The sequence below is a fragment of the Lygodium microphyllum genome, chromosome 2, assembly GCF_053477565.2.
Source record: "Lygodium microphyllum isolate KBCC chromosome 2, Lygodium_microphyllum_v1.1.10, whole genome shotgun sequence".
NCBI classification, from domain to species: Eukaryota; Viridiplantae; Streptophyta; class Polypodiopsida; order Schizaeales; family Lygodiaceae; genus Lygodium; species Lygodium microphyllum.
In genome coordinates this window covers 191,151,237-191,295,415 of record NC_141136.1, presented here as the reverse complement: position 1 = coordinate 191,295,415, position 144,179 = coordinate 191,151,237, and the positions used below count along the sequence as shown (strand labels likewise).

Sequence of the window (144,179 nt, the reverse complement as noted above, 5' to 3'; positions counted from 1 at the left end):
TTAGCCCACACATCCACATTATACAAGCATTTCATGATCATGCCATCTTGTTGATGTTAACTGTCTGTTCTGGTGGATCTAGCCTACACTTCAAGGCATCAATCCTTTCTGTGTGCGAGTCTAACCCTGATATGCGTGAGTTCTAGTCACAGGCGCCCAATCGGGCCATATAGGTGGAAGTGTGAACTATCTTTTCTCTACAACAATATGGAGAAGAGACTCTAGGATATATTCCTCCTCGAAGTCACTACACAAGAAATCATTGGGCCAGAGCTACCACTGAAACAGTAGTGAAAATAGGAGAGTGTGAAAATCCTTGTGCTGCTTTACTTGACCATGTGTCTAAGATAAATGTCATTGAGCGGGGATTGTATGAAAACGGTGCATGTCTTGTAGACATTGATCATGTGAGGGTTGCAAATAATTCTTGAGGGGAGCTCTATGCTACATGTCCTAATGTAAAAGTGATGATTGGTGATGTACAAGAAGAGCAAGACTTCTTTGTGCAAGATGATTCCTCATATGAAGTGATTTTGGGACAGCCCTATATTACAGGTGTGCGTATGGAAACAAAGGTGCTTGATGATGGTTCTGCTTATGCAAGAGTCAGAAGCAAGGATGGGAGAAAAGCAGTATAATTTCTTACTATTTGTGTTAATCATCCTAGAAATCGGGATACACTTCGAGAGTCTCCTTTGGTTCCAAATGCAAGGGAATTCAAAGACCTGGATTTTCATTAAGCACTGCTGTAATGTAGGGCTACAGTAGTGCTATTCAGTGGGTGTACTCGCCTCTTGATGAAATGAAGCATGTATTTACTATTGGTAATTCTCAGTTTACAGCAAACAGTTCATGTTGGTTTAAGCCTATGGAAGCTATGTGTAGGGCTGAATGCATATCTATGAAATGGGCTACTAAGAAACTGAGAGCATTGGGGTTGTTAGCTGAAAATGGTGGCATTTCAGGCATCTTTTATGGGCTGAATATTACTGACACTATGGCTAAATTTTTAGCAACTATACATGTAGAAAATGAGGCTGAAAACAGAGTGTTGTCAATATGTTCTTTGGATATGTATGATGTTATAGCATTGTTTTCTTAGCAGGAAGGATTACAATGGGCTGAAGCACTTGTGGAGACAAATTATAAGATAGTTGACAAAAAGGTGAAACCAATTGCTTTGCCACTTCCACCAGAGAGTGAGGGTATGTATGAAAAAGTGTCAAGGCAGCCAAGCTTATGGGATCCTAAAGATATAGGTCATCAGTTTACATCTAAATCATTACAGGAATTGAAAGTTGGTGCATAAGGGTTTCTTTTCCTTCTGAGAGAGTCTGTTTTATGCAGATGTTGGCTAGAAATGGGAAGGCATTTGCATTTCAGCCAAGTGAAATAGGTTGTGTGGATCCAAATGTTGTCTCTCCTATGGTCATATTTACTGTGCCACATGTACCATGGAACTTGAGGCCTATTCCAGTGCCTAAATCTTACTTGCCAAAGCTAATGGATTTGGTGAATGAAAAGATTCACATGAAGATTTTCGAGCCTTCTTCAGCCCCGTACTCAAATTATTGGTTTACTGTGCCCAAAAAGAATGGGGCTTTGAGATTTATTCAAGACATGCAACCGATCAATAAAGTTACCATAAGAAATGTGGGTGCAGGTCCTGTGGTTGATGAATTTACAGAGGCTTTTGCAGGTAGAGTGATCTATTCTTTGGGTGATCTTTACTCGGGTTATGATCAGTTTCAGCTTGCAATTGAAAGCATGGATATCACAACCATGAAGACTCCTTTGGGGTTAGTACGGATGTGTACTCTCCCACAGGGTGCAACAAGCTCAGTGGCACACATGACAAATGCTATGAATAGGGTACTCAAGGATTTTATACCACAATTGACTATGCCCTTCTTGGATGATGCTTATGGATGCAGACAATTTGTTGCAAACCATATTGTGGATTGTGAGAGGATTTTGACACATCTAGAAGAGGTGCAATAGCAAGGTGCTTGGACATCATCATCATCACCATCATAGCATGGTGCTTAGGCATCATGAACAATAGAATGAGTATCATGAATTGAAGCATCATCATTGTTGACATAGCCACTATCATCCCTCACAAGCAGCAATCATTGCTAGCATGTCCTTGGACAATCATCATCATCATCATTGCCATCAAAATTGTAGCTTGGGCATCAGCATTATTATGGCCACCTCCATGCGCAACAACACATCTCCAATCATCATCATAACAACCATGCAACAAATCGTTCTTGATTGAAATGGGTGAGAGAGTTTGGATGGTGGGCTTGGTATAATTCTCTTAGTCAAGACACTAGGTGTAGATGCATCATTACCATTTGATACATTCTTATTTCCTTGTCATCACCTGCAACATTAGTAGATGCACCTACAAATATGGGGCTACTCATTAGTCTCCAAGAATAACGAGTGATTGTACATCTACAACTAGATTATATATTTGGTTTACTAAGGGTCCATGATTTCTACTTTTCTATCTACACATGACTATCATGAGTATCAACATCATCCAAAGCATATGTCCTAGATGCATAGCAACTACTCATCTCATAAAAAATAACATCCTTAATCACTCTCTAAACTCACCAATGACAAGGTTAGAGTAGAGATACCATTTTTCTTAGTAGAGTATCTAATGAAAATATATTTTTCAGCCTTTGGGGCCAAATTTCTTCCTCAAGTCATCAAGCACATGGAGATATGAAATACAACCAAATAATTTCAAGTGTAACACATTAGGCTTGTTGCCTATAAAATATTCTTCAAGGACCCTCATATCATGAACTATAGTTGTGGGAGTTTTATTCATAATATAGATATAAACATGATTGCAATGGTGTAGTGATGTGGAAGATCATTAAGGATTTTTGCCTAGAAAAATTTGAGATATTTTGAATTGATTTTTATTCATGCAGGTAGTCTTAAATTGTCTCTCAAATAAAATGATTGTAGTTCAAACAAGTAAAGGTGTGTGCCTAAAGGGTAAGGTCTCTATTACTTTATTTGGGGGGGGTGTTCTTTGTAACATAGGTTAATTATTTCAAATGTTAAAAAACCTTGGTAGGAAAAATAAGAGAGAAAAAAAGATAAGAAGTTGCAAGCTGACGGGTTGGGGGAACAGGATGGGAGAGGGTGGGAAGGAAAGATGGCCATGAGGATAGGTAAGATGGGAGAGGGCACCATTAGCAAGGTTTCCATGTGGAGGGAGAGAAAGAAAACCATCTTGTTGATTATGCACACAAAAGGGGGGTGCCCATAGTCAAACCAAAGAAAAGAAGAGAGGGCGCCATCAACTACCAGTGAGGAGGAGGGGAAGCAAAGGCAATGCATCCATCTTCTTCCATCATCTCTTAATCATGCACCTACTCCTCTTATCAAATTGATCATTCTCATTTTGCCTGATCATAATTGTTATCATTATCTCTCTCTCTCTCTCTCTCTCTCTCTCTCTCTCTCTCTCTCTCTCTCTCTCTCTCTCTCTCTCTCTCTCCCCCACTTATAAAGGAAACAAGATCTTTTAACGCTCATAGTGGCTGTCCTCTTCCCATCATCACCATCACTCCAAAAATGCAAATTTCAAAACTTGCAGCCATTCTCTTTGGTACACAGAGTGATTGGAAGCATATTTTGTCTCGATCATGGAAACATACTTTCAAAAAGAAGATGCTCCATTGTGATCATCCATGTCCTCCATTAAGAGACCTTCATAGTCGTGAGCAAGAAGATACTCTCTTGTCTTTCCAAACTTTTGGAACCAAATTTTGATTAAAGGATATCTAATTTTCCCGACCTAGTTAGGAATCACTTTTATGGAGTGCACGACTAAGTTTAAACTAGAGACAGAAGAGGATTGGTGATCTGACCAATAGTAGGTTGAATTCCATTGCAAGTCTGCGGAGACACAAATTCCAAAGATGTGATTATGACCCACAAATTATTGTCAAGTAAGTGTGCTAATGTTTTATCAATTAACAATATGGAAATGATCAATTTGTCATTTTAATATCTTTAATCTATAATTTCAAACCTGGTTGTGCATTTTTCATATTTAATATGAATTCTAAATCCTGTTTGATCATTTTAAACAATAAAAAATGATAAAAACTCATCAAATTAGTCAAGAATAGACATTTAAAAAATCATTAAATTTTACAAAAAGTGAAATAATATAAAATGATGTTTTCTTGATAAATTATCTACTATAAAAAGTCTAGTTAAGTTTTTTTAATTTTTTTCCAATAAGGTTTACTATATTTTAAAATTAAAAACTAATCATTTTAGCTAAAAATAAGGGTTTTATTAGTGAAATTTTATGTATACTCATAAAAAAATTATCATAATTGGTAGAAAATTAAAAATGTTATTCTTGGAGTTTTTGGAATTTTTAATATTTTAGAGAAAGGGACACTAGTTTAAATGCATTTTTATAAGAACTATTTATATAAAAACTTATTGTTTACAAATTGTATGCTAAATGAAAGCATATGCCTACTTCGATTTGTGACATACAAGGGTATTAGGGTTAAGTAATAATTTTAAAGGAACATTTAAGTCAATATTAGTTTATATTTTTCATGCAAAAGAAGCAATCCAAAGAGTTAAGTTACAAATTTGATGCTATATTCAAAATAGATTCTTTATTTATATCAATTAAATTTATTGATTTTTTGAAAAGAAAAGGCAAGAGAGGAGGGCCAATAGCGTAATGTATAAACTAGGGAAAATTTCTAGATTTTGAAAATGAACTTTGTATGTATATGCGAGAGAGTAAGAAAGAAAATTATTTTTATATTTTTAAATTTATTTTCAAGAAAATAAAGAATGATGTCTTTATCAAAACTTAAAATATATTTATTATTCAATTATTAAAGTGCAACGAGGAGTCATATTTTACAGAGAGGGGTGATGTTTCTAAACGAAAAACTAAAATTTATGGATTTTTGAAATGTTAGGTTGATTTCTTTGAATGTTTTACTTTTTAATAAACAAAAAGGAATTAATTTATAAAAGGTGGAGGAAGACATAATAAGAAGGAATTCAAACACATGTACACTAATAGATCAAGAAGATCTACATTCTAAAATTCCTTTAAAGTTAAATAAAACAAACCATTGGATAAACCGCCACGAGTATGGCAAGGAGTAAATTATGAGGAGCCACCCTTGCAAGATGGGGGAAAGAGGGGGGGGGGGGGTAGGAGTCATGGTTAGCTTAGAGTTATAATTCTAGTGCCCATTTAGAGACCCAGTTGATAGTCATTGTGAAAAGTGATGTAAATGGAGCTAAGCAGGTTTACCTACTTCACAGACATTATGCATTGTTGGTTGGACTACTACAACAAAAGAGTGTCATAAATAGTTGGAAGGTTGATTCAAATCATAGAAACTAATTATAAATCCCACCTATCTTGTGCACCAACTCTTAAGAGTTGGCTTGTAAACCTGGCTTCAAATGGCTTTGGTCATTTTTGGTGCATTTGCCAAGAGTTCGAGTGCACTCAAATAGGTGGTGAATCTCCCTAGGACATTTAAATCCACGGTCCACTTTAGCAAAATTAATGAATGAATATGAAGTCTCTTTCTTAAGAGACTACTTTTTGAATTTGCCCCAAGATTGCCAAAGACAAGTATTAGATTGGGAAAAAGATACAGAGTTGGGACCACAATTGATTGTAGATGTTGAATAATTATCTCCCTAGAGTTGGGAATATAACGATTGCACACAAACGATTTCTTTCTTAGTAGTGCATTTTGGGTTAGTAAATGAAATTGAAATAAATATGATTAGAGTCTCATACCACTTTGATTGGTACCATAGGACAGCCTATTGCACTTTTAGAAGGGTCATGTGAGATGATGTATTACATTGGCTTCATGTATCTAGAGGTTTGAAAGATACCTTTGACGTAAGAGAGGTCCTAGAAATTTTAGGTTTATTAACAAGAGAAAAAACCACTGTATGGAGAAGTTGACCCAGAATTGCCAGTTATTCTCAAATTATTGAGTCTATATGCCATCACAAAAACTTGAACTTTAGAGCTTTAGAGAAAATGCATGAATAGAAAGAAATTGTAGAGGATGATACTAGTAGGTACTAAACTAGTTGTGGATGAATTCTGAGGAGTAATGAAGACAGTAAAATGAAGCTTGCGGTCAACAAGAGAACAAGCAGTTCAGTGAGAAGCTTGGCTACTAGAGAGGCTAGAAAGGGTGAATGTGTTTTTACTGAATTTGTGTATAGACATGACATCTAGCTCAAACAAGGAGGCTCTTAGAGATAACACAACATTTGATAGAACACCATCGAAAGAAAGTGAAATTGACTCATATCATTGGAACATAGTGGTTGCGAGCACTAATAGTCCCACTAGGGAAAAGAGTGGGCAAAGCGAGAGTATAGCAAGTGAGATTGATGCCACAATAGGGAGTAAAAAATCCTCATTTTGTTGGGATTTAGAATATTCTTTTGGGTTAAATCAGCTATTTAAAGAGCTAAAATAAATTTTTTGGTTAGATCACATGTCAAATTTGGGATTACCATCCTTGTTTTTTATCCCTCGTCAAAGGAAGCAAGTAAGGGACATGTATGAATTGGGATTAAGATCCCTATTCAAGGAACCCAAGGAACTCGCATGGATTGATTCTACTCAGGATTTTGAGTTAGGGACATTATTAAGAGAAGTAATGGCTCCCAACCCTATAAGACTAGCCGATTTTACCCAATTTGGGGGACTATGGGATAAAGATCCTAATGCACATATGCAAAGGTTTGAAGTGACTTGTATAGCCAATGAGATTGTGGATGATGATCAAAAGCTTCATATCCTTCCAATGACGTTAAAAGATGAAGTCGCAAGGTGGTACGACAACCTAAATGCTCAAAATAAAGGGACTTATGTTGCCTTATCAAGAGCATTCTTAGAAAAATTTCAGCAGCAAGGTTTGCAAGATCGGATAACTCTTCAATTGGACTATTTATCCCAAGGAGAAACCAAAAGTTTTGACATTACATTGAGTGTATGGAAACAATTATTTGAAAGATGAATTCAGCTCCTTGATGGGCCTACACAAAAGCGTAAGTTTATCGACAGGCTTAATCTTGAAGTCCATCAGCATGCTAGCCCTATAAAAGCCAACTAGGTCAGCCAATGCTAAAACACATACTAGATGGTGGGAATAAGTGAAAATTAGTCAACAATGATGAAAGGATCTATTCAAAGAAACTCGGATGGAATACCCAAGCACTTTAAGTGAGGTGCCTAAGAACGTGTCATATATGATTGTTCCATTAAATTCACGTACAACTACAAGCTCAAATTTACCAAATGTACCCTTGAATCAGTACACTTCAATTCCAAATTATATGATGCAAATAGGAATGCAATCTATGCCATAGACCTAGTCTTCGTGTTAGATGAAGCTAAAGTAGCAAGCATTATCGCAAAGTCCTTGGGAAAATTAAAAGACAAAATAATGGATGCAGTGCATGGTCTAGGCTCTTTTTCCCATTGTCCTCCTATCTTCCTAGCTTCCTTCTCACCGCCCAACTACCTATACAATTTGCACGGGTGAGAGCCTAGCCCTCTTAAAATAAATCATGGTGCGTCTTGCACTCTTTTACAAAAGTATTGACTTGCACTTTTTCTTGTGAACCTTTCTCCTTGATTTAGGGATTTTTTGCACTTCTTGTGTTTCCATATTTTTCTTGGTGCACCTTCATCTTTCGTTTCACTTTTGCCTTGGCCTTGTCTTCCACTTTAGATTTTCTAGATTTTCCACCTTGTTCGTCTGAGGGTTAACATTACCTCCCTCTTAGACGAGTGCCAGTCCCATGACACTCACCGTCATAGATAGTAGGCTTTGGCATGCACCAAGACATGGGTGGAAGGGACTACTGTGGAGAAGTTTTGGTGGTGGTGTGGATGAAGGTCGTTGGGGGCACTTTGTTGGATGATTGGTTGGTGATAGGGCTAGTTTTTGTTGGGAGTTGCACTCATGGGTTGGCACAGGTGTTCATGTTCTTTGGTGGGATTTTTGCGGGCGATGATTCTTTGGTAAGCTTGTAGAATGATAAAGGATAAGAATTCAGTGTTGAGTGTTGACGAAGAGCTGATGGTACTTTTGTTGGAGTTTTCAATACCTGCAATTGAAAACCTCTCATATGTGGTCTCTCCCTGGGGGTAGTGTGAGTCTTCATATAATGTGCAGAAGACGTAGTTTGATTAGTTTGGGGGATAGGTCAAACTCTAAGTGAGCTGAGAGTAATGTCATGCACTTGAGGAACCAAACTATGTATAGAGTATGTGAGTGCCTGTGCATACTTAGATATTACGTAGTTAGAAGATTGATGGTCTGGTTCCTTCTAGCAACATGTGGATGAAGGTAGTTGAGGAGGAGTACACACGAAGGTTGATGAGGCATCATTTGTGATTGTGATCATACAATGTAGCATAAGTGAGCTCATCGCCACCTCAATTGTCGGTGGTTGGTGGTTACTTGTATTGCATGAAGAGTATTGTGTACCTTTCGTGGTCTTTTGTGTGTTGCCTACCATTATCAATTGCAATGGTACTGCAGTGGAGTGCAAATGGGTCAAGATGACAGGTCTAGGCGAGACAAGCTCCCTAGGTATGTCCTACCCTTGATGTGCCCTAAATAATTGTGGGAGATGTGTAAAGGGCTAGGAAACTAGGGGGATGAAGCCAGCCGACCAAGGTCACGAGGCGTACCTAGTTTGAGGACCCCTAGGTGTGTTGTTGTGATTGTGAGTACTTTTTCTCTTCTTCTTTTTTTCTTTCTTTGTTTTTTTCTCTCTTTTCTTTCCTTTTATTGTATTTTATTTTCTTTTCTTTTTTCTTATTTTTTCAATAAAAGCATGAATACAACCATTGCAATACGTTGAGGCTATCAGCCTTTCATTTGGATTGGGAAATATAGAGAGTCAAAGGTTGTGAAAATGGATATTAAAACGATTATTTTTTTATTAGCCTTGTTGTTGGGGGGAACAGTTGTAAAGATGGGGAGATACACTTGAGATTTTCCAAAACCACTTTCTGACATGCGATGTTGATACAATTGAGGTAATAACTGTCGCAAGCCAAATGCAGAGTTTGACCCAGAGAGAGTAGCCAATGACTATGCTTTGGGCCATGTGATGTGGGTGGTCTGCAAGGGTGATTTTCGCTTTCGGTAGTGCGGCTTCTATCGTGGCTCTTTTTTCCTGGTATTTCTGTTGCTTTTTCTGTGATGGCTCTTTGTGGGATTGGTGGTCTTGTGGCATCTTGGACATTGAATACTTTCGTATACAGGCTTGTGCATCCTGTATCCACTTTGAGAGCTCATGAGAGTACATGCAAGTCATATGCCTCAACTATAATGAATAGGTGCAATACAAAGAGACATCACTTATCTGAATCCCATGGTGTTGACTTAGATACATATCACCTTTGCTTGATTTTCCTTTTCTTTTGATAAAAGCATGAAATATATTAAAAGTAGATATGGAAGGTTTTTATAGAGTGGGGAACTTGCCCCCATTCAACCATCTAAAGATAAAAAGTCATGTCCAGGTAGCACTTTGTAAGCATTTTACACAACATATGGCTATTCTATTTCTATGAGGCATGGATTGGCCACCATCGGTGGATTGCAGTGTCAAGTCCTTAGGTAGATCAAAAGTGATTGTGTCTTCTCTTTCCCTTTGCACACTCACTTGTGTAGATCGAGCCTCAATTGAGCTAGTCACAATGGATTGCACAGGCATATCCTTAGGCTGAGAGCTAAGGGTGGTGTCATGTCCCACACCTTGGGCATTTGGAAGCTCAGATGGAGATGGAGATTGGAATTGAGTAGCTGCACTTGACGACTGCTGTTGTGCTTCCTGTTTCCATTTAGGGAAATAGGGTTTAGGAGATTTGGGACTCCTAGGTGGACTTGGCAATGATTGGAAGATTTGCTTGTGGCTATTACATGATTTTGCCATTTTCTTTGTTGAGAAATCAACCTTACCATGATCGATGTTGTGCCTATGATGTTCGTTCTCCCCTTGGGAAATCAAAGGCTCCTTGGGCACTATTGGCTTTTGTGCACACTCAATGGGTACATATGATATTCGCTTGTTACACATACTCGACTGAGGATCTACCCTTCGAATAGTCCCGTTTGGTGTCTTGGTTTCAATCGTGAGGGGCTCGATCACTCTAGATTTCCTCCTACGCTTCTTTGCTCTTGATACATCCTAGCCTTCGGCTGACAAAGGTGGTTTAGCAGGGGGCTTTGGTACCCAAATCCATTGGTTACCTACATAATACCCTTGATCATGTAGCAACACTTTGGATATCCATCGCGGCACTATGCTGGCTATGATATTTGTAAGTCCAAAGGCTGTCCTTGGCATTGTCTCTTGACCTTCTTGTTTCAAGCACGGCCTCGCTCAATGGTTCCTTCTATTCCACATGTAGTTGTATCAAATCTTTCAGCAAGTCCTTGCTCTCATTACTAGGCTTACCTGGTATGTCAGAATGTTCCTTGCCTTTCCATTGAGGTTTGCTAAGGTCACCCTTACTAAAGATTGTGATTATCTTCACACTTGGTAGTGTCAAGTGTATCCTCTGAGCTACATAATCAGCCTCACAGTTGCCCTTTTAAAGGGTCATCCTAGGAGGGTTTCCTTTCCACAATTAGCATTATCTGGAGGAACATGGAATAGGATAGGCAAGCTTTCAGTTTCAATTGTAACAAGGAATTTGCACTTCCCTATAAGTGCTTGTGGGTGTCCCCCATAAGGACTAAGAGTTGCATTAGTCGGTGTGTTGGCCTAGTAGGGTCCATGCTTCATAGGTCAAGATATTAAAATCTTCTCCTTCATTGATGATAGCATCGACACTATGCTCTCTTTATGCGGTGAGTTTGACCCTAAGATAAGCTGGTGGTACTATGTCTTTATCTTTCGAGTCTTGGCTTATAAATTCAAGCCTTCTAACACATACCTTTGAGTCCTCAACTACACAACCAGATGGGGATTCTCCACTGATGTCTTGGGTTGTTTATGTACTGCCGTTCAAAGTGCTTCTATCGTTAGGATTGTCATATCTAGTCATCCTTGCAGTTGTAGATTGATGTTGCTGCATTCTGCTTTGACTAGATGCACTCCAAATGCAACCTATACATGTTTTTGTGGTGTGGCCAACCTTGTTGGCTAGATTAGCCCATTGAGATTCTAGGGTCTTTTTTTGTCTTTGTTTGGGGGGTATGGGCTTTTGGTTGTTGTTTTGCAAGTCAGAATCTATGCTTGTGCAGATCCATTACTACACTAGGATCTAATTTGGAGGACTTGTCACAGTGCCCATTTTCTCTCCAGCCTACTTGGGGGAGGTGCAGAGGGGGCAGAGCCCCGTCTAACGGGGGTCCGGGGGGGGGGGGAGGGGAGCAGTCCCCCCCGGCCCCCATAGGGCCGTTACGCTAAACACCATGCATGATTTGAAGGACCGTTCGTAGCCAAGTTTTGAACTACTCACTCTAGATTTCAGCTCGATGATAGATCTATGATGTGCATTCGGCTCTATATAGTCTTTGGGTCGATTTCAGGGTTTACAAGTTAAAATTTTGAAAAAATCCATAGCAAGTCCAAATTGCAAGGGCTGAATGTCTGATTCGGCCCATCCGAATGGCCGAGGGCTGAATGAGAAATGGCTGAATGCAACTATCCGAATGTCAAATTTGGACAGTTTGAATGTGGGTGTTCGAGTCAAGTGGGCCGAATCGACTGGGTCAAGGGCCGAGTGATTTGTTCGAATGGGGGTTTGGGGCAAGAGGGCCAAGGGCCAAGTCAGGTAGGCTAAGTGCAAAGTTGGTCCGAGTGGTGAATTTTGTTAGGCTGAATGTCAGCTTGTTCGAGTGGGGTTGGATCGAGTTAGCAGAGCCATGGGCCGAATATCAAGTTTGTTCGAATGGTTGACTCGGACGGGTCACGCGATGAGTGTCCGAGTCAAGTGGTCCAAGTCGAGTGTCCAAGTCAAGTGGTCCGAGCAGTTAGTATCTGAGTCCGATGGTCCGCAGCCCAAAGTCACCATCACTTGGATGGGCCGAACGCAATGCGTTTTTTGCGAGACTTGCATAGAGTTCGTCGCGCCAAACAATCGAGGTCATCCTACTGGTGGAGTACCTCCAAATCCTAGCTACTCATGCAGAAGAAGGTGTGGGAGTACATGTAATGAGCAAAGAACTCCTCGATGGAAAAATCAAAGTAGGCCCACGCAATGAAGCTCTCCCTCTCTCTCCAACTCCCTGAATCCCTAAAATGCAAAATTGAGGTCTCTCCTGCCACTCCATGCCTCTTATTACCATGCCCAAGTGTGCATTCACCTTAGCCTTGCTCCCCTTACTAACATTTAACCCAAAATTTCATTTTTTGTTATTTTTTTCCCTATTTTAGTTTGTTATGCAGCAACAAAAACCCTATTGCATGCTCAAATGTTTTGCTCCTATCCTACCTAAATGCAAGCAAAAATCATAAAGAAAATATCTACACTACTCCAACCTACTTTTCCAAATCCAAAAAACCAAAAACTTACTTGCTAAGGAGATCTAATACCTCTTACAACTCCCTTGCTTCCTACCTCAATCACCAGTTCAGGGAAAATCCTACTTTGATGCTCGATTCGAAGCACGCAAACACTCAAGGCTTGAATCTGTTGATCCTGGAAATGGAACCAAAATGTAGAGGCGATCAACTGCTGAGACCCACGGATCGCTTATTGCTTCAAGCATTCCTAGCCAAGCACTAATTTGCTACCTCTCACATAGCCAACATGCTATCCATCCCTACGAGTGTAGTGAGCTTACCTCCATGCCCAATCGAGTCTCCTCCTCTCTCAAGCGCTCCGGTAGCTCCACGATCCAAGTGCAAGCTTCAAGTGAGCTGCATCCTCAAGCTCCACACTCCAAGCTCCATTTCCGCGAGCAAGAGAAGAGAAGAGAAGAGAAGAGAAGAGAAGAAGATGGAGAGCTTCTCCACCACAGTCGCTTACCCTCACACACTCACTCCCTCACACTCTCACACTCCCTCTCTTAGGCACAAACTCAAGTAAGCAAGAGCAAGAACAAGAAGAAGAAGAGGAGAGCTACTTTTGGCCACACACAAGAATGAGCTTGTCATTCACTTTTAAATCCCTTTTTGGCAGTCATCCCCTTATCCCCTTTTTTACATGGTTGTTTCCCATTGTCCTCCTATCTTCCTAGCTTCCTTTCCACCACCCAACTACCTTTACAATTTGTAGGGTGCACTCTTAAAATAAATCATGGTGTGCCTTGCGCTCTTTTACAAAAGTATTGACTTGCACTTTTTCTTGTGCACCTTTCTCCTTGATTTAGGAATTTTTTGCACTCCTTGTGTTTCCATATATTTCTTGGCACACCTTGGCCTTGTCTTCCACTTTAGATTTTTTACCTTGTTCTTAACAGGTCCACCCAGTCTAACTTTTACACTACGTGGATTGCCTATCCAAGGTAGACCCCCAATGCCTCGAAACAATTATAACAATGATGGGAATTGAGGGAGAAATTCCCCTTTCAGGAGAAATAATGATAACTTTCATAATACCATGGGGTAGAATGGCAACAAAGGCCTAATTAAAGGGACCAATAATTTGGCCAATAGGAAGGTCGTATAGTGACATACTACCCAAATGCTTGCAAAAATGAAGACTATATCCCCCTTTATCGAAGGTGTGGTGGCGAGGGGAACTATGAAGAGAATTGTCCTAAGCAAGAAGATAATAAGACTAATGACAAATGAAAATACATTTCCAATGATCCCTCAACATCTGCTATAAATCTAGTTGAAGTAGAAACGAAAGGGAAAGAGAGTAGTGCTAAGTTAAAACTCCCAGCTCATAGGGTGACTTTTAAGGCTCACCCCATGATTGGTGTCATTATTAGAGTGCAGAAGAAACAAGAAAAAGAGTAGGGTCTAGAGGAAGAGAGTCCACACTTAAAATAAGTTACAAAGCATAAATCTAAGGATGTAGATCCTAAAACAGAGCTACCTAAATTGGACTCTCCTCAACACTCTTCTGATCACCTGTTATTACCTATGCCCCGAGGGAATCCTAAAATTCAAGTGTAGCTCCTTTTCCTGACAAACTCATACCTCCAAGGGAGGAAAACAAAGAGCAAGTGGAAAAGGTAGACAAGGCCTATAATCTATGGGAAGCACTAGAAGAAATAAACCTAACGATTAATCTTAGGCAATTTCTTGAAATAGCACCTACATGTCGAAGGTAACTTTATCATAAATTAGTTTGGCGGCATAGGAGGAAAAGAATTTGAAACTAATGATTCTAAAGTAAACACAAATGCATCCAAAAGGAAAACAACTAAGGAAGTAAAAATAGTAGATCTATTTGTGGATCTAGGAGGAGCGTCAGTTATAGATACTACTAGCAAGAGTAATTTTTTGAATGAAGTATAATTGGATGATGGTTCAATGGGCAATTTAATGATAGAAAAAATTATGTAAGAATTAGGGTTGAAGAATCTAGAACCTACCCATATAGTTTTACATGTGGCGGATCAAAGGAAAGTGACTTCTTTGGGGTTACTTCACAATGTGAAATTTGTAATTGCCAAAATTCATGTGAATTACCTGATAGTTCACTCATGGACAAAGTTCTCTTCATATTCTGTATTGTTGGGTTGACCTTGGTTATTCCAAAAACTATGTAGTCTCAGAATTGGTATAAAGGTTCAATTGTGATTAGTTCTTGAATTGATAGGGTCAAGATACAAGTTACCACAAAGGGGTTTTTGAGAGAGTTAGAAGATGAAGTAGTTTAGCAAGAGGGATTAAAAATCCAATAGTGAATTCTATGATTCAGAAGTAGAGAGGACTAATAACAAAGGGCCTTATGCTTGGTTATTTAAAGCATAATAACCAACAAGAGCAGAAAAAGTAGAGGTGAATATTGTGCATCAGCCTAACAAAGTAGAGAAAGTGGATATTGAGGAATATCTTATTAATGTCTTATCAGATAATGACTTTGATAGTGACATTACTCACTGGTTATCCACCTCAGAAGACACAACCTTAGACTATTTAATGATTTCAAGGAAGATTAAACATCATGATGGTATAGCCTATAAATTCAATGATTTGAATGATTCATTCTTTGAAACACATCCTGGATTCCTTGAAAATAAGGAGGAATGTGACCTTGGGGATGCATTTTTCACATATAATGAGTTAGAAATTCTTTCCACTAAGGCTTTAGAAGAGGAAGAGGAGGACGAGGCAATAACATTAAGCAATAAAATTAGACCTAGATGAAATGTCAACAAACTCCTCAATAACTATGGAGGAAACGGGTACTATTGAGGATGATCATGACAAACCCGAGTAGAGTTTAGTTACTACATTTCCTTATGAGGTAGATATTCTACCTTTTGGGTTCGAACAACTTCCAGTTGTAGCTAGAAGGACTTACTATCATCAATTGGAAAAGAAGGAAAGAGAGAAGAAACCTTTACAAAGGATGATATTACATGATGATAGGGAGGACCCATCTCCACCCTTATTTGTGCAAAATTTTAATGAATTTCATGATAGTTGTGACAGAATAATTACACAATTAAATGAGGCATTGGAAACAGAAAGTGAAGCAAGAATGATAATGATTGTTGTGAATGAAACAATGAAGAAAATTTCTAAGTTGCAAAAAGAGAAATCACAATTTCAATTTAGAAAGAGGTGATATCTAGAAGTAATTTCACTTTTAAAGATGTATTTAGAAGAATAGGAATCTAAATTAAATACGGGGGTGCTACGAATGCAACAATCCTTAACCATAGATAGGGAGTTTTTAGTTGAACATGAGAAAATAAATAGATTTTGGAGGGAAGATAAATCTATGTACACTTTTTAAATGGGAACTTGAGTGAAAAATTCTACTAGTATTCCTTGGTTACATCATTCCTTTAGTTGGCAATAAACGGAAGATGTATCATTATTCTAAGGGACCGCTTATTAGATATCATTGAACCCAATTGAAACCAACTAAGACTCACATGCAGAATATGCAAGAGGTAGTGTTGTCACATCCAAAAGAACGAGTGATAGATTTTACTATCTATGGGGATGGAGATGAACCACAACTTAAATGGTTCGAACCCATGACACCTAAGGATTTTATAGAGCTTAAACATGTCATACATTATTTGGGCTGTTGGATTCAATGTGAGGAAGATCAAGATTTACACTCATTAATTCTCAAGCTTAAAGGTAATCAATGGTCTTGGAATTTAAATGATCAAGAATGGTTAGAAAAGCATAATAGAATCTTAATATATGATATTTTTGAATGTTACATGCTCAATATCCATGTGATCTAGAGTAGATTCTTTATGCAATTGGTTCTATAAAATCCTCATTTATAGTGAAGTCTAGCAGGAATTTAAGAGCTACTAAATGCTGCTCGAGTAAAAATTAGGGACTATACATTGGAAAATCCTTGGATGATGTAGCAAGTGTCTATAAGATAGAAGTTGATGATGATATTCAAGATAACCTAGTTATTGTTCCTTATAGGGATTTACCAATGGTACATTCTATGAATGCCTGGGAAGAAGTACCAAAAACTAAGTACATGGCATAATCTACTTGAAAATGTTTCAATGGAAATATTAGAAGATGTGCCTATGGTTAAACCTTGAAAAATAACTTCTTTATATATTGAAGAGCCTCCTGAAGTGCAACTACTTAAAATAGAGATGGCAGAAGGAAAATACCTAAACCTAGGTCTCAATTGGAATCCCATGATCATGAAATATTTGAAGAAGTATTTCCATCACACGTTGGTGGATTTTCTTGGTCATATAATGATCTTGAAGGCATCAAAGATTAAATTTGTTAGCATTATATTGATTTGGAACTAGGCATAAAATCTATAGATCAACATCAACAAAGAATAAATCCTATATATGCGAAACTGGTCAAGGCTGAGATTACTAAACGTCTAGATGCACAATTCATATATCCTATTGCATATAGGGAATGTGTATCTCACAAAGATAATTTTCTTTTGCCATTTATGGATCAAGTATTAGAGAAGGTTGCAGGCCATGAATTGTATTCTTTTATGGATGGGTTAAGTGGCTATAATCAAGTGTTAATTCATCATATAAGGATCAATCTAAAACTACTTTTACTACTAAATTGGGCACATTTGGTTACAAGGTAATGCCTTTTGGTTTGTGGAATGCACCTGCAATGTTTCAAAGAGTTATGATTGTAGCTTATCAAGATTTTCTACGATACTAGATGGAAGTATTTATAGATGACTTTTGTGTTTATGGGACAACAAAAGAAATGCCTCATCTACTGGCACAAGTATTTGAACATAGTGATGACATGGGTATCTCATTGAACCCTGATAAATATGTTTTTGTAGTTCCAAAAGGAATGTTGTTGGGGCATGATATCATTTCTAAGGAAGGTATTGCTACGGCTTATTTTTTATTTTGCAAAGGTGGCATCACCCCTAATAAACTTACTACGAAAGGATACTCCTTTTAATTGGGATGCTACTATCAATAAGTATTTGAATTTCTTAAGTAGAAGTTAATTGAGGTACCGGTATTGACAACCTTGGATTGGATGAAAGAAATCCACATTCATGTAGATGCATCCATATACACTATGAGAGCTATTTTATGTCAAGTAGATGACAATAAGGTGGATCACCCAATTTATTATGCAAGCCATCGTAAGCTAAGTGATGTGGAAAGAAATTATACCGATGTCGCATTGCTGCGCATTCGAGGTGTGAAAACCACCCGAAAGTTGTGTGTGAGATTTGTTACTTTGTACATACTTTGACGTAGACGTTGTGCTTTGCTTTGCTTGAACATTTTTCTTTCAGTTGGTTCATGTTCAATTTTACAGAAGAAACAAGCGCAAGTTTCCTTAGGAGGTGAACTGTTCTTCCTCACAACTGAGAATGGAACGGTGGATATCTTGTCTATCCATCTCTTTCTACATTACACACATTTGATGCTCACACAGCAGGTTGTTATTGTTTTGCCATTGATCCGACTGGGAGGTGCTTTGCAATGGGAGTGCAGATGCTCTTGTGAAATGCTTTGTGTTCGTACTTTTACCAAGCTTGAAGTAAAGCAAAAGACCTAGAGTTGAAGGGACATGCAACGTGAAGAGGAAAAGATGCTGCTTTCCTGTGTGTGTAAGAGAGGAAAGTGTGGCTAAATAAGTGGGTTTTTTTTCTGGTTTATGACGCAGGTAAAAGAGGGGAATTTTAAAAAGCTAAAGAGGGCGAGACAGAAAAAGAGGTAAAGACTAATCTAGGAAAAAGAGGACAGAGTATTGGGAAGGAAGGCGCAGAGAACAAGTGAGGAGGAACAGAGCATGGAAGAGGAGAGGAAAAAGTTGTCCACTGGGTGTTCTTCGGAAGGTTTTTGAGTCTCGATCGAATGCCTGAAGAAGAAGGAATGCAATGCTCGAACAAAATGGGGAATTTTTCCATGATTATGGATCTTGCATACGATTTTTGAAGGGGAATCAGAAGGCGAAAAGAAGAACGATGAAGGTTGCTGTTGGGGAAATCCATACTGGAGGATAATCAGGCTCAAGCGGAGACAGAACTGGCTTTTGGAGAGGAAAAGCATTGATTGGAGTCGAGGGAGTCGAGGAGCTCTGCAACTGCGAAATTGTGAGCCTGGACGTGTGCGACGAACTAGGAAGGCATGTATGTCGTTGGGGTGGAAGGAGTCCACCAGAATTCAAGAAGAGGCTATTCCCCTAGCTCTGGAAGGCGCGGATCCCATCTGATCTGAGTCAACGACACCAGTAGCCTGATCAAAGCTCTGTGGAGAACAGCTTAAGTGATATGGATTCCTTGCCTCAATTTGCTGTTAATATTGGGGAGTTTAAGAATTACGTTACTGGAAGCAGCAGATCATTGTGTTTCTATTGATTTTATTGAGATTTTACACCAGCAGCACCATAGATCACAGCTGAGAAACGAGGAACTTCGATAGTTTTATACCTCTAGCCTGAAGAAGCATTCGAGTACTCTGATCCAATTCGCATTCAGAATCTTGTGAAGAGTTACTCTCAGTTTATCTTTTTCCCCATTTATATGTGGGTTTAAAAGACTCGTACAGTGGAGGACATCGATGTTGTTACTGAAGAGGGATTGACTGAGGAGGAGGCAGTTGCAATATATACTACTACCGTGCATTGGCTGGAGTCCAGAAAATTTTCACCTATTCCATTCCCTCCTCTCTCATATAAGCATGATACAAAGCTTCTGATTCTTGCGTTAGAACGGTTGAAGGAGTCGTACAGTGTGGCTGTACGATTGAATCAACAACAGCGCGAGGAGCTTGGTCTGATTGAACAGGCCTAAGATAATCCACATGAGGCTTTGTCCCGTATCAAGCGACACTTACTGATTCAACGTGCCTTTAAAGAAGTTGGGATAGAGTTCATGGACTTGTATAGTTATCTGATTCCAGTTTATGAAATTGAGCCATTGGAAAAGATCACAGATGCATACCTTGATCAGTACTTGTGGTATGAAGGTGATAAACGACACTTGTTTCCAAATTGGATCAAACCTGCTGATTCTGAGCCTCCACCTTTGCTAGTTTACAAGTGATGTCAAGGCATAAATAATCTGCAAGACATATGGGATACAAGTGAAGGAGAGTGTGTAGTGATGCTTCAAACAAGATTTGAGAAGTTCTTTGAGAAGATTGATTTAACCATGCTTGCTGGAAAGCAAACATTCCCTGGAAGGTTTCAGGCCTGCCTGTACCTATTGAGAATATGATCCTAAGATATGTGAAGTCCAAGGCTGACTGGTGGATGAATGTTGCATATTACAACAGGGAAAGAATACACCGTGGTGCTACAGTAGATAAGACTGTGTGCAGGAAAAATCTTGGAAGACTAACTCAACTCTGGTTGAAAGTTGAACAGGAACGACAACATAACTATTTTAAGGATGGTCCTTATGTGTACCCTGAGTGACAGTTGTTGCAACAGCACTTAAAGATTCAGCATAATTACCAAGACTTTACTAAAAACTGATTCAGAACTGCACCTTATGATAAATTTTGTTTGTAAAGATGTTGAGTTTACCCAACAAAATTCTCTTTATATTATGCAGTTTGCCTTTGAAGATGAAGTTAGCCTGTTGATGTTTTGAAAGGCAGAAATAGATTGATGCAAACTTACAAACTTGCATTAGAAGCTCCTCATATTACTAATGTTGTGCATGAATGTACCCTGGTTATTTACAGATTTAGAGACTAAAAATGATGCAGAAATAAAGCTTTCAAATTGACTTTGATATGCTAAATTGACCTTCTATCCTGAAATTATTCAAAGTCCTCTGTGGTCGCGACTTTGCTTTCAGAATCCTTCGACATCTTTGGTGAACCCGACGTGAAAGCGTCGCAAAAATTTCAGGATGGGAGATACTTCAGCCTCTATTTCAGCTTCTTCTACAACTCCAGCTTCATCTACTTCAGCTCCATCAATGACTGCTGCGTCAAGTACTTCAACGGAGGATCTAAAACAGATTTTGCAGAATATGTCCATGTATATGCAGCTCCAAAATCAGCAAACACAAATGTATATGCAGCAGCAACAACAATTGCATCAACAGCAGTTGTCTCAGCAAAGGCAACTCTATTCGGAGCAGGAGAATGCAAACAGCGCGACTAAGGCTATTGAAGCAGTTGAGAGTGAGAAGAAGCTATTTGACGGGCGTAATGTTTCAACATATTTGAAGACATATGAGATCAAGATGGGGTTTTTTGGAGTTCCTGCTGGACTTATGAGTAAGTACTTCCTTCGTCTTGTCACGCCTGCTTTGAGGACAAAAGTGACTGATCTTTTTATTCAAAATACACATTGGCAAGATTTTAAGAAGGCCCTAAAAGAAGAATACTTCCTTGAGGACTTTGGTATGGCTACTCGGCGGTCATTCCGAGAGTGGATCTACATGCCAAACAAAGGTCTCGCTACTTCGGAGTTGATTCGAGAATTCGAAGAGAGGTATAGTCAGCTTGATGCCATTGAACAAAGAGCATTGGATGTTGAAAAAGTTGAGCTTTTCTTACAAGCTGCAGATCCTGCTCTTCAAGAAGAATTGGGTGAGCTTCTTGAAGATCGCACAAAGCCTATGGGTCTTAAAACTGATTGGCAGGATGCTCAGGATGCAGTCTCGACTTTGACCAAGAGGAGGATATGGAAGACTCGCCTACAGAATGGTTCCATGACACCTACACCATCATCAGCTCCTATGCCTACTTCTATCCCTGTTATTTCTTCTCCTCCTCAGCCAGTTTCTTGGCCTATGCCAGTGCCTACTGTTTCTACTCCACCTATTCCTCCTGTTCCTCGACCGATGCCTACACCTTCTGCTCCAAAACCATCCGCTCCATCGGTGCCTACTTCTCTTGATGACATAATCAAAGGCATCACAGATTTGACACTTGAGTCAGTCAAAGCGGAGTTAGTGGGAAAGTTGAAGGAGCAGTTTGCTTCAACTGTGCCTACTGCTTCTTCTAGCGCTCCTATTGCACCTAGGAGTGCTCCTAGTGCACCTAGGAGAGATCGGAGATGTATTTGGTGTGATAGTACGGAGCATCAGCATTGCAGGGATTGTGACTCTTTCCAGGATGCAAGGAGGCAGAATTTGGTATACTAGGGGCAAGATGGTAAGATTTGGTTGACTGAGACAGGAGCTCCACTTGCTACCAACTTTGGTAAAGGTGGAATGAAGAAGTTAGTGGAGGACATGGCTGCGCGTACTTCTTATGTGACAGCAAGAGGTGATGCTTCTGCATATGGAGTACAGATTGAGAAGGGATCAGAGACTCAGTCCGCACTATGGACTTATGCTATGGAGACTGCAAACAAGGGGAAAATTCAGCAAACTGTTTTGACTAGTGCAGGCTCTAGCATCAGATCAGAGACAGGTTGGGACTCGCCTGTTGACAGGTACTCTATTTATGCTTATTTGGCTAAATCTCATGGTGCAGATGTACTTGTTGAGGAGAAACATAAGAGGGATGAAGAAAATCCAAGTGCAGCTAAGAAGACTAGAGGGGGTGAGTTTGTTTCTCCACCTACTGCAGTACCATCTTCAAGACCAGGGCTAGATCGACAGATGGAGGATGCTCAAAAGAGAGAAAAGAGGCAAGAGCCTAGAGAGAGAAAGCAGCCAAGATTCAGATTGATGTCCGATATTGAGACATCTACAGACATGAAGAAAATCTTTAATGATAAGATACTTGGCAGTGAGGTGACTTTCACTATTTCTGAGATTTTGGGCATCTCAAAAAGAGAGTTTCAGGATCAGTTTCAGGAGGTCTTGAAGAGGAAAAGACATGCATTGGCTACCACTGATACACAGGGAGTTTTGATTGGAGAGTTGGATGAGGATGATGATGAGGTTATGGTTGATAATGCTTCTGTTTTGCAGCAGGTAGAGAAGAGGGTTCAGCCTATGCATTATGCTGAAATTGATGAGCCTGTTTTAATACCGCGTAGTCACTTTTCGCGGAGCCATTGGGCTAGGGCAACTACAGAGACGATGGTAAAGGTTGGAGAGAAACAGGTGCCTTATGTTGCATTGGTTGATCATGGTTCAGAGATTAATCTCATAGTTCGTGGAGTTTATGAGAGTAACATATGGCCTATGGATGTAGAGCATGGGTGGCGTATGAGAGCCGCCAATAACATTGCAGGTGATTTATATGCTGCTTGTCCTAGTGTCAGGGTTTCTATTGGTGATGTAGAGGAGGATTTTCATTTCTTTGTGCAGGATTCATGCTCTTATCCCATAATTCTTGGTTAGCCATTCATTACAGAGATGCGCATGGAAACAAAGGTCATGGATGATGGATCTGCTTATGCACGGATTCGTAGTAAAGATGGTATGAGAGCAGTTCAGTTTATGACTGTATGTGTGAACCATGTTAGAAACAGAGATACTCTCAGAGATGCACCTTTGCCCACTGTGAGGGATTCGGGTTTTCATTAGGTACCGTCGTTTCGCGAGACGACGGTGGTACAGAGGAGAGGAGATTGGAGTTCTCGCCTCCTTGCAGCAGTGTTTTCTCCTCCGGTTATGTTGGGATTTCAGCAAACAGTTCAATGAGTTATTAGAAGACTTCTAGGTTGCCTAGAGCTGCCAGGCAGTATATATGCAGGAAGGAGAAAAATTTGAAAAATGCAGGAATTTTGGAGGATGATGAGCACATAGATGGGATGTATGACAGTGTGATTTGTGCAGATACGATGACAGAGATAGGAGATATGCTGAAAACTGATATGCTGAATTGTCATGGTAATGTATTAGTGCAATCCCTGGACATGTTTCATGAAATTGCAGATTTTATGTCACAAATTGAGTCAGAGACTGAGGTAACTCAGCAAAGAGTATTGAGTGCTGAAGAAATTCAGCAAACAGAGTTTCCAGCTGGTTATGATCAGCTTTCAAAGAGACAGAGGGCTGAAAATTTTCAGCCAACAGAGTTTATTGCTGAAATATTTCAGCATTCAGAGTTTGGGGCTGTTTCTATGTAGTCCATAGAGCAGAGGGCTGAGAATATTCAGCCATTGGAGTGTAGAATTGCTGATTTACAGCAAGGTTTATGTAATGTAGAAGAGCATAATGAAGCCAGGGTTGACACGAAATACAAAACTGTGGATAAGAAGGTGAAGCCGGTTGCTGTACCGCTTCCACCTGATAGTGATCAGCAAATAGAGAGGGCTGCTAAACAGCAAATTTTGAGGAATCCGGAGCATATTGGTCATAAATTTTCAGTAGAGACACTTGCTGAATTGAAAATTGGAAATGGTGATTTCTTGTTACCCATGGAGAAGCAATGCTTTCAGGATATGCTTGAGCGTCATGGAAGGGGATTTGCTTTTTTCCCACATGAGATTGGATGTGTGAATCCTGATATTGTTGCTCCTATGGTCATTTTTACTATTCCTCATATCCCATGGAATCTCCGACCTATTCCAGTGCCTAAAGCACATTTGCCAAAGCTAATTGATTTGTTGAATGAGAAAATCAGGATGGGAATCCTTGAGCCTTCATCTGCACCATACTCAAACAGGTGGTTTACAGTTCCAAAGAAGAATGGTACTCTTCGATTTATTCAGGACATGCAGCCAGTGAACAGAGTTACTATCAGGAATGTTGGTATAGGTCCAGTTGTGGATGAGTTTGCAGAGGCATTTGATGGACGTGCCATCTATTCTTTGGGTGATTTGTATTCAGGATATGATCAGTTTCAGCTGGCTTTGGAAAGCAGGGACCTAACCACCATGAGAACTCCTATTGGGCTTGTCAGGATGTGTACCTTGCCTCAAGGTGCCACTAATTCTGTTGTGCATATGATGAATGCCATGCATAAGGTCCTTCGTGATTACATACCTCAGCTTACTATGCCTTTCTTAGATGATGTGCCCATTAAGGGGTGTGCAGAAGAAGAGAAGAATGAGAGCCTAAATGAGCAGGGATGCAGATACTTTGTGGCTGATCATATTTCAGCATGTGAGAAGATTTTGGACAGGTTAGAAGAAGTGAACTTGACACTTTCAGGGCAAAAATCTGTTTTTGGAGTAAATGAGGTTGTCATCGTTGGGCATATGTGTGGATATTATGGCAGGAAACCCTCACCTGATAAGGTGAATGCTATAGGCAAGATTGCAGAGTATTGTTCTACTACTTCAGAGGTACGGAGATTCATTGGTGCTTGTGTGTTTTATATGATTTGGATACCTCATTTTGCACACATAGCAGATTGTTTGTATGAGCTGCTTCGAAAGGGGCAGAAATTCTATTGGGATGAGAGCCACACTAAAGCCATGCGGAAATTGAAGAAGTTATTGCAGAATGCTCCTACTCTCAGGAAAGCGGATTATAATTGTGATAGGCCTATTGTATTGACAGTTGACACTAGTCCAATTGGCATAGGTTGGGCTGTGGGTCAAGATGATGCAGATGGAAATAGGTATGCTATTCGGTTTGGGGCGAAAGTCCTAAATGAGAGACAGAGGAGATATCCGCAAATCAAGAGGGAGTTATTGGGGATTGTCACGGCTCTCAAATGTGACAAGAGTACTTTATTGGAGCTTCAGTTGTGGTAGAGATAGATTGCTTGCCATTGATTGGTATGATTACGAGTTGCTCTACTCCGGATATAGCTATGTTGAGATGGATTGCATACATCAAGTCATTAAATCCGGAATTTAAACACATAGCAGGGAAGGATAATCCAGTGGCAGATATGTTGTCTAGAGCCAGATATGATGATGAGGAGACTTTACTTGCAGAAGAGGATGATGCAGAAATTTCAGCCACTATGGTTGATCATGTTTGTCATGTCTATGATATTGTGGCTTTCACAGAAGAACTCTATGTTGGAGATTGGTTGCAGATTGGCAGGTACCTTAGTACACTAAGCAAAAGAGATGAATGGACAGATGAAGAGTTCAAGAAGATCAGAAGGAAAGCCTATGGTTATTTTCTCAAGGACGGATTTCTTTGGAAGCATCCAAAGAAAAGAGGCGGATTACCTTTGCGGGTTGTCTGCAATAGAGAGACACAGTTACAGGTGATGAGGGAGTTTCATGAGAGTCCTTGGGCTGGTCATAGAGGAGTGTGGGCTACTTATGAGAAAATCAAGGAGAAATATTGGTGGAAAGGTATGTATAGAGATGTTTCTCACTTTGTTGAGACTTGCAGAGACTGCCAGATGTATTTAGTAGTGCGTCATCGAGATGAGCTTCACATCCGACCTATCCACTATGCATTCATTATAAGTGGGTAGTTGATTTGGTTACCATGCCTATGGGTCTATGGCAGATGAGATACATTGTTTTGGCTAGAGAGGATCTTACTAATCATGTTGAGGGCAGATCTTTGAGAACGAAGACCACTAGTGCAGTGTGTAAGTTCTTATTGGAGGAAATTTTCTGCAGGTATGGTTGTGTGGGTAAGATCACTGCGGATCGTGGTGAATTGGATGCAGATGAAGCTAGGGAGTTTTTCTCTCAGCTAGGAATCAAATTGACTCTAACCACAGCATACAATCCAGAGGGAAACGGAAAGAGTGAAAGAGGGCATCCGCCGATAGTGAAAGCATTAGCCAAAGCATGCAGAGGACGGATTGGAGAATGGCCGAGACTTCTACCATTTGCTTTGTGGGCTGATCGTACGACTCATAGTGTTACCACAGGATATATGCCTGCAGAGTTGATGTATGGTCAGAAACCTGTTATGCCGATTGAGACTTGTGCTTTGACTTGGTCAGTTTTACCTTGGCAGGAGGATTTGACGAGAGAGGAGCTCTTAGCTCTTCGGATTCGACAGTTAGAGAGGAGACCTGAGGATATTCAGCTAGCTATTGATAGGTTGAAGGTTGCTAGACTAAGGAATAAGGATAGGTTTGACAGCAGGCATCGCTTGCGGCCTAGAGCAATACAAGAGGGAGATTGGGTATTGGTCTTTAATAGCAGCCTTGAAAATCAGCATACTGCACTTCGGAAGATGGTGAAAAGATGGTTTGGGCCGTACATAGTCAGACATGTCTTTGATAATGCAACATATGAGCTGACAGAATTGGATGGGACAGTGCTTAGAGTGCCTATTGCTGGAAAAAGAATCAAGATTTTCAAGAAAATAAATGATGAGGATTATGCATTGGAAGAATTTTCAAGAGAAGAGCAACGACAAGAAACTCCAATGGAAGAGACAGATAATCTTGTTGATCTACCGGAAATGCATAATGAAGAGATTGATCTGTTTATGGATCTAGATGATAACGATCATGGGTAGTTGGCCCATCCGGAGGATGCGCAGGATTAGAGGGGGTGGATGTCGTATTGCTGCGCATTCGAGGTGTGAAAACCACCCGAAAGTTGTGTGTGAGATTTGTTACTTTGTACATACTTTGACGTAGACGTTGTGCTTTGCTTTGCTTGAACATTTTTCTTTCAGTTGGTTCATGTTCAATTTTACAGAAGAAACAAGCGCAAGTTTCCTTAGGAGGTGAACTGTTCTTCCTCACAACTGAGAATGGAACGGTGGATATCTTGTCTATCCATCTCTTTCTACATTACACACATTTGATGCTCACACAGCAGGTTGTTATTGTTTTGCCATTGATCCGACTGGGAGGTGCTTTGCAATGGGAGTGCAGATGCTCTTGTGAAATGCTTTGTGTTCGTACTTTTACCAAGCTTGAAGTAAAGCAAAAGACCTAGAGTTGAAGGGACATGCAACGTGAAGAGGAAAAGATGCTGCTTTCCTGTGTGTGTAAGAGAGGAAAGTGTGGCTAAATAAGTGGGTTTTTTTTCTGGTTTATGACGCAGGTAAAAGAGGGGAATTTTAAAAAGCTAAAGAGGGCGGGACAGAAAAAGAGGTAAAGACTAATCTAGGAAAAAGAGGACAGAGTATTGGGAAGGAAGGCGCAGAGAACAAGTGAGGAGGAACAGAGCATGGAAGAGGAGAGGAAAAAGTTGTCCACTGGGTGTTCTTCGGAAGGTTTTTGAGTCTCGATCGAATGCCTGAAGAAGAAGGAATGCAATGCTCGAACAAAATGGGGAATTTTTCCATGATTATGGATCTTGCATACGATTTTTGAAGGGGAATCAGAAGGCGAAAAGAAGAACGATGAAGGTTGCTGTTGGGGAAATCCATACTGGAGGATAATCAGGCTCAAGCGGAGACAGAACTGGCTTTTGGAGAGGAAAAGCATTGATTGGAGTCGAGGGAGTCGAGGAGCTCTGCAACTGTGAAATTGTGAGCCTGGACGTGTGCGACGAACTAGGAAGGCATGTATGTCGTTGGGGTGGAAGGAGTCCACCAGAATTCAAGAAGAGGCTATTCCCCTAGCTCTGGAAGGCGCGGATCCCATCTGATCTGAGTCAACGACACCAGTAGCCTGATCAAAGCTCTGTGGAGAACAGCTTAAGTGATATGGATTCCTTGCCTCAATTTGCTGTTAATATTGGGGAGTTTAAGAATTACGTTACTGGAAGCAGCAGATCATTGTGTTTCTATTGATTTTATTGAGATTTTACACCAGCAGCACCATAGATCACAGCTGAGAAACGAGGAACTTCGATAGTTTTATACCTCTAGCCTGAAGAAGCATTCGAGTACTCTGATCCAATTCGCATTCAGAATCTTGTGAAGAGTTACTCTCAGTTTATCTTTTTCCCCATTTATATGTGGGTTTAAAAGACTCGTACAGTGGAGGACATCGATGTTGTTACTGAAGAGGGATTGACTGAGGAGGAGGCAGTTGCAATATATACTACTACCGTGCATTGGCTGGAGTCCAGAAAATTTTCACCTATTCCATTCCCTCCTCTCTCATATAAGCATGATACAAAGCTTCTGATTCTTGCGTTAGAACGGTTGAAGGAGTCGTACAGTGTGGCTGTACGATTGAATCAACAACAGCGCGAGGAGCTTGGTCTGATTGAACAGGCCTAAGATAATCCACATGAGGCTTTGTCCCGTATCAAGCGACACTTACTGATTCAACGTGCCTTCAAAGAAGTTGGGATAGAGTTCATGGACTTGTATAGTTATCTGATTCCAGTTTATGAAATTGAGCCATTGGAAAAGATCACAGATGCATACCTTGATCAGTACTTGTGGTATGAAGGTGATAAATGACACTTGTTTCCAAATTGGATCAAACCTACTGATTCTGAGCCTCCACCTTTGCTAGTTTACAAGTGATGTCAAGGCATAAATAATCTGCAAGACATATGGGATACAAGTGAAGGAGAGTGTGTAGTGATGCTTCAAACAAGATTTGAGAAGTTCTTTGAGAAGATTGATTTAACCATGCTTGCTGGCAAGCAAACATTCCCTGGAAGGTTTCAGGCCTGCCTGTACCTATTGAGAATATGATCCTAAGATATGTGAAGTCCAAGGCTGACTGGTGGATGAATGTTGCATATTACAACAGGGAAAGAATACGCCGTGGTGCTACAGTAGATAAGACTGTGTGCAGGAAAAATCTTGGAAGACTAACTCAACTCTGGTTGAAAGCTGAACAGGAATGACAACATAACTATTTTAAGGATGGTCCTTATGTGTACCCCGAGTGACAGTTGTTGCAATAGCACTTAAAGATTCAGCATAATTACCAAGAATTTACTAAAAACTGATTCAAAACTGCACCTTATGATAAATTTTGTTTGTAAAGATGTTGAGTTTACCCAACAAAATTCTCTTCGTATTATGCAGTTTGCCTTTGAAGATGAAGTTAGCCTGTTGATGTTTTGAAAGGCAGAAATAGATTGATGCAAACTTACAAACTTGCATTAGAAGCTCCTCATATTACTAATGTTGTGCATGAATGTACCCTGGTTATTTACAGATTTAGAGACTAAAAATGATGCAGAAATAAAGCTTTCAAATTGACTTTGATATGCTAAATTGACCTTCTATCCTGAAATTATTCAAAGTCCTCTGTGGTCGCGACTTTGCTTTCAGAATCCTTCGACACCGCCACTAAGAAAGAATGTTTATCAATGTTTTTTGTGTGGAGAAATTTCATCATTGTTTATTGGGGAATAAATTTACTATCTATGTTGATCATGAAGCATTAAAGTATTTGCTTAATAAAGTAGAACTTTTAGGACGTCTGATCCATTGGATGTTATTATTTCAAGAATTTGATTTTCAAATAGTTACTCGTCTTAGAAGAGCTTATGTTCTAGTAGATCATCTTTCACAATTGTTAACATCAGACAAGGAGGAAGGTGTGAAAGATAATTTGCCAGATGCGTCACTTTTTACTATGGAGACCCAAATTCCATGGTATGCTGATATTGCAAATTTTCTTAGTACCGCTCAGTATCCACCTAGTGCAAATAAATGGAAAAAGTAACAAATATTGATGTAAGCATGCTCCTACAGATTATTGGGGGGTTACCAATATAAATTCTTTCCAAGAGAGGGTATCTTTCATCAATGTGTAAGGCAAGATGAAGTTCCAATCGCTCTTAAAACATTACATGGTGAGCCTTGTGGTGGCCATTTTGCTGGTTAATTAACAACAAGGAAAGTCCTATTAGCCAATTATTGGTGGCCTACCTTACTCAAGGATGCTCATTACTATTGCAAAAAATGTGATGTGTGTCAATGGGCTAGTTGACCTTCTAAAAGTTATACTACACCTTTGACACCTATATTGGTGTTAGTGCTTTTGAGAAATGGAAAATTGATTTTGTGGGCCCAATTGATTTTCCTACAAGATATCAATCTAATCAGTAAATTTTGGTTTGTACTAGTAATATTACAAAGTAGTTGGAAGCAAAATCACTCAAGATGGATAAAGATATTGAGGTGGCTAAGTTCATGAATGAAAATATCATAACACATTTTGGTTTCCCATTGGAGTTAGTGAGTGATAGAGGATCCCATTTCTTGAATGGTTTAATTAGTGAGTTGACTGAATTATATAAAATCAAGCATCGCAAGTCAACACCTTATTATCCTAGAGCAAATGACCAAGTAGAAGTGAGTAATTATATTATTTGTGGTATTTGAACTAAGACGGTTGCTTCTCATAGACAAGATCAAGATGAGCATCTATATGAGGTACTTTGGGCTTACATAACTACCTATAAAGTCACACTACAAAACACACTATTTAATTTGATTTATGGCACTAATGCTATATTTCCTATTGAGCAAGAGTTTCCAACTTTATTGGTAGCCCTCTCATTAAGATTAGGTGAAGTCGAATCATTGAAAAGTAGAATTCTAAAATTGGTCAAGTTAGATTACGCACAATTATTAGCTTTACAGAGTTAAGAAGCCGTGCAAAAGTGATATAAAGCTTGGCATGATCAAAATATCTAAGTACCTGAGTTTAAAGAGGGTGACTTAGTTTTACTTGATGACAATCGCTTACTATAAATTTCTAGGAAAGCTTAAAATTCACTGTCTAGGACCTTTTAAGATTGTTGAAGTTTATGATAATGGCTCTATATATGTGAAGGATATTAAGGATGAAGATGATACTTTAAGGGTTAATGGCTTACACCTTGACTTGGAGGTAGAGTATAGTTAGAATAGCAACTAGGATTACTCCCAATTGATTTGAAATTTGCATTTCTTTTGTTTGGAGGAGGGGGTGTCATAAACAGGATAGGAGAGAGGGAGAAGAAGAGAGAGAGTGTGTGTGTATGTGTAGAAGGGAGAGAAAGAGTGTAGGAAGAGAGAGAAATATTGTAATGAGGAGAGAGAAATACTAGAAAAGGAGAGAGAAAGATAGAAAGAGAGAGAAAGTAGCCATGAAAGCTAGGAGAGAGAGAGATGAAGATGAAAGGAGACTTGTGTTATAATCTGATGCAAAAATCAAGTCCCTAACTCCTTATATACCACCCAGTGTAGCTAGTATTCCCCCCTTATTAAATCCCCCTCTCTTACATTCCATCCCCACCCGAAGGTTTTTTTCCTAAAAAACAATTTGGGCACTTATGATAATTGGGCAGGAGCAAATCAGAGTACTACTCTACTTTTGATAGGTATTATTGCGTATGATAGGTCATTAGGGTATGTACGAGACATGGGCCTTATTGGGGAATTATAAAAAATGAAGAGGTATTATTGCGTATGATAGGTCATTAGGGTATGTACGAGACATGGGCCTTATTGGGGAATTATAAAAAATGAATTTTGACCCAAGTATCCTGAGTGAATGTGACCTGCAGACAGTGGACAGCAAACTGTTTACTACAAGGCCCTGCTGTAGTAAATCTGTCATAACTTTCTGTAGGAGATTCCGATTGGGGTGTGCCATATATCAAAACGGAGCTCTTGAGGAGTACTTTGAGGCCATGTATGATGTCCATTGATATCCATAGTATATAATAAAATCTGGTTTGAAACAGAGAGCTGTCTGTAGTCAATTTGAGAGAAAATAGGGCCATAGTTAGCTAGATTTCAGCCAAATCTGCTTCTAATAGGTATGGAAACTCTTCCAAAACTGAAGTTGGCCTCCAAGAAGCTTTCTCAAGTGGTAAACCTTGCCACTTAATCAAGTATTCCATGATGGAGCGAGAGAAAAGCTTCTTCTCCTTTTGTCTTATGATTTGCTCGGGTATGTACTGAATGATGCCTTCTTCATCTATCGGTGGGGTAACTCCTCAACAATCCACTCATGACCCAATGAAGGGCTTTAATTGACTCACATGGAAGACATTATGAATCTTCATGGATGGGGGTAGTCTAATATGGCCCATAGAACCTATGAGCCAACTAATTGCTGGACCCATCCTTAAGGGTGGCATATCTGGACTTGGGCACCTTCAAAAGCACCAAATCCCCTTCTTGGAATTCAAGATCCCTTCTTTTTTCATCAGCATAAATCTTGATCCAGAGCTTTCTTCAAGTTGACTTTGCACTGCTGAAGTAAGTCTTGCATTCTATCCAATTCCTCCTTGCTTTGTGGGTTTATTTTATCATTGAAGATAACTGTGGGAAGGGGCTCCTTATAGTCGTACAATGCCTCAAAGGGTGAAACTCCAATGCTAGAGTGTGTAGAGTTATTATAGGAAAACTCAACCAAATGCAACCATGTGTCCCAAGCATTCTACACATCATAACAGAAATGCCTCAAGTAAGTTTCCAGCCACTTGTTAACCCTCTCTGTTTGGCCCCATCGGTCTATGGATGGTAAGCAGTGGAAGGAGCTAACTAAGTGCCCATAGAGCAAAAAAATGCTTGCCAAAATTTACGCATGAACTTAGCATCCCGGTCATGCACAATGACCTATGGTAAGCCATGTAATCTGAAAACATGTTCCATGAATTGGCTGGCTACTTAAGAAGCATTATATTGAGTCTTTGTAGGAATGAAATGGGCTGCCTTGGTGAGTCTGCCCACAGCTACATAAATGTTGTTCCATCCCTTCTTGGTCACCGGTAGGCCGGTTATGAAGTCCATAGTAATGTGTGTCCATTTTCCTTTGGGCATAGGCAATGGTTGTAGTAAACCAATTGGTTTTAAGGTGTTTTCCTTGTTTTGTTGACATGGCACGCAGCTCAAGACAAAATCTTTTACATCCTTCCATAGGCCCTTCCAATGAAAGCTTTTAGCAATCTTGTCATAAGTTTTAAAAATGCCCAAGTGACCAGTTGTAGGCGAGGAATGCATCTCTGGCATGATCTTTTGCTTGAATGGAGAAGTGTATGGGATGGCAATCCTGCCCTAAAACCATAAGAGACCATTCTTAATTTGATATGGAGAGTTTTTTTCTACATGCCCTTGCTGTAATTTTTGGAGAATGTGGCTGAAATCAGCATCTAACAAATAGGCCTCCTGAAGCTCTTCTATCCAATCATTATGAAGTTCCATGATGGTTGAAGCTTTACAAGCCCACATTCTAGATAATGAATTAGCAACTACATTGTCTTTTCCCTGCATATGTGTAACGTCAAAGCCATAGTTTTGCAATGTAGCTACCCATCTGCGTTGTTTGGGGGTAAGATTAGACTGAGAGAGGAAGTATTTGAGGACTCTATGGTCGCTCTTGACCCTAAATCTATTGCCATACAAGTAGTGGTGCCATTTCTTAATGGCATGAAGGATGGCCAGCATTTCTTAGTCATATACATTCATGGCATCTCATTTTCAGCAAGTTTGCGGTTCTCAAATGCTATAACCCCATGCTCCTGTAACAATACAACCCCTATGCCTCTGCCATTGGCATCACACTGAATGGTGAATTCTTTCAAAAAATCTAGGCAAACCAAGATGGGCGTTGAGGTAAGCAATTCTTTGAGCTGATTAAAGCTCTTATCAGCTATGGCATCCCAGAAAAATGCCTCTTTCTTCAGCCTATCCATCAAGGGAGCTGCAATAGTGGAATAATACCTAATGAATCTGTGATAGAATGATGAGAGACCAAGAAATCCTCTAAGTAAAGTGGTATTTGCAAGGTGGGCCAGTCTTTTATACACTGCACTTTCTTAGGATCAGCCCTAATTCCATCTTCACTAATAATGTGCCCCAAGTATTCAACCTCCATCTACATGAAATAACATTTTGTCTCCTTGGCAAAGAGTTTATGCTGCCTCAATACATCAAACACTTGCCTCATGTTCCAAAGGTGATCCTTCAGTGATCTACTATAGATGAGGATTTCATCAAAGAAAACCAACACAAATCTGAAAAGAAAGGGCTGAAGTATTTTATTCATTAAGCTCTGAAAGGTGACCGATGCATTAGTTAACCCGAAAGGCATGACCAAGAAATGATAAAGCCCCCGATCAGTCCGAAATGTTGTTTTGACCTCATCCCCTGCCCTCATGCGGATCTGGTGATAGCCTGACCTCAAATCTATCTTTGTAACGTACTTAGCCCCCTTGAGTTCATCCAACAAGTCATCTATGTGTGGAATGGGGCACATGTTCTTCATGGTGATCTTATTAAGATCCCTGTAGTCTATGCACATCCTGAAAGATCCATCCTTCTTTTTTACCAATAACATAGGGGAAGCATATGGTGAAGAACTAGGCTCAACAAATCCCATGTCCAGTAATTCTTTGACTTGTTTGGCAACTTCTTCTCTTTCAGATCTAGAAAATCTGTAAGGTGGCTTGTTCACAGGCTTTGGCTAAGGCTCCAGATCTATGGGATGATCAACCGCTCTATTAGGGGGTAGTGTTGTAGGTACTTGGAAGAGGTCCTTGTACTGTTCTAAAAGGGTTCTCAATGCTAAATTCTTTACTATTTTAGTGGATTGATCTAATTTTTCTTTATTTAATTTCAATACAAATATTTGGGACCATTTCTTGAACTCTTTCTTGAGTTGCTTGCTGGTAATGAGCTGAATTCCCTATTATTTTGAATTCCTTGCAAGTGAATGAGCTGTCCCACATTGACAAACTCCATGTATAGCAAGGAAAATTCCATGGTTATAGTGCCCAAAGTTTTCAGCCAATCACAACCCAAGACAACATCTATAGGCCCCATTTCCAATGCAATTTAATCCAATTGATGTCCAAAATTTTCAGCAAGCTAAATATGAACAGCAGGGCATACTTGCGTGCTAATTTCTTCATCCCCATTGGCAACTTGCACCTTCAATGGCTGTTGTAAATCAGTGGGAAAACACTTCAGCCTGTCCATGACTGTTGTGTTAATGAAACTGTGAGTGCTACCCCCACTGTCTACGAGTATAAACACATCCTTCCCATGAATTTGGCCCTTAATACGCAATGTATTAGGGCTTCTGGATCCTGTCCAAGCATCTATAGATATGGTATAAGCAATGGCAGCATGTATTTCAGCATGTGGTTTGTTCTTTCTAGCCATACCTCGTAATACATGGCCACAGGGGTCAAAAGGAAAAGAGTCAGCAGGGTCAAAGAACTCTTCTTGACCAAACTCTTCATCAGCATCATCTGTTTCATCAGTCATCATAAAAGCATGTGTATCCTCAGGTTCCTCCTCTAAGTCCTCAAATACCAACATGCTGTGAACCCATGCCTTAGCTTTTCTAAAAGCACATTTTGAGGCATGATTAGCTGTATACTTCTCGCCACACTTGAAACAAAGCCGTTTTTCCTTTCTTTCTTTATACAAATCCATGGGAATGGACTTTGGACTACCAAAGGCTGAAGCATTTTTATTTCTATTATCCCCTTGCCTATTATCCATTCTTGGGCTGTTTGCTGTCCTTAAATTACCTTGTGATCTTGAGGCATTAAAAGTGGGGTATGTGGGGATATTTGGAGTGCTGAATGGCATGTTACCACCACCATAACTTGCCCCAAACCGCCTCAGCCTTACAGCACCTCTTTGCTGTCCAAAATATGACTGCATATATCCCCTTTGCTGCCCAAACATTGGCTGAGACGCCCCTCTTTGTTATCCATGCTGAAGTGAAGCATCCTGGCGATACTTGCGAGAGTACCTCTCAGCTAATTCAATAGCTTTGAACAAATACGATGGGTTTTGAGTTGAAACATCAGCCGAGAGTTGGGGATCCAGCTAGTACACATACTTCTGTAACTTGGTATCATCACTAATCGACTCAACATATAGGTAAGGTTGAGGAACTGATTTGTGTACTCTCTAACAGCAAGACTATGTTGTTCAAGGCCATACCATTGGTGGGCAAGCTATTCTTTCTCCACCACCGGTGAGACAAATACTTGCACCATGAGTGCTTTGAATGCTTCCCATGAGTTCACTTGCTGATTTTCTCTTTTAATGTACCTCCACCATGTATGTGCAAATCCTTCCAAGTGGATTGTTGCAAAATGGATCTTTTGGTCATCATTACAGGGCAAGATGTCAAAATAATCCTTGAGCTTGGAGAGCCACTCTTCGAGTTCAGCTGGAGAGGGAGACTGACCATTGAATTTTGAGAAAATAATCTTGTCTCTCAGCTCTCTTTCATGATTAGGTGGCTGTCCCATATGTCCAAACTGAGGCTGATCCATGTGGCTATCGAAAAATGAACCATTGTTAGAGAAATTACTGCCAAAAGATGGCTGAACTCGCATAGATGGCATGAGCCCTTGCGATGATTGAAAATTTCCCCTCATTGCATTGTTCATGGGCTCCTCTTGTCTATGTGAATGCTCCCCCTGTTCAAAAGTGCTGTTAGGGATGCCCATTCTCCCCAAAATGCCTTGGGAGTTCATATTTGCTGCATTCACTGATGGGCCCATCACTCGTTCAGTATGCATACCGGATCTATCCTCATGCTCCTTCCCTTTCATTTGGAATTCCATCCACTAAGTGAGCTGGGCAGCAAGGGTGTCCATACTGGTCTTCATTTGACCAATGCCTTCCATCAATTCTCTATGTCTCTCAGCATGCCTTGTCTCATGCGAACTGAGGGTGTTAGTGAGCGTGCTGAGGTCCCCCACGTCATGAGAGTAATCTTCATCTTATACCTTAGGGTTATTTTCAGCCCTCGAGGCACGTGCATCCCTTATTTGTTGCTGGAGGTCATCATTTTCCTTAGTTTTCCCCTTATTCCCTGCCATGGTTAGATGCAGTCCCGTTAGACCACCTGTCACTGTTTTGCCCATAACTTGAGCTAGGAAGCTCCGATTGGCCTACTTTTTGGTTCAAGTCGGAGCCAAGTATGCCTCTTCAAATTGAGCATAAGCACACTGCTACAAGTTTAATATAGAAACTTTTGTAATAGCAAATATGTGGCTATTTTATGCAGTCCTGCACCCTGTTTGAGAGCAGTAGGGGACTATTTTGGCCTGCAAGGGATGGGTAGTGCCCAACTAAAGTGTCAAACCAATAGGGCGTGTTGCTGAGGTCTGCAAACACTCTTTGGGGCCTACTCTTTAGTGCTGGTACTCACTCTTTACCTCTAAACTGACTGAAAGATGCCTACAGCACCTTGTAGGAATTCAAGAGAGCTAGAATATGGTCCCCTCGCCTATTGTATGTCTGCAACCGCTTCTCCCATGGCACCATACATATACATGGTCTGCACTATAACATCACTGCTGAGCATGAAAATGAACATTCCCATAACCGTATTACACACATATGAGCATCATACATGCACTGTTTGTTGCATTTACTGTCATAACTGCATACATGATTGCATGTGGCATTGATTCTCAGTCATACATCATTGCAAGTACATCAATGGTATATCCATATGCCATACACATCAATGGCAGAATCCCAAGTATATCAATATGTCATAGACATCAATGGCATCATCATGACATGCCAATTCTCATTGTCCCCAAAATATCCCTGCACCTGCAAACAAGTTCAGGCTCCGAATCACCGAGAGGTGGGCAAAGTGCCCCCCGAGCCAGGTTGTGCACCCCTTCAGGGTCTTTGATGGCAAGGGGGGTCACCCCTCTTTTTTCTTGCCACCTCACCTAGCATCGAGCTTTTTCCTCACTCGGAGTATATATGGCAGCCATTTATTAATTAAGCAATCAGCATGCTATGCATGGGGGCTTGGAAGTATTTCTTTTCATGAAGTGCATGGAATTGAGTTGGGAATAAGGAGAGGTCTTACCGAGCAGTGACTCACTGCTAACTCACCTCATTTACAATGGATTTCAAAGATTAATTTGTGCTCAAACAATCATCACAAGTCAAGAGGTTAGGGTGAGGCAATTGGTAAACAGTAGTGAGAATTTTCAGCATAGAATGGATCATTCTAAATGCAAGGAAGCCTAAGAGAGGAGTCAAATTAAATTGGCAGCATGTAAGCATTGAAATCTTGAAGAAAATGCATGATTGACTACTTGAATCTCTTCCAACAATAGGCTTTTAGGCTCAACAAGAGGATGGAATTAAAAGAGAGTTCAAGAGTCAATTACCTCTTTGATTGGTGAAGACGGGCTGAGAATCAATGGCCAATGTCCCATGATTTCTCTCCAATGCTCCCATTAGCTCCATGATGACAACTTCAGCCAAGAATTGAGTCTTCAAGCTTGATTCTTCAATGGGAGAATGAAGGGTTGAACTTCAATAGTTCTCAGCATGCCTTGAAGGTCATAGAAGAAGAATGCCCCAAAATCTCACCCCATAATGCCTTCCCATCTCCAAAGCTCTTCCAATTGGGTAGGCAATCTCCATTGATGGCAAGGAGTCCAATCTTGAAGCCCCGGGACCCAATCTTGAAGAGAAATTGAAGAAATTGAAGGTCGTGGTCTATGGCTATGGCTGCCCAAAATATACAGCTTGCATTCTTGCCTCCATCTTCAAATACAGGCTTCTTGATGCTTGCTTCTTCAAAGATTCCTGTAGGCACAAGTTCTTGGGACCAAGGAAGGCAAAAGCCCTCAAGAATTGGTGATTTTTGAAGAAGAATCCACGGCTGTCCATGGCCTGCACCTGTTAGGGTTTCAGAGGTTGAAGGATGTCCAAGAAGATGAGAAGGAGGCTTTAGACTTGCAAGAACCAAATGCTAGATGGTGGGGAAGAAGGCCAAGATGAAGGAGAAGCTTGGTGTGCTACTGTTTTTCCCATATTCCTACCCAAAAAATGTGCCACAAATTGCGGGCTATACACAAGAGGGAAGAAGGAAGCTCAATCACCCAATTGGGTACTTGACATGAAGCATGAGGCCTCTTGGAAGTTGTGGTAGAGAGCATCTGATCATTGGAGATGGAAGGAAGAAGACCTATGTTGTTTCTCCTCCATGGAAGCTTGGTAGGAGCTTGAGAATGAAGAGAGAGAAGACTCCATGTGAAAAGTAACCAAGACCAACTCTTCACTACTTCTTGTGACCACTATTTCTAAAAATTTACCTTCAAATTTGTTTAAAATGACCCACGAGCTACCAAATCCAATCTTCTAGCCTCCAAACTTGGTCCAAGGACTCCATTCATGCTCCTGACTATTGTCCTCCCAGTCCTTGCCCCTAGGTCCTTCAGTGCTCCTCCATTTTAGTGTCTGTCCCTGTGTACCTGAAGCTTCTTGGATTTTTAAATTGAAAAGGATGGTAACTGGGCATGTAAGGTAACCAAATGGATCAGAACTAGAGCTCTGATACCAGTTGTCATGAAGAGGACACGAGAGAGGGAGAAGAAGAGAGAGAGTGTGTGTGTGCAGAAGGGAGAGAAAGACTATAGGAAGAGAGAGAAAGAGTGTGATGAGGAGAGAGAAATACTAGAAAAGGAGAGAGAAAGACATAAAGAGAGAGAAAGAAGCCATGAAAACTGCGAGAGAGAGAGATGAAGATGAAAGGAGACTTGTATTATAATCTGATGCAAAAATCAAGTCCCTAACACCTTATATACTAGCCAGTGTAGCTAGTATTTCCTCCTTATTAAATCTCCCTCTCTTACAGGGGGTGTATTTGTTAATGGGATGCAGGTATGGAGATTATATGGATGGATGCGCTCAAACCTCAACTTGATGGTGATAGTTCTGATCCTATTCATTCAGACCTTACAGTATTCCCCATTTTCAAACACATAACAATTTCTTGTATGCTCCGAGAGGTGAGCCATGTTGTGGTGTACATTTTGTGGTTATATTTTGTTTATAGTATCATCCCTAGTCTAGTTTGTCGATTGTGTTAGAGGCATCTTTATGTGTACACACAACTACTATGTTGGCAATGTCGGGACTATGGTACCACTGCTATGCAGGAACATACAGGCTACACTTGCCAGTGCCGCAATTATGCTAGTGTTTTTACCCTTGAAGAGCATGGCATTGATCAATATCGGATGGATAGAGAACATCAAGAGTTTGCAAGATATCAAGTTGTTGTTTATTTGCTTCATCATATCTAGATCACCTTCAATTAGACAATAGCTATCCTTATTGAGACTATATTTTTCAGACTATGCTAAGGATTGCATGGGGACTTGGACAATCTTTTGCAGTGTGGCCTTTTCTTTTGCATCGACTACATAAGGGCTTGTAATCCACAGACCTTCTAGGGAGTGTGAGGATTTTATTTTAGATTTTTTTTTTTAGATTTTTCCATGTTCATTTTAATTTAAATTTGAAAAAAATTAACCAAACACAGTAAAAGAAAGAAAGAAAGAAAAAATTTAACTTACATCAAGATTTGTTTATGTCCATGCATGGTTAGGATAATCCTTTCCATGCTATGAGTTAGTGGTTCTCAAGCTTAGCTAAATGACCAATTCTATATGGGTGCAATGTTATAAATAAATAATGAGTGAAAGGATTATGACATATGAGGATTATTCTTTTTAGGGGCGTTTCACTATTTATCAATCTAGCCCATTAACAGTTTAGTCGTTATGGTTGAATTCTGTACAGATTTGATTATTGTTACAATTTGGCAACCACTATGTGTTTATCTTGACAATTCTTGGAGCTGCAATATCCACGTACATATACATGTTATTTCGTATATCTAACTTATCTACATATTTATTTGAAATCATGAAAAAGTAAGAAAATATTAGTTGAGTGGAATAATTTAGAATTTAAAATTATAAGTAATTATAAATGGAATAAAAATAAAAAATTAAAGAAATTAATTGAAATAAACATAAATGCTTCAGTATATATATGAGGGTCCACCCACAAGGTATGTAACAGTAACATTCGGGAGTGATATTTAGTGTAATGGTGTATGTGCATGACCTGGTGAATTTCATTGTATGTGGTGATTGACTAGGAAACCAATAGAGTTTAATCCTGTAACCTTATCACTTTCTTAGCGATGTTGTATAGTTGAGTAACAAGGTTCTCTCCACGAAATTTTGACTAGAAGTAGCATGGATGAGAGATGCTTGAGCTAAAATGTTTGAAAGTTCAACTTGGTGATGAATTCCTAGCCTTCTAGTCATTCCTATAAGTCAAGAGACTCCCAAGTAATTAACAATAAATTAAATTTGGAAGAATATACCTATTTATTCTTCTAGAAAGAAAAAGAAAAAAAACAAAAGAAGACAACCATTGCCTTTGAGGTCTTGGTAGGCTGTTGGGATTTCCTTTACGGGTGCCCTGCATCCGATACCTTGCATCTCTTTGGGGTGGGACCTTTTGGGAGCTGGAAGAATAAATATACTCTTTTGACTAACAAGTTATGCAAGAAAAGCTTCACAAGCATTAAAAGAAAAAAAAAAGAAAAAAATGGGAGTTAAGGGCCATTTACTAGTTGTTCTAGTAGAACATAGAGGTTTAACAGTTAAACCATATGAGTCTTATTTGGTATTGTAATATTAGCTTGCTTTGTACTAGTTCTTTGATAGGCATTGTAACTATCAGTGATGCTATTTCAGAAGTAATATTTCTAATAGGATGGTAGTGTGGCATTTCATTGCCTAGAGAGATTATTGTTGCTTAGTGACTCTAGAACACTTCCTACCTGGTATGCTTTATGCTTTGGTTGCAACTATGTTACGTACTCTAGTGGGGAGAGTGAGTAAGATTCATGTTAGATTACACACGTTGTTCTACAACTCAATTGAATCATTTGTGTTGCTTAATTTATCATAAGACACACATAAGTATTTTTACACATTTTCAGTGTCTCCTAGTCTTCTATGTGTTGTTTTGTAGATCTTGTAGCTATGCTCATGAGGATGCTTCGCAATTAAGTGGGGGAGAGTAGATTTTCTTTTTGACATTGTGAAGTGGTGCTCATGGTAGTAATGTTCGTGATGTTTCTGATCTAGCTATGCTCATGAGGACACTTTGAAACTAAGTGGGGGAGAATGCCAACCCCTAAAACTTGGGCAAAAATTGCAAAATTTTCAGACAATTTGTATTTTTTGACATATTGTTACCCTATTTTTTAATTAATTTTATGCAAATGCAATGGTAGTTGACATCTTTAAAGGACGTTGTCGTGCTGCTGCGCATCCGAGCCTTAAACACCTCCATTTTTGTTGTGCATCTGTGTTATCTTCTCGCATGTAGTTCATTATGTGTGATTGATGCATTAAGATAATCTATCCTTTTCAGTACCTGCATCCAATGTATATACTCCACTTGTGTGTGTGTGTGTTTCTGTTTGTATGCATGTTGTGTGTGTGTCAGAAAAATATGAAAAACTGATGCCAAAGGACATTATCAAGCTGTTAATTTCAATGATGATCTCCAAGAAAAGTGCAGGAAATCGTGGAATCAAAGGAAGCTTTGTAGAAGCTGACATTAAGCTATGAAGATAAAGGTTGCACGTGAACAAGGTCAATGTAATATGCGGGATAAAGCAGTTTTGAAGAAGATACATTAGCACTATCTACCATGGAGGAGAAGGGTTCATATGCCTTTTCCGAAGACTTTTTGAATGGAGGAATAAAGATTGATTCTTCCCTCCTTCTTGTGTATTCCCTTGATTATGCTAGAATTCGCCATGCCAATGAAGTCAAGACTGCAAAGAAAGGAGGGGAACGTCAATTCAATGGACTCTTGGATGTCTACAAGAAGACTCTTAGAAAGTTTCTATAAATTTGGGTTTGTGATGGTATTGACACCCACAGAGAATCTTTAGATTATCGACTTAAAGGTGACCGTCCGGATGGATCTAAGAGAAAAGCCTATAGAGCCTACTGTTTTGAGAGAAGGCTTTCCGTTTCGAAAATTGGAGAGAAAGATCAAAAGGTTTGCATCCTCAAAATAGCCTTATTAATGGTAAGTTGAGATTGGGGGCGCTCAAAATTCAAAAGGGGCGCATTGCTATGGAATTTAGGGGGGAAAGCTAAGAAAAGAGGGGGATCAGAGAGATCGAAAAAAAAAACTCTTACGTGAAGGAGATTGATGCTCCCAGCGAGGAGGATAATTCGGAATATTTATGCTGTTGCTTAGGAGGATTGATCCACTTCTGGAGAGGTGCTAAAGCTCTGTTTAGACGAAGAAAGCAATCGACAACAATTACAGAATCGCGTGTGTAATGGGTGGGTTTCGAACTTTAATTATGTCAGAGTCTCTGTAGATGGGGAACACCTCTGTTGAAGAGTTGATCGGATTCCATGGGAAGGAGGCGTTGGTTGATTGGGTCAACTCATGAGATTTTGGGAGTCAGGACTAGCGTGTCTTCGAGCCACAAATACATTGTCCTGGACGTCATCAGCCATGGCGATGATGAGTGGAACGAAGCTTTCAGGCAGAGCAGGAGGTTTTTCTTCCTCAGCTGAGAAAAGAAGATGAAGGTCTTCCGCAACAAGAAGAATCGAGGCAACACACCTTACGGTGGCGAGACCTTGGACCCTGCTCGACAATCGCATCCTTCGAAGCTATCTAAATGTCTGTGAAGATGTATCCTCCCGGTGGACAAGAAATGTCCTACACGGATCATATCTCAAAGCACAGCGGGGAGAAGGGATGTCTATGACGGAGCTCTTCCTTTCAGGACTTGTTTATTGGAAGCTGAGCATGAGGTCGAGATTATTCTGGATAAAGAATGTCGAGTGGAGAGGAAGAATCGAATCCACAGTTTGATGCTAATCGTTTGACGGAGGCTGATGAAAGCTCTGAAATTTAACACATTTCATATGAAAGAAAAGAAATAAACCTTCAGGACGATGCAGAGATATGAGGATCTGAATGTTCGCTGCATCGCCTTTCTTCCTTCCGAGCTTTCATTGCTCGATTGTTCATTTGAATGATCTTCTCAACTATGTTTCTGGTGTTTGTCTTCTCTTGCTTGGAGTTTTTTTCTAAACTCGCTCTGGGGAAGAAGCTTCAAGCTTGGATTGAGCATGAATCCACAACCAATCAGAAATAGAACATTCCAAGAATGCCAAGGAGTTCGCTGAGAAGGAAATGCTTTTTTTTTTTTGAAGACATCTACATTAGAGGCTACCAATGTTGAAAGTGCTTTTACAACTACGTTGACTGAAATCTATAGCATAGTCAGCAAGAAGTCTCTAGTAGCCAGTGCAGAATATGGCAATGGTAATGCGGCATCGTTAACAAGGATGAAGATTGTAGTATCAACAGAGAGTCAAGATGTCCAGTTGAAGAAAAAGGGCTGCTGTGCATAATTGGCTTCAGATTAATGTTTACAGAAAGTTACATAGAGTAGATGAGGCTTACAATAATCCTTGTCATTCAACTCGGATCATGAAGAGCTGCCCAGGAATAATAGTGAGTGAGCATCTATAGTTGAATGCAGTTTTCAGATGTGTTGTGGGTACATTTTCTACTGTCAAAGATTAAGGTACAGATGCTTGTGGTATAGCTTGGGTTGCTGCCCACAAAACTCCTTTGTTTTGACTTTGTATGGATTCCTAAAAATTTGTTCACAGAGATTACTACCCAGCAGGAATTCTTGAAAATTTGTTCATAGGGATTACTACCCAGCAGATTTTAACAAGTCTATGTGCCAATGGCAAAACTGATCTCGAACACCTGAATGCAAAGCTGGTTATGAGATACTACAGATTCTTCTGAACATGGACTTCATGTATTTTACTTCACAAGCAATATAGAGTACTTTGGCATCAAAAATTTGAGTTCTTCTTGTTAGCCTCTTTCCTTGCTGTATCTTGAACCCCGTGTTCTGCAGCTCTTGCATGAACTCTACGACATTTCTGGTGAACCCGACGTGAAACGCTGCGTCAATTTTCAACAAGATTGGAAACTCGCAAGAAGAGATGACAGATGACAATGTCATGAAGCATCTGTTTCAGTCATTTACAACCTATATGCAGCAGCAAGCTCACGCAAAGCGTGATAGTGATGCCATGGATGCCTTGAAAGCCGTCCAACAGGAGATGAAGTAGTTCAACGGCCAACAAGTTTTAACTTTCCTGCATTTGTATGAAGAAAAGATGAAGTTTTTTGGGGTTTCTCAAGACGTTTGGAGCCGCTACTTCTTGCGGATCGTGGTGCGCGCTCTTGAAGTTCGAATTTCAGAAATTCAAGGAACACATGCTAGTTGGGCAGAGTTTAAGAAGGCATTAAAAGATGAATACTTCCTGGAGGATACAGGTCTTATGAACCGCAGGAATTTCTTAGCATGGGTTTCTATGCCTAATAAGGGACTTTCAGTTACCGCCCTTCTGTGAGAGTTTGAGAGCCACTATGATCAGTTGGATGGAATTGAGCAGCAAGCTTTGGAGATGCAGAAAGTGGAATTATTTTTACAAGCTGCTGATGCTGATTTACAAGAAAAGTTGGATGATCTTTTGGAAGATCAAGCTACCGATTCAGGTTTAAAGACCGAGTGGAGACATGTCATTGATGCTGTGAATGCGCTTATTAAGAAGCAGCACAGGAGGGTACGATTACATCGTAATACAGGATCTGCATCTAAAAAATCTTTGGAGACCTCTACTTCTACCCCTGCTACAAGTTCTATGCCTAAGCCTACTCCTCCTGTTGTAAATCCACAAGTTCCTGTTGCTCCAGTGCCCTTATCAGTAGATGATGTTATTAAAGGCTTGGCAAATTTGACGATAGAGGCAGTTAAAGCTGAAGTTGGAAAGTTAAAAGAGCAACTTATGTCAGTACCTGCTGTAGCACCTGCTCCAGCGACTGCTTTTCCAGCTGGCCAAAGAAAAGGGAGACGATGTATTTGGTGCGATAGTACAGAGCACTAACACTGTAGAGATTGTGATGCTTTTCAGGAAGCGCGTAAGAAGAATGTAGTGTTCTGGGGACAAGATGGGAAGATATGGCTGACAGAGACTGGTGCTCCTCTTGACACGAACTTTGGTAAGAAGGGCATGAAGAAGCTCGTTGATGACATGGCTGCGCGATCAGCTTATTTGAGTGTTAGAGGAGATGCTTCAGCTTATGGAGTCCAGCTTGAGCAGAAATCATATGGAGACTCAGTCTTATGGTCCTCTGCCTTGGAGATAGCGAGAAGAGGGAAAGTTCAGGCATCCACTATGACTTGTGTGGGCTCTAGCATCCGAGGAGAAACGGGATGGGATTCTCCTGTTGATAGGTATTCTATTTTTGCTTATATGGCGAAAACACAGGGTTTAGATGCCATGGTTGAGGAAAAGAGAAGAAGAGATGAGGAGGGTCTCAGCACCTCCAAAAAGACTAGAGGGGGTGACTTTATTTCGCCACCTATTACAGCTCCACCTATGACGAGTTCTCCAGCTCAATCAGGTCCTGAACAACCTATGGGAGACAAGCAGATGAAAGAGAAGAGGCAACCAAGAAAGGAGCCATGATTCAAGCTCTTGTCAGACCTTGATATGCAGACGGATATGAGTAAGATTTTTCATGAAAGAATTTTGAATAGTGAAGTCACTTTTACTGTTGGAGAAGCTCTTGGGATTGCTAAAAGAGAAATACAGGATCAGATGCAGGATCTTTTGCGAAGGAAATGACATGCGATGGAAGGACCTGCTTTACAGGGATTATGGCATGGAGCTCTTGGGGAAGAGCATGATGATGCAGTGATGGTTGAGAATGCTTCTGTCAATCCGCAATTGGAGAAAATAGTTCAGCCTATGCAGTATGAAGATGATGATACCCCTATCCTCATTCCTCGCAGCCATTTTTCACGCAGTCATTGGGCTAGGGCAACCACTGAGACGGTGGTAAGGATTGGAGAGAAACAGATTCCTTTGGTTGCTTTAGTCGATCATGGTTCCGAGATTAATCTTATTGCTCGAGGTGTTTATGAGAGTGGCAAGTGGCCTATGGATGCAGAGCATGGTTGGCGCATGAGAGCGGCCAATAATACTTCTGGTGATATGCATGCTGCTTGTCCGAGCATCAGAATTTCTATTGGTAATGTTGAAGAGGATTATCATTGCTTTGTTCAGGATTCTTGCTCTTATCCGATTATTCTTGGACAGCCTTTCATTACAGAAGCAAGAATGGAGACGAAAGTGATGGATGACTGCTCAGCCTATGCACGGATATGCAGTAAGGATGGTATGCGAGCTGTTCAGTTTATGACTGTTGGAGTAAATCATCCGAGAAATAGGGACTCCTTGCGTGAGGCACCACTACCTGCGAAGGAGTTAGATTTTCATTAGGTACCGCTGTCTTGCGAGACGCCAGTGGTACAGTGCGGAGAAAAGAGGAGATCTCGCCTCCTGGCAGCCAGTCTTTCTCCACTAATTTAGTTGGTTTTTCTTCAGATAGTTCAGAGAGTTATCAGAAAATTTCAGATTTTTCTAGAGCTGCCAGGCAGTACATTGGTCGTAAGGAGAAAGAGTTGAAGACTGCAGGTATTTTGCAAGCAGAAGAGCATGTAGATGGGCTGTATGAAGGGATGTCTTATGCGGATACATTGTTTGAGATGGGAAATATGCTGAAAACTAATGTATGTAAGGGTTCAAGGATCATACCTGTGCAAACCTTGGATATGTTTTAGGAAATTTCTAATTTTATGCTGAAAATAGAGTTAGAGGCTGAGAAAACTTAGCAAACTGAATCTATGGCTGATCTTGATCAGCTTACAGAGTTGCAGAGGGCTGAAACCTTTCAGCCAGCAGAGTTAAATGCTGGAAAAATTCAGCATATGGAGTATGAGGCTGCATCATAGCAGTCCACAGAGCAGAGGGCTGAAACCTTTCAACCAACAGAGTTTAATGCTGAAACATTTCAGCATACAGAGTTTCAGGCTGCACCCATGCAGTCCATAGAGCAAAGGGCTGAGATCTTTTAGCCAACAGAGTTGAGAGTTGCAGAAAATTTGTAGAAATTACAGCAAAGAAAAGAGTGCCTGACTGATGCCAAGGTTGACACGAAGTATAAAACAGTTGATAAGAAGGCTAAGCCGGTTGCAGGGCCGCTTCCTCCTGATAGTGATGAGCAGATAGAAAAAGCTATGAAGCAGCCTATGTTGAGAGATCCTGCAAATATTGGACATAAATTTACAGCTCAAACTCTTGCAGAATTGAAGATTGGAAATGATGATTTCTTGCTTCCAGTGGAGAAAGAATGTTTTAGAGAGATGCTTGGACGTCATGGTAAGGCATTTTCTTTCTTTCCTCATGAAATTGGCTGCATTAGTCCTGAATTGGTTGCGCCTATAGTCATCTTCACTGTCCCTCATGTACCATGGAATATACGTCCTATACCTGTGCCTAGAGCACACTTGCCAAAGCTAATAGAGTTGCTGAATGAGAAGATTAAGATGGGGATTTTGGAACCCTCTTCTGCGCCCTATTCTAACAGGTGGTTTACTGTATCGAAAAAGAATGGTACCTTGAGATTTATTCAGGATATGCAGCCCGTGAACAGAGTGACAATCAGGAATGTGGGAACAGGTCCAATTGTGGATGAGTTTGCTAAGGCTTTTGCAGGATGAGCCATCTATTCTCTAGGTGACTTATATTCTGGTTATGATCAGTTTTAGCTTGCCTTGGAAAGCAGGGATATTACTACTATGCAGACACCTATTGGTCTTGTGAGGATGTGTACCTTGCCTCAAGGTGCCACCAACTCAGTTGCTCATATGATGAATGCTATGCATAGAGTTCTACGAGACTATATTTCGCAGTATACCATGCCTTTCCTAGATGATGTGCCTATTAAGGGTTGTGCAGAAGAAGAAAAGAATAAGAGTCTTGATCTGCGAGGATGTAGACAGTTTGTGGCTGAACACTTGGTTGCTTGTGAGCAAATATTGACACGATTAGAGGAGGTGAACTTGACTCTTTCAGGGCTGAAATCTGTCTTTGGTGTTAATGAAGTCATCATAGTTGGGCATATGGTTGGTTATTATGGTAGGAAGCCTTCACCTGCAAAGGTGGATGCCATAAGCAGGATTGTAGAGTATTGCTCGACTACTTCAGAGGTGCAGAGATTTGTGGGAGCTTGTGTATTTTACATGATTTGGATTCCTCATTTTGATCACATAGCAGATGTGCTCTATCAGTTGCTTCGAAAGGGGTAGAAGTTTCATTGGGATGAGAAGCATTCGAAAGCCATGTGTAAACTCAAGAAGCTGTTGCAGTCAGCTCCTACTCTTTGCAAGGCGGATTATCAGTGTGGACGACCAATCATGTTGACAGTTGATACTAGCCCTATTGGCATAGGATGGGCAGTGGTACAGGATGATGCTGATGGAAATTATCAGTGTGGACGGCCAATCATGTTGACAGTTGATACTAGCCCTATTGGCATAGGATGGGCAGTGGTACAGGATGATGCTGATGGAAACAGATATGCAATCCGTTTTGGAGCTAAAGTTCTTAATGAGCGGCAGAGGAGATATCCGCAGATTAAAAGAGAGTTGTGGGGAGTAGTCACTACATTGAAGTGTGATAAAGGGTATTTTATTGGTGCTTCAGTTGTTGTGAAAACAGATTGTTTGCCTTTGCTTGGCCTGATTACTAGTTGTTCGACTCCAGATATAGTGATGCTTCGGTGGATTGCCTATATCAAATCATTGAATCCAGAATTTCGACACATAGCAGGAAAAGATAATCCAGTTGCTGACATGCTGTCTAGAGCGAGATATGAGGATGAGGAGTCAATGCTTGCAGAAGATGATGAGACAGAGTTTGCAGCTTCTGTCCTTGTTCATGATTGTCATGTATCTACTGTTGAAGCCTTTATTGAAGAACTCTATGTTGGCGAGTGGCTGCAAATTGGACAATATCTAAGTTCATTGACTCGAAGAGCTGATTGGACAGATGATGAATTCAAGAAAATCAGAAGAAAGGCTTATGGGTATTTCTTGAAAGATGGTTTTCTTTGGAAGCATCCAAAGAAGAGATGCGGCCTACCCTTGAGAGTAGTTTGTGAGGTAGCGATGCAGATACAGATTATGCGAGAGTTTTATGAGAGTTATTGGGCTGGTCATAGAGGTTTGTGGGCTACCTATGAGAAAATCAAAGAAAGATACTGGTGGAAAGGGATGTATAAAGATGTTTTCCACTTTGTGGAGACTTGCAGGGACTGTCAACTCTACTCTTTAGTGTGGCATCGTGATGAGTTGCATCCAACCTATCCGCTATGTATGCATTATAAATGGGTGGTTGACTTGGTTACTTTGCCAGTGGGACTTTGGCAGATGAGATATCTTGTCTTGGCTAGGGAGGATCTTACAAACTATGTTGAAGGCAGATCTTTGCGGATGAAGACCACCACTACAGTATGTAAATTCTTGTTGGAAGTAATATTTTGCAGGTATGGATGTATAGGCAAGATTACTGCTGATCGTGGAGAGCTAGATGCAGATGAAGCTAGAGAATTTTTCTCACAGCTTGGGATTAAGTTGGCTCTTACTACTGCTTACAATCCAGAGGGAAATGGCAAGAGCGAAAGAGGACATCCGCCGATAGTTAAGGCATTGGCAAAAGCTTGTAGAGGTCGGATTCGAGATTGGCCGAGATTATTACCTTTTGCATTGTGGGCAGACCGCTCTACACATAGCGTGACTACTAGATATATGCCTGCAGAGTTGATGTATGGGCAAAAACCTGTAATGCCTACAGAAATCTGTGCTCTCACGTGGAGTGCTCTTCCATGGCATGAGAATTTATCAAGGGAGGAGCTACTAGCTCTTCGGATTCGTCAACTAGAGAGAAGGACAGAAGATGTGCAGCTAGCAGTTGATCATTTGAAGGCAGCCCGACTCAGAAACAAGGACAGGTTTGATTTGAGGCATCGCTTGCGGCCTAGAGCCATAAAAGAGGGAGATTGGATTCTAGTCTACGACAGTAGCCTAGAGAATCAGCATAGTAGCATGAGAAAAATGGTTCAAAGATGGTTTGGACCATATGAGGTGAAATAGGTTTTTGACAATGCTACCTATGAGTTGGCTGAATTGGATGGGACGGTATTGAGGGTGCCCATTGCTGGAAAACGAGTCAAGATTTTCAAGAGAAGAGAAGATGAAGAGTATGCACTTGAAGCATTGGCAGAAGAAGAGCAGGTAGAAGAAAGTCTAGCAGAAGAAGCAGAGAATATGGATGATGAAGCTGATGGAGAAACAGGTCTACCAGAAAACTGATGAAGGACTGGACCTGTTTGTGGACTTGAATGATCCTGGATAGTTGGCTCATCCGGGATGCGCAGGTTTAGAGGGGGTGGATGTCATGCTGCTGCGCATCCGAGCCTTAAACACCTCCATTTTTGTTGTGCATCTGTGTTATCTTTTCGCGTGTATTTCATTGTGTGTGATTGATGCATTAAGATAATCCGTCCTTTTCAGTACCTGCATCCAATGTATATACTCCACTTGTGTGTGTGTGTTTGTGTGTGTTTCTATTTGTATGCATGTTGTGTGTGTGTCAGAAAAATATGAAAAACTGATGCCAAAGGACATTATCAAGCTGTTAATTTCAATGATGATCTCCAAGAAAAGTGCAGGAAATCGTGGAATCAAAGGAAGCTTTGTAGAAGCTGACATTTAAGCTATGAAGATAAAGGTTGCACGTCAACAAGGTCAACGTAATATGCGGGATAAAGCAGTTTTGAAGAAGATACATTAGCACTATCTGCCATAGAGGAGAAGGGTTCATATGCCTTTGCTGAAGACTTTCTGGTTATGAGATACTACAGATTTTTCTGAACATGGACTTCATGTATTTTACTTGACAAGAAATATAGAGTACTTTGGCATAAAAATTTTGAGTTCTTCTTGTTAGCCTCTTTCCTTGCTGTATCTTGAACCCCGTGTTCTGCAGCTCTTGCATGAACTCTACGACAACGTGTCTTTGCAGTCTAGAATAAGGAAATTTCAGGTTCAAGGGAGCTTCCATAGCATGAGAGAAGGGTAGACTTGGAGACAAAATGTGATAGATTTTCTTAGGTGGTAAAACAATAGAGTCCTCGCCAAAAGGGAATAGTTTGCATTGCAATGGTGTAGTGTTGTGGAAGATCATTAAGGATTTTTTCCTAGAAAAAAATGAGATATTTTTGGATTGATTTTTATTCATGCAAGTAGTCCTGAAGACTAATCTCTCAGATAAAATGATTCTAGTTTGAACAAGTAAAGGTGTGTGACTAAAGTGTAAGGTCTCCTATTACTTTATTTGGGGGGTGTTCTTTCTAACATAGGTTAATTATTGCAAAGGTTAAAAAACCTTGGTAGAAAAAAGAAGGTAGAAAGTTGTTGTAAGTTGACGGGTTAGGGGAAAAGGATGGGAGAGGGCATGAAGGAAAAATGGCCATGAGGATAGGCAAGATGGGAGGCAGCCACTAGCAAGGCTGCCATGTGGAGGGAAAGAAAGAAAACCATGTTCTTGATTATAACCAACGAAAAGAAGAGAGGGTGCCATCATTTATACCAACGAGAAGGATAGAAAGCGGAGGCAATGCATCCATCTTCATCATTAAGCATATTTTGTCTTGATCATGGAACCACACTTTCGCCAGAAAGAAGATGCTCTGTTTTGATCCTCCAAGTCCTCCATTAAGATGCCTTCATAGTCGTGAACAAGAAGATACTCTCTTTTCTTTCCAAACTTTTGGAATTAAACTTTGACTAAAAAATATCTAAAGCCTATTTCACCTGAACTAGTTAGGAATCATTTTTATAGAGTGTGAGACTAAGTTTGAATTAGAGATAGAAGAGGATTGTTGATCTGAGCACTAATAGGTTGAATTCTATTGTTGGACTGTGGAGACAAAAATTCCAAAGATGCAATTATGACCCATAGTATGAAAATCTATTAATTTGTCATATTTAATATTTTTAATCTATTTTTTCAAATCCCTTTTATGCATTTTATGTATTTAATATGAGTTTTAAGTCCTATTTAATCATTTTAAAAAAATAAAATGATCTAAACTCATCAAATTCATCAGAAATAGACATTTAATAAATAAATAAAATATACAAAAGCATAATAGTACAAAAATATATTTTTTCATTAAAGCATATGCTATGAAAAGGATATCTAATTGTTTTTAGATTTTTCCAATAAGGTTTGCTATATTTTAAAATTAAAAAATTGACCGTTTTAAGTAATAAAAAGAGTTTTATTAGTTCAAAAATATGTATTCTCATAAAAAAATTATGATAATTGGTAGAAAAGTTAAAAATAAAATTTTCAAAGTTTTATGAAACTTTTAAGATTTAAGAGAAAGAGACACTAGTTTAAATACATTTTTAAAAGAATTATTTATATAAAAACTTATTGTTTACAAATTGTATGGTAAATGAAAGTATATGCGTACTTTGATTTGTGACATAAAAGGGTATTGGGACTGAGTAATAGTTTTGAATGAGAATTTAAGTCAATATGATTTTATCTTTTTCATGCAAAAGAGACAATGCAAACAGTTAAGTTACAAATTTGACGCTATATTTAGAAATAGTTTCTTTATTTATATCAATAGGTTAGTGATATGGGGGTCGAGCCTCAATGCTGAATTTAAACTTTAAAACTATATATCAATTTATTTCATCATGAACACAAATTTACTAATTTTTCAATAAGAAAAGACAAGAGAGGAAGGCCAATAGTGTAATTTTTCAATAGGAAAAATTTCTAGGTTTTAAAAATGGACTCTATATGTGTACACAAGAGAGTGAGAAAGGAAATTGTTTTTATCTTTTTTTTGTTTTTTTAAAAAGAAAATTAAAAAAAACATCTCTATCGAGACTTAAAATAAATTAATAAATCAACCATTAAAGTGCAACGATGAGTCATATTTTACGAAGAGCGGTGAAATTTTTAAAGGGGAAATTAAGATTTAGGGATTTTTGAAATGTTAGGTTGATTTGTTTTAATTCTTTGCTTTTGAATAAATAAAAAGGAATTAATTTATAAAAGATGGAGAATGACATAATAAGAAGGAATTTCAACGAAGGTACACTGATAGATAAAAAAAGAACTACATTCTGAAATAACTCCTTTAAAGTTAAAAAAAACAATCCACTAGATAAACCACCATGAGTACAGTAAGGAGTAAATTATGAGGAGTCACCCCTTGAAAGATGGGGGCGAGGGGGGGGGGAGAGAGGAGTCATAGTTAGCTTAGAGTTAGAATTCTAGTGCCAATCTAGAGACCTAGCTAATAGTCATTGTGAAAAGTGATTTAAATGGAGCTGAGCAAGTTTACTTAGTTCACAGACATTGTGCACTATTAGTTTGACTACTACAACAAAAGAGTGTCGTAAATAGTCAGAAGGTTGACTCAAATCATAGAAATTAACAATAAATCCCACCTATCTTATGCAACAACTCTTAGGAGTAGGCTTGACATTTTGGCTTCAAATGGCTTGGCTTTTTGCTTGTCACATGTATGTGTGTGAGTGTATGCATGTGCACACATGTATATGTCTAAAAGCGTATTTATGACCAACCCCTAATGACTTCACAATAACTTTATTGATGTTAGTGCTAGTACACCTTGTTCTAATATTTTACCCTCAAAGATAAGTTCACCTTGTTCCAATGCTAGTATACATGGTTTCAATGATGCTAAGTCCTTATGCCCTCAAGGATAAGTTCATACCTCACTCAATTGTTCTTTTATGTGGTCAACTTACGAATAAATCCTCCCATGCATTACGTTTTAGCCTCTTCAAATTGCAATAAGTTGGGCTCTCATATGCATCAAAACCCTTTTAATCGGTTTTACTAGCAATTGATAAGACCCATACACTTATTCACACACTCATTTCTTACCAATATGAAATCCTTTTCTTGTAGTCACACTTTGACTGATTTCCAATTACTTAATGTACTTGATCTCACCAAATAGTATGTTGTTGTCATACATTTGCAATCCTTCACTTACCTCTACATTGCCATGTGGTGACATTGTACTAGACATTGCTTAGTTTTAAGCCAAGTGACTAAATGCTATTGTATAACATGCTTTCACATCCTTTAGATGGCCTCACAATATGTAGCATATATGATACAATATCTTATTATTCTCATTAGGGGGGGGGGGAGGGATGGGGGTCCCTTAATGAGATGTGTACCTTTCACATGAGTTCAAAGAAGGGGCTTTTAATATGTGATTCTTAAAAATATATAGTCATAGAAGGGGTTGATTTTAAGGATTTTGAAAAAATATTACAATTTTTTGAAAAAAATAAGTTTCTTTTATTAGTGAAATTTTGTTAATAAATAATTTTATAAGTTGGCCTTAAACACATGTAATATATAGGTTTTATACAAAAGCAAGACCCCATGACATGACCAATCTACACACAACTTTAGTGTTATATGATCAATAATAGCTCAAATAAAGGATATCAATCTTGCAAATTACATGTACTTTAAATGTTAGATTCTATGAAAAAATAGACTTTGAAATTCAAAACATGTGTTGATAATATGTTCCTTTGATGTATTAGGGTGCTTTTAACATGAGAGACCTTTTGGGTGCTTGATTAATTTCAAATATTATAGGTTGTTGATACCCATCAATAGGTTGCCACCATGGTTCTCCATCCATCTCCATAAAAGCTTCTTTCATTATTTTTATTCTCACAGCTACACCCTAGAGAAACAATAAAGAGCATAATGAGTCCATTTACTATTTTAATATAAAGAGCTAAAAAAGGGTACAACATTGAATATAGCCTATCTATTGATAAATCCCATTTAAGACATGCAATCACTATTGATTAAGAGTCGAAAAAGGATATGACAATGATAAATGGTTATCCCTTAAATGTATCTTCCATCACATATTTATTATCATTGGTATATTTATTTAATCATATGGATATAATAAAAAATAACTAAACCCTACCTCTGATGGTACTTAGTAAACATTGCAAATATACAAGCATACTTATTTGCTTCATCATAAGAGTGATATTTTGTAGTGTAGTAGAACATAATTTTCACTTGCCAAGCATATTAAGAGAAATCTTAGTATACTATAAGCGCAATCAATGGAAACACTATTATACTATAAGCACATATGTTACTTTAAAAAAAAAAAAAAACCTTAGAGTTTATGTCATTTACATTTGTTGATGACAAGGATATCCTTGATTATTTTCTAATGCTACACATGAGATTGCACATTACAACTCAAGGGGTGCACCTAAAAAAATGCAAGTATACCATATGCGATCAACAAAAGGGCTATTTTATTTCATAAGATATACAATATTACATTTACAAAAGGGGAATTTGATTATACTTAAAAAAATAATGAGAAAAATAGGTTATTTTGTTACCTTATAACATGTAAGTAAAGGGTATTCTTCAATACCCTTTGAATGCAAGTCATATGGACCATTTCTTATAGGTGCATCACCCAACATTGCATTAAGAATTAGCACAACCACTATTTAAAGAAATGAATTGATCATTTTCCACTACAAAATGAGCATTCATATTTAATTCATCTAAGTCCCTATATAGTAAGCCTTTGTTTTTCGACTATTAAAGCAAGTTCAATAGAGCAACCATGTCTATTAGGGACTTTCTATGTAATTTAACAACCCTTGGTGAAGAAAATCATTTGCAAATGCATCACTTATGAAATTATAGGGAGTAAATGATATAACTTATGTTTTGCATCAACAAACATGACATCTATAATCATAAGACTAATTATTTTGACTCCATGGCATCGTCATTGTGTATGACATTGCTTCTTCTATTTAGTTTTGATGCATTGGTAAGTGGGGATCTCATAATGTTTAGGAGTGAAGAGCACACCTAAATGCATAGCACGAACATCCTATACAATGTGTTGATTTTATTGCAAGTGGAGATTTGATAATAATTTGTATTGATTGTAGTTTTCAAAGTATATATTTTGATATTGATGTGATAGATGTATGGAAAACTAGGTAAGATGTGTTGTAGCTAGTTTTTAATATTGATGGTAGGTGGATTAAAAATTAAGTAAGATGTGGTGTAGGAAATAACTAGTCTTTGATTATGCATAAGGGGGAATCTTTCAAGGTCTTACATGCCCTCACCTAAGATTTTTATGCTAGTAAATTAAGACTCCAAGGAGAAATGAATTGAGTAAACTAAACAATGATAAGATGGACAATGGTCTTTTGAATGTGAGAGGAACAATCTAGTGTTACGTTTTATAGAGGCTTGAAGGAATTGAGTGAGGAATGGAAAGCTTCCTTTATGAAAGAGGAACATTTCATGGTTTCATTTCTACAAGTAGATCATCCGTTTAGATATATAATTTTGAAGTTTATGTTCCCATAAGAAAGATGAAAGTTTCTTTGAACTAAAGATAAGGTCAATTTTGCTATGGAGGGAGGTGCTGATGCTAGAAATGGCTCTTTTAAGACTTGCTTATTTTCCTATATACGGTAAGTTTTATACTTGGATGTTGTCATTTTGAGGTTGTATTATACATGAATGTTTGCACAATACTTCTTTTATGAGGCAATGGATGATGCTAATTGAATAAATAGCTTTTTTGGGGGACTAAGTATGAGTTGTGGTGCATTGGTAGATGATGTTGATAGGATGAAGAGTCTCCCGATGGTTCTTGAAGTTGTTAACACATTCAATGGCCTAAGGTGTGCAACGCCCCTAAACAATACTAGTGTTTTTGGATGTAACTAGATCAAATTGCGGGATTATAAGTGCTTAAATTTTTTTTGATATTTTAATTCATACCATTACATGAATCTTGGATTAGATAACTACATGGGAAGTAGGTTCCTTTGAAGGAATATGAGTGCTACGTTGGATCATAACCTTTCTTTAGAAGTAGGTTCATTGAAAGAAATGTAAATGTTTTTTTACATTCTATCTAAATGTTTCTTTTTTTTCAAATGATGGTATCAGATGTCTTGATTTGAGTGCTGGTGGGTATTCTAAGAGAGAGTCTTAATAGACCCTTTCATTGAATTTTTTCTTGAGCATTCAATCTCTTTATTAATTGCTTTTTATTTGATTCCATCTTCTAAGTATCATATGAAAATTCTTCAATTGATTTGAGATGATCATTTTCATTGAATTTTTCTATGGTTTGCAAATAAGGACTGGTTAGTGAAAAAGGTTGATCTCTAAGCTTGGCTTAACAATTTGGGCTACATGCTTAAATCAAAAGGTTTGGATTGGAATGAAAGGAAATGAGCTAGATTATTTGAAGGTGTTAGAATATTTGCCATGGTTACAAATATTGGGCTAGAAAGAGATCGCTTTCTCTTCATGTTCAAAAAATTAGAGGATTAACTAAAATGGGTTTAAACATTTGTCCAAAAGAAGGACTAAATTTCTCAATCTTGTTGTATCTCTATCCATTTTGCAAAAGAGACATTATCGCTAGTAAAAGATGGAGTCTCAAGTTGACAAGTTGATTGAAGATGTTGAAAATTTTGGTAAAGTAGCAATGATGAATAAATAGAGAGAAAAGTATTGAAATATTTGGATAATTGTTTTTGGATGCAAGTTATTTCTTATGTTCTACCATGAACACTCATTAGGCCAGGTACTGTATGATTTTGCTAAATTAATTGAAGGATAACATAGGCAATAAGAAACAATTGACTAACACAAATGGACTTTTTACTTTTTGAAGGGTTGAAGCAAAATGTGTAACTACTTGTTTTAGAGGCTTCAAGAGGAGTAAATAAGGTAAGTTTTTCTTTTTTGGAAAAGAAAACAAATGTGTGATTCTAGGCCATATCAAGATTCAAAAATTATATTTGCTCTCTTTTTCCTTATGCCAAAGATGTTGATGTGGAAAAGGCTCATTGATATCTTTCATTCTTTGTGCTAACTAATATGTTAAAATATAGAAATACTTTTTTGTTGTTTTTTCTTACAAGAGAGGCATTATTACAAGAAAGACTCTTTGAATCCTTTCTTCTTTACTTTAGAGAATAATAGGTCACCATCATTTTAGGCAACATTCCACATAGATATAGAATACAATAGCCATAAAACAATAGCGTTAATCATGTTTAAATAACTACATAGAACTTTTTTATAGATTCATTGATCTATTAAGCTTATTTTTGGGGATGTATCATGTCTCTTGGGGGTTGATTGTATCTTGGACATCATCACATTTGATCCCTGAAAGGAAAAAGTCACCAATCCTTGATAGACATGGTATTAGGATGCTTTTTTGTTGCTTGATTCTTTGATAAAGCATAGTCTAACAAGGTTTTTATTTGCAAACAAGTTTGCTTAATGAGAATAGAGCATTTCACACATGTAGCATACCTAGATACTAGTTCTTGACCTTGAGGATGAAGCAAATTTGTATTTGTAAACAAAGTTTCTTGAATGAGAATAGAGGTTTTCATGCATGTGCCATGCCTAGATACTACTTGTTGACCTTGAGGATAAAGCAATAGTAGCACCAACTTACTGGAGATTTCAATTTCTTGGGAGAAATGAGTGCATAATGGACATTATCATTAGTGAAGGTTCAAATCATAATTTCCTTATTAATGATTCTTATACCCAGAGATTGGGTAACCTAAGATTGTGTCAACCAATGGTGATATCAACCCTTATGATGGTAAAGAATATTCACAACGAGGGAAAAGAAAGATAATGATGACCATGGAAACAAAAATTGTACTTGCACTCTTCTATAAACTATCTAACCATGAATTTATTGGGAAAAAGTACCACTCGGCTACATTTCAAGGCTTAAACCAATTTCCCTATGGGGGGCTATTATGCAAAAGAGTATACTTGACACTCCAGTTGTAACTTGGATTATTAGGCTTTTAGTTAGGGCAACCACAATAAGGAGGATGTCCAAGATTAACTTCCTCGAGTACCATTTAACGAAGATTATTTTAACCTCCATGATGATAATCATCAAGGAGGAGAGTAAATAGAATGATTAATCTCTATAGAAGATGGATCACTAATCTATGATTTGTAAAATATTACACGGCGCAGCAAACAGAATCTGAGAAAGAGATAGAGAGTACACAACAGATAAGAGGAGAATCAGTAAATTCTTTAACTCCAAACAACTGATACAAAGATGGCTCTGTCCACCCGTGCGCTTCCACTGTGTGAAGCTTAGATGGCGATCTAGACAGAAGATAGGTGAAGAGCTTAAGGCTAGCTGGAACAACAACTCTGACTGGGTGAAAGATGAGTGTATGATGGCTGCGAAGGGGTTTAGCTTTTATAGCCCGCGAAGGTCGTTAGGTCAGCCTGCTGACCGACCTACCATATGAGCCTCCACTAGTCGGCCAGGGAATATTCCAGGGAATATTCCCTTTACCATCGGGCCGGGGGCCACGCAACTCAATGCAATGTGCCTCGAGTTGCTACCAGCTTAACCACTCCGTCTAACCCAAAGATTAGACCCACAACAGTCACCTTTTTGCCATCCGGTCACATAGACCTCATCTGATATACAAGTCAGGACTCAACCAATGTCCGGGCTCACATTTGGCTTCTCCTCATAATGGGGGCCTTACAACTTTGAGCACCATGGATCATTGGTAGCACCTAATGAGGGTGGGGCATTGATCATATCTAACATGATTATTGCCTAAGGACCTCCTGCACATAGGGGTGACTATGAAGCTAACCTCATTAGACAAAGAGTCCCTTAGCAAGTGATGACATAATCAAAAGGAAAGAAATTTGAAGCAAATAGTTGAATAAGTAACAAAACAAAATGTAGTTTCCCTTAAAGAATAAATACAATATTGGTTGCTAGGTCAAACCCCAAAAATGAGATGCTACTAAAGCAGAAACCCATATATCAAGCTAATTCCTTACCTATGACACCACTTTACAACAAATAAAGAAACCAAAGGCATAAACAATGACTGAGAGAAGGATCTACAAGAATCAACAAAGTGCTACAAATCAAGAATAACTTGACCAACTAGGGGATTCAAACAAGAAAAATGTATGAAACATTTGGCTCTTAGAATCCATACCCTTACTAGATTAATAAATCCAAATCTTGAAAATATATATATTTATCATGGCTAAAGATATAGTTTAGTATAAAAGGAAAAGAACAATCATATGTTTTAAATAATTTATTAACATGATTCATTGTGGGTATAATGAGACCATGACTAAGATAACATGGGTAATCTTGTCAATTAAGTGCAAGCAACATGAGCATATCTATTAAAGCACCTACAAGTACTTGAAGATTTTCTCAAGGACATGCTTGAAGGTTTTCTCAATGGATTGAGCTAATTTGATCCTTCGGAAAAAAGAAAGTATACAATTCAACTGAGGATTCAGGGATTAGTGAGATCTAGGAAAATGGAAAAATCTAAGTATCCATCCTTGGAAAAATGGTATACATATGGAATGGAGCTAGCACAAATAGAAGAGCTAAACACAATTTATAATATGATCTTATCTATGTAGACCTAAATTAGGGTACATAAGAGATAAAAGAGATCATAAGAGTGTGAATGATATAGAGTATAGAAGAGTAATGAAAAAGATTTTAAATTTTGATTCTATGTACATAGCCCCAAAAAGTTAAGGAGAGGGCTGAGAGGTGAGAGAAAAAAGAGCAAAAGAGAGAGAGAAAAGAGGAGAGATATAGAGTGATGAGGAGAGAGAAATACTAGAAAGATAGAAAAGAAGAGAGAGAAGCCATGAAAGCTGAGTGCCAACAAAAGTGAGATGAGAGACAGTAATTATATATTGATAAAATATGCCAAAAATTACATGTGTCACATCTTTTATACCGATGTCTGTGTGAAAAAGTATTATTAATCATCTCTCTCACTAACACATGTATTCCTAGCTTCTTACAATCCATTCCTGCCCAAAGGTTTTTGTCCACAAAAACAAATTTACAATGGCAAAGAAGGATGGATGAAATAGAGTACTACTTTGATTTTAGCTTTACAAAATATGGGAAATGGATCAAGTAATAAATAGTTATTTGCTAAAATGAATACATAAAGGAAAGCCACTTTCATTTATATAATCTAGATGCCTTAAGAAGGAATTGGAGCCTTCAAATCTTTAAGAAATAGACTTTGTAAAGAATAGACAGCTTGTTGTTAAAAAAAAGGACGTGCGCAAGAAAACTGTCATAACTTTTGATAGAAGTATCCAAATAGGGTGTGCCACATATCAAAATGTAGCTATTGAAGAGTAATTTTGTCCCATATAGGTGGAAAATTTCTTAAAATTAAGCATAGTAAAATATATTCTAAAATAGACTACTGTCCAGACCTTGTTTAGAGTGCAATTGGCTCCCATGTGACTGTGTCTCAATCGCCAATGCATCTTGTAGATAGGAAACTCATCCAAAATGGAATCTAGCCTCCAAGAAGCTTCCTTAAGTGGTAAACCCTTCCACTTGATCAAATACTCAATGATAGAGTGAGAACAAAGCTTCATTTCACACTGACCAATAACCTCCTCAAGAATGTAGTAAATAAGTCATTCTTCATCCATAGGAGATAGCTCATAAACTATTTTCACCTGGGTACTATAAAGGGTTTGAGCTTACTAGCATGAAATGCATTATTAATGTGAGTGGAAGAGGAAAGTTCCAATCAATATGTTAAGTCTTCAATACACTTCAAGATCGTATAGGGCCCATAGAATGTGTGAGCAAGTTTGTTGCTAGAGCCATCCTTTAGAGTAGAATATTGAGACTTGGGTACTTTCAAGAGAATTAATTCTCCCTCCTCGAAATCCAAGAATCAACTCATCTCATCAACATATGCCTTCATTTGATCTTGAGGTTTTCTAAGATTCATCTTACATTGTTGAAGAAGGGCTTTCATTCTTTCCAATCCTTCCTTACCATGAGGGTTAATCTTCTCACTAAAAATATTTGTGGGTAAGGGCATCTTGTAGCCCTCCATAGCCTCAAAGGGTGAAACTCCAATGATAGCATGAGTGAAGTTATTATAGGCAAACTCAACAAAATGCAACCATGAATCCCACACATTGTGTACATCATGATAGAATGGCAAAGGTAAGTCTCCAACCACTTATTAACCCTTTCTGGGGCTGACCACCAATTTGTGGATGATAAGTTGTAGAAGGAGCCAATCTAGTATCCATGAAGCTAAATACCACCTACCAAAAGTTACTCATGAACTTGGTATCCCTATCATGAATAATCACATCCACTAATCCATGTAATCTAAAGATATGCTCCATGAACTTACTAGTCACTTGTGAAGTAGTGATCTGAGCCTTGGTAGGAATGAAATGGGCTACCTTAATGAGTCTATCCACTACCACATAAATGCTATTCCAACCCTTTTTGGTATAATAGGTAGACCATTAATGAAATCCATGGTAATATATGTCCATTTTTCTTCTAGAATAGGCAATGGCTGCAACAAACCACCTAGCTTATGGGTGCTATCCTTACTCTGCTTGTTGCTGACAAGGCATACACTTAATGATATAGTCATTAACATCTTTCCATAATCCTTTCTAGTGAAAGATCTTGCTAATTTTATCATAGGTCTTAAACACTCCAAAGTGTCTAGTTATGGGAGAAGAATGCAACTTCTCAATAATTTTCAGCCTAAAAGAAGAAGTAGAGGGAATAACAATCTTTCCATTAAGCCAAATGAGGCTATTTTTAAGCTGATAATATGAGAGGAGATTGAGCGAGTAAGGAAATACTTCAGGATCCTCTGATCACTTTGAACTCTAAACTGACTCCCATACAAATAATGGTACCATACCTTTATCATATGTAAAATAGTCAATATCTCATGGTCATATACATTCATAACCATCTCTTTATCTATAAGCTTAAGGCTTTCAAAGGCAATAACTCCGTGCTCTTGTAGGAAAACAACCCTTTATGCCATGACCACTTGCATCACACTCTATGGTAAACTCTCTAGGAAATCCAAGCATAGTAGAATAGGAGGAGAAGTAAGTGCATCCTAAAAGAAAGCTTCCTTCTTAAACTTGTTAGTCAAAGGAGCTGCTACAGCTGCAGAATTGGTTGAAGCTACTATCTACAAGTGCATCCCAAAAGAATGCTTCCCTCTTAAATCTATTAGTCTCAAAGGAGCTACTACAATCATATAATTCTTAATAAATCTATGATAGAATAGGATAGGCCAAGAAACCCTCTAAGTGAAGTAGTGGTGATAGGTGTTGGGGAAATCTTTGACACTGCACCTTCTTAGGATCAATATGTATCCATGCTCATTGATAATATGACCCAACTACTCCACTTCAATCTACATGAAAGAGCACTTCTTCTCCTAAGCAAAGAATTTGTGATATCTCAACACATCAAAAACCTTCCTCATATGCTATAAATGGTATTAATAGAGTCTTGCTATAAATCAATATGTCATCAAAGAAGACTAAGACAAACTGAAAGAGAAAAGGCTACAAAATCTTATTCATCAAACTCTGCATAGTAGTTGGAACATTAGTAAGCTTGAATGGCATCAATGGGAAATGGAATAGCCCATGATCAATCCTAAAGGTAGTTTTAACTTCATCAACCTCTCTCATATGGATATGATGATATCTAGACCTCAAATCAATCTTGGTAAAGAATCTAGCCTCCTTGAGCTCATCAAGAAAATAATCAACTCTAGGAATTTGATACTTGTTCTTCACTATGATCTTGTTTAGATCCTTGTAATCAATGCCAATGTTGAAGAATCCATCTTTCTTTTTCACTAACAAGACCCCAGAGATGCATAAGGTGAAGAAACTAGGCTCAAGAAATCCCATCTATAAAATCTCCTTAATTTTCTTGGCTACTTCCTTACACTCACATTTTGACAATCTATAGGGTGGCTTATTGACTAGCTTTGAATAAGGCTCAAAATCAATAGGGTCATCCACTACTCTCTTAGGAGGTAATGAAGTAGATACTTTAAACAAGTCCATGAACTCCTTAAGTAGAGCTTTCAAAGCTGGATGCTTTGCTAAATTATTGGATTGATCTTCTACCTCTTTATGTAGGTGTAAAACAAAACTCTATGAGTGTGATTTTTGTACTCCTCCTTGAGTTTTTTAATGGTAATAAGCTAAAAATCAGATTTACTTGGGATTCCCTATAGATGGATAGGCTACCCATCAATGGAAATCTCCATGTACAACTAGGAGAAATCCATATTAGAAATCTTCCCTAAAGTCATCAACCAATCAGGCCAACACCAAGGTCAATGAACTCCATGTTCCTTTGATCGATTTCCTTCTACAACTACTATGTCTTCTTCACCACCTCACATAATTTTTCTTAATGTGTAGTTGCCTTAGAGATCTCCTTGAGTTCCCTTCCACTTCACAAAGTAACAACTTACTCTCCTCTCAAACTACATTATAGAGTCTTCCTTCACATGCATCTTCATCTTCATCTCCATGCCAAATTCTCCTTCCACACCTCCTCAGGAGATCTCATATCCTTATATAGGCTTTTGGAAACATGATTTTCTTGTAGAATAAATATTAATGCTTTCTTTTATTTTCATGGAGCACCTTCTCTAAATAGTGTGCTCAATTTTAAATTAATAAATGGCTTCATTATCCTCTTTTTTTAAAGAAGTGATTTTAACTATTAAAATTTTCCATTTTAGTCTCCATTGTTGGTTAGTTTAATATAGTTTGAAAGGTTCCCTCAATGAATCTTGAGTTCATTGAAGAAATTATATGAGTTTTCCATAGGGTCAATGTCTTTCTAAAGATGTATTCATAACCTTTAATATTCGATTTTAAACACTAATACCATTAATTCATCAAATGCCAATAAGTATCCTTAATCTAGAAGTGCCCATTATTGACCTCAATGGCCCCAAGATTCCATGAGCACATGTGGTCGTGCTTTAAGCCTCTATGATTTCCTACTTTTAGTCGCTTATCAGCATGATACACATATGTCAATTTCCATCATTAGGTGATACATTTTCCACTTTAATATTGGCCTCCAAAACCTTTCAAGTTTCAAGTTTTAATACAACTTCGAACAACATATGCATTGCAAGTGAACTCCAAGTATAGGATAGTAGCCAACATGCAAATCTTAGGATATATTTACTCACCAACTAAATAGTCTCCACTTTTTGCCCTTCTTCCTATCAATTTTCAACTTGTGATGATGCTTTCCCCACCAATTTTGAAGTATTGAGCGTCAACCATTTACAATGGTCACAGAGAAACCCTGGATATTATGTGATAAGTAGTCATAGACCTAGGTGAAACCCTACTAATCATGGGAGAAACTTCATGGAAAACTCTCTTATAATAAGGAACATCAAGAAACCTAATTGCTAAAACTTTCTAGATCCTTGTTGTCTTTTGGCATAATACTAATTCCAATGGCCTCCCTAATGGCTTGCATAAGTACTATCATCACACTTCTTTGTCGTCTCTTTTATTGATCAAGTAGAACATTGCACATCCCCAATGACTAGTGCTTCTCCATCAAACCTTACAACTCAACTCCTAGTATTCCACATCTAGAGTGCATGCTACTCCATGCTATATTTGACAAAGAGAGCCAAGATATTGACACTCATCTAGGAGAGAAAAAATATGTTTACCACTTTTCAAATTTTCCAAAAATGACAATTGCTAAAAGTAGCAACTGTTAAAAATAGTAGCTTATCGCAAATTACAAAAATAAGTAGAAAAGACCAAGGCAAGGTAAATGAATTCTTGAAATGATTATTTTTTTAAAAAAATCAAGCTTCGGTGGGCAGTTTTGAATAGAGATCGATAATTGATTTTATTTTTTTGTGTTTGTGAGATTTAGTGGTAGTTCTAAAGAAACTAGTAACAAATAAAGAACACCTACTGTAAAATTAGAGCATCATGATCACTTCCATGCAATTTGTATTAATCTATGGGTAAAATATGTAAAGTCTACGAAACCTCAATGAATGTACGAGTATGATTGTAAGTAGCAAGATAAGCATGTACACAAAGTCTACTTTTTGTGAGCAAGAACAAAGACCTATGAGAAGCAAGTATCATTATAAGTAGCAAGATAAACCTATATATAAAATCTATTTTTTGTGAGCAAGAGAAAAGACCTATGAGTATTATAATGCACAAAGACATGGAAAAAACGTTATCCATGCACACCCACATAATCTCATTCTCCGATTTGCAAACTTTGGAGAGATCTTCTTCCCTAATCTTGTACTCCTTCTTCCAACCTTCATAGCTTGAGAGAGAGAGAGAGAGAGAGAGAGAGAGAGAGAGAGAGAGAGAGAGAGAGAGAGAGAGAGAGAGAGAGAGAGAGAGAGAGAGAGAGAGAGAGAGAGAGAGAGAGAGAGAGAGAGAGAGAGAGAGGATTGATTTGTGAGTGTGTGTGTGTGTGTGTGTGGGTGTGCATGTGCATGTGCATGTGTGTGTGCGTGTGTGTGTGCGTGTGCGTGTGCATGTGTATACCCATAAGGTAGAGAGTATGGGAGAGTGTTTATTTGTGTATGTGCATGTGTGTTTGTGTTTGGGTGTGTGCGCATGAGGTAGAGAGTATGGGACAGTGAGAATGATTGGGAGATAAATCCACCACCATCATCCTTTCTTCTTCTTCGTCTTTTCCTCTTTCACTAGTAGATACTAGAAGGATAGACTAAGGATGATGAGTGGAAGTAGAATCATTTTCCATTATTTGTGTACTCAAGATCATCAAACCATTGTATTTTTTCTTATAAGTTTAGACTACAACATGTGATCTTGAGATAATATTAAGTTCTTTTATTTTTGTTTGAATTTTCTTTGATTCCATATAATGCTTTTGAGATAAGAGTAAAGAGATTAGAGATGGTTCAAAGTTGGAGAATGATCCATCTATTTGAGTAGCAAATCAATAATTTGAGAGTGGAGAATGCATGAAAGAATATGAATCTATCACATCCTTATTCTTAAGCTAGAGTTAGGTATAAGATAGAGAAATTGATTGATAATCAAGTTGGTAATGTGCATGAGCATAGTAGATGGGTTGACATTGATGGAGGTTGCTAATGGGACATGTAACAAAGGTTAGTCAAAAAATTTGTGCACGTCTACTTCATGAGCAAGGTAAAATTTTTCTCTTGACTCACCCATGTCATGATGCAAGAAAATTCTAATTTCATGTGATCTTCCAACAAGGGGATATGATTTCACCCTCTAGATATGAATCCAAGTGTCATTTGAAACACTTTAAATAAACAATTTCTGTATCTTTTGACCATGAAAAGTTTAAACTTACCTATAAACTATCTTTGGGTACTCACCTTTCATCTTAGAAAATTAATGTGATATTCACTCTTGTGGGTCCAATTCTTCTAAAATAGATTATTATTATCATTAGGCATGAATACTAAAAATGCAATATTGCTAGTAGATATCTCTTCTAGGAATGAGTTGTAACATAATCTCTCGATAGTTGCTAGAATTTTGCTCTTCATCAAGAGCACAAATATTTACATGCTAAGAAGAATGGGAAGATATACCCTAGTAAACCATTTACATATTGGGAACACTTTTGGGGCTCATGGGAGGAGAAATCTATTGACATTCATGCATAAGTGTTCGATGTTAATCCTTATAGCATTTCATGCTATTGTTTTTTATCATCTAGATAAATGAAGTATATATTTTTAGCAATGATTCCCTACACTTTGGGCTTTGTGGTAACAACTTGATTATCATAATTGACAAAACAAAGATATTGGGATTCTAAATATGTATGGACATACCATCTATGGAAGTAAAATCCAAGTCCCATGCTCCTAACATGCTTATGGATTTTAATAGCTAACCTATAATCAAGCAAGATTTTGTCTAGAGATAGGGGGCATTATAGATGTGAAATTATGTTTTGGACAAAAAGAGGGGTCTAAGATAGACCTTAGCTGGAGTTAGCATCTTCCATAAATCTTGCTAGTAATAATATTGCTCGATATAAACTCAAGAAATAAACTCCAACAACACTAGGAAGTGTATAGGACACCATGCATTTCTATCTATAGGCATTGTTAGTGTTTTGAGTTTGAAATGGGATAGGCCTCTTACTTTTGACGGTGATGAAAATATATTTTTCCAATGAGAGACTCAATAGTTGAAGTATATTTGTTAATAAAAATCATCTTGTAAAGTAAGTGATTTTCTATAGACATAGAGATTTAAATGTGATTTCAATGTGCACTTGGATTCTTAATGTGTGAGAAGAAGATCTAATTCTTGGGTTTTAGGTAGGCTTGGATCAAAAACAAATAATTGTTTTGCATTGGATTAAAAGTATTCCAATGGAGCAATTTCCACCTTTCTCTTGTAATTAGAGCTTTAGTGTGCAATGCAATATAGTAAATTCAAAGGTAAATCATTATTAAATGAATACATAGTTAAGATGATGACATTACCATGGCGCTATGGGATCAAGAACACTCATTTTGGTAAATTTTAACATGACATGAGTTCAGGGGAACTCATATTGACGATTATGAAAGTCCTTACCAATTTTGGTATTCTTACTAGGATTCACACATTTTTATCATGGAAAACTTGGGTTGATCATACAAATGGGTTTCAAATATTTCATTTTTTGAGAGACTTTAATCAATATCTTGGACAAGGAATATAGTCAATACTTTATAATTGTTTAAACTATGAGATTGATCAATAACATCAATGAGTATTTAAAATAAATAATCAAATTTGTTGAATTTTCAGCATGAAATCTAAAAGATCTATACAACAAACATCACCTGTGCAAATCGTATTGCTGAACGAAGCTTTAGGAGAAGTAGGAGTGCATGCCAACCATCTGTTGCACCAACAATCTCTAGTAAGCCATCATCTGACCTTGGCTCCACAAAACCATTCTGCAACCAGCATGCATATCAAGTTAAGGTGGTGCACTACGAAAATGTAGGGTACAAAAGACAACATAGAGTTAAGGAAAAAGGGTGATATAAAAACTATCCACCAAACTGATTCAACAAACTAGCTATACCTCATCTTATGGATGTCAGCATGGGTATTGCTCACCACTATAACTTGGTGGTGGAGTATGAAAATGTAGGGTACAAGACAACACAATACAAAAAGAAAATGTGCATAGATTAACTACCCACCAAACTACTTTAGCAAACTTAGGTATACCTCATCTTGTGGGTGTCCCCATGGATCTTGCCCACCACCATAACTTCTAATGTTTAATATCATAATTGTTTGCATGCTACAAAAACCATAAAAGAAAATTTATGTAATGTATTTTTGGCACAATAATAAACTTGATCTTTTGTTGTGAATATATAAAGTTGTAGGAACATTTTGAACATACTTTGATGGTAGTTCCACTAGCTCCCAAGTGCTAATTAAAGTCTTTTTTACAAAGACTTGTGCAACATTATGCAAGAATCTAATAAAATAAAACCTCAATGTGTGTTAATAACAATATGATATTCCATGACAACATGTATTATGTGGAAAAGGAAAAAGAATGATTTTGAACATAGTTACACTTTTGTAAAGCACATCTAGTATCACAAAATTATTTTCAATGGTAATAAAGGATGATCCAAAAAAAAAATCTAGTACATCTATAAGTTCAAAGCTATAGTTATGGAATTCCTTATAAGTTGTCTAAACCAAAATGAAATTTCTTAATAGAAAACAACTATAAGTTGTCCAAACCAAATGTAAGAATATTGAATTTCACCTTTGCGGGGAGCCGATTGAACTTTTTGTGCAAAACCAACCTTCCTTGCACGTTAGGGTACCATAGCCTATCTGTGGCATAGGTAGATAGTTACAAAGGAGTTCATGTATGCCACAAAATCAAGAGCAGGATAAACATGTAAAACAAGATGAAGATCTAGAAATAGAAAAGTGCCTTTCAACATATATTGATATATTTGTGAAGAAGTATGGCTACTTACTTTACCCAATATAGGACCTCTAACCATGTTAGGCCTCTCTCTCCTTAATTGGTTAAATGCATAAGCCACTTGAGCATACATTCCTGTTATAAGAAAAAAAATATCACATTCAATTATATTTTTTATCCATTAAAGTAGATTATAATGCACTTTTATATCCCTTTTAAGGGTGAGGAGGTTCTCAACCAATTGAGTTGATTTAAATGAACCTATCATTAATCATCACACTATTTAGAGTTTGTAACATCCAAGATTATATGGTGCTTTGGCTCATGGTAGATGTAGTTTTTTAATGCAATGTCCAAACGTGCATATATTATTTTATGTGCAAACATAGCCTATGATATACAAAATGAGAGTTGCTATAAGAGTTATTGATTAGAAGATTAGAAAAACAAAGTTTATATTGGACCAACCAACATAGTAGATAAATTAGTAAAAATCAAGAAAAAGTGATATAATGTTGATAGGAGAAGGAGGTCATGGTGTAAAGTTAGTGTGCTAATCTAATGGCCTATTTAGAACATTTATGTGCCCATAAAATATTTGGAAACTCCCTACATTTGAGTTGGCCAAAAAAGAAGTATTTGAATGTTCAAGAATGAGAAAAAAAAAAGATGTATCTTCTATTTTTTTGTTCAAGATATCTATTTGCATTATGCTTCTTTTGTGGAACATGTATTTTTACTATTCTTGGTAAGGTTCTAGCATCACATATAAAAGAAAAAAATGAGCTCATTAAGCCACAATTAACCACACAAATGGTTCTTCAAAATCTATGCACACTACATGTAAGTTTAGTGTGGGAGGTGCTCATAATTGTAAAATACTAGACTCACTAAGATTAAAAGCTATCTTAGTATTTGCACATGATGAAAAATTAAGTTATATAAATTCATCACACAACTCATGTAGCTTCTTGTGACTAATGCCATTGAAACCCAATAGAGGCATGCAAGATGTATTTAAAAATCATACCATGTGAATACTTCATTAATGATGTAAATTTTCCATTACTTAGTTTATTTTAATGTGCGTATACATTCCAAGGAAAATTGATTTATGTTGCATATTTTTTTATAAAAATACTAGCTCTAATTATAAAATTGACTCTCATTATGAAGATAATTATTATTATTAATGAGTTATTATATGCGAGTTCATGGAAGAAAGACTTGGGAGACCCTCCCAAGACTAGCTTATTAAAACTATGTTTGTAGTATAGAACAACAAAAAGAACTAGCCTAGTGGATAGTCAGTTGTGGCAGTTAAGAGCACTTGGGTGATGACACTGCTGGGATGGGTGACCTCCCGGAAAGTTTTTTCTACAAGCTAATGGGAGCTTCTCACGTGCAACCAACGGCGCCAACAAAGCCTACATACCCCTTGCCAAGTATGCCAAGGCCAAGATGCCAAGGTCTATGCCTTAATTGCCGCCTTGGAGTGACAGCCACCCGATGACGCGCCACACGGTGCTCGCCCATATATTTGTAATTTTTATCTTTACACTACAAAATGGAGCTTCCTCTCTGAGTCATCAATTATGTCATTAAAAGCGCGAAAAGAAAGCATTCTCTCTTTGTTATCGATGATGTTATCGAAAAACGCTAAAAAAGCAACATCCTCTCTTTTACCCCTTGCAAAACTGTAAATTGAGGGCTTGGGGATGACCAGGGAGGGGGAACAAGAGAAATCTTAACAAGGACGAGACGCTGATTGAGAAGGATGAGACTCTATTCCATGAGACGAAGAGACGTCATTCCATTCAACCCAATGAAGGGGATACACAAAAGGTCTCTCATCCTCTTCTACTCTAATCCGAGAAGAGAAGACACTGAAAAACTCTATCATATTCTATCAATCTAGTTAGAAGTCATACCTCTACTCTTGTCCCCCTATTCTATCTACTAGAGAGAGAGAAGTTTTGCTCTCCATGAGGCAATAAGAACCATTTGCAAGGCCTACATCATTGAATCCCACAATAACCATCATAATCATCCAAATTCTTACACCCTTGCCAACCGGTATTACTGCCATGTTCTTCTTCTTCTACAAATCATATTTCCATCATGGCCCCGAAGAAAAAGAATTCAAAAGAAAAAATCGCAAATGACCCTACCAACATGGAAGCAACTGTTGGAATTGCACGGGAGTCACTAATGAAGTCACGGGTGCAGATAACAACCCTTTACCAATTTTGATAACATAGGTTTTTTTCTAAAAATTTCTATCCAAATTCAATAGAAATAAGATAAGTCTCTTAAGAAATGCTGCGATCTTAGAGTATTCACTTGATAAATTATTAGAAAATTTGATAGGCTAGAAACTGTTAGAAAAACTACGAAATTATAGAACTCAAGAGAAATCATGATGAATTTTTGAAGATGGATTAGTCAAGGATAAGTCTAATCTAGAAGATTTGATAGAAGATTTTAAGACCAAAAATATCTTTAAGTTAAAGAAACTGACTTAAGGCCAAGAAACTTGGTTACAAGAATAAACCTTAAACTGGGAAGTTAGAGACCCCAAAATCTAGATACCCTTAGTTAAATTCCAAGGGGAAGAGTTGATCATGTGAAATTCAAGTATCGATTGCTACTAGATTAATCGTCACTTGAAAGTTGCATGGTTGATTAAAGTCATAACTGCTTGAAGACATCAATCTTGTTTGTGATTTTCTAGATTAGATCGTGATTGAATTAAATATTGGAATAGACAAAAATTAAGGAGCCCTATACCTCCCCCAAGGATAGGTGCTAAACCCCCATACCAAGAAGGGATGTTTTTTTTACCGCCGTGGAAGCATGGACCGACTCTGATGGCAAGAGGTATCCCAGTAGGGATCGTATTAAATAGGAGGTGGTTAAGGTGCCAATGGGGGCTCTACACCTAGGAACTACTTGGTCCCTTATATGGCCCAAGTTCTACTTGGGACACCTAAAAACGCTAGCTATAGGTGGATTTGATCTTGGTGACATGCAAATGCGTTGGATGAGGCAGTACGTGAAATTGTAAATTTTCTCCTGTATGGGTGGGAGAACGCACATTATGGAACATAATCAATGAATTTTTTTAATTCTGATTGTATGTCCATGAGTAAATTACACAAACAAAAAATTGTGCATAAAAGGATTTTTTTTAATTAATGAAGTTTTTTTTATATGTTCCATGTAATGTGGTAGGTAATTAGACAACTAATAACTTCCACAGAGGGAAGGGGGTGGGACGAATCCAGTCCTATGATGGCAAGGTGGTTTCGATTAGTCGAGAGGTTTCCCCAAAAACAAATGCTAGGAAGAAACTCTAGGAAGGGTCGATTCGCTGACTTACCTAGGGTTTGGTCTCAAAACCCAAACTATAAATTATCTTAGGGGAAAGGTACGGGTACTATGCCAAAGCACTGCAAGGGATTTCATAAATCCTGGAAAAAAATGTTGTACTCCATGAACCAAGGGTAATGGCAATTGCTCCTTCCAGACAAGAAGCCTCTCAAAGGACACCTCTGGATATGAGCTAGTTGCTGATAGGTGACTATTAGGTCAATTAGGAACTTTCAAGTCGATCCTCCATGGGCAACGACAGGACGCTTCCCCTATGGGGTAGACCTAGAGTTATAGATCATTCTTGTTAGAGTACGGATGGCAATGGTTGGAAGGTAAACTCTAGGCAACTACTAAAATGTTACTTGTCACATAATAAAGGTGAGTACATTACAGATGATGCCCATATGGGATTATGTTTCCATGTTACTACTTAAAAGGCATTGTCACATGGTGATGGATGAAACTTAAGAATTAGCAATGTTTGTAGAAAGCTAATTGTGTGAATTTCTTGGCCTTTTAATATTGGGATTTGAGGAAAAAAAAAATGAAAAATTTAGACTATTATTTTCCTCCAAGAAATTTATGATGTTTACTTAACAAATAGACACTATGCAATAGGAATGAGTGGTGGGGTGAAGATGTAGGTTACACATCTCAATGTCGTTATAATAGTAGATCTTTTCAAAAGAGTATAAATATAGGCAGTGTTAAGCAAGAGAGGGGTTTTTGGACATGAAAATGGGTTGGAAAGGGAGAGCATCAAAAGATAACACTAAAAGAAGTAATTTGTAAGAAAGAGTTTGACAGTTTGTAAGAAAAGTATTGCAGACTCATTTGATGACATTTTTAAGATGGTAAGGTTGTCCATACCATAGAGCTCAAAGTCAACTCTCTTGTTAGGTTTTCTCATTTGGGTTTTTGGTCTTTCTAATTTTAATAAGTTCGACTTTATAAGTTAGCATCCATGGGACTTGCTAAGAGGTAGAATTAAACAATGCCTATCTAATAATTTGCACTCTAGTAGGCTATGACTATCTAATGGATTGCACTCTAGTAGGCTATGACTATATAAGATTTGCACTTTAGGCTACTTGGAAGGTAAATTGTATTGTATCCTAATACTCTAGCCTATTGTGTTAGGGTTACTTGTAAATATTTCCATAGGCATCTCATTCTTCTTATCAAGTCTTGTATGTGACCTTAGGTGATCTTGCAATATCCTATTTTCTTGCACCTTCTATGTATATTCTTTTATCCATGGCATTAGTCATGGATTCAAATAATTGAGTCAATTGGTCTCAAGAAATTGGCAATATTGATTGAGCATAATCATCAAATTCATCCTTACCTATTGTGTTGTATTAGGGTTACTTGTAGATGAAATTAATTGAGTGCCTAAGGTAATGGTAATCTTATAAATAGACTTGGACTATACAAATGTATATGGGCCTTCATATGGGAACATGCTACCTTGACATAGAATGAGAGCATAAAATTGTGGACATGAAAGTTGAAAGCTAAGAAAAATCGTGACATGTAACTAAATTCTTATCGCTTTATTTCCTACAATGGAAGGGATAAAACTTTTAAATCAATTTTCAGTATGAGATGATATAAGACATTGGGAAAAAACAAAGCCAATTTGGCATGTTTACATCTGACATGCTAGGTCAGCTTGATGTAGCATGTCCCACTTGCTAGATAGTGTTTGACCATTTTGAATATTTATGTTGTCATCATAGCAAATAGTTTATAGTATATTTACTTTGCATCATATCAAATGCTTCATAATATAGCTAATTTTCATCACTTGCCTCCTTCTTTGAAAGTTATTTTCTAGGGTTTTCCATGGTAGACTATCAAGAGAACTAATGAAAAAAAATCCCTCTTTCACATGCAAGACATATTGATTGTTGAATCATTCTTATCTTTACATATCTATTATATAACTTCTAAAAAATATCTCATACACCCTTTGCATCCATAATATAGAAGATCATGTTATTAGCCAAATGCTATAATGAATGTTGTCTAATGAATGCCAAATACTATAATGAATCCACTTTCACTATCTAACAACTACAACTACATGCAAAAAGGCCTAGAGGAAATATGGGTTTGGTAAGGAATGGATAAGGAAGAAGTGGTAGGGAGGCAAGGGTAGCTAGAGTTAGGTCACTTCAAGTAATTAAGCTTGTGTATTACTCTTATGAGATGAGGTCATTCAAAATTACTAAGCTTGTATTACCTCTTGTGAGGGACACCAAACATATTATTCATGACTATAGTGCCAATTGTTGGGAGGATATAAGGACTCCCCCTAATAGTATGATTGAAAGATCTTCCACTTCCACAAGGTTAGTATCAAGAACGTGCATCATGTTGGCCACCTTATCTTTATCTTGGCAATATAAGTGTTGGAAATTTTATTTATCTTGGAAATATAGGTGTTGGAAATTGTATGGAGTGTCATGTGAGTGCATGTTGAAGGCATCAACCATTTAAATCATCTTATAACTCTACACATAGAAAAGCTACAACCACATCTCATCACCCTTGCTTTGCAACAATGGCATGATTGCAATGAAGAACACATAGAAACACAAGTAACAGGGTTGTAATGGCATCAATGTAAGAAGTAGAGGCATCAAAATGTGTGGAGTTTGAAAATGTGCAACCTCTTTCAAACAATGGGCATATTTAATAGCACCATACTGGAGCCAAATCAAATTGACATCCATAGCACTATCTTTGGCCACCTCATTCAATTTGGTGTTTTTTAAGTTACTAAAACATTTTCCACTTGAATATTACAATAAAATCGTAATAGAATTCCATTGATTAGCTTTAAAAAAGTGCAAAGCTAGAAAGTGGCATCTTGGTATTTGTGAAATGATCCAATGTGGATCACATCTCATCACTCTTCAAGTTCTTGTATGAAAAACATCCAAGCTCTAAAAAGTAGAAGTAATTGTCAAACTAACTTTGATTTGTACTATGAGATATCACCGTTCATGGTCAAAAAGGAATACTCTCAATATGCATTCAAAATTCAAGATCCTAGCCAATGCTATCAACACCATTACAAGATACATGGATTAGCTTAGGGAACCTTAGCTCTATCTTATAGGGAGAACTAGGGACAATCCTAGGACCATCTAATCTCAAACTCAAGGGAACCACTTGGTAGCCACAAGAGAGTGCACACTACTTCAATTTCAATACTTGAATCATAGCTATCAATGCCTTTATCATTGTCAAGTGCTTCATGTCCATTGATGTGCTCCTTAAAAAGAGAACTCATTGCATTCTAACCTATGATAGGGCTTCACATCCTCCAATTATTTAATTTAATCAAGGTTTGAAAAGCTACAAAATTTATTGAGTCTACCCATCCATAAATGAAATTCATCTAAGTCAAGGTCTTCCATGTCCCACCCAACACATGTAGCTAATTCTAGTGGGTTAAACATGTTATATGAATGCATTGTGTGAACATATAAAACTAAATTCCCATTTAATATTATACCATTATTGAAGAATAATCCAAGAATTCCCTTAGAAAACAATGAAAAATAAGAAATTAATATCACTTTCATATTAACTAATATTAGATCATTATGCCTTCACCAAGAATAAGGCCTTCTAACCATGGTTAGACACATGAGAAAAATTTATTTTATCCTTTGACATAGGGATGTTTTTGCAATCATAATCTTGCTAAGCTTCCCTATACATTGAGAACTTATAAACTCAAGATGTGCTAACATACTATTTTAGGATGTGCTCATGCATGCCAAGAAGTTTGCAAAATATTACATCTTGGAAAATAAACCCTCATTAATCATTAACCCTCAGTTAACCATCAAGTAAAAGAAGCCTCACCTAGCCAATAATAAAAAGAACCTAATATCCAACTTCATGCTTGAATAAATATATGAGAAAACCTAGAGGAAGGATGAGTTTTTATTATTGTGTCAATACTTCTCTATGTCATTATTTCTTTCTTCTTCAAAGGAGAAATATATTGGGAAATGTGTATCAATATGTCACAATTATGAATATAGAATAGTATTATCCAAATGAATAGGATGACAAGACCAAAGTAGAAATCCTAGACTAGATGATGCAATCCTTGAAAAAAGAGCTTTATTAATATGTTCTAATGGACACCTTGAAATCCATCCATATAGACATTAACTTATTGTGTAAAATCCAGTAGGCTATGTATAAAAAATTTCAGAAAAAGAACGCATAAGCTATTAAAATCTACATTTGAAAAGAGGTATTGAAGAGTACCAATGCTCAAACAGATAAAGAAACGTCCTTCAAAGGATGGCATCATATCACTTTCCAAACTTTTAGAGTTTGCACTCTGCAAATGAACTCATCTAAACAATGGTCATAAAATAAGAAAACAAGAAAAATCAAGATTACTTGGTGGATCATAAGTATTATGGCGCATCATTGAAGGTTCAAAAAACTTAAAAGGAACTCCATGAACACTTATTACTTTATTACAAAGTGGTTTTCTTTTTTAGTTAAAGAAATAAGTTGGAATTAAAAAATCCTTTAGTTATTTGGAGAAATGTAGACTATACTAGATATATGAGATTAACTAACAATCTTGCCTTCATAGTAGTTCTAGTTTTAATCTTATGAGTTGCAAGACTTGTGCCCTCTATAGCTTAAAAACTTGTATAACATATGAAACCTCACTTTTATTTACACTGAATGTTGAACAAAAAATCAAAAGATCAAGGAACTCAAATCTTTGATCTTCTATATTTGTAAGAGATTGAGATCATGTCAAGTCAATAAAAACTAATAATGTGACAAAGCCTAGAGATTCCTCAAGATATCTAAGGAACCTTGGATGAGATTATGTACAAGGTCATCATTGACCTTCCACAAAGAGAGAGAACATTTGAAATGCAAAACTAGAACAATCAAGCATTGCACCATAATTATTAAGTGTTTACAAACCAAAATTGAAGATTGCACCAATAAAAAAGAAACTACAATGTGATTTCATTCTTCATTTGATCAATGAAAGACTACTCTAATCATCATTAGGAGATTTCTGTCACATCATTTTTGCACTAGCTTCCACACAACAATGAGATTTTGAACATCCGTGTGACTCAATATTGTTGATTCTTCCTCATGAATATTCAAATCTCCTAAGCTACTTATTATGATTAATACTTAGTAACTCTAAGGTCATGAAAAGATCAACATCTTTCATAGCTCAATGAAGAGGATGCCACAATCCTAAGTTAGACTCACAATCCCTAGTCAGAATTAAATTCCAAATATATATTCTAATACCAAATGTTTTTCTTACATTGAAAAAACAAAATTTCTATAACAAAAAAGTGACTAAGAAGACATCGAATTTTAGGAAGCAGAAAGTTGACTTGCATCATTCACTTTGAGGGGAATCTTTTATTATTCAATCCAAGTTTTGAACTAGCTACTACCAAACCACAAATAGTGCAAGCTCTAAAACAACTCATTCAGCTACTACTTCAACCTCACCTACACAACTCTTTGCACAACATGTAATGTGTCCCATAGTATTATCCAGGACACGTCTTAGCAGTCCATCAGAAAGGATGTCTAGAAAGCTCCGCCCGGCACTCCCATGGAATGTTACGCGTTTTGCGATCTAGTTCTTCCCGCGTTTGCCACGTAGCGGAAGTATCCTGGCCGTTCCCACTTAGGATCGACCAAAAATTAGGGTTTTCCTAATGGGTCATCAGCTAACAGCAACTAGCGTCAGACCCGAGCGAACTACTTTACGCAGAAACGCCAGGTCCGAAGCGGATTCACGCTGCACTTGGTTCAAGGAGAATGGGAAACGAGAGGGATGCAAAGCTCAACCTCTCTGCCATAAGGCATAGTCCCATTCCGTTCCCCTAAAACAGCGTAAATCGGGTAAGACGTAACTCTAGGTCATCGTTCTCGTTATTCTTTTTGATGATGATGAGCATTCCGCTGTTCTTCGAGATTTTTGAGAAAAGTTCCCGGCTAACCGGGACCACCCAACCGTAGGATGGATCCATGGCCCATCCTCCGCACTTTCCTCGGTTTGTTTTAGTTATGTAATTATCTAACACATTAATTTGACATATAACAATCAGCTTCTTTAATTAACCTTGTTAAGCACTGGTTCCTTCACGTAATCTTATCACGTGACATAGAAAAAAACAACATCAAGTAAGTTCTTTTAACATTTCATCATTTTATCTTTGAAATACAAGGAGTTCCGCCCATAGGCTTGTCCACAATCTGCCCGAAGGCTAACCAGTAATCTCCAGGGATCACTATTCCAAGCTTCCGCCCGTCAACTAGTATGCGGGCCTCGAGATCCAATCCCGAGTCACGTTAGCCTCTTGTGCAGGACCCGGAAGGCGAGGGATTTACGACCAGAGCCCCCCCTGGCACCCAAGCGTCCTCCTACTCCAAGTAGAGCTTAACAAAAAGACCTCTCGCGGGGGGTTCGGTCCACGTTCCCGGCGCGGTCAACAACCCCCTTGGTTAGGGTCAGGCAGGCAGTCGGGGGTAACTGAAGCTGCCTCTCCCTTCAGGCCTTTAACCTGAAGTATAGGTACTTTATTTAATTTGTAATTCATACTTAAAATAGAGCCCTAAAATCTCTGGCAAGCACAAACATTTCCATTAATCAACCCAGTTGTATGGCAAACTGCTAAGGAAGTGTTCTTTGTAAGAAGCTGGGAATACTTAGAATGTTAATAATATGCCATGTCACACTGACACTGGTATATAAGGAGAGAAGTTGTAATTTTTCACATCTTTTTGACATATCAATACATTTACAATCTTTCTCTCCCTTCTTGCTCCAAGCTTCCATGGCTTCTTCATCTTTCCTGTCTTTCTCTCTCCAATTCTAGTCTTTCTCTCTCCTCGTCACTCTATTTCTCTCTCTTCCTGCAGTCTTTCTCTCTCCTCTGCAGTCTTTCTCTCTCCTCTTCTTCTCTCCCTAGTTCTCTCTCTGACAAGTGGTATCAGAGATTCAGTCTTTGATCCATTATTTTCTTCCATTTTCACTCCTATTTTCCTATTTCAAAACCAATTTCAGACAAAAATGGTACAAGACAGTGACTAGTGGAGTGCTGCAGGACAACTACAGTTAGCAATGACTACATCTGGAGTTATTCAAGGTCAGATATGGCGGGTAAAGGCTTAAATGGCTGGACGTCATCAAATTTTATGCAAAAATGGAGGTAACTAGGGTAAAGGATGGTTAACCGGGCTTAGTTTGAGAACAAACTGTGGTTACTTTCAAAAGAGGGGTTTCTCTTTCCCCTTTCCTGGAGTTTCCTGCAGGTTTCATGGAAGATCAGCCCTAAAGATCACTTCATCTCTCTCAAACCCCTGAGTTTCTTGGCCAACCATTACTTGGAATAGTTTCCCCAGATCAAGACCTTCAGAATGAGCACAAGGTTGCTCAGTGTTGCCTCAGCCATGGAGCAGGAAACAGCCCCGAAAATTGCGGCGCAATTTTCGGGCTGATTCCAGCCTGCATCCTGCTCAGGTTGCTTCCTCATCAGCCCTTGGCACTCTTCCTGATCCCTTGGCAAGTTGAATCATCAGTAAAAAGGAAAGGATTCAGCTCCATTCATGATTCTTCAGCATCTCTTGAACCTTACATGAACAGTCCATGGGCAGCCATGAAAGCTTCAGCCCAAGCTTCTATTTCTTGACAATTTCTTGAAGATTCTTCATCCTTTTGGCCCGTGGAATCATCTCAGCAAGGATTCTTCAACAAATTGCAAGGATTAAGCACGGGATGGCTTAAGATTGAAGATCAAGAGCTTCAATGGAGCAAAAATTTGGGGGAAACGGGTTTAATGCTTCAATTTCAAGCATTTGAAGCCTCAAGATTAGTCTCTACCATCAGATAAGCAAGCTTCTTGGATTATTTTGCTAACATTGGACAACCGGGAGCCCTATCAAGCATTTGGCAAGTTATTTTCAGCCATGTCAAGGTATTTCTCTTCAATTTTTAATCTCTCTCATTAATCCAATTGCTGAGCTTAAGCCATTTGACTGAGAGATTAAAGAATTGAACATTTTCATCAAATTCTCAGCCAACCTTTGCTTGAATTCATCTATTCATGAATGCAATGCTTGTCTAATGCATATTAGCTTCAATCAGTGAATGAAGGGCCTTAATCTAAGATTTCAGCATAACATTTGAATCCTATGGACTGAATACATTCATTGATTCCTTTGCTTACTCTAATCCAATTGATTGGTTGATTCTCTTTTGCCTAAATTGGAAAATTGTAAAGGGTAAGTACTAGCAATCAGTGAGTCACTGAATTGCATAGGTAAAACCCTTCTCCCATCTCAAGTTCTTTTATCTCAATCAATTGCATATCATGAAAGGCTGAATGAATATTTTCCAAATGCATATCATGCTGATTGCTTAGTACACTAGCCTCTGCCATGTTGATATTCCCACCGAGGAAAAAGGTGGATGCCGGGGGAGATAGTGGGACAAAAGAGAGGTGACTCTCCCTCACTATCGAAGATCCCGAAGGGGTGCAACCAACCGACCCGGGGGGAACTTTGCCCACCTCCCGGTGATTCGGAGCCCGTGTAGGGAGCCCGTCCTGCCGTTTTATCCCTCACACAGGTACAGCGAGTGGAGAATTGAAGATTGAAGACTTTCCAACGACTCAAGTACCTATTGGAGTAAAACAGGGTAAAACAGGGCATTTTCAGGTTACCCACAGGGTATTTACAGGTGGATACAGGTACACCCTTTGATACTGAAGTACAGGTGCAGGTACTACAGGGTACCCACAGGTCCTATATACCCCTTTGCAGGGTTTGGTAGCCTTTGGAGGTTACTTTCTTGCATTACAGGGTCAAAACAGGGCACTTACAGGTCTAAACAGGGTGCAGGACTGGACAGTTCAGACTCTGAAAGTCAGTTACAGAATTTTCTGTCCTAAACCTGTTATAGCGTGCTATAGCTCATCTCGAAGAGGGCATTGTAAGCTTCGATTTGCACAAAAAAGTTTTGCAATCGGAGTTTTCTAGCCAAAGTTATAGCCGTTTTACTGACAGGGGGTACTGCAGGACTGCACTAGTATGGCAGGGCATAAAGGCAAAAATAAGGTCCAGGAGGACTATGCACAGCAAATCAGGGATTCTATGATGGAAAGCACATTTCAAGAGAACCCTGAAGAGCCTCAACAAGGAGAAATTAGCATGCTCAATGATACTTTGTGTGCCCATGAACTAAGGCATAGAGAGCGACATGAGGCCATGCTATCAAGAATGGATCAGATGGTTCAATCTACTGATCAGACCAAGGCTTCCATTGATAGATTGGTAATGTCCAACGACCTACTCATGGGACAAATCTCTAAACTTTTACAATTACAAGTGGCATCAAAAGAAGCTAATGAAAAGGCCTGTTCAAATACTGATCCTTCAGTTCCACTTCAGCCATCCAACCAAAATGGTCATGGAGATGGAATCATAGGAAGAAGAGGCATACCCAATAGTCAATATGAAGTGGGAGAAGCTTCACAAAGGCATGATGACTATTTGGGCAGTTTGAACGGCGCCAATACTCAAGCTTTTGGACTGCATACTCAGCATTCTAGGGGTGCTTTACCAACATGAAGATTACAGGGTAATTCTCAGCCACCTGTTGGAAGATTTCAATCTCATTTTGGGGGTTCTGTACTTGGAAATTCTGATCAGCCAGTTTTGGGACAGCAACCCTTCCATGATAGAGAATTCAAGGACAAAATTATTTTATCCAAATTCAATGGCCAGTCATCTTCACCATCAGAATTAGAGGAATGGACCTCTAAGATGGAGTCTTATTTTGATATATTTCCTAAAACTGATGTTATGAAGATACACTTTGCCTCCTTGCACTTAGAAGGATTTGCTCACACTTGGTGGAGGTATATCAAGAAAGAGAATGTACTTATTGAGAATTGGGAAGCTTTCAAGGCACTTATGGCTGAAGTCTTTGTTTCACCTCTTGAAAAAGAGAAGTTAGAACGAAGATGGTATAACTTGGAACAAAGGAGCCTAAGTGTAAGAGATTATACAAACCAATTCCTTAACTTGACCATGTATGTGGAAAACATCAGTGATGAGGCCAAGTTACACAAGTTCATGTATGGTTTAGAACCATCCTTGTCAGCTGATGTTATGGCGCAAAATCCTACTTCACTTTTCAAGGCTATTGAGCTTGCAGAGCGCTTTGGAAGGAAGTATAGGAAAGAGTCTTCATTTCAGCCAAGTTATGGACAGCCAAGGACTGTTTTAAAGCAAGGGCAAGTTGGTAACAATTATGGCAGCAACCATATGCCTAGTGGGAGCTTACGGATACCAACCTATCCCCCATTTAATGCTTCTAGGCTTCAAGGCAATTTCAGGACAGCAAACAGTCCAAAGGTTGAATTTAAGCAAGGTGACAATAAGCCTAAGTCTACTTCAGCCAATACAAATTCTAGAAATATTCCCATGGATCTTTACAAGGAAAGAAAGGACAAAGGCTTATGCTTCAAGTGTGGAGAAAAGTATACTCCTGACCATGCTTCAAAGTGTGTATACAAAAATGCCAAGCCAAAAATTCAGAGTATGCTAGTTCTTGAGGACCTTGAAAATGACATAGATGAAGTTAATGCAGTCTCAATCAATGCTGAAAATGAAGATTTCGAGGATGATGGTGGACAGGAGTACTTCTATGATCCATCTGACTCTTTTCCTTTTGATCCAGGCGGTGATATTCCATTTGATCCTGGTGGATTTTGTAATGAGTTGCCTGCTGCCACTAATTGTTCTATCTCTATGGATGCTTGGACGGGATCTAAGAACCCTAATACACTTCGTATGAAGGGAAGCATATGTGGAAAGCCAGTGTTCATCCTGATAGATAGTGGCAGTACTCACAGTTTTGTCAATAAATCCATTTTGTACAAGTTGAATTGTGTTCCCACCGACTTACAGCAGCCCATTAGAGTACAAGTGGCTAATGGTGAAGAGGAAATCAGCACACAGATTTGTCCACAGGTTTCTTTGCAGATGGCTGAAAATTTTGAAGTCAAAGTAAACCTGATCACTTTGGAAATGGGGCCCATAGATATTGTACTTGGTTGTGACTGGTTGATGACCTTAGGCAGGATTACTATGGATTTCTCACAGTTATATATGGAGTTTTTCTCCAATGGACAGCTCATCCGTTTACAGGGGATCCCTAGTAAATCTGATTTTCAGCTTATCACCATTCAACAACTCAAGAAAGAGTACAAGAAGCGCTCACAGATATTTGTATTGCATTTGAACAAAGAAACACAAGATCAGCCCAAAAATTCAGCAAACCATCCAGCCTTGACAGCTCTTCTTGAGGAGTACAGAGATCTATTTGAAGTACCTACTTCATTGCCTCCTAAGAGAGCGGTGGATCACCCCATTGATTTGGAACCCAACTCAAAGACGATCAATAAGCCACCTTACAGACTATCAAAATGCGAACGAGAGGAAGTAGCCAAGCAAATCAAAGAGCTTCTTGAAATGGGATTCATTGAACCAAGTTCTTCACCGTATGCATCCCCAGTCCTGTTAGTCAAAAAGAAAGATGGATCTTTCAGAATGTGCATTGACTACAGGGATCTTAACAAGATAACAGTGAAGAACAGGTATCCTATACCCAGGATAGATGATTTGCTTGATGAGCTTAAGGGGGCTCGATTCTTCACGAAGATTGATTTGAGATCAGGGTATCATCAGATTCGCATGAGAGAGGGTGATGAGGTCAAGACTGCTTTTAGGACTGATCGTGGGCTTTACCATTTCTTGGTGATGCCATTCGGCCTTACAAACGCTCCAGCTACCTTTCAAAGCCTGATGAATAAGATTCTACAACCTTTCCTCTTTCAGTTTGTCTTGGTATTCTTCGACGACATTTTGATCTACAGCAAGACTTTTCAGGATCATTTGTCGCATATGAGGAGGGTTTTTGATGTGTTGAGACATCATAGGCTTTTTGCTAAGGAGAAGAAGTGTTCTTTCATGCAGACTGAAGTGGAATACTTGGGACATATAGTCAGTGAAAAAGGAATACAGGCTGATCCCAAGAAGGTGCAATGCATAAAAGATTGGCCAACGCCTACTACTACTACCTCTCTTAGAGGATTTCTTGGTCTATCTTCATTCTATCGCAGATTTATAAAGCATTATGCGGCAATTGCAGCCCCTTTAACTGACAGGTTGAAGAAAGAGGCTTTCTTTTGGGATTCTCTTGCAGATAGCAGCCTTAACCAGTTAAAGGAATTACTTACCTCCGCTCCTATTCTTGTATGCCCGGATTTCTCTAAAGAGTTTACTATACAATGTGATGCTAGTGGCCGTGGCATTGGGGCTGTTTTGCTTCAGGAGCATGGAGTAATTGCATTTGAAAGCCGTAAGCTTACTGATAAGGAGATGGCCATGAATGTTTATGATCAGGAAATGTTGGCTATTTTGCATGCAATCAAGAAATGGCACCATTACTTATATGGCAGCCGATTCAGAGTGCATAGTGATCATCGCGTACTCAAGTATTTCCTTACTCAGTCAAATCTTACTCCAAAGCAACGACGATGGGTAGCAACATTACAAAATTATGACTTTGACATCACTCATACAAGGGGCAAAGATAACATAGTGGCTGATTCTCTCTCTCGTATGTGGGCCTGCAAAGTATCAGCCATGATGGAATTACATAGTGATTGGATTGAAGAGCTACAAGAGGCATATCTCTTAGATGAGGAATTCAGCCAAATCTTTCAGAAATTACAGCAAGGTCTCATGGAAGAAAACTCGCACTACCAGCTTAAAAATGGTCTTATTTGGTGGAAGGGCAAGATTGTTATTCCCTCTACTTCTTCTTTCAAGCGAAAAATTATGGAGGAGATGCATTCTTCGCCTTTAGCTGGACACTTGGGAGTTTTCAAGACTTATGACAGGATCAGCAAGAGCTTTTATTGGAAAGGACTGTGGAAAGATGTCAAGGACTTCGTTATGAAGTGTATGCCTTGTCAGCAAAATAAGGATAGCACCCATAAGCCAGGGGGTTTATTGCAGCCATTGCCTATTCCTACGGGTAAATGGACTCATATTACTATGGACTTCATCACTGGCTTACCTACTACCAAGAAGGGGTGGAATAGCATTTATGTGGTGGTTGACAGACTCACCAAAGCAGCTCATTTTATCCCAACAAAAATTCAGTTTACTGCTTCTCAGGTGGCCAACCAGTTTATGGAGCATATTTTCAGATTGCATGGATTACCGCAGGTGATTGTCCATGATAGGGACTCAAAGTTTATGAGTAACTTTTGGCAAGCGGTATTTACATCTATGGGTACCAAGTTGGCTCCATCTACGGCTTATCATCCCCAAACTGATGGACAGACAGAGAGAGTTAATAAATGGTTGGAGACTTATCTTCGCCATTTTTGCTATGATGTCCAAACCTCATGGGATTCTTGGTTACACCTGGCTGAGTTTGCTTATAATAATTCCACTCATGCGAGCATAGGAGTTTCACCCTTTGAGGCTTTGTATGGTTACAAGGTGCCCCTACCCACAGTCATTTTTAACGAAAAGATCAACCCTCATGGGAAGGAAGAGTTGGATAGAATGCAGACCCTTCTTCAGCAATGCAAGGTGAATCTAAGGAAGGCTCAAGATCAGATGAAGATGTATGCTGATGAGAAGAGGAGGCCTTTAGAGTTCCAGGAAGGAGAGCTGGTTTTGTTGAAGGTGCCCAAATCCAAGTATTCTACATTGAAAGATGGATCCAGTAATAAGCTTGCCCACAGATTCTATGGCCCTTACAGGATCCTTAAGCGGATTGGAGATTTGGCATACAGACTAGAGCTTCCCTCTTCTACAAAGATTCATAACGTCTTCCATGTTAGTCAGCTCAAGCCCTATTATGGTGATCCAGTGGATTTAGTTGATGAGCTGCCACCTATTGATGAAGATGGTATTGTTCAGTACATCCCAGAGGCTGTTATAGGTCAGCGTGAAAAGAAGCTTCGATCACGTTCTATTGTGGAATATTTGATTAAATGGAGAGGTTTACCCTCTGAAGAGGCTTCTTGGAGACCTGATTCAATATTGGATGAGTATCCATACTTGAAGGATACATTAGTGGCTGAAGCCTATTGCTTATGGAGCTAGTATTGGTGCAGACTGGTTCAGGACAGCACGCTGTTTTAGAACAGTTTTTGTCGTACTTCATTTTCAGAATTGAGCTATCTACATGAGCTTAAAGTACTCTTCAAGAGCTTCGTTTTGATATGTGGTACACTTCATTTGGACACTTCTATCAAAAGTTATGGCCGATTTGGTCCAGCAGGGACTGTTATTCCAGCAAGCTGTCTACTTTCTTCTGGAACTATTTGTTGAAGATTCTATGGCTCCAATGGCTTCTAAGGTTCTTCAAATCATGTATATAGCAGGGTCCACTTTTCGTACTTCAAATTCAGCCCTTGTAATGATAAATTCTTCACTCATTCCCTATTTGTTAAGCTGTAAAACAGAGTAGTACTCTGTTCTATCCATCTTTTCTTTAGCTCTTTCTAGTTTTGTTTTTGGGGACAAAAACTTTTGGGAAGGGATGGATTGTAAGAAGCTGGGAATACTTAGAATGTTAATAATATGCCATGTCACACTGACACTGGTATATAAGGAGAGAAGTTGTAATTTTTCACATCTTTTTGACATATCAATACATTTACAATCTTTCTCTCCCTTCTTGCTCCAAGCTTCCATGGCTTCTTCATCTTTCCTGTCTTTCTCTCTCCAATTCTAGTCTTTCTCTCTCCTCGTCACTCTATTTCTCTCTCTTCCTGCAGTCTTTCTCTCTCCTCTGCAGTCTTTCTCTCTCCTCTTCTTCTCTCCCTAGTTCTCTCTCTGACATTCTTTCCTTTTTGAGTGTATTGGCAGTCGTTCTCAAGATGTCTTGTAACTTGGCAAGATCCCTTATATTCCGGTGTAGGGTATACCCAACTTGGTTAACCCTAAGGTACCTTAGATATGCTAGTTTCTATTTTACAACTTTCCTTATTTAGAAGGATATCCAAAACTACGTCTTTTTGCAAGATAACTTGCGTAAGGATCTGCCATCCTTGATGAGGGTTTTTTTTTTCCCTTTTCTCCTTGTGAATCAATCACAAAATGATTTCATACATGTTGCGCAAGTCCTGCGATGGAATAATCTGTTTAGATTCTTTAAGCTGACGTATGTCCGGCCTAGGGTTTCTTCATTTAGGGACAAACCCTAGTTTCTTATCTTTATGAAATTATTGTCCTTACGGTAAGGAAAGTAGTCAAATGTTAGGGTATGAATGTTTCTATGTTTAGATTGGTTCGGTTCGCTTTTGGAAGGTAATCTTACTCGTCTTGTCACGGTTTTACTATCCTTGTGACAATTAACCTTCCCAATCAATACAGCTTAATTTGGCATATAGCATAATGCCAAGATGATACAAAGGGCGACAATACTCCTTGGGACAAAAGGCCTAGCTAAGAAATTGGTGTATACACACTTTATTAGTCCAAGTCCTCAAATAGTAGGGGAAAAGTGTTAATAGAGTGTCATCCAGTAATTCCTAACATTTAACTTCCGTTTTCTTTAAAGATGAACTCATGCCAAATAACAACAATTTCCTGGCTAAGATGTGCAACTAGCAAAGATAACTCCCTAGTAACTTGAGCATCGAAAGAAACCTTCCTTGAATTTAGCTATTTACCATGAATCGTTGCGAAAGGAATAAGACTAATGGTGCAAGATATAATTTCTACTCTTTAGGAATATATTACTATAGTAAATGGTTAATCTTACTTGTAATTTTATAATGCTTGATGCAATTTGAAGAAAGCTAAGTTGTATACATTGTCATTCATAAGCTAACTCCTTCGTTAAAATTAACTCGAACAAATATATCCTATCCTTAACAATTTTTCTTTGCATGATCGACTTAAAACCGAATTAACAACAAGAAGAAAAACCTGGCTTTGAGGTGAGATATCCACATGGATACCGGGAGATGACCCTCCCGCAGCTACACCTTGGACTTTCTTCGGCGGCATCGTAATTCGAATGTGAGATAGCCTTTTCCTTTTTCTTCTTGGAATTCCACCGTCTTCTCCTTCCTTTTCTTTTACCTTTTCCCCACTCTTCCTCCTTCACTCCCTCTTTTCACTCCCTCTACTTCCCTCCCTATCTTTTATCTCACGGCTATTTCTCCCTTACGGAATACCATACGAGGCCATGATGAAGAATTGGATTTTTAGGACATGGGAGTGTGTGGACACCGGCTTGTTTGATAAAACTAAGAACACAAAGCTCAATTAAGAGAGAACTTGCACAAGAAGATCTAAAAAGTGAGTGAAGGAATTAATGCAAGAGAATGGAAGTCTGCAAGGTAGCCTAAGGACAAAGTAGGCCTATGGGTGTGACTTGAATAGTCTAAAGAGCTATGAGGAGGGGAAAAGGGCAAGGGCTTAGGGGGGAAAATTAAAACCCGGGGGGTAATAAGGGCTTTGGAGGGATTAAAATCCGGAGGGGGAAAAACAAGGCTTAGGGGGGGGGATTTAAAACCCCGGGAGGGGGGGGAGAACAAGGGGCTTAGGGGGAAATTTAAAACCCCGGGAGGGAGGGAGAACAAGGGGCTTAGGGGGGGGATTTAAAACCCCGGGAGGGAGGGAGAGGGAAACAAGGGCTTAAGAAGCCCACCTTGGAACCTTCCAAGGAGCTTCTGGAAGGGCCACGTGGGGGGGAAAATTGACTCCCCCAGTCGATGATGGCTAGAAGGTGGATTAACATGGCGTGCGGCCTTCAGGCGGCGGAAGGGTTGGCGCAGACGACGGCATCCAATGGTTGATGGCGGTGACTCCTGGTCTGGTCTGACGTCGTCTCCTCTCCTTTCACACGGCTCTGCCTCCCTCTGTACAGCGGCCCCCTCCCCTCGTTTAAATAGTGGAGGGAGGGGGATCTTCTCTTCTTGCGTGTCGACACGCATGTCCTCCCTCCCTCCACAGGCTCCACCAAGGAGCCTAGTATCTCCTTCTATTCCCCTCCCCCTCCAGCTCGTCAGTCGGCTGGAGGGATAAGGGGGAAATAATAATAATTAAAAAAAATCTATTTAACTAATTCATTCTTACTAACGCGGGATATTACACAACATCAAGGACTTTCTAAATGTTAGGAATTTGAACCATAATGTTTTCAAATATCTTTTTAGCTTCATTTTCTTCAGTTTTATTATCTTCGGCTTGAGATGAAAAGGTTGACTTTAAAATCATTGATAATAATATCAAGGAGAGCTTAGCAACATTCGCCTCTCTAACTCTTTAGTTCTTGTGATGTTATCTTGCTAAATTTAGAAACTAGAATAATATAATTTCATTATTCATACGATCATCAAATGACTATTTTATATAATTATCAAAACATTAATGACATAGGCATTTCTAGATTAACTTCTAGAGAGCATTCAAATTGTGAATATCAATGCAACTTAGCTAGTGATTGGTCACATGATATTCTCATAGCCATTCAAATCTCTTATGAAACTTATGACTAACACTTAAATAAGGCTAAGTTTTTGACAAGATCTATCAATTAAGGGGGATCAAGAGGAGCTCCAAATAAAGAAAAAGGTACAACGAGTTAAGGTGGAAAAAGTTATAAATTGGGTGGAGGAAACCACACCTCCCCTTCTTGGGATGTCACCTACTATCCTAGTATTGTTCACACTAGTGTGCACTTAATTGGAACATTCCCGTAATTGGAGTAGCCATCTAGTCTCCTTGATTTTGAAATTTAGGATGATAACTATCTAAGAAGAATTTCTCAACACCCAAGGGATTTACAATAAAAGAAGATATGTTTGGGAGAAAAAGTCAGTAGGACATGCATTATGTAGAAAGTTATTCACGAAGAAAGCCAAACATGCTTGGGAGGTAGGTGAGTGGGTCAAGGATGTGAGTATAGATCTCATTGAGATGTCCCAAAAATCCTAAATTGGTGTGTGTGACTTTGCAGGACTCACTCTTTATAAAGGAGACATGTCACTTGCAAGGGAAGATTTTAGAAAAACCCCCTTTTTATGACAAATCTAAGAGTAATATGACAACCTTTTTACACTCCTAAGATTAGGAGGTGAAACTAATGAGGACCTATCCCTCATGTACAAATTTTTAACTTTTTAGGAGAACTCCTACACTAAGTTGCCCATGGTTCATCCCCTAGGGTGTGACCTACAACACCACTTTAGATATCATTGTTTAGAATTATAAAAATTCCATTAGTAGATAGATGTATGCTTATTTGAAAATACATTAATAGGTTGTGATCTAAAGCTATATAGGAGGACCCACTAAAGCCAATAGATAAATCTCTCAACAATTTGAAGATATTGATGAGATTCTCCAAATGTATGATAGGCATTGATATCTAGAGGAGTCCATACATGTTCTCACGTGAGAGGCCACAAGCTATATGTGGATTAGGGTCAAGTTTGAACCATAGGACTTTTAGATTACAATATGAAACATTTCTCTAGTCATATGTAGATATGCTACCCTAACAGATGATTCGTGATACCTCCCACTCTATGCAGGCACCATGAAATTTTTCAAAATGGGAGACATACTACTTGCTAGTGACTTCAATACCATATTATTGAGTAGCAAATCCCTTCATTTGATATGTTAGACTCCATATATGAGGCAATTGGATTAGATGGGATAGGCCTCACTAATATATCGCATGATATGGAAAAAATTACATCATGTGTGATACATCTCTTAGACTAGGAGGAGCACATCACCTTTCTATTTTCTAATGTTAAGATTAAAAAACCGAGTTGTTAGTTCAAGAGTACATCAAGCTTACTTGCATGCATCTTTAACATGTATGCTCCATCATGCTAGTAGCATGACAATTCTAATCAAGACTTACATCTTAGTAGTTAGTCATCATGTACATTGAGGGATCATTTTTTAGCTAGATCATTGACATTATTATATTGATTTATAAAGAAGGACTCCAAATAGCCCAACGTGCTACTATAAAATCATGATTGTTTACATATTTTACAATATTTCTTACAATGTTCTAGAGCATCATTCTAGTATATTCATTGATAGAAATCAACACATGGTAGCTAGATAGCTTGCTTGAAAGGAAGATGTTGCACCATTAATCATTACTATGTATTCCATCATTGTAGAGGGTTAAGCACACGAACAATAGATACACTATTACTTTCTAGAGTTTACATGGCATTTGACTTATGCCATGGGAGAATTTGTCACATAAAATCCAAGACATAAGACCACCATTAAAAATGTGGAGGAAAGTTAGTGATAGTAAGAGCATTGGCCCCAACTAGGATACCTAACATTGCCTAGAGTACCATGACTTTGAAGTAGAGCTTCCCCGGTCTCCCTCAAACTCTTTGGCTTATATATTTATGAGATTGTTGATTTTAGAGATAGGACTAGAGGAGCATGTGTACTACTTGCACAAGCTTTGACACCAACCTTACTATTTGGATGTGTTAAATCTTCTCTTGTCTCATGCACCAAAATGGAGCTTGGAGCTTGGAGGTTGAGGATCGAGCTTGCATGATGTAATGATTCAATAATTTTTATCAAATTATGACTTATTAGAGGAGGTCCAATGAGTATAGAGGTGCATCTCCACATGTATGGAGTTCGGTATAATTGTGAGATTTCCACTCATAACCGAAGTGATTATAAGTTGTAACCAACATCTATTTGAAGATTAATTATTAATGCATTTGAACACGTGCGGATCAAATCAATACTCTCTCACTTCTTATAATGAATCTCTAAATTTAGGATTGTGGATAGTTAGTAACATTGAATGAGATCCTTCTAACCTCTCTTGCCCTCTCTAGCATTAAATCCACCATGGCATAGATTGGGCATCATAAGTAGCTTCCTTTTTTACTCCAAATAGCAATATACACTTGCAAACATCATCCTTCTTGTCTCTTCTTACAAAATTATGCAGATAGAAGATGATTTCACATTAAATATTACAACAAGGTCTTTGTCTAGAGTGCACATATCCTAGGTTTACCAAATAACAGGTCTACATGCACACTTTCAAATCAAGTCTAATCTTTGTCAAAACACATAGCAAGTTTAAAGGAATTTCTAGTGAATCAACCAAATCAAAAGGCAAGGCACATTAAACCCCTCTATAACCCTCTAACAATCAGCTTCATGGAAGTTGCATTACTTTTCTAGATGTTGAAGCAAAAAGCAAGGCACTTTAAACTCCTCCATAACCCTCTAGCAATCACATTTATGGGAGTTGCATTAGCTTTATAAATGTTGAAGGTAGTTATCAATAAAAAATAATTGTTCATTCTTCTAAATAAGAGAGCATGCACAAAAGGAGAAAAAAGCCCTTCCTTAGAGGGTTGTTGGTTCCGTAGTTTTGAAAGTCCCATGAAGGTATCAAACTAGAGTTTTACCTTAAATAGGGTCTATCAAAGTTTTGGATTATATGTATCATTCAGAACTAAGAAGAAGGGTTATTTCTTGTTGGAAGAATTGATAAGCATCCCATTATTTCTTGTTGGAAGAATTTAGAAGCATTCAATCATTTCTTCTTGGCAGAATTTACTAGCATCCAATTCTTCAATTCTCAATTTCAACCATTCATTTGAATAGCTAATGCATGTTATTTTTCTTTGTGTCACTATAAGCATCATAATATTTTAATTGGGAGGTTTTATACACTATCACTCAAGTAGTAAAAACTACCCATCAATCTCATTGCATGAGGGTGTTTATGTTAACTCAATCCATAACCCATTATGTATGAGTGACATGCAAATGATTACATGTGTGCTAATGTACTATTTTCTAGTAATTGAAGTATTAAAACACACATGCCCATAGAAAATGACTCATAATTATCAAATGTTTTTTTGAAAAGGGTGTATTTTTATGATTATAGGATTTCCATGATCAAATGTATGAGTCAATCCTTGTATATACCAATCCCTAGGTATTATCAATCCTTATATACCCCAAGCATATGAGACAATACTTATATACTTTAATCATGCATTGAAAATACATGGTGCTATTAGAGGAACAATATAATGTCCCAAATATGTAAAATATTGAATAAGAAATAGAGTGAAGGTAATATGTCTTCATACAATTATGTAAACATAATACTCCTAAGATGTATATTTGCACAAAGTAAAGAGAAAAAAGTGATATTATATTTTATAAAATTGATGGGTACCATCAAGATCAAAATGAAAATTTCTAGCCAAAATGCAAATGAAAAAGGGCATGAAGACTAAAAGCCAAGAATAAGCCTAAGTAAGATCCCAAGGAAAGGGATTAGGAAAAAACTAGACTAAAAAATGGGTCTTTACGGGTTTATCTCACTCTCTCTCCTAAAAAATGGGGCCACCGTGAAATTTTTTCAAACTCCAAATTTTTTAGACTTTGAATATTTAGAATGTACTCTTTGAGATCTTTCCATCGATTTGTAGCATGTGGTGAGTTATTTCATATTTCCGAAGATTCGAAATTGATGTGACCCCTTGATGTGACATTAATCCTTGTGTATTCTACAACTTCTTTAAAGCAAGTTAAGGTTGTAAGTAATGTTGTGAGGTTTCTCAACTCTATGAGGCCATTGTATTGTAAGCCATGTTTCCATTTGTGTGTAGGCATGAGGCATGTAAGGTTTAGTCCATTGAAGAGTGCATAAATCATCTTAAGTCATGTAAATCCTCCATGGCTTCCAAGAACCAAAATACTTTCTCTCATGTATCTTCAAGGGAGTGGTTGACTCCTACAAATCTTTGGAAAATTCAACTATCATTATGGATAAGGAAAATCAAAGATCAAAATGGATACTTCCACAAATTGATGCTACTAACATCTACGGTGAGAATAGCATGCTTAAGTTTCATGCTTCAACCATGTATGTCTAAGATCATGGCACAGTTACAATACGCAATTCCACAAACCCTACTCACATCAAATGGAAACATATGTTTGATCTTAACACTTTTGATGATGACTAGATCCTCATGGAACCTAAATGAACCACTCATGACTCTAAAGCAAGATCTTCCTCCATGCCACCAGATTGCATTGGTAGGGGTATTATCATTCCTCTTAGCAATGGACATGAGAAACCAGACAGTAAGGAAATGGATGAATATTTAGAAATATTGCAATCCTTTTATAATTAGACAACTATGACTAGACCCAAGCTTTTGATGAGATTGATAGAATTGTTTTCAAAATGGTTTTAGAAAGAGACAATTGAGTTCTTTAATCCTTGCCTTTGCAAATTAGTCATAAAGATGCACATAAAGATGACACTCAAAGGTATGTTCACAATAAGTATAACTCTAGGATTATGGGTGATTCCTAGACTAGATAGCTATAACACAAACTCCTGCATGGCACATCATGGATCATAATTCTCAACATCAGCTATATTACAATATTTCCTTTCTAGGAGAACAATGATACTGCCATTGATGATAGTTTTGTACCCATCAATCCTCACTACATAGATGATGACAATGAATTCTTCTTGAATGATCATTTAAATCTCATTAGGGGAGATTTGAAGTCACGTTTTGACCTTGTAAAATTTTGAGAAGAGATGAAGTGTGATGCAATTCCAAAAAAACATTATTGGAAAAGAAATCACAATCTTGAGGAATATTTTCCATTTTGTACCTTAGTACTTTTGTTATCTATGATGAGACGAACTTTGATGGAGTCACATGCACTTGTCACCTTTAATGCCTCTCTGCTGCTTAGAAACTTCCCTTTAGGCTTTAATGACTCTCTCCAAATATTCCTTCCTCATTTTCAAAAAAGGACTATAAATCACATCCATATTGCAAGCATGGATCGCTTGTTAGTAACTCAAATGTAGGAGTGGATAATCATAAACATCCATACGACCTCCATATTGATTTGATGTTGAGTATGAATCTATTCACAAAAGAAACAAGGTGACTAGTAAACATCAAGTGTGTTGGAAAAGAAACAAGGTGTCTGGTAACATAGTGAGTGCGTTGGAAGAGAAGCACCCCTCCATTCTTTTCGCGTGCCTTAGTTTTTAGGTTTGTCGGAGATGGTCATCGAGGGCTTCTAGCTTATATTTAGAATCTAGTAGGCCATTCAAACATTTTGAAGCTACAGAACCAATGGTTACACTAAGGAATAGATATAATGAGAAAAGAAATTATAGAAGAGCCAAGGAAAAATAAGGAGACTTGGAACCTAACTACATGTAGCCACATGGAAGGAAAGGATGCTTGGCTTGCATGAAAGGCAAAAGAGTGCGAAGAATATTGAGACACTAAATCTTAGAAGTGATTTTAGGAAAAAAATAACAATAATAGGGTAACAGTTAGTCACTCATCCTAAACTAGTTGTATTATTCTATTGTGTTTTGGGAGCATCAAGTTCAATGCAACTTCTCATTTTGTGAATGCATTATGAGTCCATGCATTTATGTGTTTCATCATTGTTGTTGTAACTGACAAGGACATTCTCCATCCTAAAAAATCAACGAGGAACATGGAGAGCATCTCAAGCCTACATCAATATCATTTTTCCCAAAGATGTAGGGAATATATTGGCTGAGAGGTTTAGGAAGGACAAGGAACAATGTGTTGAAAAGTTCCTACAAAGGTCTTGCTTGGACAAAGAGAATATCCAAAGCACTTTGGACAAAGTGAGGATTAGTAAATGAAACTATACTAAACTCTTCAAAGCTATGCAAAAGATATTGAAGAAGAAAAATGTCAAGGGGTCTTTGCTTCCAAAGCTATCTTCACTTCAACATATAAGATGCAACATCAACCAAAGAGCCTTGGACATGATGAGCTATTTCACATCAAAGATAGCTATCTTAGAAAGAAGAGAGTCTTAGAAGTCCTTTGATGAACCCTTTCACATCATACATAGCTATCTTAGAAAAAAGAGAGTGCTAAAGTACGATAGATGTAACAACATATTCTTTGACCTAAGGAATTTGTAGAGAGATATGATTAGGTTTTATAGGTTAGAGCATACAATAGAAAATGGGGTTGCCATTTTTGTTATCAAGATATCTTAGAAAAAAAATATTGCTAAAGTATGATAGATGTAACAACATAGTCTTTGACCTAAGGACTTTGTAGAGAGCTATGATTAGGTTTTATAGGTTAGAGGATCAATAGAAAATGGGGCAACATCATATTCTTTGACCTAAGAACTTTTAGAGAGCTATGATTAGGTTTTATAGGTTAAAGCATCCAATAGAGAATGGGTTTTCCATTTTTGTTATCAAGCCATCTTAGAAAAAAAAGAGTGCTAAAGTACGATAGATGTAATAACATATTCATTGACCTAAGGACTTTGTAAAGAGCTATGATAAGGTTTTATAGGTTAGGGCATACAATAGAAAATAGGGTTGCCATTTTTGTTATCAAGCTGGATGAGGCTAAGATTATGAAGTGTAAGGAAATGGAGAGAGTTTCTATCATCCTAATGAAATAGGGATCTTGAGTCATATAGGAAGGGTGATGAGGGCACAAAGGGATTGGTGCACTTTAGGTACAATTGGAGCAAGAAATTTGCTAGTTGGTGGAAAAGATTTTGACATGTTGTGTTGGGTGTTTCAACAAACTTTTATAACTAAGATGATAGGTGCTTAACAAGTAGGGGACAATATAAAGTGGAGTGGCACATGTACACATATTTAAAGACACTAAAGTGCATGCATAATGTGTTAAGAGGTGCTACTCTAAGAGTCTTTGCGTTCACTGTAACATGGCTATGGATAAGGAGTGCAATGTTGGTAGTTGGAATAAGGTACTTGATAAATATACCAAAGATCCAAACTTAATCCATTCTATGCATCCCTTTAACAAACTTCCACATGTGCACATTGCATGCCTTGTGTAGAATAGTTGAGAAAGTTATATATCTTTATATTGGATTTTTATGGAAATCGCAACCGCAAGAGACCGGGATGATGCTAGCATGGCCATTGAGAAGGTTTTATTAAACATTGGTGTCCATTGAGTTAATTTTGTGAATGAGGTAGATCCTTAGAGATCCAAAAATGGGAATAGTATTCCCATGAAATCCTTAATAAGTGGAGTTTAGACCAAAAGATTTTCAGGCTTCCATGGCAAGCTGATAAAAGGAATTCCACAAAAGATTCTTCTTACATTCACAACCAGTGGAAAATGCTACACAATGTAGTCAAAGACCATAAGGATGATGGAAGAGCAAGAAGTAGGAAGGCCAAATTTTGGGAGGCATTGGATACAATGTTCACGTATTCTAAGATGAAACATCTTAGTCTAAGGAGGATCTCTTACCAGGCCTCTAAGGAGGCCCTCAAAAAATTGAAAACCTCCATCAAGATGCTTGGGGAGGAGATAAGCTCACATGCCATATAGTAAGGAACTTCATATTTGGTTTTTATGTGGGGAGGAGATAATCTCACATGCTAAATATTAAGGAACTTCATATTTGGTTTTTATGCCTTGAACTTACTGTTTAGCTCTTAACTAACCCCATCTCTTTTCTTATGAGCAACAAATTATTTATAGTCAGGACCCTTGGTTTGTGTGGTAGTATGGGAGTTTGTCAATTTGGTCCACCCAAGGAATGGACAAGTCTCATTACCAAGCAAGGACTAGGTACTTCATACATACAAGACAAGGTGGTCCTACACAAAAGACAAAACAGAATACTAGAAGTTTTCAAGTGGTCTTACATATCAATTTGGCACAAAACATGATCAAAAGAAGCAAAGAAGATGTGCCAAAACCTGGAATATCTCTTACATTACAAATGTTGAAATAAAAGAGGTAAGAAGCATATAATAACTCATGTGAATGAAAAGTTTTTACAATGTCTTTGCTTCATTGGGAATGCATAGTTTTTGTGCCTTACGCTCTAGGCCTAAATGATGGAGTTGGAGCTCCTATAGTGCACATGTGGCTGAGTAGCATTAGGTTCCAAAAGCCCTGCTACAAGCCCAATGATACTATGAGGGTAACACCTCACTCTGGTTTTCTAAACTCGCAATTGCTATGTGTGATCCTCAATCTCAGGCCATAAATACCAAGCTTCAGCAACATGAACCAAAACGAGGGAGAAGAAGAACTAAAAGGGAGGGCGCTCAACCCTTGAGTGCCCAAATACTTTGTCGCCATGCAAAGTTAAACCAAGAGTTCACGAGCAACTAAGCAAACCCTTGCCTAAGGACTCCAAGATGATTGGCATCACAAAACCTGATGATAAAGCATCAATTGAACTTCAAACCTCACAATCCAAGATTGCCACACCCACTGAGAAACTTCAAGTGGAAGTACCATGCATCAACTTGTCATCTTCAACTAAATCCAAGCCACCTACACACCTTAAGCCACTGTAACCATGATGATCCATTCTTGAAGTGGCATCCAATATGGCCATAAACACAAGGGATGACTTGGATATGTACATCCGATGGCTCGATTCAACTTTCAAACTATTTGCTAGAAGTTACAGATGTCTAGACCTAGGCCTACTTGAAAAACCCATAGCAAATGAGGTACGTTCCTTACTATGTTCTTGGGAAGAATACGAATTCATCTTTATTGAGACTTCCAGTGTTACAAATGAGATGATTGGTAATGAAATCTCATGAGAAAAGGTCATGAGCCAATGCTTGATCACATCCTATAAGAAAAGTAAAATTTACATGCAGCCACCACAAAATCTTTCTGAACTCCAATGACACGTTGAATATGAGTCAAATTTCCTATGCAAGTGGTATAATTTGTGCCTTTCATGGGCACAAGAAGGTTACCAAATCATGACCAACGTAGAGCAATGGCGTGCCATCAAGAAATTTGAGTACAACCTGACCTATGTGGCCCCCACCTCATAACTAGGAACCGGCCATTGGAAGACAATATCATGCTTAACCCATAATTGGATAAGATTCTAACAGAGGAGGAACTCCACATTGCAAGTTGGCTCAACTCGAATGACCTCTTGAATGATGTTTTAACTTACATCATGCTAGTAGGCATTTTCCCATAGGATATGGAATGTTATGTGATTCTTGAGTATAACCCCTCATCTTACGACTCGTTCTTGAGAAAATGAGGCACACCACGGGCACACTGAATGCCCATACACCTTCATTTCCACAATCCTAGGAAGGATTTTCATCCTTTCCATGGGAAAGGGGAGTAATGGATGAAAACTCAAAATAGAAATTGAATTCTAAAAGGAAAGAATGAATGTGTAAAGTGTGTGGATTGATTGGTATGAGAATTCTTATTTTGTGGGTTATATTCCTCATTGTCAAACACTAATCTTTCTAGTTATTTTACTTTCCATGCAAGAGATGCCCTTTAAAGAAAACTAATTGTGGATTATTGTGTGGTGACAATAACCTAAATGGCAAGACAATAGGATAAAGCCAATAGGCTCCGCTTCTCGGAGGAGGAGCATAGAAGATATGGATTAGCCATGGAGATCCAGGCATTCAACCAATTAAAATATCACAACATCCATAATCTAGAAGGAGTGCTAACATCCGAAGGGGCAATGGCATAGATGATAGAGTGATGTAACCTTACCAAGTACCTAGAGAAGTGAGAAAGATGTGGATCTATAGCATGGCAGATGCTATGGCGGATGGAAGATGAAGACCAAACTCATGATGACATAGACAAGTAGAGACAAACTATTACACAAGTGAATTAGATTTCAAGATGGCATCTTGGACTCATAAACACAATATTTTGTAGGACTGACAAAGGCAAGACACTTAGCTTAAAGTACAAAGCATTATGACATTGTATTCATTTCATATGAAAGTGATAGTCAAGTACAATGCTTTATAGAAGTTAGGTTGTTCCACTCTCCTTATTGTGCATATGGGACTCAATACAGCTCTTCCTAGAGCATACATCATTTGTGTATTTCTCAACACCCCCCTCAAATGATGAGTCCCTACACTTGCTAGCTTTTTCCCCCCTATAGATAACATGGCCCGGGATACTAGCTCATAGGCAGCCTAGTCAAGTTAAAGCTTGAGACTTTACATCTTTGGCAAGGGTTTTTACAAAAAAAATCCACTAAGCGGAAGTATCTTCCTCTTCTTCTTCATTTATGAATTGACCTTGGTGGTCGTCATTATGCATCTGCTATGCTCTTTTCTTGTAAAAACATTCACTGGCAATATGGCCAGTCTTACCACAATAATGGCATGTCATCCAACTTCTATTGTCGATATTGAATCCTCGACCTCTTCCCTTGGGTCTAGTAGTTCCTCTAGTGTATAAGAGATTTTCCCTTGAGTTGGTCTCTTTTACAACTTTGCTTTTGAATTTGCTTTCTCCATTAAGCAATGAGTGCTCAATATCTTTGAGTGAGAGACTAGGAACATTACTTAGTGTTGAAACAAAGTTCTCATATGGTTCATGATTAACACTAGCAAGTAGCACTACTATTGCCTCATCCTCATCAATGTTCTTTTTAAGAGTTGCTAGCTGAGTTTTAAGGCTCTTGAACTTATTCATGTGTACAGTCATAGATGAACTGTCTTTTACATCCAACTTATAAAATTGCATAAGTAATTTTACCTTTGAGTTCTTTGCTTGTGTGCCAAAAATTTTGTCAAGTTCTTCCCATGCCTTCTTTGCATCCGTGATGCTGGAGATGTGATGTAATACATCATCTAATAGACCCCAGGCAATAATACCTAGAGCTTTGTTGTTCATCTTCTTACATGCCTTTGTTTTAGGCTAGTCTTCTGCAGTATCTTCTTTCTTGTCATCTGCATCTTCTTTCTCATCTTCAAACAAGTCCCACGATTCTTTCCGCATAAGGTGGTACGTGGTCTTCTCCTTCCAGGCATGAAAGCCTTCACCATTAAACTTTGCTATCTATTCCACTTCAGTCATCTTAGTAGGAGGACTTACCATGAGAACTCTCGGGCAGTGTCTATCCTCTTACAAGAAGATTGAGATTTACACAAAATTTTTTCAATGTGACTTTAAATCATCACACAGATTGAGAATAATCTTCAAAGCATGAATCAGAAGGTGAGTTACTTCTTGAATGTGCTAACAAGCACAAGTGATGGGGCGGTGTCAAATCCCACTATGTAGTATCAAAAGATTCCATGGTTTTGAAGATGATGATTCTTGTTGCTTGATGGTTGATATTACCCCTTTAGCTTGAATCCCTCCTTGATGGTAAATCAATTTAATATTTGCTGGAAGATTGAGTGCTGTAGCAGATCTTGAATAGTAGTAGTTGGCTTGGCCAAATGGATTTTAGAATGGAGCAAAGAAAGAATCTTGAAGATATGGTGTTGATGCTACTGCTTGAGGTCTTTAAGACTTCAAAAAAAATATTCAAAATATCCCAAATCTTTATTGGGACTCTCAAATTAGTGTGGCCTTTATTTGTTTGAGTGGTAGCGGAGAGAAAATGAAAGAAAATAGAGCTTGAAGTTGCAATGGGTATGGAGGGTCTGTCTAGGGTTTCCTGGCCAACTGGTTTTTTTCTTGGCACAACATGTACAGTAATTAATCCACAAACTCTCTGAGTTGAAAGTAGCTTACATATGCACCTTTAGTATCCCTATGATCATAGGTTGGATCGCATAAGAGGACAAAGCATACGATAGTGAAGGAGGTGCAATTCTGACAACAGCAACAAATTTTAGCAGTGCTGATGCATAGAGTACGCAATGTCGAGTTGTAATGTGTCAAGATGATGCGGCCTTGACTTGGGAAATAACTTCCTAGAAGAAAGTGTGTTGAGATGAGGCTTGTAGGAGGAGATTAGGAAGCTCCAAGTGAGCTAGCTATAACCTGGCTATAGAGTCACACAAGGCAGAAGCTAAGAAAAAAGGCAATGCTGAACTTGAGTCAAGGAAATGCTAGGGTTCTATGTGATATAAAGAAGCCTTGGGATTCAAGGAATAAACTACAGAAGAGAGCTTGGAGAGATATGCCCTCTACAGAAAGTTATGGAATCTCAAAGGCAAGGATGTGCGAGCTGGCTATGGCTGCCAACGTGCAGTAAGTGGAGAGATGAGTTGAGAGTGAGCTCATTAGTTGTGGACTTGAGCTGACCTGAGGTTAAGAGGGACTGAGAGATTAGGGAAGGAGCCATGCCATGCCCGACTGTGCTCTGATACCATGAGCAAGATGCGGATCTAGAGCATGGCAGATGCTATAGCGGATGGAAGATGAAGACCAAACTCATGATGACATAGATAAGTAGAGGCAAACTATTACACAAGTGAATTAGGTTCCAAGATGGTAGCTTGGACTCATAAACACAATCTTGTGTAGGACACTGACAAAGGCAAGACACTTAGGTTAAAGTAAAAAGCATCATGACATTGTATTCATTTCATATGAAAGTGATAGTCAAGTACAATGCTTTATAGAAGTTGGGTTGTTCAACTCTCCTCATTGTGCATATGGGATTCAATACAACTCTTCCTAGAGCATACATCATTTGTCTATTTCTCAACAAGAAGGCGGCATAAGACATCTACCATAGTAAATGTACAAAAAAATTTAGGACTTTCAATGTCCAAAGGAATGGTGTCATGGTGACTATTAGGCAAGGTAAAACCTCTAGAAGGGTAAAAATTTCCCTTAATCCAAAGATCGTAGAGAAGACACTGGGATTAGCAGAGAAGTCAGAGAAGAGGCCAAAGAGGGATGTGTATGGAATGCTAGGAATAGATAAAAAGAAAGTCTACACTAATGATTGAATTAGCCTAGCATAGAATTGGAATACCATTGTTGGAAAGCCTTGCAACCAATGCCCTGGATGAGGTGAATTGGAACGCCTATGTCTGGAAGGCAATACATACATTGGCAAAGGTACTAGCCACACCATTGAGGGTGGCAAAAGGGGAGGTTTCCTCTTTGACTCACTCCACCACCGAGGAAAATGGAGAGCTGCAATAGCTAGAGGAGAAGTCAAAGAGGCTAGAAGAAGAGCATAAAAAGAGGCAAGAAGAGGAGGAAGAACGACTGAGGCAACAAGAGGAATAGGAGATTGCATTGGCTATTTGGATATCCATGGAGCAAGCCTCAGGATCTTAGGAATTGGCAATGATGAGCCCAACAACAGAGGAAGTGCCAAGCACGAGTACAGTAGCTAAAGAACTAGGAGCAAGACTAGTGGAAAAAGATAAGGGTAAAGCCCTCCTACGACCAATCCTACTAGTCTTGGCTACACCAACAATCACCCCAACATAGGCTATAGTGGAAGGGGTGTTCAATGAAAGTAATATCATGGCCTAGGAGCAATACCTCATTAGCAAAGTACAAGAAATTTCACCAGCACCCAACGAAGGAGCCCCCTTTGCAAGAACAAGGTACCCCACTTAGAAATGTCAACCACTTCAGTGCCTTCGGCCATGCGCCACAATGAAGATCAAGACAAATTGGTAAAGGAGTTTCAAAGCCAACTCCACAAGGCAACAAAAGATAAAAGGACACCCTTACAGAGCTTAAAAAAGAGAAGGCTACCTTTGCAGACTACAAGATGGAACAAGTAAGAGTAATGACTATCATAAATAGGGGGGTGATCGCAATAATCAAAGAGGCCTTGAAGGCAAGAGAGGGAGAAGAGGGTCTAAAATAGTTGTATGATAAAGAGAGACAGAACCACATCTCCCTAGAAAATATGTGTGCCTTCAACTCTCGAGAGAATAAACATCTAGAGATGAAAATAAAGGAGTTGAATAGGCAAAGAGAAGAGGAAAGGAAAGAGCTACAGGTAGCAAGGAACCAAAGAGATGAGGAGAACACAAAGAAACTAATGGAGTTGCATATCCAGCTAACTCTTCACAAACAAGCCATAATGAAAGAGTAGGTAAATGTAAAAACCAAGAGCAAGAGCGCATGCATACACTATGGCAGGAGCAAGAGCACAGGATTGCCACCCTAGCCCGGTACCAAAACCAAAGGTTAGAGCAATTGAAGGAAAAAGCAAAAGAATGTGCAGCCAAGAGTGAAGATCAAATTAAAAACTTAGCCTACAAGTTGGCCCATTCCAAGAGTGAGGGCCTCTCCTGGTGGAAAGCAAAGCCGTGATTGTCGAGACAAGAATGCTAGAGAAACAATATGCATTCTTAAGCATAGTATTGAATGTCACGTAGCCAAGAAGAGGAGATGAGACATTGGAGCAAAAAAGAAGAAAACTAGAACTAACGAGGAGGGTCCTGCAAAATGGACTCCGTGACAAGGCACCCAAGCCTAGCACCATCTTGAGAGTAGAGGAGCAACATGCTCACCTAATCTTAGCAAGTTTAATCACACAAAAACTCACCTTGCTAAGTCTTGGGGAGCTAGAACAAAAAATATAAGAGCCACTAGAGCTAGTCCAGGGAGAAGCGCCTGATGAATTTGAACCAGACCATCAAGAGGAAGAACAAGTGCAGGAATCAAGTCCCCCCTATGTAGCTACAAGACTTGCAACTAGAAGAGAAAGGAGAGAAATTAGGGCCACCTAAATAGATGGTCGAGATAAGACATAAGTGCAGAGAGCAGTTAGAACATGCCCGCAAGAAGTTTTAAGCCAAGGTACCACAAGTTCCAAAAGTGTCCATTCCTCAAAGTGAGGAGTGTGATCCCATCAACTAGGGCTAGGAACTTGCAGTCTGGGAGCAATGGGAGAACCACTACCACCCCTTTTAGTTCTCCTTCACTTTTTCTCTCACATTGGAGAGAGTATTATCTCCTAGGGTGGTGGAGGATGTTATCAAGCTTTCATCAAGGCTAGGAAAGAGATGGCTAGAGGAACGGAGGAGGCACCCCACAAGGTGGCAGCATGAACCTATAAACTATTGGGAAGCTAAGGCAATGGAGGTACCCCGGAGGGTAGAGGGATATGAGGCATAGCCTAAGTGGCATAGGAACATCTTGGACTCTAGTTTAGAGGCCTTGATTACTTTCTGTAGCACCCGACCCCATGAACAAGATGATCCTATCTACATGCCCTACCCAAGAAAGTTTGGAGTTGATTTTAATCGGGAGGTGCATGCTAGATATGACTTCCCTCTAATCTACAATGTAAATTCCTCAATTCCTTATTTAAAAGAGCTTTATTTTCATCGAAAGGGACCTCTACCCATCTATAGCAAGTTTCCTCAAGGACTTCTCCTCATGTCCTGACCCCACTTTCATCACTACATGTAACTACCTCCACCTATTGCAAATATTACTAAAACAAAAACCTACTGTAGAGGAAAAGTGGTTTCCACCCCTCTTTTTTGATCTCAATGCTAGGATAGATAGTTGTGTAATGGTGCACCTCATGATGAGAGCCACTCTCTTGCCAACATTTTGTATGAACCTCTTAGAAGACATGAGTGACAGTAGATTCCCTAGGTGTAACCACCCATTTTTGTCATCTACTCCACTCAATGTAAGAACCAACTTAAAGGGGTATCTATAGAGCAAGAAATGCCTCAGTAAAGCCCTCAAGCCGCCATGCAACTTGACCTTTGCTCATCAATGGGATGTCTCTTAGCATTCTCCCTTATTAATTTAATTTTTTAATTTAAAAAAAGAGAAGAAGAAGAAAAAAGAAAAAAAACAAGAGAGAAAAGAAAAGATGAGAAAAAGGAAAAGGACAAGAAGTAGAAAGAAAAGAAACACAACAAGGAAATTAGCCCATTTGTACTCTACAAGCGTCATAAGCACTACACCTAGGGACCACCGTAGCCCTTCCCACACTTCACATACTTAGCACACATTAAGGGCAAGACACACCTAGAGAGCTCCCACTCACCTTACAGTTAGACATGTCTCCCTAAGTCACACCCACAGCACCTCCCTTTGTACATGAACCAGGTTATCAAGTGTGGGACAACACCACAAGCTTGGGCCTAAGGTCAACCCAACTCCCAGTTCCATTGGCACAAACACCATACACTACATAGTGAGGTAGGCACATCCCTAGGTAGTACACTTCCTTTTCTTTTCATATATATTTGGCAACCCGCAATCAACCACACCAACATCGGAGGTCCCCATCATCCACTCAATCCACCCTTGGCCTCCACAATTCCTCATCCATTTTGGTGTGTATCTTCTCCATAGCCAACCTCCCCAAAACCCCATCATTGATCCACATGGAAAACCTTCAACCACTTGAGCCCTTACCAACAAGTGCCATGAGACTAGCACTCAACTAGGAGGGGGTAAAATTACACCCCAAAAAGAAGTCCAAGATGGAAAAGCCCCAAAAATTTAGAAACGGAAGACAACCCTCCAAGGTGAGAAAAATAGAAGAGAAAGGCAAGCTCAAAAAAATGTAGGAAAGGCCTCAAATGTAAAAGGAAGCACACGATAGTAAGTGCATTGAATATTTTAGCACAAAAAGCTTTGAGTGCATTGTAACTCATTTTGTAAAAGAGCACTAGACTCCCTCCTGTGCAATTTGTAAATATAGATGGGCATGGGTAAAGGAACATGAAAGTAGGAAGGAATAAGGAAAGAGGACCTAGGCTAAAATGGTCAATCATGTAAATAGGAATGGGCACCCCAAGAGGAGGAGGGCATGCATAAAAAGGCAAAAAGTGAATGAAGAATATCATTCTTGTGTGTGGCCAAAACTAGCTATCTTCTTCGCTTCTTCTTCTTGGTCTTGCTTGCTTGATCTTGTGCTTGAAAGATGGAGTGAGTGTGTGAGGGTGAGGGACCATGGTGGAGAAGCTCTCCACCTTCTCCTTTCTTCTTCTTCTTCTTCTTCTCTTCTCTTCTCTTCTCTTCTCTTTTCTTCTCTTCTCTTGCACATGGCAATGGAGCATGGAGCTTAGAGCTTGAGGATTGAGCTTGCTTGAGCTTACACCCTTGGATCGTGGAGCTATCGAAGTGCTTGAGGGAAGAGGCAACTCGATTGAGCATGGAGGTAAGCTCACTACACTTCTAGGTTGAGAGAGCATACGGCTATGTGAGAGGTAGCCATCTTGACTTGAAATGCGTGAAACAATAAGCGGTCTGTTGATCTTGGCAATTGAGTAGATGCTCCCATAGTAATTCCTATACTTGTTGATCTGGAGCTCAGTGAAGCTCAAGGTGTTGGCCATTAATACTTGGATGATACCACCACATGGTTGATGGATGGTCTATGGATGCTTATGAGCACTGAGTGCTTAGTTTTGGATTCATTCATAGCTAGATTAATAGGTCTAATTGCTGGTCACAACCTATGAAATCTTCTTAGTCACTATTATTTGATGCAAGTAGAATCATTGATGCACACATGACTATGTATCACAACTTTCAAAGGCTATGACACATGTCGAATAAGCTTGGAGGTTGCAGATACCTTGGCTATGTAGAGTTTTTACTATTGATTGCTTCAAACTGCTTGACTATCAATGTACATTGGAAGGCTCTTCCTCATATACACATAATGCTTTATGTAGTAAATGAGACCTATATGATATGCTATTGCTTACAAATGTTATGAAAGATGTTTTGAGATGTCTATGGATGTTACTGAGCCAAAATACATTGTTTGCTCTACAAAGTTCTTAGAGCCATTTATTATAGGAATAAAATTGTCATGTCTAAAAAGTGACATACCTATGCTAGTTGATTGAAGGTTTTTGGGATCCTAATTGTAAAATTGATGCATGCTATGTGTCTAGAATGAGCTGGGACTGAACTAGATACTGAGTATACAAAAATGCACATGCATTGCTTGAATGTTATGCAATCATCTTGTTTATGAAGAGACATCTTGGTGAATCAGGCTACGATAGCTTGAATATTACACTAAAAACATAGAGTAGAAAGCATGGAAAATGCTGATAGGAGAGACAATATCACACAGATAGTGGGTAAAAATATGGATAAAAATAATTATACAATATGGAAATTTTGCATTATTAGAAAAGGATATTAGGATCTCACTACATGTGATGAGGTTGAACCTAAGCTTCCAAAACAAAATCCCACTATGGAATTGCAAGGCCAAATTCTTGTATGGAAAATGGATACAGAGGTGCGATGACCTATGGGGGGTATGGCAATATCCTCACATGGTAGTCTTTGGATGAAGTCTCCTAGTATTAGGGATTAGATGAATAGGATATTAGGTGGCTAATAGTGGTGGTAGGACACTGGAAGGGTGAATGGCCAACCTCCTACATAACAAGGGAGATCTTTCTACTCAAAAGTTGAAAATAAAAAAGGGGGGCAAGATGATTGTAGAAGGGTCCAAGAAAGCATATTATCATGTAAGGGATGATAGGAAAGATGCTTGCAAAGGGACCATGGGAGGGGATTATCAGTAACAAATGGTAGGAACCTCTTTAAGGCATACAAATACTAGAGAAATAAGTTTCATCGGACCAAGATTGGGATCTGCAAAAGAAGAATTAGAAGAATGGGGACTAGAAACTCCTTAAGGAAGCTAAAATTGGTTGTTTAGAAGAGAATCATGAATAAGTGGCCAATTAGGAAGAGGCTAGGTAAATTAGGTAGCCCCCCCCCCCCCCTTGTGTTTTTTGAAAAAGGCGGGGGGTTGCTATAACACCTTTTTTTGGGAATGCCAAGAGGTCAAAGGCTTGTGCACTATACTCATGAATTGGGTGGAAATGGATGATTTTTATGGTAAGGATGATGTCAAGTTGCTCACTCTTTGGTGAGTTTAGATACCTAAATGATTTTGTGGGAGAGCTTTTGGATGTAATCATGGTTGTGACAATCAAAAGTATATAGAAGCATAGCAATGCTAGACTTTTTGAGGGAACCATAGCTTGGGCCTCTAGATAGACTATAATACAAAGAATATATCTTTGTGATCTTGAAAGAGTTAGGTAAGAAGGCTTTAGCGATAGTCTAGTTGATGTCTTTTAAGAGATGTAACTGAAAGTTAGTTAGTTGACTCATCTCCAAGTGTGAATGATGTAAATAGTTTCAAGTAGTATAATCTATTACTTACCACATTTAGAAAAGAACACTCACCCAAACCTCTTGCATTACATAGAATTATTCCCCTATAATTTACTTGCAATTATTTGGGATCTTCACTACTACTCATAGCCCTCTCTTTTTAAAAGGTTCAAAAAATCCCAACTAAAACAAGCATATAATATAAACCTCAATAGATTGTAACTTCAAAGATCTCCATCTCAAATTGCATCTATATGCTTCGAGTTATAAAAACAGTGAAAGCATTTTAAATAGGATCCCAATGTAAAGGAAAAAATACAAATTAGATACCGAATGCATAGATTTCTCATTCTATAGTTTTTTAAACCAATAGTGGATCCCCAAGAATAAGGCTCAGAACAAACTTATATCCCTAAAACCCTCTCTCTTACTTAACACTTGTAAAGGGAAACATTGGAATTAAAGATGTCTTTGCATAACCATAATTTGATCAAAGTTGAGGGTTTAAAACCACCAAGTTTTCTATGGTATAATGGAGTCACTGTGATTGGAAGGACTATTCAATCTTATGCTATCATCAGCTCTTCCTTTTCTTCACCTTGTTTCCAAGAAACATGGCTATGAGCAAATCTTTTCTCACAAACATATCTATTATTTCTATATTGCATAAGGAGTAAACTTTGTGTGCATTTTGAAACTATAATCCACTTTCTTTTTTAAACATGTGACATTCTTCCCAATTGGGTGCTAAGGCATACCTATGTTAATAGCATATCTTGTAATAAGTTCATAGTCGTACATTGAAGATAATATATGAATGCTATTTGGATAATGGACTCCAAATGGGCTACTAGTTATGCACACTCGCACCCCCCTTTCTTAGGTGGTCCTAACAAGAAAAAGAGTTGATAAAATGGCTATTTGGATGATGGACTCCAAAAGGGCTACTAGTTATGCACACGCACACCCCCCCCTTAGGTGGTCCTAGCCAAAAAAAAAAAAGAAGAGTTAGATCAATCTATATCCCATAAATCCATTAAGTATCACATGACATTTTATGAGAATGGCACAATGTTTAGTCTAGATGTACTACACTATCTTTCATTAGGATAGCATTACATCTTTCGATAGTTATAGATTATTGTATTCTTGTCAACATATGTAAATTTATGCATCGTTCAATTCTCAAGGTTCTTTCTCAAAATACTATCATGAGACCTTCTGTAATATGAATCCTTTTGAGGAAGAACATATAATTCCAATGTTTCATCACCATGTTTTTCTTGATAATAAAATATTACTACAATTCTATAACCTACAATATTTTTGTCTAGGAAAAATGTTTAGTCTAAATTATTAGCATGCCATACTTTCTTGTAGAGTTATACATGAGGTAACAAAAATTACTACTATAATAAAATCTAACAATTACCCTTTTCTATATTAAACATCATTTCTCCAATATTATGTGTGTTACACAAGTTGTTTGTTATGTAGCTCACCTCATTAAAGGAGTAATTTGGCAAATGATGAAAGACGCGTGGAAAATTGACTTGCAACCCTTTATGCATTTTGACTCCCATAGTCCAACTGAGTGTTTGCAAAAGAGTTAGATGTGCACAAGTGATTGGAAAGATATTAAAGGTTTCTTTGATAAATACCTATCAAGTTCACAAACTATACTTTTCGCAACTTTGAGAAGATACATCATGGCATCCTCTCGAGGACATTTGAAGGATACTCCCTACAAGATATTAGACCATATTTAGCCAAATGAGTTTAGCCTCAAATATACGAGATATCACATTGAGACCTTAATATGCTAATATATCCATAACTTAATAATTACCCATCCAAAACTTCGAGCTAGATCATTCCCTGTTCCTAGGGGAATTATTCCTACTGGAGGAACATGCTCTTCCACACCTTTATTTAGCTCACTTAGAACCCTTGCCACTGTACCATCACCCCCTCCAACCTTGTTTGGAAACCTCAATATCAATATTCAGTTGCGATTTTGAATTTGCAAGTACAAAAATGTGGAACATTTGATACATACAAGAATGCGCAAATTTATTCGAACTGTTTTTGCGCACCATTCATCACTTTGAGCTAGCTCATCTAGGTAGCCTAAACCATATTGAAAAATATCTTGGACACTATCTATGTCAAACACCTGAAAATTTACATAAGCATGTTTAGTACATAGAATAACAATATAAACAAACTTAAAAGGTACTACACTCTTGCAAGCCTCATGAAAATTGCATTCCTTTCTCTTAAATTTTAATCAACACATGTTTGATACTCATTTTTTTGCAATCTTAATATTTTCTTCAAACATTTAGAAAAAAAATTGGCTTCCTTCTATATAGGCTCACAATATTTTGTTTTGGTTAAAATAATTGTTTCCTTCAATTATATTTGAGAATTCTAAAGCTTTATCTTTTCAAGATCTATGATTACTCTGACTCTCCTTCTTCTTGTATTTGCATCATAATTTTGAATGTAAATAGTCTCTCTCTCTCTCTCTCTCTCTCTCTCTCTCTCTCTCTCTCTCTCTCTCTCTCTCTCTAAAACATGCAAATACACCTACTAATCTTGGATAGCACCACGTAGAACAAATAGTCCCTTTATATAATATTGAAAAAGGAAGTATGTGAATATCACAAATGTGAGTAAGCCATAATGTCTATAATCTATCAAAGCATTCTACATGTCACTAAATCTATTAGTCAAGAATATCATGAATGTGAGAAATCCATAATATATACAATCAACAATACCATTAGGCACACACTTCACTAAACCTACAGCATTAGACAAAATCACATATTTATATTGAAAACTATGAGAGCTCCAAATGACAATGCAATTGCTTAGTATTTTTCATGTTTTCGACGCTTAGATAAAAGAACTCCATATACATGTGGATTTTACTAAGGCATAGGCCATTTATTAGTTGAAAATTGAAGGGTTAATATGTGAAGAACTCCATATACATGTGGATTTTACTAAGGCATAGGCCATTTATTAGTTGAAAATTGAAGGGTTAATATGTGAAGAACTCCATATACATGTGGATTTTACTAAGACATAGGCCATTTATTAGTTGAAAATTGAAGTGTGGAAAACTTTTAGAGGTGCCTTATGCTAAGGTTACAACTTATGGGGTAACTCTGTGTGGTCAATGCTAGAGTAGTTGAATAGCCATGTGAATTTTGGTTTGCCATTCAACTCGAGCTATGAATAAACAAGATTCTTAAGATTAGGAGCTTTTCTCTCCTTTAGTAGAAAATTCAACATGAATTGCATTATTTTTCTTTAGCAATCCTTATGTAGATCTCCACCAGCAAACATAGTCATAGTAATGCTCTACTTGATGCTCTTGACTCAGAGATTGCTTGCCCTATGGTTAGAGGGAAGGATGTGGCTTTAGAAGAGAAACAAATCATGATCCATGTGGCTGGCCTCCATGAAAGCTTCAAAAGGCTTGGAGGAAAGAAGAGAGATAAAGACTATGTTGCAAAAAGTAACTAGACTTCTAACTCAGACTAACTTTATATCCCTTTTCTTTGACCATTTTACATCTAGAATGGCTTATTTCTTGGCCACGACCTACCATTTTATCCATTGTGTCTCTAACTTGGTCTCCATGTCCTCCATTTTAGGCTATCCTCTACACTTGAAAGCTCCTTGGTCTCTATATCTATCCACTTCAAGAGTTGACACCTTGTCCTTGAGAAATTGGAATGTAACTAGTCTAAGAACTATTTTGACCAAAGGGATCAAAGACCAATGTTTTGATAATACTTGCTAAGACGAGGACTGAGAGGTGAGACAAGAGAGTGCAAAAGAGAAAGAAAAGAGGAGAGAGAATGAGTGATGGGGAGAGAAATACTAAAAAGTTAGGAGAGAAGAGAGGGTAGCCACCATGAAAGTTGTGAACAAGAATGTAATATGAAGAGACTATAACTCTATTACAAGTCTCAGCACATTATATCCCTATGCTAGTGTAACAAGGTATTATTAATAAAACCATCTCAAATAATATGTCCTTTCAACTTATTATATTATTATTATTTAACTATTAATAATTATTTTAAATATAGTATTTATAAAAAATATTTGAATATATATTTGAGTTATAAAGTTTTAATTATATTAGTAAATATTAATAATTTTTAAAATTCAATTATTATTATTATTATTTACTAATTTATAATAATTACTATTATTTATAAGTAATTTAGTACACTTTTACTTTGATTTTTGATTGAATAGCTCATAGCTCTTTAGTTTTTCAGCAAGTAGACAAGCCATATTTTGGTTTATGCTAGAGCTCATCTTAAGAGTACTATTTATGTTGTATAATTCTTTTGTACTAAATAACTCTTTTGTATGAAAAATTGTTTCATACTTAAGAGTTCATTGGTATTAAATATTATTTTGTAGTAAAGAATTATTTCGCATGAAAGAATTTTCTCACTAATATTTCCCTTAATCCTATATGGTAATCTTGGTGGTATTATCCTCTATACCAAGCAAACCCTCATTAGTTACATCATTTTAATTGAACGCATACTTTATAGCCTCATCTAAGGACCAAGGTGACCATTTCAAAGGGTGCCACTGGCATGGTATTATTAATATTTTCTATGAATCTATTGGTAGTCAATGTTTTAGCAAGAGATATCCTTTATATCAAAACTTTCAAGTAGGTATATAAGGTCATAATAACAAAAGGGGTGCTTTTCATTGACTTTGGCAAAAAAGCACATTACCACTTTCTCAAATGTTTCATATGCACACACATGCACATGCATATATGTGCATGTGGATGCTATGGTGTGGTAAATGCACCTACGGTGGGTGTATGCTAAGCTTATGTGTGTAGTAGTGACATATAGATGCTTGTGTGCACTAATGGGTCTATGTTGTAAAAAGAGCCCTTAGTGCCTTTGTGCACATTTGTGGAGCGTGTCACAAAATGAGTGCCCTATTGTCTCAAGGGCATTGAGCTATAGTGTACTAGTGCAATGTGTTTGGTCACTATTGTCTTATTGAGTTTGGAAGCTTCAGTAAACTTAGTTTGAACACATCCAAAGTAGCCTTGATACTTATCTTCACTCTTTCCCATGGGGAGGGTTTTCATTCATAATAATGTGAGTCTATCATGTGGGTTCAATAGAAGGGGTTCTTTCCTTCACTCTTGCCTAGCTGTCTTATTAAGTTTGGAATCTTCAACATGCATAGTATGGACACATCCAAAGTAGCCTTGATACTTACATTCACTCTTGCCCAGGGGGGAAGGGGTTCATTCATAATAACGTGAGTCTATCATGTGGGTTCAATAGAAAATGTTCTTAAAATCCATTTTTGAAACCTCTTTTTGCCATTATAAGGTCACCATATAATGGGATATTCATAGATTGAATTGGCAAAGTGTGTGTTTTATTCATAAATAAATTTATAGGTAAGGTGTTCTTAAATTTAACTCTAAATACACGTGACAATAATGGTTTATATGTATTGAACCCCCTAAGCCTTTATTGTTAAACAATAATATATGAATAACTTGATAAGAAAGACTCTTGAAGGAAGCTCTATGAAATACTCAAATAGCATAGGCCAATTCTTAAGACAAAGATACCTATATCAAGAGGATATGTGGACATGGCTTCAAGTTAACATTTGAATTTTAGCCTTAAAAGGAAAGTTAATTAAATTTTTGCTATGTCTTTTGGGAAAAAAAATGAATGTGAATGACATTACAATACTCTAATCAATAATATTGATGGTATATTCATAATTTTAAATATCACAATGTTTAATTTCTTGGTGCATTATCATTTTCAAGTCTTTATCTTTCCCTTTACATATTGCATGTGGTTTGACACTCAAAAGAGCCATGTCAATCAAAATGGGCTTAACTTTAAACCATTTGACATCAATTGGCACTTAATAAGTTAGTAAAATCTTTCAAAAAGGAATCCCAGATTTTTTGTGTGTGTGTGTGCTTGCGTACATGTATGTTCACTAATATATATATAGACATTAAAAATGAAAATGCATTCATAATATTGAAGTATCACATATATATTTCTCCCTAAGAAGAATTAAGTTAAATCAATTGAAACTTTTCTCCTTAGAGATTTCTAACTTTAGAGATCGAAAAAATGCATATGTATCCTTGCTCAATGGTTAGTAAACTCTAAGTCAATATTATGTACAATTTGACACTATAAAAAATGTCCAAGATGTCATGCATGCTTTTTGAAGCCTAATGTTCACAACATAAAACACAATGGAAATGGGTCAAGCCCCTATCATCATGTGAAATTTTATACATGCTATGTAGATCATTTTTTCTCTAAGGGAAATGAAGCTTAAGAGCAGCCATGGAAAAGCCCCTTTGATATCTTCCACTTGGAAAAGGCTTCTCACTCTTCCCCATGACAATACAATAGATAATGAACTTTTTAAAAATAACTAATTACCTATACATGCTAGCCTAGAATTATCCCTCAAGGGCTACTCCCACTTTCTGGATATATCTACACTATGTTTGTTAATGTTAACCACAAGAGGCAAACACACCACATGGTCTTTTAGTGTTCTCACTCTCTAATTGCATAGATTACATAGAATTTCAAATAAGTGTAGGTTAGCATCCCTAGATGGAAAGAAAAAATAATTACAAGTCATCCCTTAGCTTGGGATATGCACCTTCACTCACATCCTCTCATGCCACTACGCGCACACCATGTAAAAAAATCTAGAGTGTGGCCCTCTTATTGATTTAGAGAGCCAATGCCATTTTAGACATTAGTGTTAGTGTCCATGCTTCAAAAATATTAGATTTTTGGACAAGTTTTAACCAATTTTTGATATTTTAGATATTATCTCTTGTAAAAATCCATAAAACTGTACACAACTTCTAGATTAGGACAATAAAAGAAAGCATGTTTCTTTCGGCTAAATTGAGAGGATTTTATGTAAAAAGAGAGATTGGCAAAATTGCGCGACGTGCAATCGCTATTTTCAGGCAATGAACAACACTCCAAAGTGGGAGATAAAGAAGGAGTGATCTGGCTAAATTCTAGGCAAGTATCCTGCTATTTTACCCCCCTTTCAGAGCCAATGGAAGCATCACATTGGCGATCTGGGCAACATAGAGGAAGATATTATTTTATACACGTTTTTGTCTATTAGAGTTTTATCTTTTCATAAAGCAGAAATAAACTGACATGCTTCATCTTTGTTAGTATTCTTCTACATTTTCTATTTTTTTTTGTGAGTATTCATCTACATCTTCTATTTCTTTGAACACCTTCTCTTCCGTTGTCATACTGCTGTGCATCCGAGGTTTGGAATCCACCAAAAAGTTTGTGTGTGTGACATTCGTGTTTTGTGTATACCTACTTGTAGTGTTTGTATTTTGTTATGCGTGTGGCTTGTGTTTGTATGATCCCTAGTTTTCCCGTAAGTGTGTTTCGAGTTATCGTCTTAAAATTTTCCTCAGTGATGGAGGACAATACAGTGAGTTTGGTAAAACTTGGTAAAGGTTCTAATGCTCTGGTTAGGGAGATGGATTGAAAACCTCATTTGGTTGTCTATAGTAGAATGTTTTGAGGCTCTTGCAACAACCTCATGCATGGTGCTAAATTCTCTCCAAGAAATTTGGGTAAATAGTGGATGTGGTTATTGAAATTGCACTTGGCATGGATAGGATTGACTCAACAAGGTCACTTTGATATACTTTTCTATATGGTGAATGTTGCAGTGGTAATGGACTAGGTATGAAAGGGCATGCTCCTAGAAATACTCAATGTTTGGTCATTAATTCAGTGTGGTCCTATGCCTTAAGCGGCACAAGGAAAGAGGAGGATATACCTGCAATAAAACTTTGCTGGCAATTGTTGCAGTGATGATGGGCTGAGTGTGGAAGGGCTTACTGTTTGAACACTCAGTGTCTGGTTGTAAATTGAGTGTGGGACTTAATGATGCCTTCAGTGGCACAATGAATGGGGCTGATCTCTGTTTTTTGGAGGGAGTCGTGATGTAGATCAGGTCTATTTCAGACATTGTGCTGGCAACAATAGGGGGAGAAAAGCAATGACGATGACTGGAGGGAAAAAATCATAATGCTTGCTGGAGACAACTACGTGTTGTAGTCTGGAAAGGCCAGACCAGAAAAACTCCGCCGAGAAGAAAAGCTCCAACACCATATTACATGTAAGGATGACTACATTAGGGGAAGGACTTGATACAAGTGTTCTTCTGGACATGATCTCTGTCTCTAAAGAAGTGGGCAAGAAGATTGAATAGAAATGGTCGGCAGCAAAGAGGAGGTTTCTGGAGGGAGGCATCATCCAAGGACTCCGCAGCGGACGAGGCCGTCACAATTATAGCGCTTTCTCCATCAAGCTTGGGGTGGTTCCACAGGCTGAGCTTGGAAGGCCCACCTCTAATAGATCAAATCAAGGAAAAGTTGAAATCAATGTTGAATGCTCTCCGAATGCAACTCCAGAGTTCGGAAGGTGGAGAGGAATTATCCTTGGAACTTTCAAGAGCGTTGCAAATAAGTTTACTTGGTGGTCAAAGTGGAGCAGGTTAATATAAGGCAGAGGAGCAGCTGTTGATCTAACAGCCTTAAGCATTTTTTATGCCAAGCTGTGTTGGGTTTATACATTGATGGACTTGTTCTGAGCTTCGAAGGAAATCTTCTTGATGCCTTAGCTATTGCAGTCAAGGCAGCACTGAGCAATACGGGGATCCCCAAAGTGGAAGTGACAAGTGCTACTAATGAAGAAGAAGCTGATTTTGACGTGAGTGATAATCTAGAGGAGTTCTGCAAATGGGATACTTCCAAAGTACTTGTAATTGTCACACTAATAAAGGTACTGGAAGCCAAAGCACATGCAAACATTATTGATTGGCAAGTATTATATTGTTGATGTGACAGTAGAGGAGGAAGCCCATATCAACTCAGCAGTGTCAATTGCTGTGAACAGTTTGGGCAATATCAGTGGTAATACCAAACGAGGAGGGGAAGGATAGTTGTCTTTTTTATGCAGCGAACAATAGGGCAGCAGGGCATTCTGCATGTGGATGTTCAAGTGATGTTGTGAGACAGTGGTTGATTTTTTATGTTAACAGAAGGAGAGGATTTGCTTTGCTCATCATCAATGGAGGGCACAAACAAGGAGAAATTACTCGATCTTGCTCTACAAATACACAGCGCCTTTGTTGCAGATTAGGGTGAAAAAGCATGTTTGGGCTTTCACTATGTATGGACCATCAGTACTGAAAGAGACAAGCAAAGGAGACAAGGAAGTGTTCTGAACAGGTGGAGGTTATCAGAGCCTACTTCCCAATGGTTAGGAAAAAGTGACTGCTTTTGCTGAATAGACACAATCCACTGAAAAACAGGCGGTAGATGCAGCATAGTAGCTAATTGCCAGTGTTTCTTCCCCATTCAATACAGCCAAGGAGTCAGTAGCCAACTCTGGCTTGTTTCTCACAGGAGCTCAGCTGGATACTTGTAGAACTAAGATCTCCTATGTTGTGCCTCCATCATCACAAGGCAGCTTAGGAGAAAGCTTGTGCCTTTGTATTTCTGGCTTCCTGCACAAGAAGCCTTTTATGGTCTTGCTAGACAGCCTGAATCCAAGAAGATCACGATAGTGTTGTATCTTTGAATTCTTGATTTCTGCTCACAGTGTTTGAGGTCAAGGTGTTAATGCTCGAGTTTATCGTTTTGGTTAAAAAATCCTTACAAGAAGCTGCCTTTCCAAAAAGCACAGAAGTGGATTGCAATCAGCAAAGTATTTAGTCTAACCATGGACAGTTTGATATAGGATCTACAAATGCTGCAGAATTAAATTGGGTGGCCTAAAACCAGTGGATTGATTAGATTGGAATTCATCTTGTATTTTGTAAACATCTTGGCAGTAATACAATTGTTACTTGGCATCAATTTCTCGTCTTGCTTATTCACATGATTGATCTTCTATCTTGAAATTCGTCAAGGTCCTCTATGGATGCGACTTTGCTTTCGAAAACCCTTTGACACATCTACTCCTCTCCCTGAATCTCCCTTCACCTTACTGTCTCTTATCCCCGTGGTGGACTTTCAACACCAAACGCTCCGACATCATATTAGGGGAAGTTTATGCTATCATCAAATGTGAATTTTGAAAGATATTTGGGCTGATATCTTTAGCCATATTCAGAGAATTAGCTACAACAGTGCTCTTTTAATTAATTTCTTACTCTACAAAAGACATCTTATCAAAATATGCAAGTATTATGTGTACCTATGGCAGGGAAATGTTTGTAGATCATTCATAGATGCTTTGAGTTGAATTAAGAAATTTTTCTCTTATTTCTTGTCTATGGTAACTTATCCTTATCGGGAACTCAATTTGAAGCTCTCTTGAAGCAGGTCTCTTTGCCCTACAAGCCTTGTAATTGACTCATAAGCTTTTGTCCCTAATAGTCCACATTGAATGTAATCATGCAAAGTTGATTCATGCTATGGCATCATGTATGAATGATGGGATGTAGAGTAGTTTATGATAGATGACAGCATATTGTACTTGATTTTATTATTTTTGATTGCTCTTACAGTCAAGAAAACAAGCTTGATTTGAGTTAGAACTTATGAGATAATACTCTTGTGATATTTGCTAAGAACATATAGTTGGAAGCTCTATTAACATCTGAATCAAGAACTTGGCTTGAAACTTTCAACCCTTCACTTATCTCTACCATCTCTAGAGTCTAAGCTCTTGAACCCCCATACTCTCTCAAACCCCTATGATTGACCGTGAAGTACCTCTTGAACCTTTAAACATTCACTGCAATCTACTTATCTCTTGAAGACACATCTCTATCTATCTTGTCTAGTTTTCTTGCCAAACCCCTGTGGTGACCTTCAATCCTAAGCGCACTGCGACATTGGTGAACCCGACGTGAAGGTCGATGTAAGAGTACTCCAAGATGGGGGATTCTTCAGGAGGTACTCTACAACAGTTGGTGCACATATTGCAGCAGACTTAGCAACAACAAATCCAAATGTTACAACAACAACAACAACAACAACAAAGGTAAGACAAAGAGAAGATTGATTCCATAGCTATCAAGGACCTAGAGGAAGTTGGCGGGATTTAAAACAATTTAAGGGTCAAAATGTCTCTATTTTCATTCGCTTGTATGTTGAGAAAATGCTCTTCTTTGGTGTACCGCAACATGCATGGAGTCGCTATTTTGCCAAACTAGCCAAGCATGGTCTTGAAGAAATAATCCATGTTCTTTTTCAGCAAGATGCGGATTGGGCTGCATTCAAAAAAGCCCTACGTGAAGAATTCTTCTTAGAAGACTCTGGCCTAATGACAAAGAAAAGTTTCACTAATTGGGTTGAGAAACCCAACAAAGAATCAGATGCAATAGCTTTATACCATGAGTGTGAAAGTAAATTTGGACAACTTGATGTTGAAGACCAACAAAGTATGGAAGGTCAGAAGAGTGAATTATTCCTTAAGGTTGTAGATCCCATTCTGCAAGAGAAGTTTGTTGATTGCCTAGAAGATGCTAGCTCCAAATCAGGAGTCAAGACTACATGGAAAAATGTTACTGATGCAGTTAACATGATTGCTCGAAGAGAGCGGATGCGACTAAGATTGGGCTCTACTTCAACTCCAAAACTCCATTGATGGAGCTTGTTCCACCTTCAAAATCCCCTATTCCTTTGACTAATCCACTAACTCTTTCTTCTTCTGTTCCTTCTAAAATTGATGTCATGGATGAACTCATTGAAAGCATGTGTGACCTTCATCTGAATCTTACAAAATTTAGTTCCAAGGTAGAGAAACTGGATGTCAAAGTTGAAGAATGAGGATGATCATCAACTCAAGACCCATGAAAAAAGGCTATAAGAGGCATTGTATTTGGTGTAAGAGCTAACAACATGACAAGAGGGAGTGTTCGGCCTTTCGTGAGGCTAAAGTACAAAAGCTCGTCCTTTGGAAAGATGGAAAAATTCATGCAGCTAAAATTGGTCTTCCATTGGAGCCAAATTTTGGCAATGGTGGAATGAAGAAAATATTAGAAGATTTAGCTGTAAAGAATGCCTATGCCGCAATTGACACAGCTACCTATGGGCTGCAAATTGAGCCAACTACACCAAATTTGAAAGCATGTAAAGCTAATGTGCAATCTAAAGTATGGATGCAGACATTAGATCAAATGAAACGTGGCAAAGTAGCCAAAGATGATTTGACTAATGCCAGTCAGTTCATTAGAGGAATAACTAGTTGGAAAGAATCGGTACATTCTTTTTCTATCTTTGCACATTTGGCTGATGTCAATCATAAAGAAGTCTTGATTGAAGAAAAGAGAAGAAGAGAAGATGAATCAGGGCCTTCCTCTTCTGGCCCTCCGAAACAGGTAACTAGAAGAACGCCTAAACAACCAAAGCTTGCTGAAAATATAACCCCAAATCAAGAGATGGAAGATGTGCCACAAACAAAGAAGACCAAAGGAAAGAAGAAAGGCAAGCAGCCAGCCTACGAATTGCAGTCTGACATAGAATCTGCAACCGATCTGAAACGAGTTCTAGAAGAACAAATTCTAGGAAGTAAAATTGAGTTCACCTTAGGTGAAATTCTCAAAATTTTCAAACATAAATTTCATGATGTAATTGTTAATGTAATCAAAAGAAAAGAGAATATGTTGGTGATGATGCTAAAGAAACAGTGCATGCTTTTTTGCAAGCTCTTCGAGTTTTTGTGCAGGATGAAGAGAAGCTAACTACATAAGGAATTCAGCTTGAAGCAGTTAAAGAGTTAATTGCAGCAATTGAAGCTAAAGATAAAGAAAGCATGGATACAAAAATTAAACAAGTGACGGCTAAAAATGTAATGGTCGGCGAGTCCAAACCTGTTGAGTAGCCCACCTCTCAAAAAGAAGGTCATCTACAGCACATGCATGACGAGAAAGAAGCCCGATTTATTCCAAGCAATCACTACTCTTGTACACATTGGGCAAGAGCAACAATGGAGATAGTCGTCAAAATTGGAGAAAAAGAAACACCTTGTAATAAGCAAGGATAATGAACGAGCTGTCCAATTTCTTACTATGTGTGTTAACCATCATCGAAACACAGATCGACTACGTGATTATCTTGTGTCTCCTAATCCCAATAATTCAAGGGTTTTTGGGCTGCCTTGCTATAAAAGGATGCTATGGCAATGTGTCATGTAAAAAGATTGATTCTCCTTATGCTACAGAAACTGTGTCTCTAGCAAATCTGTATGTATGTACAACCAATAGTATGGGCTGTTATAAGTTTCTTCTAGCCATGACTAAAGCTGAAAGAAAATATTTATGTCATGTAAAAAGGGTGCTGAAAACTTATGACATTATGGCTGAAAATGAAGATATTTCAAGTATTTTTTTTGGACTGATTACTATTGACACATTGGCTAAAATATATGCAGTAGCTCATACAGAGAATCAAGCTGAAAATCAGTCCATATAAGTATGTACATTGGATTTTTATCAAACAATTCAAGAATTTGTTGAGCAGGAAGACATTCGTTTACTCAACAAGGCTCAAGTGCAAATGGAGACAAAATACAAGACGGTGGATAAGAAAGTCAAGCCTATGGTAGTCCCACTGCCTCCTGAAAGTGAAGGGCTGGCTGATAGGGTAGCAAATCAGCCAACTCTTCGTGATCCTTCCAACATTGGTCACAAGTTTACATCTAAAAGTATCAAATAGCTCAAAATAGGTGATAATTATTTCCTTTTGTGGCTGAAAAACACTCTTTTATGCAAATGTTAATGAAACATGGAAAATCTTTTGCATTTCAGCCAAGTGAAATAGGGTGTGTGGATTCAAATATTGTGGCTTCTATGGTCATTTTTATGATCCCACATATGCCTTGGAACCTCAAGCCCATTCCCATTCCAAGGGCGCATTTTCCCAAATTATTAGAGCTTCTAAATGAGAAGATCAAAATGAAGATTTTAGAACCTTCTTCAGCACCTTACTCAAATCGATGGTTTACCATGCCCAAGAAAAATGGATCTTTACGATTCATTCAAGATTTATAGCTTGTTAATCGTATCACAATCCGAAATGTTGATTTGGATCCAATTGTTGACGAGTTTACTAAAGCTTTTGCAGGTAGATAAATTTGTTCTATGGCCAACCTATATTCAGGATATGACCAATTTCAACTTTCATTAGAAAGTCGAGACATTACCACAATGAAGACACCTCTTGGATTGGTCCGCATGTGCACTCTACCACAAGGTGCCACAAACTCTGTATCTCATATGATGAATGCCATGCACAAAGTCTTAAGGGACTTTATTCCACAACTTACTCTTCCATTTCTTGATGATATCAAGGGATGTGAAGTCAATGAAAAGAATGAGGAGCTTGACAAAGATGGCTGCAGGACATTTATAGTTAACCATATTCATGATTGTGTCGGGATTTTGACAAGGCTAGAAGAGGTACATCTTACCCTTTCTGGAACTAAGTCAATTTTTGGAGAAGAAGGAGTCCTAGTGGTCAGACATTTGTGTGCCCCCTACGGACGTAAACCTTTACCAATCAAGATAGATGCCATCAGTAGAATGCAAGAAAAATGCACAAATATTTCAAAGGTGAGAAGATTTCTTGGCACATGTGTATTCTATCTCATATGGATACCACATTTTGCTCATGATGTAGCCGAAAATTTCTATCAATTGTTAAGAAAAGGCCAAAGATTCTCTTGGGGGAAAGAGCATACTCTCACTATACGCAAACTAAAAAAGTTGTTAATTTCAGCCCTACTCTCAAAAGGGCTGATTATTCAAATGGTCAACCCATCATCCGTACTGTGGATACAAGTCCCATTGGGATAGGATAGGCTATTGGCCAAGAAGGCCTTGAAGGTAATAGGTATGCAATTCGTTTTGGAGAAAAAGTTCTCAATGAACGTCAAAGAAGGTATGCACAAGTAAAAAGGAATTGTGGGGAGTTGTAATAGCATTAAAGTGTAATCACGAATACTTTATAGGTGCTTTCATAGTGGTAGAAACTGATTGTCTTCCACTCTTTGGCATTGATGTGTGGAATTAGGGTCTTTGAGATACATATACATATTTAATGCAAGACTTTCCTATTTTTTCTAGTCCAATCCTTATGTTTTTTTTTTAAATATTCAGTGGGCTCATCAAGTATTTTTTGAACATGCATCTTTACTTGTAATAAGGTCCCAAAGACCTCTCTCTCTATCAAGAAATTATTCATACAGTAGGACTATACACTATAGTTATACTTACTCAATTTACCACCCATAATTTGTGCAATTAGTATAGTTTTTAACATTATGATGGTTGTAAATTTAGTAAAATCAACTATATATAATGTGCCAAATGAGTATCCAAGTATGTGAAAAAACATTAAGCATCAACTAGTCAAAACCAAGACCCTAAAGTATTCAAAATTCCCAAGAAAATTCATATAAATTAGTTGTTTAGGCTAGATTTAGCATTTGTAAAATTTGTTCTAAATCAAAGAAGTTTTATGGTATCCAATATTTCCAAGATGTTCTTTTATGCTTGGGAAAGAACCTTATCAAGTTTGGTTGTCTTTCGAGTTAGTATGCAAGAGTTACAAGCTTTGGAATATCAATGTCTCTGACTAGGACTGCACACAAGAAAAGAAGTTGCAGGCTGCACATAACTTTTTTGGGACAAAATATTTTGAAATTTCATCCTAGTATCTTCACAGAAGTTGCAGATTGAAAGTAGAGATACAGTATTGTAGAAGAAAGCTTGGCTATTCCAGTTACAAATCAAAAGTTATAAATAGATTTCTGCAAAGTGGTCCTAATTGATCATTTTCAAAAAAGCAGGGAGTGATTAACCTTAATGGATACAAAGTACTATCACACCAACATTTGGATGATGATGCCATATGTAAGTGAGATGATATAGAGTTAAGGATCCCGAATACAAGTAGAAAGATATTCATTAGAAGAGAATTAGAGGAATATGAAAATGAAGCAAAGCAGGACATTGATGAAGAAAAAGATACAAAGCTTGTAAAAGACGATGAGGACCTTAAGCTTACAGTTGAACCTGCAAATGAAGAAGAGTGAAGGTGGCACATACCAAAGAATGTGCAGGTTTGGAAATGATAGATATTGTGATACTAGATGTCCACTTGGTAAAAATGTATGGGTTTTAGTGAAATGTCGAGATTTCATTTGTATGTTGTGAGATGTGTTTGTCAATGATAATGAGAGTTTTTTATATCCTATCCACTCTATGTTAGGTAAATTAGAGTCAGTTCATAGGTCCAAGTAAGAATCAAGTGTATATGGAATTCTAAAAGACCAAATTAATGGAAAATAATTGTCTGAAAAGGTCCTATGATTATTTATATGACTTTACAAAAGTATGACAAGATATATCAAGACTTGCCAAGAGTAAGTTAGTGTATTGAGAAGATCCTTAAGTTAGTTATCATGTCTAAAGTGGTGAACCAAACGGGAAAGGGTTTCAAGACATTTTAGGAGTCCAAAAAAGTGACCAACGAACCAATTGAAAAGAGCTAGTGCCCAAGATTAAGGTTGGGAGAAGTCATGAGAAGTAAAAGGAATGATTGCATTGAAAACAAGGGGTTATTCGCAACTGTTGAGAACCCCATGCTGCTATGTTTTTACTGTATCAAAGCTTGAGGAAAAGCAAAAACTAGAAGAGAGGCAACTCTAGTTTAGTTTGGAAGCAAAGACTTAGTGTCTTGGAAGAGAAAAAAGACGAAATACACTTGATTATCCTTGTCTCTATTAAAAGAGCATTTGTAAGGCTGAACATGGGATTCAAAACATAGATATTACTATCATAATAACTAAAATTGCAGTTGGGCTAGACAAAAATCTTCCTAGTGGTGAAGTGATTTGGCTTGGATCTAGGTGCCTTTCCTCCCAAAGGGCTTGCTTGAGCAAAAACGATTTTAGGACAGATTTGTATTTCTAAATACCTATTGTTGTAGGTGAGTCTTGATAGTGAAAAGAAAGGTTTTTAATCAGTGAATTTAAGAGTTTTCGAGCTAAATAGTATTTGAGTGGCTATATGCATAATACAGATTGTTCGATCCAAATTGATTGTTTTGAACAAAGTACTTTTTAGTATAAGCTCCATTTGGGCCAAGATAAGAGTTTGACCTAATATCTCAAAAAGAGTTTTGTCTAAGCCATCAACTTGGATGCAAAGTTTCTTGCCTCGACTGAATTTGTTCAATTGTAGACAGAAGAGTTTATTAAGAGTTGCATTGTATTGTGTGGAATTCTTGTTAAAAGAACATGTTAGAGTCTTCTTTAATTTGATTCACAAAATTTTTTGACTCTCTTTCTCTCCCTACTTACTATATCCCTTCTGTCCTAAACCCTTGTGGTTAGGTCTTCAACCCTACATGCTCTAAGAGTGCTCCATGCTTAGTTACATATGAGGAGGTATCATTGATATGATAAGTAGGTGTCAAGGTGTCATTAGGGCAAAGAAGTGCAAGTTATCCCTAGGCCGAAACCATGCACCTTCTCATCCACAAAGACAGCAAGCCCCACATGTGCTTGGTACCCAACCTATGATGAGTGGGTTCTCTAGGCTGGATAAGTGCTTAATGGAAGAGTAGGCATTGTTAGGGCTCGATAGGTGTTACATATTTGTTACAAGGTGAAGGTTTTATATCATCAACCACAGAAACAATCTTGCTTCTACCACCCAGTAAGAAGATATGTGTAGTGTACCTGCTCGTGGCTGAGGATCTCAGAAAGGAATGCAGAGAGAGCAGGCCCTTTGTGACCTCCACTCTTGTTGTTGATGATGACAATGAGAGGGTATGGGGGCGGCTGCTGATCATCATCCTGTGATGGCCTGGCAACATCTTCAGGTTTAGCCAATTGACGCCTTCTCACTGAGGCAGCCATGGCGGTTCTCAGATACTCAGGAATCACGAATAGCCGCCGCAGTTCCATGACCTGAGCGTCGTCGAGTGCTGAAGAGGAAGAGAAGCAGGAAGAAATGCTATATGCAGGATGCATATTGAGATCAGAAACTCTGTGTGTGTGTGTGTGTAATAATCAGGCGCTAATGGTTTCGTTCCTGTCTGCAGCTATCGTTTAAGAGAAATCGCTGCCTTGCGTTCTCAAGATGATCAGTCACATAAAACGTGGTTGATGAAGAGAGAATAATGTTATGTGGATTATATGCTTGAGACCTATCCTAAGGTATAATGCTTCAGGCCTACGCTAAGGTGATACCTACCCTAAGGTAATTGCTTAGCGGAAAGAAAACTCAATGGAAGGATTCCATAGAAGGCATCATATCATTGCGTTTATAGGAGTCTAAAAAGCCCAAAAAAAAAGGGTTTCACATGCTCTCCCAGAACATTCTTGGTAGCCAATAGAAAAAGCCCCAATCTAATCTTTTGAAGCAAATAACATCTGCCTGCTATTTTTATAATAAAAATTAGGTGCACATCGGTGAACTAAGCTAGTGCTTCATGCATCAGTGTGTTACTGGCAATTACGGTATTTCACATCTCGAGATGTGGTTTATGTGATGATGGAAATGTTATAATATTATTATGACATTATTTCTTCTCCTAGTATTATAATGTTAGTTTTTCAAAACATTATTTCATTCAGACATTACTACAAAACTTTTTTCATATAATGTTATGAGAATATTATTTCCTTTATAAATGCTTTATAATAGTAATCATGAAATAACCAAATGGTTGGTAATATTTTGTACTAATATTATTCTATTTTGATTATCACGATATTTTTTCGTATAATGTTATGATAATGTTATTTCTTTTTAGCATTGTTATTTTATTAATATTAATACCAACAAAAAATGAAATAGTTGGTAATATTTTTTACTATTTTTATTTTATTTAAAATTATGAAGTTTGACAATCAAATGTTTGGGAATAATAAGACATAACTTTGTAATAAGAATATGTTTTGTAATCATATTTAGAAACAAAATAATATAAAATATTTACTAAAAAAGGTTAAAATCAAAAAAACATTCATGGTAACATAATAAAATGTTTTGTAACAATGTGAAGATAAACCAAACGTTAGTGCTTGTCATATAACATGACCATTTTATTAGATATTTATCATAAAATATCATTATAAATGCTTCATCAATAATATTTTACATTCATATTTTATAATAATGATTTAAAAGAGGGAGAATAACTATTTAAAACTTAACTATCAATGTGTGTGTGAGAGAGAGGTGGGGATTTGGTTGAGGCCCGCCGATGGTTGAGGGGGATGTGGCTCAAGGCTTGTGGGGTGAGTGTAGAGAGAGCCATTGCATCCCCCCCTACATGCATGTCCACAAAGTAGACATGTACATAGCCATTGCTTCCTCGAATGCCCTCAATCTGGCTATATTGTAGAGAGATGGACATGCACAAAATAGACAGCGGGGGGGGGGGGGGGGGGGGGGGGGAAGAGTATATTTGTGTTTATGTGCACACATGATGTCTAAGGATTGTTACTATTATCTATGGTCGCGACAAGATTTGAGCTTCACATTTCCAATTCTCTCTCTCTCTCTCTCTCTCTCTCTCTCTCTCTCTAGAACACATGGAGCAGATGCCCGGAACCAACCAAAAACACCACCGCATCTATTATGCACACATGTATTACACACATACACATATATAGTCCCCCATAAACTCCCACGCACATACACACAAACACACACACACACACACACACACACTCTCTCTCTCTCTCTCTCTCTCTCTCTCTCTCTCTCTCTCTCTCTCTCTCTCTCTCTCTCTCTCTCTCTCTCTCTCTCTCTCTCTCTCTCTCTCTCTCTCTCTCTCTCTCTCAAGTCTCATCTTGCATAAAGGAAAAGGACCCTTAGAAGAGGTTTTGCTACTATGAACTACCCTTGCCATTTAACCAAGTGTCTTCAAGGGCAACTCAACTTAATTGGATGTGTGTGTGTGTGTGTGTGTAGAGAGAGAGAGAGAGAGAGAGAGAGAGAGAGAGAGAGAGACTCCCAAAGAGAAAGTGCATAAGTCACCACCCTTTATTCCCCAAATACTTGCAAAAGGGTATAAAAATACACACACGTGCACACAAAAAGAGAGAGAGTGTATGTAATATTTTCAATATAATAATTTCTTAAACAACCCGAAGGATGCATGTTTATTAAATACTCATATCTATTTGCAATGAGAGGAATGTATGCTTACAAACTAGGGTTTGATAACTAAAGGTGACTATAAAGGTTTAAAGGAAAAGAGAAAATAGTAATAATACAATGTCACCTTCTTGACAGCATCAGCTCTCGAAAGGGAGAAAGAGAAAGAAATAATAAAAAAATGAGAAAGGGGAGAGATATTGTAGATATATATATATATATATATATATATATATATATATATATATATATATATATATATATATATATATATATATAGAGAGAGAGAGAGAGAGAGAGAGAGAGAGAGAGAATGTGTGTGTGTGTGTGTGACAAGAGAGAGAATTAGAGAGGAAGAGAGAAGAGAATCAGAGGTGAGAAGTCATCAAGACATCATTGAATCGAAGCTTCACCTCGTTCTCCTCTACATATCATCTTTTATTATGAATCACCCTTTCATCACTCCATCCATCAATGCCTAAATCAGCCTATTGATTCCCTAAATTGCTTATACATGGCCAATACTCTCTTTATCCCCTATTCAAATTCATTGTCTACTCTTTTCATCCCTATTTGAAATCACTACCATGTTCACCATTATTACATCCCCATCTATTTTATTATGTGTCTTCAACCCACTCAAAGATGTATGAAGCCTTCATCTTCCAATATCTAGATGTATCATATTGCTCCCTTCCTTATCATTCCATTAACTTCTCTTTAAGAATTATTCCCCTCCCCAAGCCAAGATATCACTTTTACTTTGGCCAACTATATATATTCCATTTTTCCTTGTCCTTTTTACCTTGTCAAGCTCTACTTCAACGAATAAACAGGTTGTAATAGGCACTACAAGGACCAAAGAAAGGGATGAATCAATGAACACATTAGAAAAGTTTGTGTTCATAATGGCCCCCAAGCTAAGGAGTGTTGGAGCTAGGCAAGAGATCACATGAATAACCAAGATTCCCACCACACCAACTCAAGCCCAAGTACCCAATTGTATTCTCGAGGTTGTATTTAAGAAATACATTCTCAAGACAATAATAGTTGAAGTATTGTGATTAATAATAAGATAGCATGGAATAACCACTTGATTTTCAATAATCCTTATGGATACCCCAAGACTTATGTAGATGGACAATAAAATAGTTGCCTATGAGCACTACAAAAAGGATTCAGAGAAAATGGATGCTAGAGAAAATGTAGGAGAGGGAAAAGAGGAGAGAAAGTAGAGAGGAGAAAGACAGTATATGAGAGTGAAGAGAGAATAGAGTAGAGTAGAGGAGAGAGGAGAGAGGCAAAGATGAGAGTAAAGGGATTAGAGAGAGAAGAGAGAAATTATGAGTGAGATAGCAAAGAGAGAGGAAAAAAGAGAAGAGAGAGAAAAAGAAGATATGGAGTAGTAGGGAGAGGGGAGAGAGGAGAGAAAAGATGAGTAGAATGAGAGAAAAGAGTGTAGAAGTAGAGAAAGGAGACAGAAGAGAGGAGGTAGAGAGAGAAGAGGGGAGATAGAGAAGTAGAGAAAGGAGAGGAGAGAGAAGCAAGGAATAGAGAGGAGAGAGAAAATGGAGAAGGGTGGAGAAAGAGAGAAGAGAGGAGAGAGAGAAAGAGGAAGAGAGACAAAGTAGAGAGAGGAATGAATGGAGAGAGGAGAGATGAGAGAAAAGAGAAGAGAGAGGAGAGAGGAGAAAACAGAGATGAGAGATGAGAGAGAAGAATGTAGAAAGAGAGACAAGAGAGATAGAAGAGGATAGATGTAGGGAGGGGAGAGAAAAGAGGAAAACCTTGTGTATTATAGTCTAAATTCATGTGTATCCCTATAGCTACATGTATTCCATTCATTCAACAAGCATCTAGCCACATGTCATGAGGTATACAAGTGGTAGGAAAATTGGGTGTAGATTTTTATTTGGGGTCATTTGTCACATGACCATGACTTATTGCATGTATGAGTGTGTAGGTTGTTGTGCTAGTTAGACAATCAGAGAATTAATGTGTTTATATTTTTAATGGGCAAATTATTGGATTGGAGAATTGAAGGAAATTATTATTTTTATATTTCACCAAAAGAGTGCTACATGGAGGAAACATATTACTTTTGACATTTTGAGATGTATAATTTATGTGCTTAGTACGCAATACATTTTATATATTGTACGCTTCTGTTTAGTAAAGTGTTTTTTAAATAAAGTATCTTCATTAATCAAAATCACATCAATCCAAGTGGCATCCTCTTCAAGATACTCTTTTCATTTGGTGATAAGGTATTCCCTAAAATTTCTACTTTCAAGGATTCTTTCTTTTACATCAAGTCTGCATTAAGTGTTAGTTGAGGTTAAAGCTCAAGGACTTCTTTGCTTGCCATTAGAACCAATATTGATCTCATAGAAAACATGCTCATGATTGGATATATTCTTCTTCTTCTTTGAAGTAGGTTAGGATATCACCAACAAGACAAACTTGTCATGATAAGGCATGAAGGTATCCTTTTACTAGCATATTAAAGGTGGCTAGAGTGTTATTTAATCCAAAGGATATTACAATAAACTCAATATCATATCCTAACTTGTATTGAAGGCAGTCTCTAGAATAAATTCATCCTTGATCTTGATTTGATAGTAACTTGAACTTAGATCAATATTCGATAAGATCTCTACTCCTTGAATTCTATCAAGAAGCTCATTGACTTTTGGAATTTAGTATTTGTTCTTCATTGTCACTTGGTTTAGTCCACAATAGTCGATGCAAAGGTAGAGGGTTCCTTCCTTCTTCTTTTGAAACAAGACCAAGGCTCCCCATGGTGAGTTACTCATCCAAATATAGCCTTGATCCAATAAATACTTAAGCTATTCTTTGAACTCAATAATCTTAGAAATTAACCATCAATAAGGACTTTCTCCTAGCACAAGTTTAATATTGTGATTAACTTTTCTCTTAGGTGATTGTTTAGTTAACTCTTGAAGGAAAACATATGTGAATTCCTTCATCCAAACAATTCCTCTTTTATCTCTTTGTCTTACTTAGTATAGTTGAGCCTAATTAGATAGATATGCAATACTTTCCTTAACACTAGTCTTGTAATTTGCCACAAAAGTGGCTAGAAAAGTGACTTTAGCAGGAGCTAGGGTCTTATTTCACTATATTTGAAATAACATGTACATATAATAAGAAAATTGGATGGGACTTTCCCAAAATTGTAAGATAGTAGAGTAAAAAATTTGGAACAAGTTTCAAGATAGAATTCATTTTCTACAAAAATGGATTTTCAAAACTACATGAAAATTTGTCAAAACAACACTCAATAACACTATTTAGAGCTCTTTAAAAAGTTGACAATTTTAAACTAATTCCAAATCTCTTAATGGAAATACATGCTATATATATCAAAGTTTTTTTCATGAAAGTTTTAGCCCAATAAATTTCTTTTTGAGATGGTTTTAATTAGAAATAATAAAAGTTTTTTATTTTTTGCAAAAATGGTCTTAAAGATGAGAATTAAAATTTACACTTCCTAGCTTGTTTTGACCCTTTCTATTTTTTTCCAACTACTACTTTATCTTGATCACATTTCCCTAAAACCGTTTCTTCTTGATCTTTCTCATTGATGAGAAATAGAATTTTTGGAAAAGAGAGTCCAAATTGCCACAAAAGTGGCTTTTTTGCTACAAGACTAGTGTTAAATGTTATGCAATGTGCGAAACTTTTGCTACTTGAATTTTTGGCTTACTAGCCTTATGAAGTTACATAATTTCCATTCAAGTTTTGGAATGAGACCTGGGCTTTCTTGTAATGGATGTGGGTATTATTGGGTATTAACCACTCCATTCATCAATTTATGATATGGAACCTTGTGCTAATAGTGACATTACATAGATCAAAATCCACTTCCCTAGTGTGTTGTGAGGATATGACTTCTTTCCCATTAGCTAATTCCACTAAGAGTTAATATGCAAGCACAATCTCTACTCTAAATTTCTTTCCATGCTTTGGAGAAATAAAGAAATGAGTGCTTCCACAATCTATCAAAATCTTGAAGGGTTCTTCTTAATGGTTTGGAGGTGTTTGAATAATTAACAACTAGTGATTTGGTCCCTTTTTGTTGAGAGTGCCACAGACTTTTCCCATTTCCATTTCTACATCCATTGTAGAACTTCATTTTCTTCTTCTATCATGTAGGTAACTACAAAAACCTTTCTTCCCTTACTACTGCTACTCTATTTTACCCATGGAACTACTCTTGAGAAAGAGGTTGGTTCAACTTAGGGAGTCTTCCCTAGTTCATTACAATGGTAGTATCTTTGGATGTCATTTATTCGATTAGTTGGGAGAGAGTTTCTAGTTGCACTAACCTTAGCCATTTTTCTTGCATACCCTATTGCTAGACTTCGACCCTCTTCATGACATGTTGGGTCCTTTTTTTGGAGAGCCTTGCCCCCAATACCATCTACTTTTAGACTTGGCTTGGATACCTTGGTAAAGAGATTCTACTCAACATAGTAAAATATTATGAGGATTTAAGGGCTGCATATCCTCCAATTGGGTATCCAATGGAGGGTTTAGTGTTGGGCAAACCTAGCTACTTCTTGGTGCTATCCATGGATAAGGCATACTTTTAAAGTGTAAGAAATCAAGAGTATTAAGCTTCGCACTCATCCCCAATTGACATAGTGCAAAGATATCATTCATCTCATAATAAGAAGGGGGAAGATATCTTTCATGCACTACTTCCATCAATTATTCCCACGTGGCAACTCGTTCTAAAATTCTGCTGGTCCGGCACAATTTTTTCCACTATAGGCATGCTTCTAATGTTAATTTGAACTTGGCTATCATGGCTTGATCTAGAACACTAGTCCTAGCTATAAGAAAGTAATCCTCTATTGTTTCAATCCACACCTCTACATCAATTTCAACATCTTTATCCTTGCACTCAAAATCAGGTGGCTTAACTTGTTTAAGGAGAAAGTTTTTCTCTTGAATTTTAGTAGGGCTAATCGCAAGTAAGACTTCATATAAACCCTTTCATAGTTGAATGTAAAATCTAAAGGGATGCTAAATTTTGGCACATGTGAAAGAAAATGACACATCTTTTATTCAATTTATTAATAACCAATGATGTATTAATCATTAATAGGATCCATTTACAAGAGCTTATCCATGAAAATAGGATACCAACAAAACTTAAGATGGGAACACGTGCAAAATTATTTCCAAATGTCAAGCCTCGCCATTGGAATAAGTGTCGGTATATGCTTTGGAATTGATGCTAGGAGGCATATTCCACGGTGGATTTCGTGAGGTTTGTGGTGGATTCCGTAAAGTTATATTTATTTCCGAGGCTTGTACACAAGGTGGATTCTTTGTGCGAAAAGTTGATAGGGATGCCTGTCCTTTTCGTGTGTCACGTTAATTTAATGTGCAAGTGGGTGATTCCATAGCGGGTGATTCCGCAAAATACATATTTAAATTAATGGACATTTATGAGTTTAGAGTATGCACTCGTATTAAATTAAGGTTAGGATAGAGTTCCAACCTATTTATTTATTTTGTAGATTAAGATTGCTAGGCATTTAGTTTTGTGGGTTTAGTTTTATTATTTTCTAACAATTGTGAATGCTTCAGTTGATGTATAGAGCAGGTGACAGTGGCGCTGGGAAGCACTTTGCATAACATGTATTCAAGTTATTTAGAAGAAATTATCATTTTTTATGGGCGCGCGTCTTAGGTGTGGCGCTAATATTTATTTTGGCACGCTTATTTATTAAAGTGCTTGACATATATCTATTATTTTGTATGCGCATGGACACACGGTTTAAATATTCATTATTGGACATTGTATTTGGACATTGCTTGACTTTTGGGCTGCCTAACCGCTTTATTCTTTATTTGGACAAAAGAAAAAACAAAAGCTAAAGCATGCTAATTGTAAAATTGGGCTTTTTTTTAGCTTGAAGATGAATAAAATATTGAATACATGCTTTTGTTGAGCACTCACACAAGGCATGGGGGGAGATTGTACCCAATTGGTCTTTTTGCCTCACGTCGTGCAAGTCTATTCTCTTGAATTTTGAGCTTAAAGTAGAGTTTTTTGTTCTTGGGGAACTTCCGACGCTCGCTACGTACGCATACAACATCCGATTTGTGCACCAGTGGTATCAGAGCAAAGTTGAGATCAAGGGCTTCCAATTGCTTAGCATCTCGTACGAAGGCTAAGCTCCTAGAATGAACGGGCTCTACAGTCAGTCTCGCAAGAATCCATCAATACCAGTGTGTTTGAAGATCCCCACCATAATTGACCGAGGAGAAGCCTGGAGCAAAATCTATGTTGTATCTCTTCATCGATAAGAGAAAAGAATCATCATTTTCATTACAAGAATCCTTGTCTTTTTGTGAGAGAGAGATAGAGAGGTTTTTTCTTTTTCAGCCATGTGCAAGCTGTGTCAGAGGAGAGATATGAAAAGGTGTAACCCCCTCCATCATACGACACAGAACCCATCATGCGCACCTTTTTATTTCTTAAAATGAAAGTAATACATGAGTAAGGCCTAAACCTTGAAATTCCTAATACATCCTCAAAACATGGGTTTATAATTGTGAGCCGATTACATAATTGTGCAATTTTTAGATTAAAAATATAGTGAGTTGGAGGGTTTTAGTCGATGTAGACATATAATATTATGGTTTGTTTTTGGCTTAGTTCTTGGTCCATCAGTGTTCCTAGCAGTGAAGAACCCACTTCTGTGATGTTGGATCGCAAAGGACCACTTTCCAAGCTCCTTCATCAAGTCGTTTTTTCTCAGAGAAGAAGATAAGTCAATTTTCATTAGTTGGAGGTTACAAAGGTTAATAAGCTTATTAAAAATCTTAATCTTATCAATTCAAGAAATTGTGACGGCAGCACGTCCTACACGGCATTAAAAATGGTGAGTATATCCTCTCGACCTATGCGCTCTGAAACAATTAGTTGAAGCTTTTTAGTTAAAAAGCTTAATTCAAAGGCTAAGCTTTATTAAAGCTTAAAAACCTTACCTCTCTAAATCTCTTCCTCATCGGTTGTTCTTATTGCCATACTCCCAAATCGATTTTACACTTCTCTGCAAACCTCTGTTCACACCTGTGCTGTGACAGAGATAATTTCCAGCAAGTAGATTTATATACGCAGTCTTCACGGGCAAAGAATTCATCGAATAAGGATTTCAGCAACTTCCGTATTCGTAAAGAAGAAAAATCGCTAAAAGCCATTTTTTAAAAAAGAGAGCAAGCCTTGTAAGCCCGACCTTGAGCTACGCTCATCCCGCTAACAAGATTTCGAGTGTGTGAGGTTGTTTGAAATTTTGCAAGATGACCGATCAAAGTATGGAAGATTTTATGGTCGAAAGTGATTTACCGGAACCAATGATAGAGCAAAAATTGGACCTAATTACGATGAAGCTTCAAGAGGAACAAAGAGCATGCCAAACTTTGCAAGCTCAATTGGCAACTCTTCAATAATCTATTGCCAATCAAGATGGACCGCAACTTGAAGATGCTATACAACACATGATCGATGCGACACTTGAAGCACAATCTACCTAGAAATAAGCCAAGATAAGTAAATTAAATTTCAAATTCCATAATTTTAATGGATTATGCGATGGAAAGACTTTTCTCGCTTTTATCAGTCAGTTTGATGATTATTTCCATGAAGAATAGTATGCCGAAAAAGACAAACTCAAGTGTGTCACTAATAATTTAGTGGACAGAATATCGCTATGGTGGATTGTTGTCCGCAAAAGCATTAAATGTCCTACTACTTGGGTGACTTTTCAAAAGAAATTTTTACAGAATTTTCCTCCACCTCAATTCCACAAAAAATCAATCAAACAGTGGGATCTTCTGCAACAAAGAGATCGCGAGCCTATTTCACAATATATCGAGCATTTCTGGAATGCCTTATTACAACTTCGAATGCTCGAACATGTACCTAAGGCAACCCATAAGCGCAAGTTTATGTCTGGTTTGCTTGATCACTTCTCTGCGGAAGTAGACATGTTCAAGCCAACGACTCTCGAGCATGCGATTTCCTTGGCCCATGATGCTAAGGATAACTTCGATACAAAGCAATTCAATTCTAACTTTCGAAGATTCAATCAAAACTGCTTTGTTCCATCTTCATTTCGTAAATCTTGGATACGACCCCCTGCTTTACCTGTTAACAAACACAAATCCAAATCCTAAGCCATCTTTCCAACCAAATCCCAACATTCCTAAACTTTCCACTATTACCAATAATGTTTCTAAAGCCAAATCCATAGTCTGCTATAAGTGCCATCAACCTGGACATCTAATGGTGAATCGTCAATCTAAAATGCCAAATGGTTCACATCAACTACTTAGGAGCGACTGAAGATGAAGACCAAGAAGAAATGCCATATTTCGCAGAAGACGATGACGATATCGGTACTACTTCAGATACTTTACCAGGTATGCCAAATCCCCATTCTTTATTAACAATAAAATGGCTTGTGCATGGTAGAGAATAGACTATTTTACATGATGATGGGAGCACACACAATTTTATTTTTGCAAAATTGGTCAAAGAATTGATTTTACATATTGTTTCAACTCATTATCACATCAAGGCTACATTCTTAGGCACTAGATACAATGGAACACAAGAAGTGCATGACTTAGAAATTAAAATTGGTCATTATGTCGAGCACAGAAATTTCTTGGTTGTGCCTTTGCAATCTAGTGACATTATCTTAGGAATACCTTGGCATCATTAATATAATCCCGATATAGATTATTCCATGCATTGAATGAAGATTCATTTAATAAAAAAACAAATCACATTGCATGGTATGCACACTTTTGATAATTTTCCATTGCTTAGTCATACATAGGCTAAACATTTTTTAAGAAAAGGTAGCAAATCCTACTTAATATGGGTGAATGAAATTGAAGTTAAAGAAAATAAGATGCATCCTAGGCACACACAATTTCTTTCACAATTTAAAGATTGTTTTGCTTCTGATTTACCACCTGGCTTACCACCTACATGTCCTAAAGATCATAAAATAGACTTAATTCTAGGTTCACAACTGCCATGTAAAGCACCTTATTGACATAATCAAATTGAATAGAAAGAAATTCAAAACCAAGTTGAAGAATTGTTAACCCAAGGATTCATTAGGCCCAATAGTTCTCCTTTTGGTGCACCTGTCCTATTAGTTAAAAAGAAAAATAACACCTATAGGATGTGCATTGATATTGTGCTCTAAATAAGATCACTGTCAAGAATAGATATCGGATCCCTAGGGTAGACGACCTCATGGATAAACTACAAGGGGCTGCAATATTTAGCAAAATAGATCTTAAATCTGGATACCATCAAGTACGATTGGACACATTTGATTTCTTCAAAACTACTTTTAGAACTTAATTTGGACATTATGAATTCCTTATTATGCCTTTTGGTTTAACTAATGCACTAGCCACATTCAGTCGTATGATGAATCACATATTTTTGAAGCATCAGCATTGTGTCATTGTTTTCTTTGATGACGTATTGGTTTTCAATAAAAATGAGAACGAGCATTAAGAACATTTATCCTTGGTTTTCAAATTATTAAAAGAGAATCAATTATATGCTAACCTTGAAAAGAGTGAATTTTTCCAAACCCACATTGAATACTTAGGATATATTGTTTCATCTGAAGGTATTAAAGTTGATCCTAAAAATATAGAAGCAATTTTGAATTGGTTGATACCTAAAAATGTGCATGAATTACGTTCTTTCTTAGGTCTTACTAGCTTTTACAGAAAATTTGTGAGGAAATTTTCATTGCTTGCATTACCTTTGACAAAATTATTAAAGAAAGGTATTATGTATCATTGGTCTAAAAATCAGCAAAAGTCTTTTGATTTACTGAATCATGCCTTAACACATGCTCCTGTATTGCAAGTCCTTGAGTTTAATAGACCCTTCTTCCTACTAGTCACTGACGCTAGTGGATTTGGAATAGCAACTGTCCTTATGCAAGATTCACATCCCATAGCCTATTGTAGCTGCAAACTTAAACCATCTGAACTCAAGTATTCTACCTATGATAAGGAATTGCTAGCTGTAGTACAACCTTTAGGACAATGGAAACATTATTTAATGGGCTTTGAATTCATAATCAAAACTGACCAACAAAGTATCAAACATCTCCTTAGTCCGCCACAAATCTCTGGCCGTCATATTAAATGGGCTGCTTTTATTCAAAGTTTTCATCCACTTATCCAATATCAACTTGGCAAAGAAAATGTTATAGCCAATGCCTTGAGTAGAAGATCAACTATTCATAACATCTCTATGATATCTTTTGATTCCCTTATTCCTATGAAAGATACCTATGATCAAGACCATAGTTTTCAAGCTAATTGGAATAAATTAATTGCAAATAACTGGATTTCAATTGATTCATTGTCTTATGCTGATGGATTTATGTTTTATGAGAAAAGGTTATGTGTAATTGTTCCATTTAGATCATTTGTGTTGTTGCATGAAATTCATTGCTCCCCATATCAAGGCCATAGAGGTATTATTTCCACTTTGCATACATTGGTTGAAGATTTTTACTAGCCACAGATAGAATCTTATGTTTCTAACTTTGTATCTAAATGTTTAATTTGTCAAAGAGTTAAGCGATACCATGGTAAGCAATATGGTTTGTTAATGCCTTTACCAATTCCAAAACGACCATGGGAACATATTTCAATGGATTTTATTACTGGTTTGCCTAACACTCATCTTTTGCATGCACACACAATTTCAAAACCACAAACATGGGATACACACTTGCATTTACTTTAGTTTGTATACAATAACACTCCACATACAGCTACACGGAAAGCACATTTTGAAATCATTTATGGATATAGATTGCCTACACCTATTACCTCATTGACAAATGAAATTAAAGTTGCTGATGATATTGCCAATATGCATGCTACTATTTTTGCTGAAGTTAAAGACATGATTGCGAAAGCCGAGCAATCATATACAAAACAAGCTAATAAGAAAAGAAAAGCTATGAATTTCACATTTTATGATTATGTTTGGTTATGCATTGAAAAGAAAAGATTACAAAGTGTTGAGAAACACCTTGTTGTAAAGTTAGCTCCTAGATTTTATGGACCTTTCAAAATCATTCACAAAATCAATGACAATGTCTTTAAATTAGAACTACCCCAACACTAGCAAATCCACAATAGTTTTCATATCAGTTTGTTACGACCTTTCAAAGGCCAATTACCTGTCCACCCTGTCTATGAAAATCCTCCTTTATTAGAAGAAGAAACTGAAATCCTTGAACCCAAAACCATTTTAGACACTGATTATATAACCACTAGAACTGGCCATAGATATTCAACATATTTGGTAAAGTTTAAAGTTAATCCTGTTGAAGAGGCCCAATGGATGCACGCTCGTGATGACCTAAGTGCTTACCCCTCATTGCTTGCTCCACATTTAGCTAATAGAAATTGAGGACAATTGCTATCCCACCTGAGATCCCACCCTGGGGGTATGATGCCAGGAGGCATATTCCACAGTGGATTCCGTGAGGTTTTGCAGTGGATTCCGTAAAATTATATTTATTTTCCGGGGCTCATACAGGTGGAATCTTTGTGTGAAAAGTTGACAGGGATGCCTGTCTTTTTCGAACATCACATTATTTTAATGTGCAAGTGGGTGATTCCATAGCGGGTCATTTCTCAAAATACATATTTAAATTAATGGACGTTTATGAGTTTCGAGTGTGCACTTGTATTAAATTAAGGTTAGGACAGAGTTCCAACCTATTTATTTATTTTGTAGCTAAAGACTGTTAGGTATTCATTTTTGTTTTAATTTTATTATTTTCTAACAATTGTGAATGCTTCAATTAATGTGTAGAGCATGTGACGATGGCACTAGGAAGTACTGGAGGCGATAGCGTGTATTCAAGTTATTTAGAAAAATTTATTATTTTTTATGGGTGTGCGTCTTAGGCGTGGCTCTAATATTTATTTTGACGCGCTTATTTATTGAAGCACTTGACATATATCTATTATTTTGTATGTGCATGGGCGAATGATTTAAATATTCATTATTGGACATTGTATTTGGGCATTGCCTAACTTTTGGGCCACCCAACGGCTTTATTCTTTGTTTGGACAAAAGCAAACACAAAAGCTAAAGTATGCTAATTGTAAATTTGGGCTATTTTTGAGCTTGGAGATGAATAAAATATTAAATACATGCTTTGTGGAGTGCTCACACAAGGCATGGGGGGAGATTGTACCCAATTGGTCTTTTTGCCTCATGTCATGCAAATCTATTCTCTTCAATTTTGAGCTTAAAGTAGATTTCTTTGTTCTTGGGT

General features: G+C 37.9%; 1 protein-coding gene and 1 pseudogene across 1 annotated transcript; one reads left to right on the top strand and one right to left on the bottom strand.

Annotated features, from left to right (window-relative positions):
- Positions 1–39,421: 39,421 nt before the first annotated feature.
- LOC148040751 (diacylglycerol kinase 3-like) lies at positions 39,422–129,770 on the bottom strand. The gene is made up of 14 exons (XM_087664878.1): positions 129,354–129,770; positions 113,594–113,710; positions 113,384–113,512; positions 113,196–113,278; positions 113,037–113,124; positions 78,794–78,869; positions 71,172–71,254; positions 70,952–71,022; positions 70,574–70,651; positions 70,393–70,468; positions 69,996–70,112; positions 55,767–55,891; positions 41,554–41,606; positions 39,422–39,573 (listed from the first exon to the last, which is right to left on the bottom strand). The coding sequence occupies exons 1-14, from the start codon at positions 129,645–129,647 to the stop codon at positions 39,422–39,424; spliced, it is 1,542 nt and encodes a 513-aa protein (XP_087521004.1). The 5' UTR covers positions 129,648–129,770.
- LOC148040752 (uncharacterized) lies at positions 119,779–120,597 on the top strand (annotated as a pseudogene).
- Positions 129,771–144,179: the final 14,409 nt, after the last annotated feature.

What these genes read in the sequence shown, in the direction of transcription:
- LOC148040751 (XM_087664878.1), bottom strand. Translation starts at nt 129,647, where the DNA reads ATGCATCCTGCATATAGCATTTCTTCCTGCTTCTCTTCCTCTTCAGCA. An exon ending in TCAATCGGCTCCCCGCAAAG is followed by an intron (nt 70,652 to 70,951) that starts GTGAAATTCAAT and finishes TTATTTTATTAG; the next exon opens with ATTCTTGCATAATGTTGCAC. An exon ending in GGGGACACCCACAAGATGAG is followed by an intron (nt 70,113 to 70,392) that starts GTATACCTAAGT and finishes TGCTGGTTGCAG; the next exon opens with AATGGTTTTGTGGAGCCAAG.